At 45.5% G+C, this 144,179-nt stretch overlaps 3 protein-coding genes across 6 annotated transcripts in view; all 3 read left to right on the plus strand.

Annotated features, from left to right (window-relative positions):
* Positions 1–67,798: 67,798 nt before the first annotated feature.
* On the plus strand, positions 67,799–85,765 carry LOC141078602 (beta-crystallin B1-like). The gene is made up of 5 exons (XM_073565206.1): positions 67,799–67,864; positions 74,313–74,431; positions 75,923–76,055; positions 77,966–78,108; positions 84,998–85,765. The coding sequence occupies exons 1-5, from the start codon at positions 67,799–67,801 to the stop codon at positions 85,164–85,166; spliced, it is 630 nt and encodes a 209-aa protein (XP_073421307.1). The 3' UTR covers positions 85,167–85,765.
* A 32,157-nt stretch (positions 85,766–117,922) lies between these two features.
* Positions 117,923–118,969, plus strand: LOC141078017 (gap junction delta-2 protein-like). The gene has a single exon (XM_073564812.1). The coding sequence runs from the start codon at positions 117,923–117,925 to the stop codon at positions 118,967–118,969; it is 1,047 nt and encodes a 348-aa protein (XP_073420913.1).
* A 20,919-nt stretch (positions 118,970–139,888) lies between these two features.
* The window catches only part of MYO18A (myosin XVIIIA), a 410,894-nt gene continuing 406,603 nt past the window's right edge, over positions 139,889–144,179 (plus strand). For all 4 annotated transcript variants that reach the window (XM_073565477.1, XM_073565478.1, XM_073565479.1 and 1 more), the window contains exon 1: positions 139,889–140,021. The gene's annotated coding sequence lies outside the window, so the exon portion shown is untranslated. The remainder of the gene's footprint in view (positions 140,022–144,179) is intronic.

The raw sequence follows: 144,179 nt of genomic DNA on the forward strand, positions 1-144,179 counted from the left end.
CAACCACAAAATCGGACCCTGAGGGGACCCAACCACAAAATCAGACCCTGAGAGGCCCCGCCCACCAAATTGGACCCAGAGTGGTCCCGCCCACCAAATTGGACCCAGAGGGGCCCCACCCACAAAATCGGACCCAGAGGGGCCCCGGCCACAAAATCGGACCCTGAGGGGACCCAACCACAAAATCGGACCCTGAGGGGACCCAACCACAAAATCGGACCCTGAGGGGCCCCACCCACAAAATCAGGCCCTGAGGGGCCCCACCCACAAAATCAGACCATGAGGCCAAAGTGGCCCCTGAGAGGCACCCACAGTTAAATCGTATCCTGAGTTGAAAGTCTTGCAGGGGCAGCAGGCAAGTCTCTCTTAAAGGGGCAGCCCGGTCACCATTTCAAACCACTATCTGTACTTCCTTCAGGAAATACACATCTAGTATTAATGTTGTAATCCGAACGCTGCTAACTTATTCTTATTTTTCAGTTGATTTCCGCAATTAATGCGGCTCGAACCGCTACATGCACAGACTCCGTTGAGGTATCGTTTCAAAGCCAGCATCCACGAGAGGTGTGCTAAGTATTTTTCGTGTCGATCGGATTTGTAGTTTTTGCGCAATTTGCGTTTGAAAATTGTTTTTCCTGTCATTGGAATGCACTGTCTCAATGCATTTGAATGGGAAACTTAAAACGTGCCCTGAGGCGATTGAAATGGCAGTAAAGCTCATTGTTATGCACAGGCACACCCAGTTACTATGCCAATGCCTATGAACGTCACATGACGCCTCCAGGACAGAGCTTCTGCCACATAATATCAGCTCTTAAAGCGAAACCCACAGCACAAATGCAAATCTAGCTTGATCATATGACGCATGCCCCTGAGAGAATGTGCGCCAAAGTGCGCCCCCGCCCACCAAATCGGACCCTGAGCGGCCCCGCCCACCAAATCGGACCCTGAGCGGCCCCAACCACAAAATCGGACCCTGAGGGGCCCCACCCACAAAATTGGACCCTAAGGGGCCCCAACCACAAAATCGAACGCAGAGTGGCCCAGCCCACCATCTCGGACCCTGAGGGGCCCCTCCCACAAAATCGGACCAAGAGGGGCCCCGGCCACAAAATCGTTCCCTGAGGGGCCCCGGCCACAAAATCAGACCCTGAGGGGCCCCACCCACAAAATCGGACCATGAGGGGCCCCGCCCACCAAATCAGACCCAGAATGGCCCCCGCCCAGCAAATCGGACTCTGAGGGGCCCCACCCGCTAAATCAGACCCTGAGGGGCACCGCTCACCAAATCGGACCCTGAGGGGCCCCGCTCACCAAATTGAACTCTGAGAGGCCCCTCTCACCAAATCGGACCCTGAGGAGCCCCGCCCACCAAATCAGATTCTGAGTGGCCCCGCCCACCAAATCGGACCCTGAGAGGCCCAGCCCACCAAATCAGACCGAGGGGCCCCGCCCACCATATTGGACCCTGAGGGGCCCCGCCCACCAAATTGGACCCTGATGGGCCCCGCCCACCAAATTGGTCCCTGAGGCGCCCCGCCCACCAAATCGAACCCTGGGGGGCCCCACTCACAAAATCGGACGCTGAGGGGCCCCGCCCACCAAATCAGACCCAGAATGGCCCCCCGTCCACCAAATCGGACCCTGAGGGGCCCCGGACACAAACAAATCGGACCCTGAGGGGCCCCACCCACCAAATCGGACCCTGAGGGGCCCCACCCATCAAATCGGACCCTGAGTGGCCCCGCCCACCAAATCAGACCCTGAAGGGCCCCGACAACCAAATCGGATTCTGAAGGGACCCAACCACCAAATCGGATTCTGAAGGGATCCAACCACCAAATCGGACCCTGATGGGCCCCGCCCACCAAATCGGACCCTGAGGGGCCCTGCCCACAAAATCAGAGCCTGAGGGGCCCCAACCACAAATTCGGACCCTGAGGAGCCCCACCCACCAAATCAGACTCTGAGGGTCCCCACCCACCAAATCGGACCCTGAGGGGCCCCACCCACAAAATCGGGCCCTGAGGGCCCCACCCACAAAATCGGGCCCTGATGGCCCCACCCACAAAATCGGACCCTGAGGCCAAAGTGGCCCCTGAGAGGCACCTACAGTTAAAACGGATCCTGAGTTGAAAGTCTTGCAGGTGCAGCAGGCAAGTCTCTCTTAAAGGGGCAGCCTGGACAGCATTTCAAACCACTATCTGTACTTCCTTCAAGAAATACACATCTAGTATTATTATTACTATTCAGTTGATTTCCGCAATTAATGCGGCCCGAACCGCTACACGCACAGACTCCGTTGAGGCGATGTTTCGAAGCCAGTGTCCACGAGTGGTGTGCTAAGTATTTTTCGTGTCGATCGGATTTGTAGTTTTTGCGCAATTTGCATTTGAAAAAACATTTTCCTCAATGCATTTCAATGGGAAAATGTTTCCATAGGGAAAACATGAGACAGTTGTGAGGTGGCAGTTAAGCTCATTGATATGCGCAGGCTCACCCAGTTACTATGCCAACCCCTACGAACTTTACATGACCCCGCCAGGACACAGTTTCTGCCAGATAATATCAGCTCTTAAAGCGAAACCCAAAGCACAAATGCAAATCTAGCTTCATCACATGACGCATGCCCCTGAGAGAGAATGTGCGCCAAAGTGGATTTAGAAGTCCAGTGCGCCAAACTGGCTCTTTAACGGCCGATGTGCCAAACTGATTCTTAAAGAGCCGGCGCACCAAAATGAGTCTTAAAGGGCCGGCACGCCAAATCGAAAGCTGAGTGGCCCCAGGCTCCAAATCGGAGGCTGATTGACCCCAGCTTCCAAATCGGAGGCTGAGCCACCCCGGCCTCCTAATCGGAGGCTGATCAACCCTGGCCTACAAATCAGAGGCTGTGCCACCCTGGCCACCAAATCAGACCCAGAGTGGCCCCGCCCACCAAATCAGACCCTGAGGGGCCCCACAGGCCAAAGTGGCCCCTGAGAGGCACCCACAGTTAAAACGGATCATGAGTTGAAAGTCTTGCAGGGGCAGCAGGCAAGTCTCTCTTAAAGGGGCAGCCCGGGCACCATTTCAAACCACTATCTGTACTTCCTTCAGGAAATACACATCTAGTTATAGTGGTTTGAAAAAACCACTATATTGTAATCCGAACGCTGCTAACTTATACTTCTTCTTATTATTATTATTATTAAGTTGATTTCCGCAATTAATGCAGCCCGAACCGCTACACGCACAGACTCCGTTGAGGTGTTGTTTCGAAGCCAGCGTCCATGAGAGGTGTGCTAAGTATTTTTCGTGTCGATCGGATTTGTAGTTTTTGCGCAATTTGCGTTTGAAAATTTTTTTTCCCGTCATTGGAATGCACTGTCTCCAATGCTTTTCAATAGGAAATGGCAAAACGTGCCTTGAGGCGATTGAAATGACAGTTGAGCTCATTGATATGCGCAGGCAGACCCAGTTACTATGCCAACGCCTACGAACTTCACTTGAACCCCAGCACAGAGCCTCTGCCACATAATATCAGCTCTTAAAGCGAAACCCACAGCACAAATGCAAATCTAGCTTCATCACATGACACATGCCCCTGAGAGAGAATGTGTGCGCCAAAGTGGATTTAAAAGAAGCCCAGTCAGCCAAACTAGCTCTTAAAGGGCCAACGCGCCAAAGTGATTGTTAAAGGGCCAGCGCACCCAAATGAGTCTTAAAGGGCCGACACACCAAATCGGAGACTGAGCCACCCCGGCCTCCAAATCGGACAATGAGCCACCCCGGCCTCCAAATGGGAGGCTGATCCACCCCGGCCTCCAAATCGGAGCCTGATCCACCCCGGCTTCCAAATCGGAGCCTGATCCACCCCGGCCTCCAAATCGGAGGCTGATCGACCCAGGCCTCCAAATCAGAGGCTGAGCCACCCCAGCCTCCAAATAGGAGGCTGAGCCACCCCGGCCTCCAAATCGGAGGCTGATCGACCCCGGCCTCCAAATCGGAGGCTGAGCCACCCCGGCCTCCAAATCGGAGGCTGATCCACCCCGGCCTCCAAATCGGAGGCTGATCCACCCCAGCCTCCAAATCGGAGGCTGAGCCACCCCGGCCTCCAAATCGGAGGCTGATCCACCCCGGCCTCCAAATCGGAGGCTGAGCCACCCCGGCCTCCAAATCGGAGGCTGAGCCACCCCGGCCTCCAAATCGGAGGCTGATCCACCCCGGCCTCCAAATCGGAGGCTGATCCACCCCGGCCTCCAAATCGGAGGCTGAGCCACCCCGGCCTCCAAATCGGAGGCTGAGCCACCCCGGCCTCCAAATCGGAGGCTGAGCCACCCCGGCCTCCAAATCGGCGGCTGAGCCACCCCGGCCTCCAAATCGGAGGCTGAGCCACCCCGGCCTCCAAATCGGCGGCTGAGCCACCCCGGCCTCCAAATCGGAGGCTGAGCCACCCCGGCCTCCAAATCGGAGTCTCATCGACCCCGGCCTCCAAATCAGAGGCTTTTTGACCTCGGCCTCCAAATCGGAAGCTCAACAACCCCGGCCTCCAAATTGGAGGCTGAGCGACCCCAGCCTCCAAATCGGAGGCTGAGCCACCCCGGCCTCCAAATCGGCGGCTGAGCCACCCCGGCCTCCAAATCGGAGGCTGAGCCACCCCGGCCTCCAAATCGGCGGCTGAGCCACCCCAGCCTCCAAATCGGAGGCTGAGCCACCCCGGCCTCCAAATCGGAGGCTGATCCACCCCGGCCTCCAAATCGGAGGCTGAGCCACCCCGGCCTCCAAATCGGAGGCTGATCCACCCCGGCCTCCAAATCGGAGGCTGAGCCACCCCGGCCTCCAAATCGGAGGCTGAGCCACCCCGGCCTCCAAATCGGAGGCTGATCCACCCCGGCCTCCAAATCGGAGGCTGATCCACCCCGGCCTCCAAATCGGAGGCTGAGCCACCCCGGCCTCCAAATCGGAGGCTGAGCCACCCCGGCCTCCAAATCGGAGGCTGAGCCACCCCGGCCTCCAAATCGGCGGCTGAGCCACCCCGGCCTCCAAATCGGAGGCTGAGCCACCCCGGCCTCCAAATCGGCGGCTGAGCCACCCCGGCCTCCAAATCGGAGGCTGAGCCACCCCGGCCTCCAAATCGGAGTCTCATCGACCCCGGCCTCCAAATCAGAGGCTTTTTGACCTCGGCCTCCAAATCGGAAGCTCAACAACCCCGGCCTCCAAATTGGAGGCTGAGCGACCCCAGCCTCCAAATCTTACCCAGAGTGGCCCCGCCCACCAAATCGGACCCTGAGAGGCCCCGCCCACCAAATCGGACCCAGAGTGGTCCCGCCCACCAAATTGGACCCAGAGTGGTCCCGCCCACCAAATTGGACCCAGAGGGGCTCCGCCCACAAAATCAGACCCAGAGGGGCCCCTGCCACAAAATCAGACCCTGAGGGGCCGCGGCCACAAAATCGGACCCTGATGGGCCCCAGTCACAAAATTGGACCCTGATAGGCCCCGGCCACAAAATCGGACCCTGAGGGGCCCCAACCACAAAATCGGACCCTGAGGGGCCCCGCTCACCAAATTGAACCCTGAGCGGGACCGCCCACCAAATCGGATTCTGAAAGGCCCCAACTACAAAATCGGACCCTGAGGGGCCCCAGACACAAAATCGGACCATGAGGGGCCCCACCCACAAAACCGGACCCTGAGGGGCCCCAACCACAAAATCGAACCCAGAGTGGCCCCGTCCACCAAAGCGGACCCTGAGGGGCCCCACCCACAAAATCGGACCCTGAGGTGCCCCGGCCACAAAATTGGACCCTGACGAGCCCCGGCCACAAAATCGGACCCTGAGGGGCCCCAGCCACAAAATCGGACCCTGATGGGCCCCGGCCACAAAATCAGACCCTGAGGGGCCCCACCTACAAAATTGGACCCTGAGGTCCCCGTCCACCAAATCAGACCCAAAATGACCCCCGCCCACCAAATCGGACCCTGAGGGGCCCCGCCCACCAAATCAGACCCTGAGGGGCCCCGCTCACCAAATTGAACTCTGAGAGGCCCCGCTCACCAGATCGGACCCTGAGGGGCCCCGCCCACCAAATTGGATTCTGAAAGGCCCCAACCACAAAATCGGACCCTGAGGGGCCCCGGACACAAAATCGGACCCTGAGGGGCCCCGGACACAAAATCGGACCCTGAGGGACCCCAACCACAAAATCTGACCCTGAGGGGACCCGCCCACCAAATCGGACCCTGAGGGGCCCCGCTGACCAAATCGGACCCTGAGGGACCCCGCTCACCAAATTGAACTCTGAGGGGCCCCGCTCACCAAATCGGACCCTGAGGGGCCCCGCCCACCAAATCGGATTCTGAGTGGCCCCGCCCACCAAATCGGAACCTGAGGGGCCCCACCCACCAAATCAGACCCTGAGGGGCCCCGCCCACCAAATTGGATTCTGAAAGGCCCCAACCACAAAATCGGACCCTGAGGGGCCCCGGACACTAAATCGGACCCTGAGGGGCCCCGGACACAAAATCGGACCCTGAGGGGCCCCACCCACAAAATCGGACCCTGAGGGACCCCAACCACAAAATCTGACCCTGAGAGGCCCCGCCCACCAAATCGGACCCTGAGGGGCCCCGCTGACCAAATCGGACCCTGAGGGACCCCGCTCACCAAATTGAACTCTGAGGGGCCCCACTCACCAAATCGGACCCTGAGGGGCCCCGCCCACCAAATCGGATTCTGAGTGGCCCCACCCACCAAATCGGACCCTGAGGGGCCCCACCCACCAAATCAGACCCTGAGGGGCCCCGCCCACCAAATCGGATTCTGAAAGGCCCCAACCACAAAATCGGACCCTGAGGGGCCCCGGACACAAAATCAGACTCAGAGTTGTCCCGCCTACCAAATTGTACCCTGAAGGGCCCCGCCCATCAAATTGGACCCAGAGTGGCCCCGCCCACCAAATCAGACCCTGAGGGGTCCCACCCACCAAATCTGACCCAGAGTGGCCCCACCCACCAAATCAGGCCATGAGGGGCGCCGCCCACCAAATCAGACCCTCATGGGCCCCGCCTGCCAAATCATACCCTGAAGAGCCCCGCCCACCAAATCGGACCCTGAGAGGCCCCATCTACCAAATCGGAACCAGAGGAGCCCCGCCCACGAAATTGGACATGTGGGGCCCCACTCACCAAATCGGACCCTTTGGGGCCCCGCCCACCAAATTGGACCCAGAGTGGCCCCTCCCACCAAATCAGACCCTGTGGCGCCCCGCCCATCAAATCGGACCCTGTGGTGCCCCACCCACCGAATCGAACTCTGAGGGGCCCCGCCCACCAAATCGGACCCAGAGGGGTCCCACCCGCCAAATCAGACCCAGAGGGGCCGTGCCCACCAAACCGGACCCTGAGGGGCCTCGCCCACCAAATCGGCCCACCAATTCAAGCCCTGAGGAGCCCAGTCCACTGAATAGGAACCTGAGGGGCCCCACCCACCAAATCAGACCCTGAGGGGCCCCACAGGCCAAAGTGGCCCCTGAGAGGCACCCACAGGTAAAACAGATACTAAGTTGAAAGTTGTGCAGGGGCAGCAGGCAAGTCTCTCTTAAAGGGGCAGCCCGGGCACCATTTCAAACCACTATCTGTACTTCCTTCAGGAAATACACATCTAGTTATTATTATTAAGTTGATTTCCGCAATTAATGTGGCCCAAACCGCTACACGCACAGACTCCGTTGAGGTGTCGTTTCGAAGCCAGCATCCACAAGAGGTGTGCTAAGTATTTTTCGTATCGATCGGATTTATAGTTTTTGCGCAATTTGCGTTTGAAAATTTTTTTTCCCGTCATTGGAATGCTTTTCAATGGGAAACTTAAAACGTGCCCTGAGGCGATTGAAATGACAGTAAAGCTCATTGATATGCGCAGGCACACCCAGTTACTATGCCAACGCCTACGAGCATCACATGACGCCCCCAGGACAGAGCTTCTGCCACATAATATCAGCTCTTAAAGCGAAACCCACAGCACAAATGCAAATCTAGCTTCATCACATGACGCATGCCCCTGAGAGAGAATGTGCGCCAAAGTGCGCCCCCGCCCACCAAATCGGACCCTGAGGGGACCCGCCCACCAAATAGGACCCTGAGGGGCCCCGCCCACCAAATCGGACCCTGAGGGGCCCCGCCCACCAAATTGGACCCTGAGAGATCCCACCCACCAAATCAGACCCTGAGGGGCCCCGCTCACCAAATCGGACCCTGAGGGGCCCTGCTCACCAAATTGAACTCTGAGGGGCCCCGCCCACCAAATCAGACTCAGAGATCCCGCCCACCAAATCAGACCCTGAGGGGCCCCGCTCACCAAATCGGACCCTGAGGGGCCCTGCTCACCAAATTGGAGGGATCCAATGGCTGGATATCCTTAAAGACAAAAATGTCCAGGAAGGATGGGAAATCTTGAAAAATGAAATTCTCAAAGCACAGTTGTTAACAATTCCGAAAAGAGGGAAGAATAGGAAGCAGTTAAGGAAACCAGGATGGATGAACACAGAACTTAAGCACATGCTAAAAAGGAAGAAAAAAATGTTTATAAAATGGAAAGAGGGAGGCATAAAAAAAGTAAAAGAAAAGTCAAAGATGCTATAGGATTTTTACAGGATGAAAATGATGAAATGGTAAGACAGGATGTTGAGAAGGCTGAACTTTTAAATTCCTATTTTGCATCTGTTTTCTCTCAGAAAGGAAATGTAACATCAACTGTTATTCACTGTCCTATTAAGGGAATAGAAGAATCCAGGATATCTATAAACAGAAAGATAGTGAGGAAACACTTAGCTAGCCTAAATGAATTCAAGTCTCCAGGTCCAGATGAATTACACCCCAGAGTACTGAAGGAGATAGCAGAAGAAATTTTTGAACCCCTCTCTATAATCTTTGAAAATTCTTGGAGAACAGGAGAAGTGCCAGAAGACTGGAGAAGAGCAAATGTTGTTCCTATCTTCAAAAAGGGGAAGAAGGTGGACCCAGGTAACTATAGGCCGGTGAGTCTGACTTCTATACCAGGAAAGATCTTTGAACAAATTATTAAACAACATGTATGTCAATACCTGGATAAGAATGAAGTGATTAAACAGAGTCAGCATGGGTTTGTAACTAATAAGTCATGTCAGACTAACTTAATTTCCTTCTATGACGGTATCACTGATTGGTTGGATCAAGGAAATGCTGTAGATATAGTATATCTTGACTTCAGCAAAGCATTTGACAAAGTCTCTCATACAATCCTTATTGAAAAAATGATTAAGTATGGAATGGACAAGGCAACTGTTAGGTGGATTCATAACTGGCTTAGTGATCGGACCCAAAGAGTGGTCGTAAATGGCTGCACATCCAGTTGGAAGAATGTCTCAAGTGGGGTACCACAGGGCTCTGTCCTGGGCCCTGTATTGTTCAACATCTTTATCAACGATTTAGATGAAGGAATTGAGGGTAAACTGATTAAATTTGCTGATGACACAAAGCTAGGAGGGATAGCTAATACTAGAGAAGAGAGAGAGAGGATTCAAAAAGATTTAAATAAACTGGAGAAGTGGGCAGCAACTAACAGAATGGTTTTTAACAGGGAGAAATGCAAAGTACTACATCTGGGCAATAAAAATGGAAAAAGCATATATAGAATGGGAGGAATAGGGCTAAGTGACAGCACATGTGAAAAAGACTTGGGTATACTAATAGATCACAGACTGAATATGAGTCAACAGTGTGATGCAGCAGCAAAAAAGGCAAATGCAATTCTAGGATGTATTAACAGAAGCATACAGTCAAGATCACGTGAAGTCATTATTTCCCTCTACTCCTCTTTGGTCAGACCTCATCTGGAATATTGTGTCCAGTTTTGGGCACCACATTTTAAAAAAGACATCAACAAACTGGAGCAAGTTCAGAAAAGAGCGACCAGAATGGTGACCGGTCTGCAAACCCTGTCTTATGAGGAAAGGTTGCAGGATTTGGGAATGTTTAGTTTGCAAAAGAGAAGACTGAGAGGAGACTTAATAGCTGTCTACAAATATCTAAAGGGCTGTCACATTGTAGAAGGATCAACTTTATTCTCATTTGCACAAGGAAAGACTAGAAGCAATGGGATGAAACTGAATGGGAGGAGACACAGATTAGATATTAGAAAAAACTTTTTGACAGTTAGAGTGATCAATGAGTGGAACAGGCTGCCACGAGAAGTGGTGAGTTCTCCTTCAATGGAAGTCTTCAAACAGAGGCTGGACAGACATCTGACTGGGATGATTTAGCGAATCCTGCTTTGAGCAGGGGGTTGGACCAGATGGCCCAGGAGGTCCCTTCCAACTCTACGATTCTATGATTCTATGAACTCTGAGGGGCCCCGCTCACCAAATCGAACCCTGAGCGGGACCGTCCACCAAATCGGATTCTGAAAGGCCCCAACTACAAAATCGGACCCTGAGGGGCCCCAGACACAAAATCGGACCATGAGGGGCCCCACCCACAAAACCGGACCCTGAGGGGCCCCAACCACAAAATCGAACCCAGAGTGGCCCCGTCCACCAAAGCGGACCCTGAGGGGCCCCACCCACAAAATCGGACCTGAGGGGCCCCGGCCACAAAATTGGACCCTGACGAGCCCCGGCCACAAAATCGGACCCTGAGGGGCCCCGGCCACAAAATCGGACCCTGATGGGCCCCGGCCACAAAATCAGACCCTGAGGGGCCCCACCCACAAAATCGGACCCTGAGGTCCCCGTCCACCAAATCAGACCCAAAATGACCCCCGCCCACCAAATCGGACCCTGAGGGGCCCCGCTGACCAAATCGGACCCTGAGGGACCCCGCTCACCAAATTGAACTCTGAGGGGCCCCGCTCACCAAATCGGACCCTGAGGGGCCCCGCCCACCAAATCGGACCCTGAGGGGCCCCATCCACCAAATCAGACCCTGAGGGGCCCCGCCCACCAAATTGGATTCTGAAAGGCCCCAACCACAAAATCGGACCCTGAGGGGCCCCGGACACTAAATCGGACCCTGAGGGGCCCCGGACACAAAATCGGACCCTGAGGGGCCCCACCCACAAAATCGGACCCTGAGGGACCCCAACCACAAAATCTGACCCTGAGAGGCCCCGCCCACCAAATCGGACCCTGAGGGGCCCCGCTGACCAAATCGGACCCTGAGGGACCCCGCTCACCAAATTGAACTCTGAGGGGCCCCACTCACCAAATCGGACCCTGAGGGGCCCCGCCCACCAAATCGGATTCTGAGTGGCCCCGCCCACCAAATCGGACCCTGAGGGGCCCCACCCACCAAATCAGACCCTGAGGGGCCTTTCCACCAAATCGGATTCTGAAAGGCCCCAACCACAAAATCGGACCCTGAGGGGCCCCAGACACAAAATCGGACCCTGAGGGGCCCCACCCACAAAATCAGACCCAGAGGGGCCCCGCTCACCAAATCGGACCCTGAGTGGCTCCGCTCACCAAATCGGACTCTGAGGGGCCCCGCCCACCAAATCGGACCCAGAGTGGCGCTGCCCACCAAATCGGACTCTGAGGGGCCCCGCTCACCAAAGCGGACTCTGAGGGGCTCCGCCCACCAAATTAGACCCAGAGTGGCCCCGCCCATCAAATCGGACCCTGAGGGGCCCCGCCCACCAAATCGGACCCTGAGGGGACCCACCCATCAAATCAGACCCTGAGGGGCCCCGCCCACCAAATCGGACCCTGAGGGGCCCCGCCCACCAAATCGGACCCTGAGGGGCCCCACCCACCAAATCGGACCCTAAGGGGCCCGCTCACCAAATCGGACCCTGAGGGGCCCCGGCCACAAAATCGGACCCTGAGGGGCCCCACCCACAAAATCGGACCCTGAGGGGCCCCACCCACAAAATCGGACCCTGAGGGGCCCCGGCCACAAAATCGTACCCTGAGGGGCTCCGGCCACAAAATCGGACCCTGAGGGGCCCCACCAACAAAATTGGACCCTGAGGGGCCCCACCCACAAACTCGGACCCTGAGGGGCCACACCCACAAAATCGGACCCTGAGTGATCCCAGCCAGCAATTCAATCCCTGAGGAGCCCAGGCCACCAAATTGGGTCCTGAGGGGGCCCCACCCACCAAATCAGACCCTGAGGCCAAAGTGGCCCCTGAGAGGCACCCACAGTTAAAACGGATCCTGAGTTGAAAGTCTTGCAGGGGCAGCAGGCAAGTCTCTCTTAAAGGGGCAGCCCGGGCACCATTTCAAAGCACTATCTGTACTTCCTTCACGTCTAGTTCTTATTATTATGCAGTTGATTTCCGCAATTAATGTGGCCTGAACCGTTACACGCACAGACTCCATTGAGACGTCGTTTCGAAGCCAGCGTCCACGAGTGGTGTGTAAAGTATTTTTCGTGTCGATCGGATTTGCAGTTTTTGCGCAATTTGCGTTTGAAAAAAAATGTTCCTGTCATTGGAATGCATTGTCTCAATGCATTTCAATGGGAAAATTTTGCCATAGGAATACATTGGGCAGTCGTGAGGCGATTCAAATGGCAGTTAAGCTCATTGATATGTGCAGGCACACCCAGTTACTATGCCAACGCCTACGAACTTTACATGACCCCACCAGGACACAGTTTCTGCCAGATAATATCAGCTCTTAAAGTGAAACCCAAAGCACAAATGCAAATCTAGCTTCATCATATGATGCATGCCCCTGAGAGAGAATATGCGCCAAAGTGGATTTAGAAGCCCAGTGCGCCAAACTGGCTCTTAAAGGGCTGATGCGCCTAAGTGATTCTTAAAGGGCCGGCGCCCCAAAATGAGTCTTAAAGGGCCGGCGCTCCAAATCGAAAGCTGAGTGACCCCAGGCTCCAAATCGGAGGCTGATTGACCCCGGCCTACAAATCAGACCTAGAGTGACCCCGCCCACCAAATCCAACTCTGTGGGGCCCCACCCACCAAATCGGACCCAGAGTGGCCCCGCAGACCAAATCGGACCCAGAGTGGCCCCACCCACCAAACCGGACCCTGAGGGGCCCCGCCCACCAATACAGACCCTGAGGGGCCCCGCCCACCAAATCAGACCCAGAGTGGCCCCGCCCACCAAACCGGATCCTGATGGACCCCACCCACCAAATCGGACCCTGAGGGGCCCCGGCCACCAAATCGGACCCTGAGGGGCCCCACCCATGAAATACGACCCTGAGGGGCCCCGTCCACAAAATAGGACCCTGAGGGGCCCCACCCACCAAATCAGACCCAGAGGGGCCCCACCCACCAAATCAGACTCTGAGGGGCCCCGGCCACAAAATCAGACTCTGTCGGGCCCCGGCCACAAAATCGGACCCTGAGGGATCCCGTCCACCAATTCAAGCCCTGAGGAGCCCAGGCCACTGAATCAGATCCTGAGGGGCCCCACCCACCAAATCAAACCCTGAGGGGCCCCACAGGCCAAAGTGGCCCCTGAGAGGCACCCACAGTTAAAACAGATCCTGAGTTGAAAGTCTTGCAGGGGCAGCAGGCAAGTCTCTCTTAAAGGGGCAGCCCAGGCAACATTTCAAAGCACTATCTGTACTTCCTTCAGGAAATACACATCTAGTTATTATTCAGTTGATTTCCACAATTAATGCGGCCCGAACGGCTACACGCACAGACTCTGTTTAGGTGTCGTTTCGAAGCCAGCGTCCACGAGTGGTGTGCTAAGTGTTTTTCGTGTCGATCGGATTTGTAGTTTTTGTGCAATTTGCGTTTGAAAATTTTTTTCCCATCTTTGGAACGCATTGTCTCAATGCATTTCAATGGGAAAATTTTGCCATAGGAATACATGGGGCAGTCATGAGGCGATTCAAATTTGAGGACCAGTTGCGGCAGTTAAGCTCATTGATATGCGCAGGCAGACCCAGTTACTATGCCAACGCCTATGAACTTTACATGACCCCACCAGGACACAGTTTCTGCCAGATAATATCAACTCTTAAAGCGAAACCCAAAGCACAAATGCAAATCTAGTTTCATCTCATGCCCCTGAGAGAGAATGTCCGCCAAAGTGGATTTAGAAGCCCAGTGCGCCAAACTGGCTCTTAAAGGGCCAACATGCCAAAGTAATTCTTAAAGGGCCGGCGCACCAAAATGAGTCTTAAAGGGCCAGCGCGCTAAATCGAAAGCTGAGTGACCCCAGGCTCCAAATCGGAGGCTGATTGACCCCGGCCTCCAAATTGGAGGCTGAGCCACCCCGGCCTTCAAATCAGAGGCTGATCGACCCCGGCCTCCAAATCGGAGGCTGATCGACCCCGGTCCTCCAAATCGGAGGCTGAGCCACCCCGGCCTTCAAATCAGAGGCTGAGCCACCCCGGCCTCCAAATCAGAGGCTGAGCCACCCCGGCCTCCAAATCAGAGGCTGATTGACCCCGGCCTCAAAATCGGAGGCTGATCGACCCCGGCCTCCAAATCGGAGGCTGAGCTACCCCGGCCTCCAAATCGGAGGCTGATCGACCCCGGCCTCCAAATCGAAGGCTGATCGACCCCAGTGTCATGATCCATGCTGGATCAGGACTTATAAAAAGCACAGGTAACCTTTTTTTTTCTTAAGCTGTGATTAAGTTTGGTTTTTGCCCCCCGGTGGCCATTAGGATTATTGCACTGTGGTGTTGTTTGTTCTAAGTTTGCCCCCGGTGGGGGTGAGCGTCATTGCACTCTGGTTTCTTTATTTTAGTGCACATTGTCACGTCGGCGGTGGTGACCGCCGCCGTGCCTGCAGCGGCGGGGCCTGCCGCTGCCTGTACTCACCTGCCCCCATCTCGCCGCGCTGTGTTGGCCTCCTCCCCGCGCTCGTCCTCCCGGTGTGTGGTCCTCACGCGCAGGCGCCTTAGGCCGCAGGCGCGTGCCATGCAGGGTTCTTAACCCTGCAGCTCCCGCCCTAAGGTCCTGTCCTCCTATCAAGTCACAGCCTGGGGTATATCAAGCATCTCCAACATGGTGGAGACGCCTGATTATCGTGTGCCTAGCCCGCGGTGCTCTGGCCAGCTTGCAGGAGTTCTTCCTGTAACTTTCTCCTATTCCTTTCCTTGCCTCAGTCCAGTGATCGTGTTTCCAGTCCTGTACTCCGTGTCTCCGTCCTGTACTCCAGAGCCCAGTCCTGTAGTACGTGTATCCGTTCCATACTTTGACCTGCACCTCTTCTCCGCTCTGCATTCTATCCTCAGTCCTGTACCTCTCACTCAGTCCTGAGCCGCCCCTCTTGGTTCTAGCAGTTGCGGCATCTGTCTTCCGAGGGCCTGCCCCTAACGGCCCCTGTATAGGGGTCGGCACCACCTGGCACGCTCGTCCCCAGGAGCTCCAGCGCCGCGACCCAGAGGGTCCACTCTCGGACGTACCTTCCTGGTCGTCACAGTATAATGAGGCCATGGACCCCGCTAGTGCCTCGGCGGCCACGCAGAAGGAGTTGCTCTTTTTGCGTGAGAACCAGACTAGGATAATGTCCTCTTTGAAATCCATGGATACCCGTCTCTCTGCCTTACAAACTGCTGACCCAGGGAACGCCCCATTGCTAGCCGGACTCCAGCAGGAACTCGCGCAGCAGCGTGATGCCCAGTCCCACATTCTGAGCTGTATGGCGTCTGTTGACGACAGTCTTCTGTCACTGCAGTCCGCTGCAGCCGCTTCGGCTCAACCACGGGATCCCGTATCTCACCCGCCACTCCGCTTAGGGAAACCTCCCAGGTTTAGCGGTGACCCCAAGTTATGTCGGGGGTTCTTGAATCAGTGTCGGTTGCACTTTGAGCTCCTGCCCCAGCAATACCCCTCTGATCGAGCCAAAGTAGCGTTTATTGTGTCCCATCTTGAAGGGGAGGCCTTGGCTTGGGTCAATCCCCTGCAGGATAGAGATGACCCAGTGGTGTCTAGCATTCAGAATTTTCTAGATACCTTCCGTAGGGTATTTGATGAGCCTGGACGCGTGGCCTCCACCACTGAGGCTCTTTTCAATCTTCGTCAGGGTTCTTTCACCGTAGGACAGTATGCCATTCGCTTCCAGACACTGCCCTCTGAGTTCGGGTGGAATAATGAGGCCTTGGTCGGGGCCTTTTGGAGGGGACTCTCGGGCAAAATAAAAGATGAGCTTGCCGGTCGAGATACTCCTACTACCCTGGAAGATCTCATATCCCTAGCCACCCGTATAGATTTACGGTTTCAAGAACGCTCTCGGGAGTCAGTTAGGGAGAGGAGACCCTTTAGGCTATACCAAGCGCCTATTCCCCGCTCCCCGGCGTCTCTTAGTAGTCCCATTCCAGAGCCCATGCAGGTGGACCGGGTAAAGCTGACCGAACAGCAATGCAGGGAGAGAAGGACGCAAGGGTTGTGCCTTTACTGTGGCGGGGCGAATCATTTTGTGCGTTCTTGCCCAGTGAAGCCGGGAAACGCTTCCACCTAGGCCAGGTAAGAGAGGCCTCCCTAGGTGATACCGATTTCTCTCTGCCCCTTACCGTTTCAGTTCTAATTGTTGAAGGTCGGGAGCGTAGATCTGTGGAGGCGTATGTGTGGACTCGGGTGCCGCTGGTAATTTCATCCGGCTTAAGGAGGTGGACCAGTTCCGAATTCCGGTGATTGCTCTGGAAAGTCCACGCACTATCGCCTCTGTGGATGGCAAACCATTACCTGAACCCATCACCATGGTCACTGCCGAAGTGGAACTACAAGTGGGGGCTCTTCACCAGGAAAAGATCGCCTTTTATGTTCTGCCTAATCTGTCCCACGCCGTGCTCCTCGGCCTACCATGGTTACGTTCTCATGAGCCTGTTCTGGACTGGCGTTCTGGGGAGATTCTACGTTGGGGACACTCCTGCCATGAGCGGTGTCTGTTGTCGGTACCTCGTCCTGGACCATGGTATGCCCCTACCGATCTTTCAGGGCTTCCTACTGCCTACCACTCATACGCCGATGTCTTCAGTAAGAAAGAGGCCGAGACCCTGCCGCTGCCCCGATCCTACGATTGCCCAATCGAGCTGATTCCGGGAGCCAATCCCCCCAGGGGGAGAACTTATCCACTGTCTCCGGCAGAGACCACGGCCATGTCTGACTACATCCGGGAAAACTTTCCTTGAGGTTTCATTCGGAAGTGTTCATCCACTGCCGGAGCAGGAGTCTTTTTCGTCCGGAAGAAAGACGGATCCCTTTGCCGTGTATTGATTACCGAGGTCTAAACAGCATTACAGTCAAAAATAGGTATCCTCTTTCATTGATCCCAGAACTCTTCGACCGTCTGAGGAGCCCGGGTCTTTACTAAACTGGATCTACGGGGAGCCTATAACTTGATCCGAATCCGTGCCGGGGACGAGTGGAAGACGGCGTTCAATACTCGGGACGGCCATTACGAGTACTTGGTTATGCCTTTTGGTCTCTGCAATGCCCCGGCGGTTTTCCAGGAGTTCGTTAATGAAATCTTCCGAGACCAACTGTACTCTTGTGTCGTCCTGTATCTTGATGACATCCTCATTTTTCCCCTGACTTGTCCACCCACCGGAGGAGTGTTTGACTGGTCCTGCAATGTCTACGGGAGAACTGACTCTATGCTAAATTGGAGAAGTGCCTCTTCGAGCAAACCTCATTACCCTTTCTAGGGTACATTATCACAGACTCCGGGGTGAAGATGGACCCTGAGAAATTGGCTGCAGTACTCAAATGGCCACGTCCGGTTGGAGTAAAAGCTATCCAACGGTTCTTGGGTTTTGCAAATTATTACAGGCAGTTCATTCCCCACTTTTCTTCTGTGACCAAGCCCATCTCCGCCCTGACCCGCAAAGGGACCAAAGCACATGTCTGGCCACCAGAGGCCAAAGAAGCCTTCCTTGCCTTGAAACGATCCTTTGCTACCGCCCCGATTTTACATCGGCCGACAGCTAATAGGCCCTTCACCCTAGAGGTGGATGCGTCCTCCATTGGAGCCGGGGCTGTCCTCTCTCAGCGGACGTCTTCTGGTCACTTTGTGCCTTGCAGGTTTTTCTCTAAATCCTTCTCTCCCGCAGAATGCAACTATTCAATTGGAGATCGGGAATTACTGGCCATTAAGATGGCACTGGAGGAGTGGCGGTATCTTCTGGAGGGGGCAGTCCATCCATTCACAATCTTCACGGACCACAAGAATTTGGCGTATCTTCAGGCTGCGTAAAGGCTCAACTCCAGGCAAGCCAGATGGTCGCTATATTTTTCCTGCTTCGACTTCAAACTCCATTTTCGGCCTGGCGATAGGAATACCAAGGCGGATGCCCTATCTAGGTCATTACAATCACCCGAGACTGAGGAGGCTCCTTCATATATCATTGAGCCTGCCAAAGTTATCACCGTGGCACCCGTGACGCTCTCTTCCATTCCGCCAGGCAAGACCTTCGTTCCACCGAATAAGAGGTCGGAGATCCTAGACTGGGGGCACTCCTCCAAAACTGCAAGCCACGTTGGGGTCAAGAAAACCCTCTGCCTTCTCTCTCGCTACTATTGGTGGCCTTCCCTTCGTCAAGATGTGACAGATTTCGTAGCCTCCGGCACGACTTGCACCCAGAACAAAGTTCCTAGGGGCCTGCCGTCCGGCCTGCTTCATCCTCTGCCTCCTCCTGAGGCTCCTTGGCGACAGATTAGTATGGACTTCATTACCGATTTACCTCGCTCTTCTGGATGTACCACTATCTTGGTGGTGGTCGACCGCTTCTCCAAGATGGCCCATTTTATCCCGTTGTCTGGTTTAGCCACGGCACCCGAGTTGGCCAAGGTCTTCATTCACCAGATCTTCAAGCTTCATGGACTCCCTCAACGTATCGTCTCCGATCGAGGGGTCCAGTTTACCTCCCGATTCTGGAGGTCGCTCAGCAGGCTCATGGGGATATCTCTGCACTTCTCCTCCACCTATCACCCCCAGTCCAACGGGCAAGTGGAACGGATCAATCAGGTACTAGCAGCCTACCTGCATCACTTCTCTAACGCCCGTCAAGACAACTGGGTCTCCCTCCTGCCATGGGCGGAGTTCGCCCATAACAACCACCCCAACGAGTCCACCACTAAAACACCATTCTTCGTGGTTTTTGGCCAAAACCCTGGTGTTCCGCTACCTCTCTCCTCGCCTTCGGTGTTCCGCTACCTCTCTCCTCGCCTTTGGGTGTTCCTGCTGCGGATGCCCTCTCTTTGGAGTTCTCTCAAGTCTGGAGGGAGACCAGAGAGGCACTTGAAAAATCCAGTATCTGGATTAAAAGACATGCAAACAAAAGACGCAGGGACCTTCCACCATACCAACCTGGTGACAAAGTCTGGCTGTCAACTAAGCATATCCGCCTAAAGATGCCTTCTTACAAACTGGGTCCCCGGTACATCGGTCCGTTTGAGATTCTTGGACGCATTAACAACGTGGCTTATAAATTGAGGTTGCCGGCTTCACTCCGGGTCCCTAATGCCTTCCATGTCTTGCTCCTTAAACCTGTTGTTCTTAATCGGTATCGCCCGCTTCCACCTCCTGTCCCTCAACCAGTGGGGGCCGATGATACCTTTGAAGTAACAGATATTTTGGACATGAAAAGAGTTCGAGGGTGAACCTTCTTCCTTGTCGATTGGAAGGGTTTTGGTCCGGAGGAGAGGTCCTGGGAGCCCAGAGAGAATGTTAATGCTCCTCTTCTTTTAAAGAAGTTTTTCTCCAACCTCAGGAGGGGGAGACGTAAAGGGGGGGTACTGTCACGTCGGCGGCGGTGACCGCCGCCGACACAGCCTGGGGTACATCAGGCGTCTCCAACATGGTGGAGACGCCTGATTATCGTGTGCCTAGCCCGCGGTGCTCTGGCCAGCTTGCAGGAGTTCTTCCTGTAACTTTCTCCTATTCCTTTCCTTGCCTCAGTCCAGTGATCGTGTTTCCAGTCCTGTACTCCGTGTCTCCGTCCTGTACTCCAGAGCCCAGTCCTGTACTCCGTGTCTCTGTTCCATACTTTGACCTGCACCTCTTCTCCGCTCTGCATTCTATCCTCAGTCCTGTACCTCTCACTCAGTCCTGAGCCGCCCCTCTTGGTTCTAGCAGTCGTGGCATCTGTCTTCCGAGGGCCTGCCCCTAACGGCCCCTGTATAGGGGTCAGCACCACCTGGCGCGCTCGTCCCCGGGAGCTCCAGCGCCGCGACCCAGAGGGTCCACTCTCGGACGTACCTTCCTGGTCATTACACACATGATTATAATGCAGGTGATTGCACTGGCTCTGCTATAAAAGAGTCACAGGTGTTGCAATCAGTGTTTGTGATAGTGTTCATTTCAACCATCCTTGGTGTAGGAAGGAGCTGGAGAGCGTTCCTTGCAGCACTGTCTTAGCCCTGGTGTGGAAGGAGTCATAGGGGATTTCCTTGTAGCTCTGACAGAGCTTGGTGGCAGCGATTCAGGAGGAGAGCTGCATTCTGGTGGTGGACTCTGTTGCCAGGAGCAAGCGCAACAGAGTAAAGCTAAGTGGTGTTTCCCTGTTTGTGTTTTTTTTAGTGTGTATTAGTACACACGGTGGGGCCAGTGCCTGCGCCACCCAGCTCCCTAGCAAGGGATAGGTGTAGGGTGTGCTAGGGCGACAGGTTCCTGATCGGTGCCCGGTGCGGAACCGGCATAGGGAACGTTAGGGACACTGACTCAGGGGAGTGCAGGAGGTCTCCACGTCCCCTTTCCCTATCGCAGGGCCCACCGTTGTAACTGTTTCCCCCTTTCCCCGTGTCTTGTTGTTTTAGTTACCAACCTGCAGGCCGTGTCACACAGGACAGTATCACGTGCGGCGTCTTGTTGTTTTAGTTACCGGCCTGCGGGTCGCGTCACACAGGATGGGTCATCCTGACACCCGGCCTCTAAATCGGAGGCTGAGCCACCCCGGCCTCCAAATTAGAGGCTTATCGACCCCGGCCTCCAAATCGGAGGCTGATCGACCCCGGCCTCCAAATCGGAGGCTGAGCCACCCCGGCCTCCAAATCGGAGGCTGAGCCACCCCGGCCTCCAAATAGGAGGCTGAGTGACCCTGGCCTTCAAATAGGAGGCTGAGCGACCCCGGCCCCCAAATCAGAGGCTGAGCAATTTCGGCCTCCAAATCAGAGGCTGAGTGGGGTGCCCAAGTGTGAAAGCCTTGCCGAAGCAGCAAGCAAGTCTCTTAAAGGGGCAGCTTGGGCTCCAATTCAAAGCACTATCTGTACATCCTTCAGGAAATACACATCTAGTTGGACTTATAATTGTCCTTGTTTGGTGTTTAAAGGAATTTTTTGTGTATCTAATATTACTAGCGACAATGTAGCGACGCCCCAGCGATCCTTACCAGGTCATATCGTTGTCGGGATCGCTGGTGCGTCGCTATGTGAAACGGGACCCTTAGAAAAACACTTAATAAACCTCCAGTAATAATTGGCATATCCCAAAAAACGCTGCAATGCCTTGAGATTAACAGGTTGTGCCTACTCTAACACCGTCCACACCTTCTCAGGGTCCATCCAAAATCCCATAGGGAGAACAATGACTCCCAGGAACCCCAACTCCTGCACTTCAAATACACATTTTCCATTTTTCTTTTTGATGTAAAGATAATGACCCTCTAATCTTTTGAGGACAGTGAACACATGACCCTATGCGCAGCCTGGTCTCTGGAGACTGGTCTCTGGAGAAGATGAGGATATCATCGATGTAAACTATAACACCAACACCCAAAAGATCATGGAAAATATAATTCACAAGCATCTGAAACACAGCTGGAGCGTTACAGAGCCCAAAGGACATAACACAATACTCATAATGACCCTTGGGAGTATTGAAGGTCGTTTTCTACTCATCTACCTCCTTAATTTGAGCAAGATTATAAACTCACCTGAGATCCAGATTGGTAAACCAAATTGCCCCCAGCAGTTGGTTAAAGAGCTCAGGTAGGGGTGGGATAGGCTACCAGTTACATACAGTTATACGCTTGAACTCATGATGGGCAAAACACAGTCAGGGCCGGTTTAGGCAAAATGGGGCCCCAAATGCTAACATATTGCACATCACACAAAAGCATTTCCATTGTACTTACATGCGCTGAGTTCAGGCCGGTTATCAAGTGTGATTGACAATATTGTTGTCGTTCGACCCTTGTTTACCGGCCTCTTTACACCAACTGAGAAAGAATGATGGGAAGAGAACAATCAGTATTATATCAATCTGTCCCCATACTTGTATCATGTTATCAGCAGCACATCTACAGTATACAATGGCGGATCTTAATAGGGGCGGATGGGGCGGTCGCCCCGGGCCCAAGGTTTTTAGGGGGCCCAGGGCAGGGGCCAATCCGGTCGGTCGGCATCGCATATGATCTGTCACTGTGTGAGCCGCCCGCCGCCGCCCAGTGGCGTAGGAACTTGGAAGGGGGGCGGGCAGTCCCAGGCGGCACGTGTGTGGGGGCGGCGCAGCACGGCAGGAGCAGAAGTTCCTCCTCTCTCTGTGTGCTGTGGGCGGCCGGGACTGAGAAGTGTGGAGTCGGCGGCGCCGACTGGCAGTGCACAGTGAGGAGGACTCGCTCAGCCCAGGAGATTTTGGCAGCGGCTATCGCAGGGCAGGTGGGTCACTGACACTCACCGTCGGCGTCACCATTTGGGAGGAGGATGCTCTGCCTCTCCCCAGCCTCCCTCCCTGGCTGCTCCCTCCAATCCAATGCATTATGCAATTTATGCGGCTGCCTCCATGCTCTGCCTCTCCCCAGCCTCCCTGGCTGCTCCCTCCAATGCATTATGTTATGCGGCATAATCCGCATAACATAATGCATTGGAGGGAGCAGCCAGGGAGGCTGGGGAGAGGCAGAGTATGGAGGCAGCCGCATGATGCATTGGAGCCGGGAGCAGCCAGGGAGGCTGGGGAGAGGCAGAGCATGGAGGCAGCCACATAATGCATTGGAGGGAGGCTGGGGAGAGGCAGAGCATGGAGGCAGCCACATAATGCATTGGAGGGAGGCTGGGGAGAGAGGCAGAGCATGGAGGCAGCCGCATAATGCATTGGAGCCGGGAGCAGCCAGGGAGGCTGGGGAGAGGCAGACCTGGCAGAGCATGGAGGCAGCCGCATAATTTATGCGGCTGCCTCCATGCTCTGCTTCTCCCCAGCCTCCCTGGCTGCTCCCGGCTCCAATGCATTATGCGGCTGCCTCCATGCTCTGCCTCTCTCCCCAGCCTCCCTGGCTGCTCCCTCCAATGCATTATGCGGCTGCCTCCATGCTCAGTCAGCTGCTGAGCTCTCCCTGCGGGCAGCTTCCTTCCTCTCAGTGTCACTCACAACTTAAGTCACACTCACACACACAGCAGCCAGGCAGCCGCAGGCAGGCAGCCTGTGTAAGGCTGTGTGCACACACTGCGGATTTTGCTGCGGTTCCGCAGTGGTTTTTGACATCCGCAGGTAAAACCGCAGGTATTTTGACCTGCGGTTTCACCTGCGGATTTTACAAAATCCGCGCGGATGGATCCGCACCTAATCCGTAGCGTGTGCACACAGCCTAAGTGTAACTTATATGTTAACACAAAAAAATGGAGTGAAAGTCCAAAATATTTTAGAAACGTAAGAAATTTATTTGAGGAACAACCCCGTTATCCCATGCTAAAGTGCTTACCCATCATGTGCTCCAGGACAAGTGCAGTCCAGCCTCCAGGACAAGTGCAGCGCCGCCACGCTGCACTTGCGCTGGTGGCGGCGCTGCACTTGTCATGGAGCACATGATGGGTAAGCACTTTAGCATGGGATAACGGGGTTGTTTCTCAGGGTGCGCACCTGGGTTCTTCCCTACACTTTGTGTCCCGGTTTTATAGCCCATCATTACAAGAAGCACTTGGCTCCTTTTCACTTAATATTATATGGACAGGACAATTAGCAGCTGATATTACCCGATTCCTGTTCATGTTATGTGGGAGACTGGGAGTGTCCATTATCGATCCCCTTTGACTCATAATTTTACAAATGGTGACTCGCCTGGGGTGTCAGAAATGAATGTCTGTGACTGTGTGATTAATCATTAACATCCCTAACCAGTAGCCGGCCAGGCCGGCGGTACCCCCTCCCAAGCGCAGCCATTTTATTCCTTTCCAGACCCCGCATCCGAGCAGGCCATTCACCGCCCGGGGGGGGCGCCAAATTCGGGAACAGGCCCGGGCGGCAAAAGCTCTAGCTACGCCAATGCCGCAGCGCAATTTTGGCTTCCCCCAATAGTCACGTGTCGCGGCAATTGTCGGCGGCTGCGCTGCGCTGAATGGCTGGCTCACTCACCTGATCCTCCTCCCCTCTCTCCGCAGCGTCCGCGCTCATTCCGGCCTGCAACTGGCATCACGTGGCTGCATCAGAGTGACGCTGGCCACTCACACTCTGGCAGCGGCTCCTCTGTTCCCTCCCCTTCGTTGGTGTCCATAGATACAGCGGGGCCCGACAACTGACAGCCCAGCCAAGGCCGTGTATCACAGGAGGAAGAAGAACTCTCTGGTGCCTGGTGGACACTGTGGGGCGGAGGTATGTCATGACTGTCTCATATGGATGTGGGCAAAAACACTCTTTGTTTGTTATACATGTATTTTAGCCCTATGTTGATTGCTCATTAAATATTATAAACTGAATGTACATTTCCTGCCTATTGATGAGTACACCGCATAACATCTGGGCCTCCATCCTTGATCGCCGGCACACGTGTTTTAGCCCTTAGTTGCCTTGCCTACCACATCTTTCTCTCACCTACTTTATGTGGATGTGGGGGGCATGGGGGGGTGGGTAGGGGGGGGCCTTGGTCAAGAGGGGTGCCGGGTGGGTGCCCAGACTTTAGGAAAGGCAGCCTCGGACCAGTGAGCAGTGCACTGTACGCATTATGTAACGTAACCCATTCAGGTCCTCACATCACGTCCCCTATGGCCAGGATCACGTTGGGCAATTTTGTGCGTATTGGCCGTAGGCCTACAGCTTATGTGCAACGTCTTTTTAGGCCATGTCCACACGTGGTGGAATGGTGGCGGGTTTTCCGTATGGACCCGCAGCAAACCAAGTGCTGCGGTCCGTACGGCTGTCAATTCCCGCACGGGGACCACAGCGCTCAGGTGGGAAGGGGGGTACAGGGGCCCAGGTTTTATGAACAGCCCCGGGCCCATAGTCCACTTAATCCGCCACTGACAGTATACACCGGCGATGTGCTGCTGAGAACAATGATTTTTTGTTCCGGAATAAATAATCCATTCAATCGATGAATATGCAGCATTTAGCTTGTTTAGTATAATACACCCCATAATTCCTCCATATATTATAATGTGCACCACAGTCCTCCATATTGTAAAATGCATACCCCATAGTCCTCTATATAATATAATGTGCCCCATAGTCCTCCATATAGCATAATACACTCCCTATATTCCTCCACATAGTATAATACACTCCCTATAGTCCTCCATATATTAAAATACACTCCTCAGTCCTCCATATAGTATTATACACTTCCCATAGTCCTCCATAGTGTAATACACACCTCATAGTCCTCCATAAATTAAAATACACTCCTCAGTCCTCCATATAGTATGTTACACTCCTCAGTCCTCCATATAGTATAATACACTCCTCATAGTATTCCATAATACACTCCTCAGTCCTCCATATAGTATAATACACTACTCAGTCCTCCATATAGCATAATACACTCCTCATAGTGCTCCATTTAGTAAAATGCACCACCATAGTCATCCATGTAGTACAATTCACTTCTTATAGTATAATGCACCCCATAGTTCTTCATATAGTATAATGTATTTCCCATAGTCCTCTACACAGTATAATGCAGCCAACATTTAGTATAATGCCACCACCCCAGAGTATAATGCAGCCACCCCACAGAGTATAAAGAAGCCCCCACAGAGTATAATGCAGCCCCCTTATATAGAATAATGTAGCCCCTCCATAGAATACAAAGTAGCCCTCCTCATATAGTATAATGCAGCCCCCCAAAGAATATAATGTAGCCCCCTCAGAGTATAATGAAGCCCCGCATACAATATAATCTAGCCCCCATAGAATATAATGCAGCCCCCCATAGAATATAATGTAGACCCCTCATAGAGTATAATGAAGGCCCCCATACAATATAATCTAGCTCCCCCATAGAATACAATGTAGTCCCCTCATAGAGTATGATGCAATCACCCCTCATATAATATAATAAATATAATACAGCCCCATAGAATGTAATACAGCCCACCTCCCCATAGAATATAATGTAGCCCCATCAAAGAGTATGATGAAATCCTCCCTCATAGACTATAATGTAGCCCCCATAGAATATAATACAGCCCACCTCCCCATAGAATATAATGCAACCCCCCCATAGAATATTATACAGCCATCTTCCCCATAGAATATAATGTACCCCCGCATAGAATATAATACAGCCCCCCATAGAATATAATACAACTGTCATGATCTGCTGAGTTCATGGGATCAGGTAGTTTAGAGGTTAATCTCGACAACCTCACTCTGAGAGGCTTTTTATGGCCTCATTGTGGGCTCACTCCTTGTCGCTTATACTCAGACTCTTGGCCGAGTGTGTGACCCTAGTGTGCTTTGTGACTGTGATACTTTATGCTTGCTTGGTTTTGATCCAGTTCTGTCCCTGTTACGAGTTCTGCCTGTTCCTTTTGTACTGCTATGCTATCCCCGTGTATGACTCTTATGCCTTGGACCTGACTACTGTCTGACTGCCTCCCTTGTACTGCGTTGCTATCTCTGTGTATGATTCATTGCTTACGTTTTGATTTTTCTCTGCTTGTCCCTCTGGTACCGTGCTGCCCTCTCCGTGTATGAACCCCATTTGTCTGACCTGAGTTTCCCTAGCCTTTACTCCAGGATTCCTGTAATAGAACCCTACAGCCCTCTCCTGCAGCAGGATGCTAAGCCACGCCCCCTGTGGTCACATGATCGTAGGGCCTTGTACTGCTAACTACTTTCACTGTCACAGGTTCTGTTGTCTGAACTTTCCCTGCAGTATCAGACCCCGGGTCCTCCCGCAGTCTGGGTGAGTTTCCCTGTTCAGCTGCAGCAGTCCGCCGGTGCTGACAGGATCCTGATAACAACCCACCTCGCCATAGAATATAATGTAGCCCCCACAGAATATGTGTAAAGTGTCAAGTTCTCACCACTGCACAGGGGGAGTCTCAAGCCATGTCCTCTGCGGTCTCCCATTCTTCTGCAGCCACAGACAGTCCTGCTCAGCAGAGATGTCAGTCCCAGCGCCTTGCCCAGTATAATGCTAGGCGTCTGCTTGCTCCTCCAGGCTCATCTATTGTATTATGCATGAGTCAGCGGCGAGAAGACGCTCCTGGCACTAAGTCCTGCTTTTCTCCTACTAAGCATGCCCGTGGGACAACCTCTCATTGGAGGTCGGAGGTCACATGCTCAGGTCCTATTGCTGCTCCGATTGGACCACCAGGAATGTTCCAGAAGGCTGCAACTATAAAAGGTTTGCATGGCCGCCCAGCCATGCGCTAATATAGAAAAAGATTAGACCATGTGGAGTGACTGTTGTATGCATGTATGAATGTCTCTGGTGAATGGCTCATTATGAAACCCCTACCCTTGGTACGCATGTGTTGTGTAGCCTAACCTGCTAGCGCCCAGGCTGAGGTCCAGGTAGAGGCAGAGTCAGAGACTGGCATCAACATCCACCGGTGGCTTTGTCTGTATGCCACGGTGCACATAGTCTGCACTCCTTGGTGGTCAGTGTTCATTAGAGGCGTCCGCAGGTGTGACGCCGCACGCTCAGTAGGTCTACAGGGACTCACACCTCATGTCCTGGGGACTGAGTTCTGCGACCATTTACTGAGCGTTCTCTTGCCGAGTGCTGTGTGTCTTAACAGGTTGCCCTGATGAAGTGAGCTGGGACAGCTCAGGAAACGCGTAGGCACCAATAAATTTCCTTGAATTATACCTACAGCAGCTCAGTGTATCATTGCACCTTAAAGCCATCTTCACTTACAAGTCCTTGGACCCTGTGCAGACTGCAGCAGCTGTTTCATGAGTTTGTAGGTGTTGTGACCGAAGTTTCACAACCCTATCAGGTGAGTCTCTCCTTGCCTCATCATTACAATTGTGTTTTAAAGGTTTCACACAGTGGATGCGCCCTGTTTTGTTTCTTTTATTAACAGGCTCTGGCATTTATGTTCCGCGGTACTGCGGCTCTGTGCTACCTTTAGGAGACTTAATAATACAAAAGTGATTGGCAGTTAGAGGACCACTTAACAATATCCCTCCTTTCCATAAAAATGGTTTTGGGTGCAAAGCCAAGGGAGACTTAAGAATACAGCGGTAGGAAGATCCTACGACATCACGCTTTCCCTCGTACTGGAAGTCTGCTGCCTCGGAGTAACCTTTGACTCTGCCCTGTCCTTCAAACCACACATCCAAGCTCTTTCCACCTCCTGTCGCCTCCAGCGCAAAAATATTTCCAGAATCTGTCCTTTCCTCATCCCTCAATCGGCTAAAATGCTTGTGCATGCTCTCATCTCCTGTCTCGACTACTGCAACATCCTTTTCTGTGGCCTTCGTAGTAACACCCTTGCACCTCTCCAGTCCATCCTTAACTCTGCTGCCCGACTAATTCATCTCTCTCCTCGCTACTCCTCCGCTTCTCCCCTCTGTAAATCTCTTCCCTGGCTCCCATTCCCTCAGCATATCCAGTGCAAATTACTAATACTGACCTACAAGGCCATCTATAACCTGTCTTCATATATCTCTGAACAAATCTCCTGATATCTTCCCTCACGTAATCGTAATCTCCGGTCCTCCCAAGACCTCCTTCTCTCCTCCTTACTTATTCGCTCCTCATTCAACCGCCTCCAAGACTTCTGCCAAATATCCCCCATCCTATGGAATTCTTTGCCCCAACACGTCCGACTATCATCCACATTCAGATCCTTCAAACGGAAACTGAAAACCCACCTCTTCAGGAAAGCTTACAGCCTGCAATGACCCCGCTGCCTCCACACCACTACCGGAGCTACCGCCTCACCAACACCAGAGCTACTGCAACCCCCCCAACCTACTGTCTCCTTCCTCACCATCCTGTAGAAAGTAAGCCCGCAAGAGCACGGTCTGAAGACACCATAAAGAACAGTTCATCAGGATTTTGAATTTGCTAGAAAGAACAACAAATACAAACTATTAAAAATAAAATAACAGACACACAAATATAAAACCAGATCCAGAGAAAAGAGGACTAAAGAAAAGAGGCAAAACTGAGTTGTTCATTTAGTCTTCAGATATACTTACCAAATAATTGATGGTGTATGAAAATATCAGTTTTATTTGAAGACTAGCTGATGAGCCCGGCGTTGCCTGGGCATAGTAACCAACTGTGGTTAGTTATAACAAATTATAATGATTGTATTGCACATAAAAACATTTCACATCATACTGTATATTCAACACTACAGATTTGCAACACAAATTAACTAAACGATTACCCAAGTATTGATAGTATATTATTTTCAACTCATTCAAGAGCCTTTTGATAAACAACATTTTTGGTTTTTCCTTTCGGTGCAAAGATGAACAGATTTTTGGCAGTTCCAACTCTTGAACAGACCACGTAAAGTTGACCATGAGAAAAGCATGGAGATCGCAAATCGATCCCTACTACTTTCAAGGACTGTCCCAGAGTATTGTTAATGGACATTGCAAATAACAGTTGAACTGGAAACTGGAGGCTTTTAAAATAAAAAAAACAAATCAGATGGAATGAGTGGAATTCTTGGAATGAAAATGTCCTCTCCTTTGGCACATCCTGTTTCTGAGCTGTGTATCTAACCCTATCCTGTGTGATAATGTCTGCTGAGCTGTGTACCGAATCCTCTCCTGTGTGATACTTTCTGCTGAGCTGTGTATCTAATCCTATCGTGTGTTACTGACTGCTCAGCCGTGTATCTAATCCTATCCTGTGTGATACTGACTGCTGAGCAGTGTATCTAATCCTATCCTGTGTGATACTGTCTGCTGAGCCGTGTATCTAACCCTATCTTGTGTGATACTGACGGCTGAGCAGTGTACCTACTCCTATCATGTATGTTACTGACTGCTCAGCCGTGTATCTAATCCTATCCTGTGTGATACTGACTGCTGAGCCGTGTATCTAATCCTATCCTGTGTGATACTGACTGCTGAGCCATGTATCTAATCCTATCCTGTGTGATACTGACTGCTGAGCCGTGTATCTAATCCTATTCTGTTTGAACTTGAAACTGGAGGTGTATTTTGTGTGAGACTGTCTGCTGAGCCGTCTATCTAATACTATTCTGTGTGATACAGTGTGCTGAGCTGTGTATCTAAACCTATCCTGTGTGATACTGACTGCTGAGCTGCGTATCTAATCCTATCCTGTGTGATACTGACTGCTGAGCTGCGTATCTAATCCTATCCTGTGTGATACTGACGGCTGAGCTGTGTATCTAATCCTATCCTGTGTGATACTGACTGCTGAGCCATGTGTCTAATCCTCTCCTGTGTGATACTGACTGCTGAGCTGTGTATCTAATCCTATCCTGTGTGATACTTACTGCTGAGCCGTGTATCTAATCCTATCCTGTGTGATACTGGGCTCCCCCTGCAGTCTGTGTCAGAGGGTGGTCTGTGTTGGCCCGGAATAAATGGTTATTTCAAGCTTTGCAGAAGGACGATAACACCATAGAAATGATAAGAATAATAGGCAAAATTGTTTTGTGAATTGCAACGCGCGGGATTAAAATTTCGCCTTACAACATAGCCTATGACGCTCTCGGAGTCCAGACGTGTGACCGTGCAAAATTTTATGGCTGTAGCTGCGACGGTGCACATGCCAATCCCGGACATACACACATACATACATACATACTGTTGCGCTCACGCCTTGGCTGAATGGCGTGAGCCGGGGGGGTTGTGGCCCCACTGTGCCACAAACCAGGCTACCCTGGAAGGGGCGTGACTACGACAGCTACCTCGGTCTTCACTGGAGCCTCTGATGGTGAGGTCAGGCTTGTGCGGCAGGTAGCTGTCGGGTGCCACTCCAGGGTGGTGTCTGGCTGTGGCTGCTGATCCCACTCGGGGACAAGTCACTTGGACAGGTGTGGCTAACAGGCAGGCTGAGACACTGGGCAAGCATGCACGGCTTGGTACACTGGCAGGCAGGCACGGCTTGGAGACATGGCTTGAAGACACTGGGCAAGCGGGCACGGCTTGGAGACACAGGACAGGCGGGCACGGCTTGGAGACACAGGACAGGCGGGCACGGCTTGGAGATACAGGACAGGCGGGCACGGCTTGGAGACACAGAACAGGCTGGCGTGGTATGAGAAGGGGCAGGTAGGGACCTGTTCACACAGCAGGTGCAGGCAGGAGGGAGTGGTGTATGTTGGAACAGGATTTGGACCTGGTCACACAGGAGGTGCAGGTATGGATATAGGCAGGAGTGTGGAGTAGGCAGAGCCGCAGGAGTGCAGAGTAGGCTGGGCGGCAAGGGAGCCGGGCAGGCAGAGCGGCAAGGGAGCCGGGCAGGCAGAGCGGCTAGGGTGCAGATGCACAGATAGAGCGGCAAGGGTGCAGATTCACAGATAGAGCTGCAAGGGTGCAGATTCACAGATAGAGCTGCAAGGGTGCAGATTCACAGACAGAGCTGCAAGGGTGCAGATTCACAGACAGGGCTGCAAGGGTGCAGATTCACAGACAGAGCTGCAAGGGTGCAGATTCACAGACAGAGCTGCAAGGGTGCAGATTCACAGACAGAGCTGCAAGGGTGCCGATTCACAGACAGAGCTGCAAGGGTGCAGATTCAGAGACAGAGCTGCAAGGGTGCAGATTCACAGACAGAGCTGCAAGGGTGCAGATTCACAGACAGGGAGGACACAAGGAAAGATACAGCAAGGAAGGAAGCCACGGACAAGGAGAAAGGGAGACTAAGGTAGGACAGAGTACAGACAAGGTACTGGAACCAAAACTCAAGGGCCAGGATATTCAGCCTCCTGGCAAGCAGACAAGGTACAAGGCAAGACAAGAAGTATTCCTCCAGAGAAGGAGGAAATACACAGAACGGGGCCTGGCTTCCTCATCAGCAAGATACTAACTGAGATTAGACATTGCACAGGCAATGTTTCAGTGGGAGTGGCAAAACTAAATAGTCAAGGGCTCTAGGTGATTGGTCAGGGACAGATTAGGCAGGTGCACCCTGACTGCATAAGAACCAGAGAGTTCTGGCACCGCCCCCTATACACACAGTCAGGAAACATGGAGAGCAGAAGCACGGAGCACAGGACTGGCAACAGACAGATTTCACAGCATGGCTTGAAGCAGAAAGTAAGTTGGTGTGCGGGGGATGGGAGGCCATGCAGTGATGCCAGCAGGGTTGTTACACATACACTTTTTCCCCATTATGTACCTAGGGGCAAAATTGTTTGGTGAATTGGAACGCGCGGGGTTAAAATTTCACCTCACAACATAGCCTATGACGCTCTCGGGGTCCAGACGTGTGACTGTGCAAAATTTTGTGGCTGTAGCTGCGACGGTGTAGATGCCAATCCCGGACATACACACATATATACATACAAACACACACACACACACACACACACACACATTGAGCTTTATATATTAGATATGGATCCTTTAAATAATGAAAGAACTTGGTCTTGAAGATGACATCTGCACCTGAATTGGATTGGAAAGTTTTATTATTCCTTGTTGATATCTGCTCCATTGCTGGGAACAAGCATATTTATATTGATATTAATATTTATGTATATTTCTATATTTTTTACACTTATTGAAATTGTTCTATAATCTGTCTTATTAGGATGTTGTATAATGCTGATCACATTCTTGTATGAACTATGCACTTCTTTATGGTCACTTTCACTTATAGACTTTCTCTTGATTGGTTATCTTCGTTCCAGGAGTAATATTTATGTAATATTCACCTTCTATTCACTTTGGTTCCTGTGCTGTAAACATGTGCGCATGCTCGTGGCGTCTGCATTCCGGAGCATTGCTATCGGCGCCCGACACATGACGCTTGCAGGTAACAGTTGCTAGGGGATTGGATCCCTGACCCCTTGCATCATGTGGGAAACCTAGCGGTGATGCAGCATCAAGTGCTTAAGTTGCGTGCGCATGCACCATTTCATATTTATGATTATCGCTTACAGCTGTTACCGTTATATAAATAAGTAATAGGGACACACTTTTGTACGGCTCTCCGAAGAAGCCTATGCGAAACGCGCGTAGGATTGTAGGAGCTGGCAGTCCCTTGACACACTGTGCCCACCTGTAAAGGTGTATACATACAGTGGGGAAAAAAAGTATTTAGTCAGTCAGCAATAGTGCAAGTTCCACCACTTAAAAAGATGAGAGGCGTCTGTAATTTACATCATAGGTAGACCTCAACTATGGGAGACAAACTGAGAAAAAAAAATCCAGAAAATCACATTGTCTGTTTTTTTTTTCATTTTATTTGCATATTATGGTGGAAAATAAGTATTTGGTCAGAAACAAAATTTCATCTCAATACTTTGTGATATATCCTTTGTTGGCAATGACAGAGGTCAAACGTTTTCTGTAAGTCTTCACAAGGTTGCCACACACTGTTGTTGGTATGTTGGCCCATTCCTCCATGCAGATCTCCTCTAGAGCAGTGATGTTTTTGGCTTTTCGCTTGGCAACACGGATTTTCAACTCCCTCCAAAGGTTTTCTATAGGGTTGGGATCTGGAGACTGGCTAGGCCACTCTAGGACCTTGAAATGCTTCTTACGAAGCCACTCCTTCGTTGCCCTGGCGGTGTGCTTTGGATCATTGTCATGTTGAAAGACCCAACCACGTTTCATCTTCAATGCCCTTGCTGATGGAAGGAGGTTTGCACTCAAAATCTCACGATACATGGCCCCATTCATTCTTTCATGTACCCGGATCAGTCGTCCTGGCCCCTTTGCAGAGAAACAGCCCCAAAGCATGATGTTTCCACCACCATGCTTTACAGTAGGTATGGTGTTTGATGGATGCAACTCAGTATTCTTTTTCCTCCAAACACGACAAGTTGTGTTTCTACCAAACAGTTCCAGTTTGGTTTCATCAGACCATAGGACATTCTCCCAAAACTCCTCTGGATCATCCAAATGCTCTCTAGCAAACTTCAGATGGGCCCGGACATGTACAGGCTTAAGCAGTGGGACACGTCTGGCACTGCAGGATCTGAGTCCATGGTGGCGTAGTGTGTTACTTATGGTAGGCCTTGTTACATTGGTCCCAGCTCTCTGCAGTTCATTCACTAGGTCCCCCCGCGTGGTTCTGGGATTTTTGCTCACCGTTCTTGTGATCATTCTGACCCCACGGGGTGGGATTTTGCGTGGAGCACCAGATCGAGGGAGATTATCAGTGGTCTTGTATGTCTTCCATTTTCTAATTATAGCTCCCACAGTTGATTTCTTCACTCCAAGCTGGTTGGCTATTGCAGATTCAGTCTTCCCAGCCTGGTGCAGGGCTACAATTTTGTTTCTGGTGTCCTTTGACAGCTCTTTGGTCTTCACCATAGTGGAGTTTGGAGTCAGACTGTTTGAGGGTGTGCACAGGTGTCTTTTTATACTGATAACAAGTTTAAACAGGTGCCATTACTACAGGTAATGAGTGGAGGAAAGAGGAGACACTTAAAGAAGAAGTTACAGGTCTGTGAGAGCCAGAAATCTTGATTGCTTGTTTCTGACCAAATACTTATTTTCCACCATAATATGCAAATAAAATGAAAAAAAAACAGACAATGTGATTTTCTGGATTTTTTTTTCTCAGTTTGTCTCCCATAGTTGAGGTCTACCTATGATGTAAATTACAGACGCCTCTCATCTTTTTAAGTGGTGGAACTTGCACTATTGCTGACTGACTAAATACTTTTTTTCCCCACTGTATGTTTACTGTATGGTCTATTTTTTTTCAAAGAATTTGATTTCTCTGGTCGGATTTTTTGCTATCAGTGTGTTTTATGGGACTTTTTGTTTTACCTATGTCTTTCTGTTCTTTAGATACCTGGTTCATTGACTTGTGTATCTATATATATAGGTATCTTTTAATATATATTTTCTTCTGGTGTACTATATTAAATAAACTTTTATTTTTATATGACATTTCTCTGACTCCAATTGTTCTAATTTGTTACATAAATTAAAATGGCTGCTTATTCTGTTATACGCTAATGCAGAGAGACCCTACAAGACTGGCACCAAACCAGCAAAGGAACTGCCACAGACACACTTGGTGTAAGCCGCCCCTGCTAGGTGAGCCTTCAAAGGCCGGGATAATCTTCACCTAGCTCCCAGCAAATGGGAGGGGGACTTTGGCACAGCCCTTCCCAGGCCCGCTGTTGCTGGGTAGCTGGCATCTGGAGATACAGCCAAGAAAAGGAAGAAAGGTCCAGCTCCAGAAATTTAAAATCCAGGATTTTTATTGTATCATGTCTAAAATACATTCATGGCTGCTTGTGATCAAGTAACGGCAACAAAGTTCTCCGCATGGGGATATTCTCCAGGTCTCTGTACGCGTTTCTGGAGCTGGACCTTTCTTCCTCTTCTTGGGAGTCATTATACGTCCTGGCAGAGACGTGTCTGCGCTCAGAGCTTTTCAATAGTTCTTACGAACTTACAAGAGGTGAGCTGAAATTTATCTTTTTCAGTATCTGGAGATGCAGCCAATGCCTAGTCAAGAACCAGGTAAGCGCCTCTGCAAGAAACCATGGGAGTGTAGCATGAAGAAATAAGAAGAACCCTAAGATAAAACCTGAAACGAGAGTAACCAATACTGCTAGCAACACTCACTACCACAGCACATAGGAACTGCAATGCACAGCAAAGATCTGCAAAGACCTGCACATGGTTACATAGCCCGCCCAATGTTGAAGGAAATTATCAGGTTTTGATTACCTACTAATCACTCTGAGACAACCACTCCCTGCAAACCTGCACAGCAGAATGGACACAATCTCACTACTGCCTAGTACCAGACAGCAGTGTCCTGCTTTGCATGGCAACCGGGGAACATAGCATCTCATGTGAAATAGCAACACCGCAGAAGAAATGCTAGTCTAAGGGGGTCAGATTCCTTGTAGGAATGCTTGGACCTGACACCCATAATGTGGTGGTGCACCATCTTACTGGAAAAACTCAGGGAATGTGCCATGTTCAGTGCATAAAGAGGTCAACACATCATCATGTAGCAATTTCAGATATGCAGTGGCATTGAGGTTTCCATTGATGAAGAATGGTCCCACTGTCTTTGTACCCCATATACCACACCATACCATCAATTATGGGTGTCAAGTCCGAGCATTCCTACATGAACAGTTTCCTGGAAAGTGGATTGGTCATCGTGGGCCAGTTAAATGGCCACCAAGGTCTCCCGATCTGACCCCCTTAGACTTTTATTTTTGGGGTCATCTGAAGGCAATTGTCTATGCTGTGAAGATACGAGATGTGCAGCATCTGAAACAACAGATACTGGAAGCCTGTGCTAGCATTTCTTCTGCGGTGTTGCTATCAGTGTATCCAGAGTGGGAGAAGAGGGTTGCATTGACAATCCAACACAATGGGCAGCACTTTGAACACATTTTATAAGTGGTCAAAAACTTGTAAATAACTAATGAAAAAATAAAGTTACGTTAAAACCAAGCACACCATTGTTTTTCTTGTGAAATTCTCAATAAGTTTGATGTTTCACATTACCCTGTTCCCATTGAAAAAAGTAAAGTTGGATCTAAAATGGCTGACTTCAAAATGGCTGCCATGGTCACCACCCATCTTGAAAAGTTTCCCCCCTCCCATATACAAATGTGCCACAAACAGAAAGTTGATATCACCAACCATTCCCATTTTATTTAGGTGTTTCTATATAAATGGCCCGCTCTGTATATCCTGGTAGTCATGGACTATGTACCACGGTACCTGGAGGTGATACCACAACCACTCCTCTGCCAGGAGTATAGCCCGAGAGTCCATATTTTTCCAGACGGGCCTGCTAAAGGACATTTTGATGGGCCAAGGAACTCCTTTCATGACTAGAGTGATTATGGACTTGTGTAAGGCTCTCAAGACTACACAACTCAGGACGTCGTTGTACCATCTGCAGACAAATGTCTTTGCTAAGAGGTTCAACAAAATCCTAAAGTCCATACTCAAGAAGGTCCTGTAGAAGGCTGGCAGAGACTGGGATTGCATACTCCTGTATTTGCTGTTTTCTATAATGTTAGTTCTCTACGGTATGTTCACCATTCGAGCTGTCGTGCTGCCGGCACCCTTGATATTGCAAAGGAGACATGGGAAGCAGATGATACACTCCAAGAGAGTATCATCGAGCATGTGACCCAGACGAAGTGAAGTGGTCGAAAAACTGGGTGACGTCAACTACAAGGTCCACAAGCCAGGGAGAAAAAAACCCTACCAGGTGTACCACATTAACCTGCTTAAGCCGCAGAGACACAGGGAACCAGTGGAAGCTACGAGCCTTGAAGCCAATTCCGAAGTCAAGGTCGAGGAGATCACCATAGCAAAGACACTATCACTGGCTCAGAACAGTGCTGATAACTAGTGATGAGCGAGCACTAAAATGCTCAGGTGCTCGTTGCTCGGGTCGAGCAAATTGAAATGCTCGGGTACTTGACCTGTGCAACAAGCCCAATGTAAGTCTATGGGAAACCCGAGCATTTTTGCCGCGACCCCCCGGGGGTCTTTTTAGGGTCTAAAAACATCAAAAAAGATGGGAACAGTGCTCAAGTAACATGGGAACATCATGGGGAAAACCCCTAGAAGAATTTCTGACACCCAGGTCACTGCTGTGAACAATGTTGTCAGAGACTTACGCCACTTTTCCAGGCGCACAATAAAACATACAAAAACTAAACCAAAATTGATTTTCCTGGGAAATATGTTAAGGAACATCTTTTCCAGGGTTAGTGATTTGTCTTCAAGGCAAAATAAATCACCCAAAAAAAAAATGTTTCTCCACCACTTGGGCTATGTTCACACGTAGCGATTTTGATGCGTTTTTCAACTTTAGCATTGCTTTCAACCAACATAAACCTTCTCAAAAAAGTGAATAAACCAAAGCAAAAAAATCCAAATACAGATTTTTTAAAAAAATTGCTTTATTATATTATTTTTTTTAAAAAATGGGGAAAAGAGTCCAGCAAACAATAGACAAAAATATCTTACCATAAAAGATAGCGTTTACATGGTGGATACAAGGACCATAAATATATAAAACATACACATATAATCCTATTAATAATAAATATAAAGTGCAATGTAGGTCAGAAAATATCTGAGATAAAGTGCATAACAAGTGTAAACAGGATTATAACAGATAATAAATACAAGTGGTAAATGGCCCAAAGAATCTCCAGCTCCAAAGCACGTTTCGCCTGTTGTGGCTTTCTCAAGGAGTCAGCCAAGACAAATGTATTCACTGGGAGATTACATTTTAACTTTTTACAACCTTAGCTGGACATGTGGTGTGTGACACATCATCAGACACATCCTGTTTCATTTATGAAGGAGGGACTGTTAAAGGAGGAGGGCCATCAGGCGGACTTTATTATTCTTAAAGGGACAGCAGTTGGTCCTCACTATTTTTAAAGAGCCATTAGCCGGCTATGCTTTGTTGTTCCCTTTATTAAACAGTGTGTCTCCTATACTGTTATTGCCTGTGCATTGAATGCAAAGCTTGCCCCAAATTTGGATGCATCCCAATAACTCATTGAACAGACGTCCTGGATGGCCACATAAAACCAAAGTTCCAATTATTATTTTTTTTACTCCTAGAAAGTTTGCCCATGAAGTGAATGCAAGGCCTGCCCCAAATTTGGACACACCCCAATAACACAACAAACAGACATCCTGGATGGCCACATCAAACCAACGTTCCCATAATTATGATTTTTTTTTACTCCCATAAAGTTTTCCCATGAAGTGAATGCAAGGCATGCCCCAAATTTGGCCATCCCAATAACCCATTGAACAAACGTCCTGGATGGCCACATGAAACCAAAGTTCCCATTATTATGATTTTTGTGCTCCCAGAAAGTTTGCCCATGAATTGAATGCAAGGTCTGCCCCAAATTTGGACACACCCCAATAACACAGAAAAACAGACATCCTGGATGGCCACATGAAACCAAAGTTCTCATTATTATAAATTTGGTGGTCCCATACTGTTTAACAATTCATTTAATGCAAGGCCTGGCCCGCCCCAAAGTTTAACGCACCCAAAAACCCTTTGAACAGACGCTCTGGATGGAAACATGAAACCAAAGTTCCCATTATTATGATTTTTGTACTCCCAGAAAGTTTGCCTATGAAGTGAATGCAAGGCCTGCTCCAAATTTGGAAGCACTCCAATAACCGAAAAAACAGACGTCATGTATGCCCACATGAAACCAAAGTTCCCATTATTATGAATTTTTTTACTCCCATAAAGTTTGCCCATGAAGTGAATAAAGGCCTGCCCCAAATTTACATGCACCCCAATCCCCCTTGGAAGAAATGTGGAAGATGGCCTCCCAAAAATCTTTTCACAATTTAAAGGAACGGGTCCCCTATATTTTTAATGCCCATACACTAAGTGTATGGACTGACAAACATTTTCCCCTTGGGGGTACACATCAACATACTGTGTAAACTTTTTTTTTTACAGGCATCATATACACCCTTGAAAAAAATAACGTGGCTGTTGCACCACGGAACATGTTCACCCTGGTGATGTAGTGGTGGTGTCTGAAGAGTCATGGAGGATAGACTCCTAAAAATGTTTTCCCAATTTAATGGAGCGGGTCTCCTATACTTGTAATGCCAATACACTAAGTGTATGGGCTGACAAACATTTCCCTCTGGGGGAGACACATCAACATACTGTGTAAACATTTTTTTTACGGCCATTAAAAATACCCTTTAACACAATAATGTGGCTGTTGCCTCACGGACCACGGTCACCATGGTGATCTAGAGGTGGATGATGAAGATGAGGAGAAGGAGGAGGATAACAGCAAATAGCCAAAATCAGGAAGCGTATACCCATGTGTGAGTGTGAAGAGGTGCATGGGAATACACCTCCCAAAAAAAGACACTGGATTTAAGGTTATGTTTCGCTGTTATCATTCGGTGGTGTAGAGAAGTCTGGCCCAAACCAGCCCTTGTTCATTTTTATAAGAGTAAGCCTGTCAGCATTTTCAGTTGACAGGCGGATGCGCTTATTAGTTATAATTCCACCAGCGGCACTAAAAACCCACTCTGAGAAAAAGCTAAAGGCAGGGCAGGCCAGGACCTCCAAGGCATGGAGAGCCAGTTCATGCCACGTGTCCAGCTTGGATACCCAATAATTATAAGGCACAAAAGAATCAAGGAGGACGCTGGTACGGTCAGCAAGGTACTCCATCAGCATCTTTCAAAATTTTTCACTTCTTGTGACAGTACCCAGCGCATCAGGGCCACTGCGATGGGAGGGTCTGAGAAAACTCTCCCAGAACTTTGCCAGTGTTCCCCTGCCTATGCTAGATTGGAGTTGTGACTCTCGTCTGTACTCCTTGGTTGTCCAACGAACTGTGAAATCTGCCGCCAGCATTTTCACATGGGAATTTTTTTAATAATTCTGCAACAAGGGCCTTCTGGTACTGCACCATTTTAGTACACCTGCCTGCCTCTGGAAGAAGAGACTGAAAGTTCTCTTTGTAGCGTGGGTCTAGAAGTGTCACCAACCAGTAAGAAGTGTCACCCAAAATTTTGAGAATACGGGGGACTTGGGAAAGGCAATGCAAAATAAAGTCAGCCATGCGTGCCAGACTGGTAACAGGCAAGACTTCCATGTTCTCACCAAGAGGATGACTGACCATGCTCTTCTCCTCCTCCCTGTCCTCAGGCCATCCACGCTGAACAGATGGTATGACAGTTGTGCTTGTAGTACTGTCTATAGCACATGAAAGTAGCTCATGTTCTTCCTCCTCCTCTTCCTCATTGTCACCCAATCCACGTTGGGATGAGATGAGGCTGGGCTGTTTGTAATCACCCTGCATGGTTCCTTGCTCCATCACATCATGCTTTGCCTGCAATGCATCCTCTTTGATTGTGAGAAGAGAGCGTTTCAGAACACAGAGAAGCGGGATGGTGATGCTAATTATGGCGTAATTGACGCTCACCATCTTGGTGCACTCCTCAAAGTTTTGGAGGATGTTACATATGTCTGACATCCATGTCTACTCCTGAGGTCTTATGTGTGGAGTCTGAGCTGAATACCGACAGCCTTGTTGATGCTGGTAGTCAACAACTGCACTTTTCTGCTCACAAATCCTTTCCAACATCTGCAGTGTAGAGTTCCAATGCGTGAGGACATCACACAACAGTCGGTGAGCCGGAAGCTGAAAACACTACGAATAGTACGAAAGCACGGCCAGGGTGGTGGAAGCTGTAGCTGACTTTCTAAAATGGGCACACAGGCGGCATACTTTCACAAGCAGATCCGGCAGCTCCAGGTAGCGTTTGAGAAACCATTGAACAACGAGATTAAGCATATGGGCCAGGTATGGTATGTGTGTCAGCTCGCCTCGCCTCAGAGCCGCAACCAAGTTCCGCCCATTGTCACACACAACCATGTTTGGCTGTAGGTTCAGCGGTGTCAGCCACAGATCTGCCTGCTCTTTCAGAGCTGTCCACAACTCTTCAGCATTGTGCGGTTTGTCACCTAAGCATTTTAGCTTCAGCACAGCCTGTTGCCGCTTGGCTGAGACAGTGCTGCAGTGCTTCCAGCTTGTGACTGATGTGGTCATTTTGGAGATGGAGGCTGAAGAGGAGGAGGAAGTTCAGGAGCTGTAGACTCTGGGGGCAACCCTGATTAGCGTAGGGCCCGCAATCCTCGGAGTCAGGAGGATGTGTTCCATCCCAAGGTCCAACTGGATCCCGGCTTCCACTATGTTAACCCAGTGTGCCGTCAGCGGGATGTTCCATCCCTGCCTAGAAGCACTTGTCCACGTGTCCGTGGTTAGGTTGACTTTCCCAGTAACAGCATTGTTGAGGGCATGGATAATGTTGTCAGACACATGCTTGTGTAATGTGGGTACAGCACAACGGGAGAAATAGCGGCTGCTGGGGACCGAGTGCCTTGGGATGGCCGCCGACATCAGGTTACAGAAATCTTCCATCTCCACAAGCCTAAAAGGCAACATTTTGAGCGCAAGCAGATGAGAAGTGGGTGAATTTAGTAGTGTGGCCTGTGGGGCGTTGGCAGCGTATTTCCGCTTGCGTTCCAAGGACTGGGGTATGGACAACTGAATGCTGCGCTGGGACAAGAACGTGGACCTGCTTGATAATGGTGCTAGTTGAGTGTGTGCAACGACAGGTGCAGGGCAGGAGGCATCTTCGCTGGCACCATGGACAGGGGATTGGCTTGCACACGCAACAGCAGAAGAAGCACTGGTGTCATCCACAGACACTGTACCTGGACCTTGGGGTTCAGCCCACAAAGTCAGGTAATTTGCTGCTATGTGCGTGATCATGCTGGTGGTGGTCAGGCTGGTAGTTTTGCTACCCCTGCTGATGCGGGCATGGCAGGTGGTGCAAATGGCCTGTTTGGGGTTATTGGCAGAGTCTTTAGAAAACAACCAGACTCGGGATGACCTAACAGTTGTACTGGCAACTTCCGTCATGTTGGTGTTACGGGGAACGGTTGCCCGCCTTCTATTTGCGGCCACCACACTGCTTCTTAATGCCTGTTGGGGTGCTACGCCTCCCTCCCCCTGTGTGCTGCCATCCTCACTCTGCATGTCCTCCTCCTGCCAGCTTGGGTCAGTTACTACTGTATATCATCCAGCACCTACTCTGCCACTTCCACACTCTGGGCCAATTTCAGTTTGCCCATGGCCTTGCCCTCTGCATGCACCATCACCATCACGTCCACTTCCCCATCCCTTGGCACGCACTTCTCCCATTTTAAATGGACTGCAATATTTTGCACGTTCACTACAAATGCGAACTTATATGTGATCCGTGTGCAAGAAAACCACAGTTTAAAATATCTGGCATGTAGGTGACACCTTTTTTTTAAGCAAGCTGGTATCAATAACTAGACTAAGACACAGCAAAAACAGTTCAATGGAGCACAAAAATGCCCCAATTTTTAAACCGCAGATAGATGAGGTTTGTGATGGAGATACCAGACTTTCAATTATCTGGCCTGTATTTTTTAAAAAACAGCTAAATAGTGAGAATAACTAGGATAAGACATAGCAAAAAAACAGTTCAATTGAGCCAAAAAAAATGCCCCAACATTTTTAGCCCACAGATAGGTGAGGCGTGTGATGGAGATACCAGACTTTAAATTATCTGGCCTATATTTTTTTACAGCAAAATTGTGTTAATAAGTAGGCTGAGACACAGCACAAAAATAAATAAACGGAGGGCTGAAATGGCACTATTTTGAACACAATGATATGCCTGTGACGCAGATAACTAGGCTAACACACAACAAAAAAAATTCAATGGAGACCTGAAATGCCACAATTTTTAGCACAATGATAGGTGATCCGTGTGGCAGAAAACACAGTGTAAAATATCTGTGTAGGTAAATATTTTTTTAAGCAAACTGGTGTCAAGACCTTGTATAAGACACTCCAAAAAAATTTTACACTACCACAAAAATGGCAGAATTTTACCCGCACTCAGATGTGATCAGTGTGACAACCAAACTCTTGTTTAAAATAGCTAGAATTTATCGCTGTACTATGGAAAGGATCTGGCTGTATTCTGCAGTGCCAACAAGCAAATGGAGAAAAAAAAACGTGTGCTCTGGATTGCTTTTAAATAAAACAATCAGGATTAAGATGCAAAAACAAATTATTCCTGGCCGCTGATACCTGGGGCTATGTATATACGGTCAATATCTGTAATAGGCAGCAGCAGACAGTAATGGAATGGACCCTCTTGCTGTATGCAATAAAGTATGCCACATACACTGCCTGCCTACCTATCACTGATATCTATATACCCCGTAATTAGTCCTTAGAAGGACTGTTGGTTTAGCTGGATTTGTGGATTCAACAATGGTATACCCACACTAACAGATACCACACCTATTCTGTCCCTATCGCTGCAGCAACTCTCCCTACACTGGAGATTCCAGATCTGAGTGTGACGAGAAGGGCGGCACCAGGTCTGATATAGACCTGATGACACTCTGCGGCCAGCCAATCACTGTAATGTCACAATCAACATGGCTGCGGCATTACAGTGTGTGGCAGACAATCCCTGCATGTTGATTGGTGCTCTAAAGAGTGCCAAACATGCAGGGTGGTGACCCAAGCTCCTGCCGAGCAACCCCGAAAATGCTCGGCGCTCGCCGAGCATCGCGAGCATTACTGAGCATGCTCGTTCATCACTACCAATAACTGCTTTGGCGGAACCGAAACCTGTTTCCAGATTTGCTAGGATGCATGCAGGTCATCAAGCACGACGGCATCGCATGTACAAGTAAACCTAAAGCAGTATTGAATTCCTGAAGCCCACCGCAAAGTGATTTAGAAGGAGGTGAAGAGAATGTTGAGCATGGGCTCAACCAAATAACTATCTCCCCCTCTCTCTTACCCCCCCACCTCGCTTTATCTGCAGACATACTCCTTAACCTCAGACCTCTCCTACTAAAATACAATGCAAGACGATCACTCTCCTTCACCCACCTGCTTTCCCTTTCTCTGCTTCTTTTCACTGCTGGTGACATATCCCCCAATCCTGCCCCCCCCGCCTCATACATCCCACTATTCCTCACCCCTATCTTTCTCACACTAAGAGAAACTACTGCAATCCCTCAAACTTAAAACCTGTGCCACTGACCCCCTCCCTCCCTCACCCTCTTTCTGGCGCCCTCTGAAATGCTCGCTCCATCTGCAACAAGCTCCATGTGAGCCAAGACCTCTTTACCTCCCGCAACCTTTCCTTCCTGGCCCTCACTGAGACCTGGCTGACACCCCCTGACACAGCCTCCCCGGCCACGCTGAGTTATGGCGGCCTCCACTTTACCCACATTACTCGCCCTGGCAACAGACATGGTGGAGGAGTGGGTTTCCTCCTTTCTAAAAACTGCTCCTTCAACCCTATCCAATCCCCACCCTCCCTTATCCTCCCTTCTTTCGAGGTTCACTCTGTCCGTATTTACTCTCCCTCTAATCTCCAAATGGCTTTCATATACCGACAACCGAGCTCAGCCACTGCCTTCACGGACCAATTCTCCACTTGGCTCCTCCACTTTCTCTCTTCTGACATCCCCACCATCATCATGGGGGACTTCAACATCCCCATTGACACCCACCAGCCAGCAGCCTCCAAACTCCTGTCACTCACCTTATCCTTTGGACTTACTCAGTGGTCCTCCACAGCCACCCACACAGATGGACATACATTAGACCTCATCTTCACCCGCCTCTGTTCCCTATCTAATCTCACAACCTCTCCCTTCCCCCTATCTGACCACCATCTACTCACCTTCTCATCCTTGTCCTTCTCACCTGCCCCCCATGTCCAGTCACTAGCACATCCTCGCAGAAACCTCGCACACCTAGACATTCACAGACTCTCAGACTCTCTTCTACCTCTGTCCTCCATAGCTTCACTCCACAACACGGACTGTGCCACCGCTTTCTACAACGCCATCCTCACATCAGCCATATACTCAGTCCCTCCTCTCATGCATGGCAAAGTGCGACAAATCAATAGGCAACCCAGGCACAACAACCTCACCAAAAAACTTTGACAAGCATCCAGGGTCACGGAGCGGCGTTGGAAGTAAACATGCCTGCCAGACGACTTCATTGCTTTCAAACAAGCTACACTTGCCTTTAAATCAGCCCTAGCTAGACTTGCCTTTAAATCAGCCCTCACCTTTGCTAAACAGATCTATTTCACAAACCTTGTATCTTCATTATCCCACAACCCAAAACAACTGTTCAGCACATTTATCTCTCTCCTCCGCCCACCACTGCCACTTCCAACTCCCCTCATCTCTGCTGAGGACTTTGCCACCTACTTCAAAAACAAGATCGACCAAACAAGGCAAGCCTTTACAGTTCCACCACCCCAACCACTCCACATACCAGACCTCTGCCCTTCCCTAATAACCTCCCTCTCCAACATCACTAAAGGAGAGCTTACTCATCTCCTTTCCAAATCACACCTCACCACCTGTGCACTTGACCCCATCCCTTCCCACCTGCTCCCCAACCTCACTAACATGATCATTCCAGCCCTAACCCATCTCTTCAACCTATCCCTAACTTCTGGTACCTTCCCCTCTGCCTTCAAACATACCACCATAACACCCATCCTCAAAAATTCAAACCTTGACCCAACTGCTATGCCCAGCTATCGCACCATATCACTGCTCCCGTTTGCTTCCAAACTCCTTGAACAGCATGTGCATGCTCAACTTTCCTCCCACCTCTCATCTAACTCTGTTATGAATGAGTCACCGTAGGAGGCAAAAACAGAAATACTAGCTAAGTCCAGAAAACCAGAGAAGTTGGCAGCTATCGAATTGCAGACCCCTGAACCTATCAACAACAAATAGCAGCAGCCGTGGGGGGCTCCCACGGTGCCCTAGACCCCTCGATCACAGCTGGAGAACTAAATAGCCTAAAGACAGAAAGGGAAATCTAAACTTCCCCAGAGCAGACCCCAAAGCAATAGGCAGCCCCCAACATATAATGACGGTGAAGCAAGATGAAAAAACACTCACACAGATAGAAAGATAGGCTGAGCAAATGATGGGGCCCAAGCTAACTAAATAGGACAGGATAGAAAAGCTGCTGTCTGCAATCCGCGAAAAACCCTATCAAAACAAGAGCCAACAGACTGATAGGGAAAAAAGCCCTGAAGTCGCTAGGCTTCAAAAAGACTATATCAGTACTCAGGTATTTTCTGAAGACAAAGCAAAAAGGAATTCAGCTCACCCCAGCAGGGAATGACAGAAATCCAGAAAAACAAGGCAAAACAAAACCAAAACACAAATGCAAAAAGCAGAGCAGAAAACTTAGCTTTTGAGGAGCAGGAATCAGACTGGTCTCCTAGAATCCCTCAGAGAAATCACCCGCAAGGCAGAAGGGCGTCGGCTGCCTTATATCCAGTCAGCAATTCCAGTCACCCAGTCATCATCATTCTGCTCAGGTGCTTGGTAATCAGCCTCACTACCTTCCTTCACCAGAAGAGGGAGTTCATCAGACCTCAATGGTGAAGGGGAAAATGAACTCACAACAGTACCTCCCCCTTGAGGAGGGGTCACCGAACCCTCATCCATGCCACCAGGGCAATCAGGGTGAGCCCGATGAAAGGCACGCACCAATCTTTTGGCATGAATATCAGAGGCAGAGACCCAGGAATTATCCTCCTGACCATAACCCTTCCACTTAACCAAATACTGGAGTCTGCGTCTAGCCAGACGGGAATCCAGTATCTTCTCTACCTCATATTCCATGTTACCTTCAACCAATACAGGGTCCGGAGGTGCCACCCCAGGAACAACTGGTTCAACAAACCTCTTCAACAAGGACTTATGAAACACATTATGGATTTTAAATGTGACAGGAAGAGCCAAACGAAAAGAGACCGGATTAATAATCTCCAAAATCTTGTAAGGTCCAATAAATCTAGGCTAAAACTTAGGAGAAGCCACCTTCATAGCGATATTTTTTGATGATAACCAAACCATATCACCAACCTTAAACTGGGGACCAATGGTCCTATGTCAGTTGGAAAACCGCTGGGCCTTTTCCTGGGAGAGAGATAACTTATCCACCACTTGGTCCCAGATCTGGTGCATTCTCTCCACTACAGTGTCAACACCTGGGCAGGCAGATGGCTCCACCTGCCCTGAAGAAAATCGAGGATGAAACCCAAAGTTACAAAAAAAAGGTGACATCAAAGTGGCAGAACTAGCTCTATTATTTAAAGCAAATTCGGCCAAGGGCAAAAATGAAACCCAATCATCCTGATCAGCGGAAATAAAACATCTCAAATACGACTCCAAGGTCTGGTTTGTTCTTTCCGTCTGCCCATTGGTCTGAGGGTGAAAAGCAGAGGAGAAGGACAACTGAATTCCCAGCTTGGAACAGAAAGTCCTCCAAAATCTAGACACAAACTGAACTCCTCTGTCAGATACAATGCTCTCAGGAATCCTGTGCAAGCGAACCACCTGTTGCAAAAACAGGGGCACCAACTCAGAGGAAGATGGCAACTTAGGGAGTGGTACAAGATGAACCATCTTAGAGAACCTATCACAAATCACCCAAATAACAGTCATTCTCTGAGAGACAGGCATATCAGAGATGAAATCCATTGAAATATGAGTCCATGGCCTCCTGGGGACCGGCAAAGGCATCAACAACCCACTAGAGCGAGAACAAGGTTTAGACCGGGAGCAAGTCCCACAGGACTGCACAAAATTCCTGACATCACGAGACAAGGCGGACCACCAAAAAGACCGACTCACCAGATCTCTAGTACCAAAAATACCTGGATGACCAGCCAATGCAGAGCAATGAACTTCAGACATCACTCTCTTCTTCCACTGGTCAGGAACATACAACTTTCCACTGGGACAACGCTCAGGTTTGTCCTCCTGGAACTCTTCCAGAGCACGTCTCAAATCGGGCGAGATGGCAGAAAGAACTACCCCTTCACCTAAGATGGTAGCAGGCTTGGTCACCACAGGAGAATCAGCAAAGAAGCTCCTAGAGAGGGCGTCTGCCTTGACATTCTTAGTGCCAGGAAGAAAAGAGACCACAAAATCAAAACGTGTAAAAAACAAGGCCCACCTAGTCTGTCTAGGGTTCAAGCGTTTGGCCGACTCCAGGTAAAACAAATTCTTGTGGTCAGTGAGGACCATGACTTGATGTTTAGCTCCCTCCAACCAATGTCTCCACTCCTCAAATGCCCATTTCATGGCTAACAGTTCCCGATTCCCCACATCATAGTTACGTTCAGATGGAGAGAACTTTTTGGAAAAGAAAGCACAGGGATTCATTTTAGATGTTACAGGATCCTTTTGGGACAAAACAGCTCCTGCACCAATCTCAGAAGCGTCCACCTCTACCTGGAACGGGAGTGAGACATCAGGTTGCCGCAAAACCGGGGCGGAGGTGAATCTTCGCTTCAGCTCCTGAAAGGAAGAAACAGCCTCCGGAGACCAATTCAACACATCAGCACCCTTCTTAGTCAGATCAGTCAATGGCCTGGCAATACTAGAAAATTTTGCTATAAATTTCCGATAAAAATTAGCAAAACCCAAAAACTTCTGGAGGGCCTTCAAAGAAGTGGGCTGAACCCAATCATAAATGGCCTGTACCTTGGCTGGGTCCATTTCAATAGTTGACGGAGACAAAATAAATCCCAAAAATGAAATCCTCTGTACCCCAAAAAGGCATTTCGATCCTTTGACATACAGGGAATTCTCCCTCAAGATCCGGAACACAGTCCGAACATGTTCCACATGAGAATCCCAATCCTTGGAGAAGATCAAAATATCATCCAGATAGATAATCAAAAATTTATCCACAAAGTCTCGGAAAATGTCGTTCATGAAGCACTGGAAGACAGAAGGGGCATTAGTGAGCCCAAAAGGCATCACCAGGTACTCAAAATGTCCCTCCGGAGTATTAAACGCCATCTTCCATTCATCCCCATGCTTAATGCAGATAAGATTATACGCCCCCCCTGAGATCAAGCTTGGTAAACCAGCAAGCACCTTTAACTCTGGAGAATAGATCCGAAATCAGGGGTAACGGATACTGTTATTTTGTTGAGTGCACGATAATCAATACAAGGCCTTAATGAACCATCCTTTTTGGCCACGAAAAAAAAACCGGCACCTAAGGGTGAAGAGGATGGTCTAATATGACCCTTCTCCAACGCCTCCTTAATATAGGATCGCATAGCCTCGTGCTCGGGTACAGATAAATTGAAGAGCCGACCCTTGGGAAATTTACACCCCGGGCTCAGTTCAATTGCACAGTCATAACTCCTATGAGGAGGCAAAGACGCAGACTCATTCTCACTAAATACATCATAAAAGTCCGCCAAATAGTCAGGAACATCATGCGACTGAGGAGAGGTGGAAAAAACCGGAGCCTCACTAAGGGCACACCAACAACCCCAACTCACCACAGACACAGATTTCCAATCCAAAACTGGATTATGAATTTGCAACCAGGGAAACCCCAGAACAATGGTATCATGCAAATTATGCAACACCAAAAATCTGCAATTTTCTTGATGGTCTGGGGCGACCCGCATTACCACCTGGGTCCAAAACTGAGGTTTATTTTTCGCCAAAGGAGTAGCATCAATCCCCCTCAAAGGGATAGGCGTCCGCAGAAGCGTCATAGGAAATCCACAACGTTTAGCAAAATCCAAGTCCATTAGGTTCAGGGCTGCTCCCGAATCCACAAAAGCCTTGGCGGAAAATGTGGACAGGGAGCAGATCAGAGTAATTGCCAGAAGAAGCTTAGGTTGAACACCACCCACAGAAAACATGTGTGCAAAACGTTTCTCTCGTTTAGGACAGACAGAAATAATATGCGAGGCATCTCCACAAAAAAAACACAGCTTATTACGCCTTCTGAACTCCTGACGTTGCTCCCTCGACAAAACTCTATCACATTGCATAGGTTCAGACACTTGTTCAACAGGTGGCAACACCTCTCGTGCAGTCCTGCGTTCACGTAAACGCCGATCAACCTGAATGGCTAATGACATAGAATCGTCAAGACCAGAGGGAACAGGAAATCCCACCAAAGTATCTTTTACGGCTTCTGACAAACCCTTCCGAAAGAGAGCTGCCAAGGCATTATCATTCCAGGTAGTTAGGACCACCCACTTTCGGAATTTTTGATAGTACAATTCTGCAGAATCTCGACCCTGGCTCAATGCCAACAGGGTCTTTGCAGCCTGATCAATAGCATTAGGTTCGTCATATAACAACCCCAAGGCTTGAAAAAATGCGTTCACATTAGTCAGAATAGGATCATCTGGTTTCAAAGAAAACGCCCAATCCTGGGGATCACCACGCAGCAAAGAGATGACAATTTTAACCTGCTGCGCGGAGCTCCCTGACGAATTAGGCTTCAAGGCAAAAAATAATTTACAATTATTTTTGAAATTCAAAAATTTAGACCGATCCCCAAAAAACACATCAGGAGTAGGGATCTTTGGTTCAGCAGCATATGAATGAGCAAGGTAGGCGGAAATTCCCCGCACTTCCGCAGCGAGCTGCTCCACACAATCAGACAATTGCTTTATCTCCATTGAGAGAAAAAAAAAATTCCCCCTATGGCCTCAGAGATATAGAGGAAAAAATATACACAAAGAAATTCTGACACTTTTTTCTTTTTTTTTTTTTTTTTTCTTTTTACAATTCTTTCCTGCTATTGAGTACCCTAGGATCTGCGGTATGGCGGGTGATTCTGTTATGAATGAGTCACCGTAGGAGGCAAAAACAGAAATACTAGCTAAGTCCAGAAAACCAGAGCAGTTGGCAGCTATCGGACTGCAGACCCCTGAACCTATCAACAACAACTAGCAGCAGCCGTGGGGGGCTCCCACGGTGCCCTAGACCCCTCGATCACAGCTGGAGAACTAAATAGCCTAAAGACAGAAAGGGAAATCTAAACTGCCCAAGAGCAGACCCCAAAGCAATAGGCAGCCCGCAACATATAATGACGGTGAAGCAAGATGAAAAAACACTCACACAGATAGAAAGATAGGCTGAGCAAATGATGGGGCCCAAGCTAACTAAATAGGACAGGATAGAAAAGCTGCTGTCTGCAATCCGCGAAAAACCCTATCAAAACAAGAGCCAACAGACTGATAGGGAAAAAAGCCCTGAAGACGCTAGGCTTCAAAAAGACTATCAGTACTCAGGTATTTTCTGAAGACAGAGCAAAAAGGAATTCAGCTCACCCCAGCAGGGAATGGCAGAAATCCAGAAAAACAAGGCAAAACAAAACCAAAACACAAATGCAAAAAGCAGAGCAGAAAACTTAGCTTTTGAGGAGCAGGAATCAGACTGGTCTCCTAGAATCCCTCAGAGAAATCACCCGCAAGGCAGAAGGGCGTCGGCTGCCTTATATCCAGTCAGCAATCCCAGTCACCCAGCCATCATCATTCTGCTCAGGTGCTTGGTAATCAGCCTCACTACCTTCCTTCACCAGAAGAGGGAGTTCATCAGACCTCAATGGTGAAGGGGAAAATTAAATTACAACATAACTCCCTCCTTATTGCAAAGGAATGGGGAGACAAAAAAGCACAATAGGGTCTTATCCACGTTACAAAGGAGGAATATAATGAAAAACTTGCTCACCTGGTTAGGATGAGATAAGCGCATATAGTCTGGCGGCTGCTGCAGAACCACAGGTCCTTAGTGACCAGAATAAGTTATACATTCAATGGGAATTTGCAGTTAAAACTCCGCGCTGCCACAGGGATAAATTATAGGGAGAGAGATGTCTTCATTTGACAGTGGCTTTATTCAACGCGTTTCAGGGGTCTCATGCCCTCTTCATCAGGAAATACCTTCATCAGTCCGATTGATCATATACCTAAACATGTTCCTAATAGATCCATGAAATTAAATAGAAAAGAAGTGTACTGGATCTATAAATTAGGTAGCCTGAAACCACAAGGCGCAGAGTTTTAACTGCAAATTCCCAAACTCCCTCCTTGACATCCTGCAATCTGGCTTCCGCCCCCACCACTCTACTGTAACTGCCCTGACCAAAATTACCAATGACTTACTCACAGCCAAAGCTAACAGACAGTTCTCCATCCTCTTCCTTCTCGACCTGTCCTCTGCCTTTGACACAGTTGACCACTGCCTACTGCTACAGATTCTTTCTTCCCTTGGCATCAAAGACCTTGCCCTGTCCTGGATTTCCTAATACCTTTCTGACTGCACATTCAGCATTTCCCACTCCCACACTACCTCCTCATCCCGCCCCCTCTCTGTTGGAGTCCCCCAAGGCTCTGTCCTGGGGCCCCTACTTTTTTCCATCTATACTCTTGGCCTAGGACAACTCATAAAGTCCCATGGCTTCCAGTACCACCTGTATGCAGATGACACTCAGATCTACCTCTCTGGCCCAGATGTCGCCTCTCTGCTGCCAGAATCCCGGAGTGTCTATCAGCCATATCCTCCTTTTTCACCTCTCGCTTCCTAAAACTCAATGTAGACAAAACTGAACTCATTATCCTTCCTCCATCTCACATATCTTCCCTACCCGATCTATCTATTATGGTAAACGGCATCACGCTCTCTCCTGCACCAAAAATCCGCTGCCTCGGAGTAACTCTCGACTCTGCCCTGTCCTTCAAACCACACGTCCAAACTCTTGCCACCTCCTGTTGCCTCCAACTCAAAAATATTTCCAGAATCCGTCCCTTCCTCAGCCCTCAATCTACTAAAACTCTTGTACATGCCCTCATCATCTCCTGCCTTGACTACTGCAACACTCTCCTCTGTGTCCTCCCTGCTAACTCTCTTGCACCACTCCAGTCTGTCCTCAATTCTGCTGCCTGCCTAATCCACCTCTCTCCTTGCTACTCCCCTGTCTCTCCCCTCTGCAAATCCCTCCATTGGCTCCCAATTCCCCAACGAATCCAGTTCAAACTATTAACACTGACCTACAAAGCCATCCACAACCTTTCCCCTCCCTATATCTCTGAACTAATCTCCCAATATCTTCCCTCACGTAATCTCTGATCCTCCCAAGACCTCCTACTCTCCTCCACACTTATTCGTTCCTCACACAACTGCCTCCAAGATTTCTCCCGAATATCCCCTATCCTCTGGAATTCCATGCCTCAACACGTCCGATTATCCACCACACTCGGATCATTCAAACGGAACCTGAAAACCCATCTTTTCAGGAAAGCTTACAGCCTGCAATAACCATTCTGCTACATCACCACCGCCTGAGCTGCCGCCTCATCACCACCAGAGCTGCTGCATCCCCGACCTTCTGTCTCTTCCCCACTATCCCGTAGAATGTAAGTCCGCAAGGACAGGGTCCTCTCCCCTTTGTGCCAGTCTGTCATTGTAAATATGTTTACTGTTAACGATATCTATAACTTTGCATGTAACCCCCCTTCTCATGTAAAGCACCATGGAATTAATGGCGCTATATAAATAAATAATAATGGGCGTCATTCAGGAGTCAAAGAGCGGCTGATTTAGTCCCATTGTCCTTGTGGCAAAGCCCATGGAGAATGATGCTTTCGTAATGAGTATAGGAAGCTGAATGAGGTGTCCAGTTCAATGCGTATCCAATGACCTGTGTTGATGAGCTCATTGAGAGGCTAGGATCAGCCAGATACATCACCACCATTAACTTAACAAAAGTTTACTGAAAAATTCACATGACGGTTGCTTCCAATATACCAAAATGCCTTTTTTTGCTGCAAGGAGCCCCAGCCACCTCCTAGAGAGCCCCCCCCAAATGTACAATGCAGCTTACCTGGACGATACTGTGATCTTCAGCTCAGATTGGGGAAGTCATCTGCAGAAAGTCCAGGCAGTTCTGGATCTGCTGAGGATGGCGGGATTTACCATAAATCCAAAGAAGTGTGCCATGGGGAAGGAGGAGGCAAAATACTTAAGATAAGTTGTCAGAAGAGGCGAAATAAAGCCTCAAGAGAACAAAATAGGGATGATCCAAAATTGGCTGCAACCAGTCTCCAAGAAACAGACTCTAATGTCCAAGGTAGTGAAACCACTGTTCTGTGGACCGAGGAGAGCCTAAAGCGGTGTGACTAGGTTAAACATCTGACTCTTTGCTTGAGACCCAGAAGGTGTGGCTAGACTTGGCTCCAGATGGATGCCAGGTGCTGCTCCAGGTCAGACCTCGGAATCACGGTAGCTGACTCCCAAAGGGGCAGTAAGTTTGAACAGCCAGAAATAGGAAGACTTGGCTGGTACAGGCAGGCCCCGGAAAGTATATTGAAAGGCAAGGCAGGTACAGGTGGGAACAGATGGTGTACGGGCTTGCACGGAAGGTGCTGGCAGGTATAGCTGGCATGCAGTCAGGCACGGCAGGTTCAGGCAGATACGGCTGATATACAGGTAAGCATGGCAGGTGCATACTCTAAAGATCCAAAAACAATACTATGGCCCCGTTCCAGTCTACTTAATTGATAGGTATCTCACTTGTGTGCATGTTTAGAGAGACCTGTCAATCACCTCTATACTGTGTACAGAATTCATTGCGCATGTAGCTGAAAGTACATTTTTAAACTTTCACTTTGCAAGCTGACAGACAAGATGCTAAAATCCTAAGCTATACAGTTGTAAGCTGTGCTGTATTTGTTCCTGAATAAACATATTCACTGTTGAATGGCTGGAGTCTGGACAGTACAGAGATTAATCTACTGCCAACAGGTTATGGACCCAGAGACTCAGGAAACCAGAATCCCAAAGACCCAGAGAACAGCCCAGAGGAGAGAGAACAACAGTTTACTAGGAAGAATAAGCAAAGACGGCCACCAGCAGCAACTCTGTGAAGTTCACAGTGCCAAATCTGACTAGCCAGAACTACAAATCCTGGAAATTCAAGATAACGATAAAGATGCTGCTAATAAGAGAAGGTAGCTAGAAATACACACAGGAGCCTAGACCTGACCCACTTCCAGAAGACTGGGTAGAGAAGGATCAAACAGCACAAAGCACTATCTCCCTCAGTATAGATGATGATCAGATTGTGCATGTATGTAAATGTGAAACTGCAGAAGAAATGTGGGAACAGCTGCAGAAAGTGCATGAAAGGATAAATCTCAGTACTAAGCTCTATTTAATGAGAAATCTATATCATTCTAACGCTATATGTGCATGTTGCGTATTTGCTTGCAGAATTTTCTGCAAGGTTTCTGCATCTCTTGGCAGCAAAAAGATTGCGGAAAAATACGCTGCATTTTTATTGCGTTTTTGCATGCTTTTTTTTCTGTGCATTAAATAGGTCAAAAGCACAAAAAAATTTGACATGCTGCAGGAAAAAAACACACTGCAAATATGCGCAGAAATTTACTGATCATGTGTACACTTCAGGATTGTCATTGAATAAACTTGCATAAGTATTCCATTGTGTTTTGGACCATTTACGCGCGGAAAAAAACTCAGTGAAAATGCATCAAATACGCAACTTGCGCACATAGCCTAAGCTAAATAAGGCCCAAGATAAGCAGAATTACATAAGAAATACTTTTGTACTTGGGGAAGATCTAAAGGCTTTCCATGTTGCTGCACTACTACTACTAAAAACTATGACACACTTGTTACTGCACTAGATCCGTGTCCAGATTATGCGCTTACATTGGAGTATGTCAGAGAAAAGCTTGTAGATGAGTATAAGCGAATGACAGAAAGTGTAAGCAGCAGTTGGGTATCCAAAGCTGAATCTGCTTTAAAATCCCAAGATCTATAAAAAGTAAAAGTAATTTTAAGGAAACACATGAGTATGTGGTCTAATAGAAATCAGGACACCTTAAGGCTGACTGCAGGGTCTGGAAAGCTAGAATGAATCAGCTAAAACGCAAGGAAAGTGTATACACTTCTAAACATGAACAGCACAAGATTTGTATCCATGTATGGCAGAGGCGTCTTGCACATAGACACCCAGAAGCAATAAGAAACTTAGTTCAAAAACAAAATTCTGTTGGTATTACAGTCGATCTGTGTAATCAGACAATTACATGTACTAGCTGTCTTAAAGGGACAATGTCAAGAAAATCCTTTCCTAAGAAAGTCAGAACAGCTTCTGGACTTAATACACATAGATGTTTGTGGTCCAATGAGCACTCAAACTCCTGGAAGGAAGAGATATTTTCTCACATTTATCGATGTTTATTTAAGATATACATTTGTCTATCTGCTTCACAGCAAAGACTAAAGCTCCCATTACACATAACGATGTCCCAGCGATCCCACCAACAATCCGACATGATGGGATCGCTGGGACATCGTTAGGCTGATCGCTGGTGAGCTGTCACAAGACAGCCCCAGCGATCAAGATCAGCGACGCTGGACGCTGGTTTCTGATGTAAACATCAGGTATCCAGGAGCCGCGGCTCCTGGATACCCGCTATTTACCTTGGAAACCGGTGTACACGTGACCATTCCCACGTCAGCGCTCCCATAGACTTTAATGTGTTTTTGGGTGAATTTTGTGCGCATTGCGTGAGCATGCGTTTTTTTGAGACAGGTCAGACGTACAAAAAATGCAACAGGATGCATTTTGTGCGCCCAGGCACACACTACAAAAAAAGCATGCGCATAAAAACGCGTACAAACGCATGCCAATGCGCACTCATGTTAAGTATAGGGAAAAAACGCATGCGCACAAACGCAGCACAAAAAACGCAAGTGTGAAACCAGCCTAATAGCTATAGCTGCAGTACAAAAGATGTTTATCAGACATTTGGACATCAAAACTGCCTTTTTAAATAGTGACATTGAAGAAGACTTGTACATGGCTCAACCTGAGGGTTATATCAAATAGGGTGAAGAGAATCTCGTTTGCAAACTACAAAAATTTCACTATGGTCTTAAGCAATTGACAAGAGCATGGATCCCCAAAATGAACAAAGCCTTATTGGGAGAAGGATTTAAAAGAGTTCAAGCAGAACCGTGTTTATACACAAAATGTACAGACGGAAATTGGATGTATATTCTCTTATATGTAGCTATGTGATTATTGTTCATCAAGAGGAAACAGAAATTGCAAAGATTGCTAAAATTCTGAATCAGCATTTTGAAACTAAAGAGCATGGAAATGTGACATATTATCTAGGAATCAAGGTCCAAAGAGAAGAAGATGGAAGCTTTCTTCTAAGCCAAATTGCAAACATCAACTAAATTCTGAATCAGATTGGAATGCCGGAAGCCAAAGGTATATTAACCCCAATGAAACCATCCTTGTTGAAGTTGGAAGGAGAAGATGATCGGTTACCTAACAATGAGATAAACGAAAAAAAGTAGTTTAACTAAATGGAGGATACCAGAATGTACCGTACATCTATGGAAATGAAAGATCGTCTAATATTTTGTAATATCAGCCTGATGAAGGGAGGTAAGCAGTCCCGAAAGCTTGCTTTGTAACATCATTCACTATATTTTGTTAGCCATTAAAAGGTATCACACCCACAAGATTCCTATTTTGTTTCTCTCACTGAGAGCACTTCATATATATATTCTGACAATGAGAAACACAGATAGGCAGTGGGGGCACTTCTATACATAGCAACTATGAATCGACCAGACATTGCAGCAACAGTTGGAATTCTCTGCAGATTTGTGGAAAAACCATGGCAAAAAGACTGGAATGCTGTTAAGAGAGTTCTTCGATATTTGAAATATAGTCAAGACATTAATGTAAGGATGTCTGGGAGAGGACATCTAAAACTCAAAGGCTATGTGGATGCAGGCTAGGCTAGTGATTCTAGTGATCGTAAACAGACAAGCAGCTATTTGTTCAATTGTTCAAGCTTGGAGAAAGTTCATTTTCTTGGTCTATCAGAAAACAGTGGTCTGTAGCCTTGTAATCTACAGAAGCCGAGTATGTGTCTGCAGCCCATACAAGAAAAGAGGTCATTTGGTTAGACCAATTATTAAGTGATCTTGGTAAGCCATCAACTCAACTGACGGTGATTTATGAAGACAAAAAAGGATGCATTAAACTTGCATGTAGTGAGAAGATCAATGCGAGAACCAAACACATTGACGTTATACATCATTACCTGTGTGATTTGACAGAACATGACATTATTTTTTTTTCATTGCGAGTCTGACCAGATGATAACTGATGCTATAATAAAATAAAAAATAAGGGCAATTCCGGGAACCAAGTCACTTTACTCTGTGTGTAATTTCAACCTAAATCCTCAGAAATAGCCTTGTCGGATGTTTTATGGGTTATGCATGCATAAAAGAGAGTATATTGTATCATTAAGAGTAACAGGAAAAACAGCACTCAACCGATCCTTCTTTCAAGATGTGGTTTAAATTCATTACATAGGTGACATTAGTATTTGCAGAGGTGCAGGTGTCAGGGGAGTTTTTCATGAAAAATAAGACCTGCCGGACTACGGCCATTTCAAGCCTTGTTGGTGCTTTTACAGGTCCAGCAGAAGCGCCAGCAATGCATGAAACAGTCACAGATAACTCTTCCAAAACTCTTTCTCATATAAACACCTCTCCTCCTAAGCCATGCACCCCTCACTTCATCACGTGCAGTTCCTCTATACTGCCGCTCACCGGACCCTATACAGCAGTAAGGGCAGTAATGCCCTGATGGCGGTCCTGTCTGTAGGAGTAGGGTACCGTTCTGGTACTTGACCCAAACTTTTTTTTAAAAAGTTTGGCCAAAATAAATACAGAAAATTAAATAAATTCTGTAAAAAGCAAATCAAAACAGCAAAGATTGAGACAGAGAGACTCATTGCCAGAGAAATTAAAAATAAACCCAAAATATTCTTTAACTACATAAATAGTAAGAAACTAAAAAATGATAGTGTTGGCCCCCTTAAAAATAGGCTGGGTGAAATGGTGGATGAGGATGAGGAAAAAGCCAATATGCTAAATGACTTTATTTTCGACAGTATTTACACAAGAAAATCCCATGACGGATAACATGATTAGGGATACAAATTCTCCGTTAAATGTTACCTACTTAACTCAGCAGGAAGTACGGCGGCGTCTAAAAATCACTAAAATTGACAAATCCCCGGGCCCGGATGGGATACACCCCCGAGTACTGCAGGAATTAAGCACAGTCATAGATAGACCATTATTTTTAATCTTTAAAGATTCCATAATAACAGGGTCTGTACCACAGGACTGGCATATAGCAAATGTGGTGCCAATATTCAAAAAGGGGACAAAAACTGAACTTGGAAATTATAGGCCAGTAAGTTTAACCTCAACTGTGGGTAAAATCCTGGAGGGTTTTCTAAGAGATACTATACTGGAGTATCTGGAGAAGAATAACCTTATGACCCTATATCAACATGGGTTTACAAGGGACCGTTCCTGTCAGACTAATCTGATAAGCTTTTATGAAGAGGTAAGTTCCGGACTGGACCAAGGGAATGCAGTGGACGTGGTGTACATGGACTTTTCAAAAGCTTTTGATACGGTGCCACACAAAAGGTTGATACATAAAATGAGAACAATGGGGATAGGGGAAAATATGTGTAGGTGGGTTAAGAGCTGGCTCACGGATAGGAAACAAAGGGTGGTTATTAATGGAGCACACTCGGACTGGGTCACGGTTAGCAGTGGGGTACCACAGGGGTCAGTTTTGGGCCCGCTTCTTTTTAACATATTTATTAATGACCTTGTAGGGGGCATATAGAGTAGAATTTCAATATTTGCAGATGACACTAAACTCTGCAGGGTAATCAATACAGAGGAGGACAATTTTATATTACAGGAGGATTTATGTAAACTAGAAGCTTGGACTGATAAATGGCAAATGAGCTTTAATGGGGATAAATGTAAGGTCATGCACTTGGGTAGAACGAACAAGATGTATAATTATGTGCTTAATTGTAAAACACTGGGCAAAACAGTCACTGAAAAAGACCTGGGTGTATGGGTGGACGACAAACTCACATTTAGCGGCCAGTGTCAGGCAGCTGCTGCAAAGGCAAATAAAATAATGGGATGCATTAAAAGAGTTATAGATGCTCATGAGGAGAACATAATTTTGCCTCTATATAAGTCACTACTGCGACCACACTTAGAATACTGTGTACAGTTCTGGTCTCTGGTGTATAAGAAAGACATAGCTGAACTGGAGCGGGTGCAGAGAAGAGCGACCAAGGTTATTAGGGAACTAGGGGGTCTGCAATACCAAGACAGGTTATTACACTTGGGGTTATTTAGTTTGGAGAATCGAAGGCTTAGGGGTGATCTTATTACAATGTATAAATATATGCGGGGACAATACCAAGACCTTTCTAATAATCTTTTTACTCTTAGACCTGTGACGGGGACAAGGGGGCATCCTCTACGTCTGGAGGAAAGAAGGTTTAAGCATACTCACAGACGTGGATTCTTTACTGTAAGAGCAGTGAGACTATGGAACTCTCTGCCATATGGTGTTGTAATGAGTGATTCCCTACTAAAATTTAAGAAGGGACTGGATGCCTTTCTTGAAAAGTATAATATTACAGGGTATATACACTAGTTTCCTTAATATTGCGTTGATCCAGGGAGCTAGTCTGATTGCCGTATATGGAGTCGGGAAGGAATTTTTTTCCCCAATGTGAAGCTTACTGTTTGCCACATGGGGTTTTTTTGCCTTCCTCTGGATCAACATGTTAGGGCAAGTTAGGAAAGGATATGGGTTGAACTAGATGGACTTAAAGTCTCCCTTCAACCTTAATAACTATGTTACTATGTTACTATGTTACATCTTATTATCATTATGTCTCTGAGGTAGTTAAATCTTGAGCATTTCTAGATTTTAGTTTGCTTTTAGACTATACAAATAGCTGTAAAGGTCATTTGACCTACAAACAGTGTTTCATGGTTTGCTCTAATTATTTTCTATTATGGAGTGTTTTTATATTATTTTACATTGTATTTTATTCATTAATTCATTACAAGATAACCATTGAAAACACCAATATATTTCTGCTTGCATAATGAACAGTAGGTTTATGTGCAAACCTTGTGTATGTGTTTATTTTATGACAATGATGAGCATTCCATAGAATGAATCTTGAGTATCTGACGAGCTGCATGCACTTTCGTGTGCCACTCAATATATAGTATATTACACCAGTCCCTGGCTTGAATAATATTTGTGGTGTAAGCAACGCCACAGCTTGTTTTTACACCATAATTCTGGCAAAATTGCATAGAGAATAGGGGTCACTTGCTTTTAAACTTATGTGAACCTTCTTTAGGAAACACAGTGTTTTTTGTGATATTTTCATAACTCTATGAAATACATCAGGATTAGTGATGGGCAAACCCGTGGATGTTTGGGTTTGATGGGTTTGACCTCACATCTAAAAAAGTTTGGTCCGGATAACCAAACCCGAACATCATTAAGATGAATTTGGGACCCGAACATTCGTTGTTTGTCACACTGTCATATGCATGACAGTGGGGAAAACACGTGCTCTGATAGGCCGCAAGCCTGCAACCCTCAGCTGTCAACTTTATCATGGCTGGTTATCAAGAATAGAGGGGTCTCACGTCATTTTTTTTAGTAATTTAAATAAATAATTTAGAAAAACGGCGTGGGTTGCCCCACATTTTTGACAACTAGCATGGATATTTTCCCCTCATCCTAAAAATAGCAGCCCACAGCCGCCCCAGAAAAGGTGCATCTATTAGATGTGCCATTTCTGGCTCTTTGCCTAGCTCATCCCACTTGCCTTGATGTGGTGGCAAGTGGGGTAATGATTTAGGGCTTGATATCAGATGTTTTATGGCCACTGACAACAAGCCCACAGGTTAGTAATGAAGGGGGGGGCAAGCCCATTTTTCTGTGGGCCTGAACTGAGTTCTGGTTGCCCTGAAACCCCTCTTCTAAACAGGAGTCTAGGTGGAGTGTGTGGTATGGTGGAGCACGTTCCTTACTCACATTTGTTTCGGGAGCCCTCATTACTTTCCCGTCCAAAGGACCGGGCCCGACTACAAACAAGACCTTGGGTATGGGTTAACAGGTCAGACTTTATTTTGCAATTCATTTACACATGACCTCGTTTTGCCGCTATAAGATGCAGCCGCTGCCTTTTGGGGTTTATTCTATAATGCTGTAGATAAGCCCCTGGTCCGACCTGAGAGAGAAAAAAAACAAGTTTATTATACTCACCCGGGAGAGGTCCGGTCCGATGGGTGCCGCAGGTCCCGAGTCCGGCGCCTCCCATCTTCATGCGATGTCGTCATCCTGCTAGCTTTGGGCCGCACTCCTGCGCAGGCATAGCGAAGTACTGCAGTGCGAAGGCGCCAGGAAAGGTCAAAGAGGCCCAGCGACTACGCACTGCAGTACTTTGCTCTGCCCTCAACAGGGCAGAGAAGTACTCCTGCGCTGGAGCGCGGCGCAAAGCAAGCAGGATGACGACAGGGAATAGGGAAAATAAATGTGTCAAATGGGGGTCTGTCTTACAGTCCAAATTCAGCTTACGGGGGAGATCAGCAGTGCTGGTAGAGAGTGGTCACAGGGGGTGTTGGGTGGTCAGGCAATTTGACTCCCATCTCAGGCTGGTGCATAAGGTTCGGCCCTGCTCTGCAGTGTGTGGAGGCCCCGCACTTTGATTGCTGCGATGTGGTGGCCTCCGGAAAAAATTGCTGCTGGGGGCGGCACATGCTCAGATTGAGATCTCATCCCGAGATCTGCTGCCGAGATCTCAACCTGAGTATGCGGAGGCCATTTGGGCTTTCACAAGATGCCGGTGCAGCCCCTGCACCACAGAGCACCGCCGAAGCTGCCACACCAGCGTGGGAATGGAGTGTGATAATCGCCCTGCAGCGTCTTGACCAGGACCGCCACAGAATCGCCCCACTCCTGCTGCCGCCACACTAGTTATAAGTATATTCTGACTATAAGATGCACCCCCATTTTCCCCCAAAATTTTCTTGGAAAAAAGTGCGTCATATAGTCTGAAAAATACAGTATATATCATTGTGACCTTCAATTCCAAAACAACTGTGTTAAGGACCACTGCCATAAATGTATCGTGTTGTAAAAACACAGAAACAAAAGCTGAAATTCACAGCTAGCCGAGATTAAAGAGAATTCAGATCTCGGCTATTTAATCACTTAATTATCGGCATCAACAATGATGGTAGATGAGCCACAAACTGATCACTCATAGGAGAATGTTTTTTTGTTGTTGTTTTTTCCACTATCCTTCAATTATAAAAAGAAATGAAATAGGCATTAAAGGGACAGCACAGAACGACTGTTCAAACTAAGCACTGGGTGCTTCATGGTGGAGCCAATCATTTGTATACACCTGACAGCTATGGCTTCATAGAGTCAGAAAAGGGTGGTGATAGATGGAAACCAACAAAGTGGGTAGGTGTATACAAATGATTGGCCCCGCCAAGAAGTACCGAGCACCGGTTCTTGGTTTGAACAGTCATTCTGTGCAGAGAGTCCCTTTAAATAATATAATGATGGCACCATGAATTACAGAAATGAGTCAAAAAGACACTCAGCCTTGAAAAGTGTGTGCATTCCTGCAGTAGAACAAGCTTTGTACAGCTGCCAACCTGATCCTCTTGCTCCCAAGTCACTGGTCGGGGAACACCGATAGTGCAGTAATACAGCAATAACGCAGCAGCCAGTAACTTTTGGTAGTGGGTAATTTGATTTTTTCCAGAGGTAATATAAAGAAAGCTTCAAGGTGTAGTTTCAATAATAGACTTGTCCAACTATTGTCCAGGAATTTCATTGATAACTCTCCCTGTGTAAATGTGAAAAGCACCTATGATCAGGGTGGGTCAGGATCAGGGGGGCACCGTATATGGAAAGCTGGGCAGCGTCACATGACTTAGTTTACTTAGCCCTTAAATCTCTTGAACAAGTGAGGTAATGAAGCTGCAGACACCACAGTCGATTTGGTCAGCAGTTTTGTCCCACTGACTCTAAGGCAAAAAATGTGTCGTTCATTGAGACCTTTGTTTTTTTGCTGAGCTCCTGTGTTTAGACAAAACAATAAGCAGCGTCAGCTCATAACCCCCTTTATGCTTCCCGGCCCCCCACAAAAAATTCTAATTTGGTTTTGCAGATTATATAGGCTCCGGGTTGATACTCTATGTAAACTCTATTCAAGTGAGACCACACCTAAAAAAGTTTAAAAAGAAAGTTTTGTGCAAGCATATTTATGGAGTATATATTAGTGGGGAGGGGTCTGGCTCAACACCAACCATTTCCCTCAGCGGCTTAGTCACAGCGTTCATGTGAGTAATACTTGTGGGATGATTTTTACGTATGTTTGAACTAGAATTTATATAATTATATATATATAAACACACATTGTAAACTTTATGTTTGTAACATTTCATTTATGTATTGTCTGTATATAACTATTTGGTGTCATTATACAACCACAGCTTTACCTGCGATCTTATGTTGGTCTGTACTCTTCTTATTATATGTTTTCCTGGAATCACAGAACGCCTCTTTATCTGTAACGATACGTTGTGACGCAGTAATATTGGTCATTTGAGCCAGAGGATATATAACATATAGGGAAACAGAGTACTTGATATAAGCTGAGAGAAGAACAAAAATCAACAATTATTGAGATCGACATTATGTACAAAAATTAAATGATTGCTCAGAAAAAAAAGCTATCAAAGCTCTGGTTAATTATAAGGCAATGTGGACATGAAAAATAAAGCACTTTAACCTTTGAAAGTACTGAAAACCAGGGCAGAAATACATAACTTAAGATTTAATTGCGAAGTGGCGTTGTCTATGATAGTCCATGATGTTTAGTGTAATATAAAATATTGCAATAGTCTGCAATTGTTCATTATTGTAACAATATACCTCTGTCTTTATTAAAATAAATAAATAAAACGTATCATAGGTGTGTTACAACTTTTAATTGAGGGGTCCATGTGTTAAGTGTCTAGACAGAAATACAGGAAAGATATATATCTTTGTACCGTGTTAGCCAGTAGACAGAAAAATATTCAGAATGGAGAGTCCTCAGTGGTTGATACCTTTTAATGGCTAACTGAAAAGATGGTAACAAGTTGCAAGCTTTCGAGACTACTCAGGTCTCTTCTTCAGGCATTGACTAATACAACATCTTCAGATTTTGTATTAGTCAATGCCTGATGAAGAAACCTTAGTAGTCTCGAAAGCTTGCAACTTGTTACCATCTTTTCAGTTAGCCATTAAAAGGTATCAACCACTGAGGACTCTCCATTCTGAATATTTTTCTAGACAGAAATACAAATTCAGCTTCAGTTTTTTGCTTTCCTGTGAGAATCATTTACGGACTCTATACTTTGTTACGTATGTCCTACTGTCCATACACATTTCTCCACCAGGAGCCAAAAAATGCTAACTAGACCTAATAGGTTGTCATGCTTTACACTTGTACCCCTATGTTATACCAAGTGATGGGAGTCTCATCACCCCATTCACAAATGATCAAAACTTTTTTTTTTATGTCTCTATAACTTGACATTTACGAAATGGCTCTAACCTGATCCTACATTGTATATTACTTTGAGATACAAAATTGATCTCTCTAATAAGTTGAGGAACGCTGAAGAATATGTATCTCATTCTGATAATAATACCGCTACAGATTAGTGCTGAAATCTGGCTGCTTTCAGACCGGATCTACATGCTTGCTAAGACCCTGTAATCCAATGCTCCTCACTATACAGATCCTGAACCATCAGGGATGATAAATGATGTGACCTCAGAACTCAGCTTCATGCTATAGGAATCGGTTTGCACTGAACGGATTTGTTGCAGAAAATGTCCACAGCATATCTTCAGGGAAATCAATACCAGTTATGCTTCAGTGTGTATTTGCTGCTGACGTAGATTTTCCAACAGATTATGCAAAAAAGGATAAAAAATATTCGTAATATTTTTGAAATCCGTAAATGTAAATTTTGCTGAATACACATAATATCCAAAGCACACAATACAGAATCCAGAGTAGCATCTGCAACAGTCGAGTTTTGTTGTGGATTTTGAATTCTCGTTCAATGGAAAAAAAAATGCGTAACCAATCCAAAATCTAAATTGACATGCCAGGGATTACAAAAAAAACTAGTACAACAACAGGTCAGTTTCTGTTTGGACATTTTCTGTACAGTGTGGATGACATTTGTTAAGATCTTCTGCATTCTGCTGTAGTTGTTGCCTCACTTTATGTATTTAAGGTTAATTAGTAGTGATGGGCGAGTATATTCGTTGCTCGTTTTTCCCGAGCATACTCGGGTGGTCTCCGAGTATTTTGGCGTGCTCGGAGATTTAGTTTTCGTCGTCTCAGCTGCATGTATTGCGACTTGTAGACAGGCTGAATACATGTGGAAATTCCCTAACAAACAGGCATTCCTCACATGTATTCAGGCTGTCTAGCAGCCGCAAATCATGCAGCTGAGACGACGAAAACTAAGTCTCCGAGCACGCCAACATACTCGGAGGACACGAGCAACGAGTATACTCGCTCATCACTATTAATTAGTACATCAAAATAACAGTGATAGATATTGGTGGGAGTATTAATGGTGATGAACCTATGAGAATGCAAATATAATGTGTCTTTAGCAGTGGGAACATTAAAAAAAAAACCAATATGTCAGAATTGCTGAGTAAATTCAAATTCACTTTTTCCAGAACTCTTAATCCTGTGTCCTATTCACAGTCTACATTCTGTATATTTCATGGTGCGTTTATTGCCCCAACATATTTCACCGTGCAGAGATTTAGATCAATCCCTGTCCCCAACAGGTCTTACAGTCTAAATAGGGAACAACATATATTATCTTGACACAATTTCAGCTACAGCTGGAAATCCATAATTCACCAAAGCCTGGCATTGCTTGTACTGAACATTTCAGGGTTACTTACCACATCAGCCTGTCCTTCATGTAACCTATATACAGAACCTTTTCATATATTAAATTGCCATTTATGATACATTCTCATCTGGTATTGAACAAGGATCTGGAATATGATAGAGGATGTTATTATTTATTGGATACAGCAAAGTGTGAAAATGAAATTATTGCTGATTTCTTAAAGATTCTCAAGATGTCTCACACCGGAGCTCAAGGAGGCATTGGTAGCCATTCTGCCTTGGGACTGCAGAACTACAGGGTATGTACAAAAAATATATCCTAACCCCTTAGGCAAAAAAACCCCACGTTTTTCAAATCTGACCAGTGTCACTTTAATGCAGTAATAACTCTGGAATGTTTCTGTATATTCCATTCTTGGTTTTTTTCACGACACAATGTACTTTATGTAGATGATAAATTTAGGTTAATATATTTTACATTTATTTGTAGAAATCATGGAAATTTGACAACAATTTCGAAAAATTTTGAAATTTTCAAACTAGGATTGCTTGCACCCTTAAGGCTACATTCACACGTTCAGTATTTGATCAGTATTTTACATCAGTGTTTATAAACCAAAGCCAGGAGTGGGTTAATGATTTTGCTCTATTATACTTTTCCTTTGATTGCTCCACTCCTGATTTTGACTTACAAATACTGACGTAAAATACTGACCAAATACTGAACGTGTGAACGTGGCCTACACCAGATAGTCATTCCAAACAAAACAATTAGCAAATAACATTTACCATATGTCTACTCAATGCCGGCATCATTTTTCAAATGTACTTTTGTTTTGCTAGGATGTTAGAAGGTTTAAAAAAGTTTTTAACAGCAATTCTTCATCATTTCAAGAAAATTTGCAAAACTGAGTTCTAAAGACCTATTAAGTGGTTTTGAGGTTTCTGTATATTGGACAACACCAAAATTGATACCATTTAAAAAAACAATCCTTAAAAGTATTGGAAACTGCTTTCAGGTAGTTTGTTAACCCTTCAGGGGCTTCACAGCTAAAAAGTGGTTCATTTTCACTCATTGGGGGTGCTATTATCTTATTTCTCTGTCAGTTAAAAGGTGTAGTGGTCCTTAAGGACCTAATAAAATTGGAATATATAATTTTACACTTCTGCAGATAAAATATCCTTTTGGAGAAATTAAGCACGTTATAAAAGCGGTCACTTATGTTTTAGCAAATTGTGAACAAATCAATACCACCAGAAAATCTATGAAATTTTGGCATACATCTTATGAGAAATATTCTACTTTCTCCCCTTATAAGCCTCTTCCCCCTCCCCTCCTGCTCCTTACCTTTTCTTCAAGAGAAGACACACTGCCTTTTCAAAAAAGGAACTGATTATAGCTGTTTATTGAAGTCTATAGAGAGGAGTAAGGGGAAGGAATGAAGAGCAGAGTGAGATAAGCAGAGAAAGTAGAGAAATTGATCATGCTGTTGCTTTCTAGTAAGTGTGTTATTTAGCCTAGAGCTGGATTCACAGCTATATTACCCAGAACTTCAGTTTAATGTGTTCCATGCTGCTGCTGCTGCTTCTGAATATGTGCTGCATAGAAACATGAAAGAAGGGACCATTCATGTCTGTGTGCCATTTTTGGGAGACATTATAGCAGCTAGTCATCACCCACCAGCTACAAGATGCCTGAAAATTAGAGATGGAGCCCAAAGAGGGGAAAACCAGTAAAAATGCAGGTTACAAATGATCTAATGATAGTGTTAGTCCTCATGTATACCATATATACATTGGACAGCTTTGTCTTAAAAGTTACACGAGACAAGTACAATTTAAATATGATTTATACTATATTGATAAATTATGAGTAGAGATAGGCAAACCCAAAAAGTAAAGTTCGGGGTCCATATCGAACATCTACTGTTCGGGCACAGACCCCAAACACGAAGTTCACCAAGAAGTCTGTTTTACTGTTTGGGTTTGGCACCCGGAACACCAGGTTTTTCTTGCTCTGTCATGTGCATGACAGCGTGGCAAACATTACCTCTGATCAGCAGTAAAATCATTACCACCTGTCAGACAGTAGTTCCCACGCTGTTGAATAACCAAGTGAGCCCGCAGCTGTGATCGGAGGTAAAAAGTTTACCCCCCGGTCACTGGTGTCGGCTGATGGGACTACTGCTCTCATCAGCCTATGCCTGCTGACTCTAATAACAGTGTGAGCAGGTGGTGGCTGATGAGAGTATTCATCAGCCGGCACCTGTGCTCTAAATAAATAATAATAAAAAAAATGGTGTGGATTCCCCTGTATTTTTTATAACCAGCCAGGCAAAACTGACAGCTGCAGGCTGTAACTCTCAGCTGTCAGTATTAGCAAGGCTGGTTATCAAGAATTGAGGGGTCACCAACCTGTTTTTGTCTTTTTTAAATGGTGTGCGGTCCCCCCCTTTTTGACAACTAGCCAAGCTAAAGCAGACAGCTGGGGGCTGGTATTCTCAGGCTGGTAAAGGACCATGGATATTGCCACCTCAACCTAAAAATAGCAGCCCACAGCCACCCAGAAAAGGCACATCTATTAGATGCACCAATTCTGGTGCTTTGCCCAGCTCTTCTCACTTGCCCTGTGGTGGTGGCAAGTGGAGTTCATATTTGTGGAGTTGATATCACCTTTGTATTGTGCAGTGACATCAAGTCCATGGCTTAGTAATGGAGAGGCGTCTATAGGACACCTCTCAATTACTGATCCTATAGTTATATCTAATATATGAAGCTCAAGTGTGTGTATGTATGTATGTATGTATGTGTGTGTGTATGTCCGGGATTGGCATCCGCACCGTCGCAGCTACAGCCACAAAATTTGGCACAGTCACACGTCTGGACCGCGAGAGCGTCCTAGGCTATGTTGTGAGGCGAAATTTTAACACCGCATGTTCCAATTCACCAAACAATTTTGCCCCTATCTACATAATGGGGAAAAAGTGTGTGTTTCAAGCCCCGTCATAATGGTTGCCATGGCGACGCTGATGTCATCATAGGATGCAAGTCCTGCCGCTCACTATGATGTCATAATGGTTGACTATGGGATGGAGGATGTGTGATGGGTATATGGGCACTGGACTATGGGATGGAGGATATGTATGACGGGTATATGGGCACGGGTGTTATGAATGAGTCACCGTAGGAGGCAAAAACAGAAATGCTAGCTAAGTCCAGAAAACCAGAGAAGTTGGCAGCTATCGGATTGCAGACCCCTGAACCTATCAACAACAACTAGCAGTAGCCGTGGGGGGTTCCTACGATGCCCTAGACCCCTCGATCACAGCCGGAGAACTGCCTAGCCTAAAGACAGAAAGGGAAATCTAAACTGCCCCAGAGCAGACCCCAAAGCAATAGGCAGCCCCCAACATGTAATGACGGTGAAGCAAGAAGAAAAAACACTAACACAGATAGAAAGATAGACTGAGCAAATGATGGGGCCCAAGCTAACTAGATAGGACAGGATAGGAAGGCTGCTGTCTGCAATCCGCGAAAAACCCTATCAAAATAAGAGCCAACAGACTGACAGGGAAAAAGGCCCTGAAGACGCTAGGCTTCAAAAAGACTATGTCAGTACTCAGGTATTTTCTGAAGACAGAGCAAACCGACAAAAAGGAATTCAGCTCACCCCAGCAGGGAATGGCAGAATCCAGAAAAGCAAGGCAAACTAAAACCAAAACACAAATGCAAAAAGGCAAAGCAGAAAACTTAGCTTTTGAGGAGCAGGAATCAGACTGGTCTCCTAGAATTCCACAGAGAAATCACCAGCGAGGCAGAAGGGCGTCGGCTGCCTTATATCCAGTCAGAGATCCCCGTCGCCCAGTCATCCTCTCCCAGCTCAGGTGCTTGGTAATCAGCCTCACTACCTTCCTTCACCAGAAGAGGGAGTTCATCAGACCTCAATGGTGAAGGGGAAAATGAACTCATAACACACGGGACTATGAGATGGAGGATGTGTGATGGGTATATGGGCACTGGACTATGGGATGGAGGATATGTATGACGGGTATATGGGCACGGGACTATGGGATGGCGGATATGTATGATGGGTATATGGGCACTCGACTATGGGATGGCGAATATGTATGATGGGTATATGGGCATTGGACTATGGGATGGAGGATGTGTGATGGGTATATGGACACTCGACTATGGGATCGTGGATATGTATGATGGGTATATGGGCACGGGACTATGGGATGGAGGATAATTATAATTTGCTATAACTAACCACAGTTAGTCAGCTAGTTGTAAATAAACACACACCAAGACCACTGCAGTTCAGGGGCCCAGCTGGGAATGCAGCCTCAGTGACCTGGGGTAACCTTGATGACGTCACCGCTAGTCACTGAGGCTGAGCTCACAGCAGCTCATTCCTCAGTGGTTCTCAGCCTGGAAGGTTGCATCCTGGCCCAGTCCAGGTTGAAATATAATAATAATGATAAATTTTATTTTGATAGCATCGACATATTCCACAGCACTTTACATTTCAGAGGGTACTTGTACAGACATTACGGCATAACAATAATCACATAGAAGATAACAGATACCAAGAGGAATGAGGGCCCTGCTTGCAAGCTTACAATCTATGAGGAAAAAAGGTAGACGCGAAAGGTGGGTGGTATCAATTGCCTTAATTGTTCGGACCAGCCATAATGTTAAGTGTGTAACAGTACAGACACAAAGGGCTAATAGATGCATAAAGCATGTGGGAACATGATGCGGGGAACCTGGTTATGGTAAAACTTTTGACTGTGCCACACAGGGATAGTTAGGATAATTAGGTTAATGTGTTGAGGTGGTAGGCCAGTCTGAATAAATGAGTTTTCATGGCACGCTTAAAATTGTAGGGATTGGGGACTAATCGCATTGACCTGGGAAGTGCATTCCAAAGAATTGGCGCAGCACGTGTATAGTCTTGGAGACGGGAGTGGGAGGTTCTGATTATTGAGGATGCTAACCTCAGGTCATCAGCAGAACGGAGGGCACTAGTAGGGTGGTAGACTGAAACAAGGGAGGAAATGTAGGGTGGTGCTGAGCCATGGAGAGCTTTGTGGGTGAGGGTAATAAATTTGTACTGGATTCTGGAGTGGATGGGTAGCCAGTGTAATGACTGGCACAAGGTAGAGGCATTGGTGTAACGATTGGCGAGGAATATGATCCTGGCTACAGCATTCAAGACAGATTGGAGGGGGGAGAGTTTGGTAAGAGGGAGACCGATTAGAGGAGAGTTACAGTAGTCTAGTCGAGAATGAATAAGAGAAACAGTAAGAGTTTTTGCGGAATCAAAAGTAACAAAAGGTCGAATTCTAGAAATGTTTTTGAGTTGCATATAACAAGAGCGAGCCAGTGATCGGATGTGGGGGGCGAATGAAAGTTCAGAGTCAAGTATGACCCCAAGACAGCGGGCATGTTGCTGGGGAGTAATAGTGTAACCTCACACAGAAATGGCAATGACAGGTATAGGTACATTAGTAGAGGGAGGAAACACAAGGAGTTCAGTCTTTGACAGGTTCAGTTTCAGATATAGTGAGGACATGATGTTAGACACAGCGTTTAGACAATCGCTGGTGTTTTCTAAAAAGGCAGGCGTGATATCAGGAGAAGAAGCGTATAATTGGGTGTCATCAGCATAGAGATGGTACTGGAAACCAAATCTACTGATTGTTTGGCCAATAGGGGCAGTATACAAAGAGATGAGGAGGGGGCCTAGGACTGATCCTTGAGGAACCCCAACAGTAAGGGGAAGATGAGAGGAGGAGGAACCAGCAAAAGATACAGTAAAGGAGCTGTCAGAGAGATAGGAGGAAAACCAGGAGAGAACGGTGTCCTTGTTGCCAATGGAGCGGAGCATTGTGAGGAGGAGCTGATGATCCACAGTGTCGAATGCTGCGGAGAGATCCAAGAGAATTAGCATGGAGTAGTGACCATTAGTTTTAGCTGTTAATAGATCTTTAGAGACTTTAGTGAGGGCAGTTTCAGTAGATTGTAAAGAGTGGAAACCGGATTGGAGAGGGTCGAGAAGAGAGTTATCAGAGAGATAGCGGATCAGTCGGGAGTGGACCAGGTGTTCCAGGTTGAAAACTGTTTATCCCCAGGCATGGAATACAGCGTGGGACAGAACAACAGACAGGTGAAGGATATGGTTGTTATTTATTTTAATTTTTTTTACAGGAGACAATGGCTTCAGTGGAATGGACACTAGGTGAATATAACTGTGTTTGTTATTTTTAAATAAAAAAGTAAAAGTGTGTTTTGATAGCGTGGGAACAGCAGCTGATTTTACCGCCAATCAGAAGCATTGCTTGCTGCGCTGTCATGCACATGACAGCGTTGCCAACACTGGATGTTTGGGTCCCCCCCATTCAAGTGAATGGGGTCTGGGTTTGGGTACTGTTTGGTACTCAAACTTTTTTTAACTGTTCGGCCGAACCCTAACATCCAGGGCTCTGACCATCTTTAATAATGAATAGATAGGAAAGGTACGTACTGTATAACTCCATTGCTATAGAAAATATATCAGTGAGTGTAAGTCCATGAAACTGTTTGACAGTAATTAAAATGTTCTAAAGAACACTTTAAATATTAAATTAAAATCAAAATTAAAAAGCAACAAAGATATATGATTAAAATAGGAAGTATAGAGGTCAGTAAACTTATCACAAAATATCCTTATGTGCTTTGTTTTCCTTCTGCTACATACAGCTCATTTGCTATGAATATGAAAATTTCCAAGGCCGCAAGGTGGAATTTAGCAATGAGTGCAGAAACTTGTGTGACCGAGGCTTCGACCATGTAAAGTCCATTCGAATTGAATCTGGACCGTAAGTTTCAAGCACATTTAGTCATTGCAAAGTGACTTACATTGGAAGATAATGCGAGATTATTAGCTGCCATACTATTGTTGAAGTGTCATTTATGTTTTAACGTGAATATCCTAAGTTATTATTTATCATGCTTATTTATATAGTGCCATCATACATACAGTATATAAAGCGCTGCACTTTACAGACACCATCATCGCTGTCCCCATTGGGGCTCATTATCTAAATTCCCAATCAGTATGTCTTTAGAGAGTGTGGGAGGAAACTGGAGAACCTGGAGGAAACCCACACAATCATGGGAAGAGCATACAACTTCTTGCAGATGTTTTCCTTGGTGGGATTTGAACGCAGGACGCCAGCGCTGCAAGGTAGCAGTGCTAACCACTGAGCCACCCTGTTGCCCACATTCTGGAATATATATATATATTTTTTTTTTTACATCATCTAATATATAAAGCTCAAGTGTGTGTATGTATGTATGTATGTCCGGGATTGGAGTCGCAGCTACAGCCACAAAATTTGGCACAGTCACACGTCTGGACCCCGAGAGCGTCCTAGACTATGTTGTGAGGCGAAATTTTAACCCCGCGCGTTCCAATTCACCAAACAATTTTGCCCCTATCTACATAATGGGGAAAAAGTGTGTGTGTATCAAGCATCGCCCCTCATTATGATTTCATAATGGTTGCCATGGCGACGCTGATGTCATCATAGGTTGCAAGCCCCACCGCTCATTATGATGTCATAATGGTTGACTATGGGATGGAGGATGTGTGATGGGTATATGGGCACTGGACTATGGGATGGTGGATAAGTATGACAGGTATATGGGCACGGGACTATGGGATGGAGGATGTGTGATGGGTATATGGGCACTGGACTATGGGATGGAGGATATGTATGATGGGTATATGGGCACGGGGCTATGGGATGGTGGATATGTATGATCTGTATATGGGCATGGGACTATGAGATGAAGGATGTGTGATGGGTATATGGGCACTCGACTATGGGATGGCGAATATGTATGATGGGTATATGGGCATGGGACTATGGGATGGAGGATGTGTGATGGGTATATGGGCATGGGACTATGGGATGGAGAATGTGTGATGGGTATATGGGCACTCGACTATGGGATGAAGGATATGTATGATGGTTATATGGGCACGGGCCTATGGGATCGTGGATATGTATGATGGGTATATGGGCACGGGACTATGGGATTGAGGATGCGTGATGGGTATATGGGCATGGGACTATGGGATGGAGGATGTGTGATGGGTATATGGGCACTCAACTATGGGATGGAGGATATGTATGATGGGTATATGGGCACGGGACTATGGGATGGAGGATAATTATAATTTGCTATAACCAACCACAGTTAGTTACTATGCCCGGGCAGCACCGGGCTCTTCAGCTAGTATAAATTAATTGTCAAAATATTGCTTTTTCAATGGCATGCCACGGTGTGTTTCCTATTCACAGCTGGGTCGCTTTTGAACAGAAAGATTTTGCCGGACAGATGTTCATTCTGGAAAAAGGGGAATATCCACGTTGGGACTCATGGTCTAACTGCTTCCGGGCTGATAGGATCATGTCCTTGAGACCAGTCCGTATGGTAAGATGTAAACTAAAATTTAAAGAGCAACAATTTTTTTATATAATTTTGTCCATTGTGGAAAGTTATGAAACTTTGCAAATCCCTTGGACCAACAATCCAAGAAAATGAAAATAAGATTGTTTTTTTTTGTTTAAAGACATTAGGAACACTTTCAAAAAAATCAAATTAATAAATCATTTTAACAGTATTTATCAGATGATTTCTTATATTCTTTCACAATGATTTAAAGACTAACTGAGCCTATTTTTAAAAAAAAAATAATTTTTCCTAGCATGGATCATCATCGGTGCTAATTTGGAGTACAGACGATGGCAGTGAGTCAGTAACTGCCTCTTCCACTTGTGTTGTGCTTATCAGGACAATCTCCTGCAGCAGCTTGTCTTCAGAGTTATTGACACTTTCACTGCCATCATCTGTACTCCAAATGAGTGCATTCTGATATCAATTCAGCTGAAGGCAAGAAAATAAACTGAGGAATAGAGGGCATATGGAAACCACTTAAAAGCAAATAATTTTAGAAGAATGAAGACAAATCCACTAATAAAGTAAAATTAATAAATTGAAACTGTTTAACCAATATAAAAAATCATATAGTAAATACTTGTAATTGATGTATTAGTTAGATTCATATAAAATTATCTCTAATGCCTTCAAACAAAACAAAAATCCTACATTCATTTTCTTGAATTGTTGGTAAGTGTGCAAATTGTATGTTTTAGATTCAAGGGTCAATGAACCATAGTGCCCGAACTATTCTCCTCATGGCCACGATAGGCATGTAGTTATTCCCCTTTCCATTGACATTAAATAGTACTACTATGCAAAGGTAGATCCAAATATTCGCATGGCACATCTCACCTATAAGGAGTTGTTAATAAGCACTTAAGCACTAGTTCCTCGTTTCCAGAATAGCTGGGTTAGAATAGGTGAATCAGCTTTAGAAGGGGGCAGAATTTTGATTGTCTACTTTAGACTCCTAATTACCACGGTAAGCCCAATAACAGTAATTACATCAAATTGCTTTAAAGTTAGAAAAAACAAACAAACAACAAAATCAGACAATCCTTCACACAAATTGTCGAAATATAGTGCATGTATAATGATAATGCTGAGCAGCATGAACTAGTCATTGAAAAAGTACCACTGCATGGGGTTTGGAAATATGGCTATGGAGTCCATTACAAAATATTCATAACTTTGCAGTGCCTGGAGAATAACTGAATAATAGTAAAAAAGGTTAGCTACTCTTTTTTTGCCACCTAATCTGAGAGACGCATGATGTAGAGAAGAGACCTTGATTCCACTGATGTGTCACTTTACTGGGCTGCTTGCTGTAGCTTTGATAAAATCAGTGTTTTAGCAACAGAAAATGATCACTACAGGACTAGTAAATCTGTTGCCATGTAGTCCTCTATATTCATAAGCTCTGTATAACCCCGCCTCCACCACTGATTGGCAGCTTTCTGCCAATCAGTGGTGTGGGCGTGGTTATACAGAGCTCAGCATTCACAGAACTGCTAGATCTACAACAGATAAAACAGGTATTTTATCACAATTACAACAAGTAACCAAGTAAATGATGCCTCACTAGATTCAGGGTTTCAGACCCTACATCATGCTGCTTTTAGATGGGGTAGCAAAAACCTGCCGATAGAGTCCCTTTAAGTCATGCTTTTCCAGTAAGAGTAAATGACTACCATTACCATTCTCTGTATGTTTCAGATCAGAGGTTATTCTGTTAGGGTTTTTAAATTTGTCGAAATAAAAATGTAATAATCATTCATCCATTTGTACCAATTCTAATGTAATACAAGGCAAATATTTAAAATAGCAAAGCAAAAAGTCTTAACCATATAAATTATTTATTGTTATAACTTATTTATCATGAACGATCTTTTACATTAAAGGACACTCAGGATTATAAGATCTCTCTCTTTGAATGTGTCAATTTTGAGGGAAGGAAGATGGAGGTCTGTGATGAAGATATCCCCAGCTTGTGGTCATACGGATTCCAGGACAGAGTCGCTAGTGTACAGGTCGTTGGAGGAACGTAAGTACCCGGCGCTGGACAAAGCAATGTAAAAAAGATCAGAATTTAACCTATTTACCCAATACTTACCACTAGTTTCCATGTAAAGCAAACCTGACAGCTGATACATGCTGCTCATCAATGCAGAAGAAACGTGTATCAGGCACCATCTGTATGATCTGAGAAAGGTATGCTGGACTCTGAAACACTGCAGCATTGCAGAGAAAAGCATATTTTAAAAGCCGCCGTTGACCGAGCCATGCTAGAAGCAAGTCAGACAGGCAGGTCCCTGGCAGCTTCTCCCTGCTTGCTGTCCTGGATTGACAGGTCTCTGTGTACATATACATATCAGTAGACAAAAGCCATTTAAAGAGAACCTGGAGGTGACAAGAGATAGGGAGAGTTTCTCACCTGGACTGGGTTGTGACACACAACCTCATAATGCACTTAACCCATGATCAAAAGTTCATTTTAATCAATAGATCTTGGAAAAATAATAATTTCTACAATTGGATGTGTTTAAATAAAATTTTCCTGTGCTGAGATAATCTTATAAATGTGCCCCTGCTGTGTACTGTGTAATGGCCGTGTCTGACCGTACAGGAACATGGACATCTCCTGGGCAGGGGAGGAGAAAAAGAGTATACAGACATTACATCATGGGATCACAGCTTTCTTTGAGGTAAAATATTGTTTAAAAACAGGCAGGGAAATGTTTTTCCTCACACAAAGAATCAGCTGTGATCCCCTGCTGTCTTGTCTGTTTACTTTTATGCTTCCTCCCCTGCCCAGGAGCTGTGGTATGATCAGACCATGTCCCTGTACTGTCAGACATAGCCATTACACAGTACACAGCAGGGGCACATTTATAGATTATCTCAGCACAGGAACATTTTATGAAAACACATCCAATTGTGAAACCTTTTATTATTCCATGATCTATATATTAAAATATACTTTTGTTTGTAGAAAAACCTAAGGCTGCTGCAGACCCACAGGGATGCCAATAATGGAGAAGAATGGGTCAATTCTGTGCTGCCTGTACATACACACTCAGATTTGAATTGTATTGTTTATTTAAACCTGCCCAGTGCCCATGTTACCCACTTGTCACTGGTATGTCCTGAAGAAGACATGTGAAACTTCGAAACATGTGGACAAATAAACCGCACCAATCTACATTAGTCTCTGGCTTCAACGACTCCTTTGTCCAGGTAGAGCAGGATTAATCCATAATTTTCCATTATTGGCATTTTGGCATTTAACTCTGAAATGCTGCATCACTGCCCTGTATTTGACAGGTATCTGCTTATATAGGCAGAGAACTGTCACTCCAGGGCAGCGGGTGATGAGAGGCTGCCGGGGAACCACCTGCCTGACTAGTCTCCTGTGCGGCTCGATCCTTAGCTGCTTTTAAAGTACTTTTTTCTCTGAAATGCTGCATTGTTTCAGAATCAAACATACCTGGCTGACATCATACAGCCAGTGCCTGATACATGCTGCCCATGGAATGTGCAGCATGTATCAAATGTCAGGTTCACTTTAAGCCTTGGTCATAATGGCAGAGTAATGATAGGTAGTAATGGAAGTAGTACTGGTAGGAGTAATGATAGGTAGTAGTGGAATTAGTTCTGGTTGGAGTAATGATAGGTAGTAATGGAATTAGTACTTGTAGGTTGCAATGGAAGTAGTACTGGTAGGAGTAAAGGTAGGTAGTAATGGAAGTAATACTGGTAGGTAGCAAGAAAAGTAGTACTGGTAGGAGTAATGGTAGGTAGTAATAGAAGTAATACTGGGGAGGAGTAATGGTAGGTAGTAATGGAAGTAGCACTTGTAGGTCGCAATGGAAGTAGTACAGGTAGGAGTATTGGTAGGTAGCAAGAGAAGTAGTACTGGTAGGAGTAATGGTAGGTAGTAATGGAAGTAGTAATGGTAGGAGTAATGGTAGGTAGCAATGAAAGTAGTACTGGTCAGAGTAATGATAGGTAGTAATGGAAGTAGCACTGGTAGGAGTAATGATAGGTAGTAATGGAAGTAGTACTGGTAGGAGTAATGATAGGTATTAATGGAAGTAGTACTGGTAGGAGTAATGATAGTTAGTAATGGAAGTAGTACTGGTAGGAGTAATGATAGGTAGTAATGGAAGTAGTACTGGTAGGAGTAATGATAGGTATTAATGGAAGTAGTACTAGTAGGAGTAATGATAGGTAGTAATGGAAGTAGTACTGGTAGGAGTAATGGTAAATATTAATGGAAGTAGTACTGGTAGGATTAATGATAGGTAGTAATGGAAGTAGTACTGGTAGGAGTAATGATAGGTAGTAATGGAAGTCGTACTGGCAGGAGTAATGATAGGTATTAATGGAAGTAGTACTGGTAGGAGTAATGATAGGTAGTAATGGAAGTAGAACTGGTAGGAGTAATGGTAGGTAGTAATGGAAGTAGTACTGGTAGGAGTAATGGTAGGTAGCAATGAAAGTAGTACTGGTAGGAGTAATGATAGGTAGTAATGGAAGTAGCACTGGTAGGAGTAATGATAAGTAGTAATGGAAGTATCACTGGTAGGAGTAATGATAGGTATTAATGGAAGTAGTACTGGTAGGAGTAATGATAGATAGTAATGGAAGTAGTACTGGTAGGAGTAATGATAGGTATTAATGGAAGTAGTACTGGTAGGAGTAATGATAGGTAGTAATGGAAGTAGTACTGGTAGGAGTAATGATAGGTATTAATGGAAGTAGTACTGGTAGGAGTAATGATAGGTAGTAATGGATGTGGTACTGGTAGGAGTAATGATAGGTATTAATGGAAGTAGTACTGGTAGGAGTAATGATAGGTAGTAATGGAAGTAGTACTGGTAGGAGTAATGATAGGTAGTAATGGAAGTAGTACTGGTAGAAGTAATGATAGGTAGTAATGGAAGTGGTACTGGTAGGAGTAATGATAGGTATTAATGGAAGTAGTACTGGTAGGAGTAATGATAGGTATTAATGGAAGTAGTACTGGTAGAAGTAATGATAGGTATTAATGGAAGTAGTACTGGTAGGAGTAATGATAGGTATTAATGGAAGTAGTACTGGTAGAAGTAATGATAGGTAGTAATGGAAGTAGTACTGGTAGGAGTAATGATAGGTATTAATGGAAGTAGTACTGGTAGAAGTAATGATAGGTAGTAATGGAAGTGGTACTGGTAGGAGTAATGATAGGTATTAATGGAAGTAGTACTGGTAGGAGTAATGATAGGTAGTAATGGAAGTGGTACTGGTAGGAGTATTGATAGGTATTAATGGAAGTAGTACTGGTAGGAGTAATGATAGGTATTAATGGAAGTAGTACTGGTAGAAGTAATGATAGGTAGTAATGGAAGTGGTACTGGTAGGAGTAATGATAGGTAGTAATGGAAGTAGTACTGGTAGAAGTAATGATAGGTAGTAATGGAAGTAGTAATGGTAGGAGTAATGATAGGTAGTAATGGAAGTAGTACTGGTAGGAGTAATGATAGGTAGTAATGGAAGTAGTACTGGTAGGAGTAATGATAGGTATTAATGGAAGTAGTACTGGTAGAAGTAATGATAGGTAGTAATGGAAGTGGTACTGGTAGGAGTAATGATAGGTATTAATGGAAGTAGTACTGGTAGGAGTAATGATAGGTATTAATGGAAGTAGTACTGGTAGAAGTAATGATAGGTAGTAATGGAAGTGGTACTGGTAGGAGTAATGATAGGTATTAATGGAAGTAGTACTGGTAGAAGTAATGATAGGTAGTAATGGAAGTGGTACTGGTAGGAGTAATGATAGGTATTAATGGAAGTAGTACTGGTAGGAGTAATGATAGGTAGTAATGGAAGTAGTACTGGTAGGAGTAATGATAGGTATTAATGGAAGTAGTACTGGTAGGAGTAATGATAGGTAGTAATGGATGTGGTACTGGTAGGAGTAATGATAGGTATTAATGGAAGTAGTACTGGTAGGAGTAATGATAGGTAGTAATGGAAGTAGTACTGGTAGGAGTAATGATATGTAGTAATGGAAGTAGTACTGGTAGAAGTAATGATAGGTAGTAATGGAAGTGGTACTGGTAGGAGTAATGATAGGTATTAATGGAAGTAGTACTGGTAGGAGTAATGATAGGTATTAATGGAAGTAGTACTGGTAGAAGTAATGATAGGTATTAATGGAAGTAGTACTGGTAGGAGTAATGATAGGTATTAATGGAAGTAGTACTGGTAGAAGTAATGATAGGTAGTAATGGAAGTAGTACTGGTAGGAGTAATGATAGGTATTAATGGAAGTAGTACTGGTAGAAGTAATGATAGGTAGTAATGGAAGTGGTACTGGTAGGAGTAATGATAGGTATTAATGGAAGTAGTACTGGTAGGAGTAATGATAGGTAGTAATGGAAGTGGTACTGGTAGGAGTATTGATAGGTATTAATGGAAGTAGTACTGGTAGGAGTAATGATAGGTATTAATGGAAGTAGTACTGGTAGAAGTAATGATAGGTAGTAATGGAAGTGGTACTGGTAGGAGTAATGATAGGTAGTAATGGAAGTAGTACTGGTAGAAGTAAAGATAGGTAGTAATGGAAGTAGTAATGGTAGGAGTAATGATAGGTAGTAATGGAAGTAGTACTGGTAGGAGTAATGATAGGTAGTAATGGAAGTAGTACTGGTAGGAGTAATGATAGGTATTAATGGAAGTAGTACTGGTAGGAGTAATGATAGGTAGTAATGGATGTGGTACTGGTAGGAGTAATGATAGGTATTAATGGAAGTAGTACTGGTAGGAGTAATGATAGGTAGTAATGGAAGTAGTACTGGTAGGAGTAATGATAGGTAGTAATGGAAGTAGTACTGGTAGAAGTAATGATAGGTAGTAATGGAAGTGGTACTGGTAGGAGTAATGATAGGTATTAATGGAAGTAGTACTGGTAGGAGTAATGATAGGTATTAATGGAAGTAGTACTGGTAGAAGTAATGATAGGTATTAATGGAAGTAGTACTGGTAGGAGTAATGATAGGTATTAATGGAAGTAGTACTGGTAGAAGTAATGATAGGTAGTAATGGAAGTAGTACTGGTAGGAGTAATGATAGGTATTAATGGAAGTAGTACTGGTAGAAGTAATGATAGGTAGTAATGGAAGTGGTACTGGTAGGAGTAATGATAGGTATTAATGGAAGTAGTACTGGTAGGAGTAATGATAGGTAGTAATGGAAGTGGTACTGGTAGGAGTATTGATAGGTATTAATGGAAGTAGTACTGGTAGGAGTAATGATAGGTATTAATGGAAGTAGTACTGGTAGAAGTAATGATAGGTAGTAATGGAAGTGGTACTGGTAGGAGTAATGATAGGTAGTAATGGAAGTAGTACTGGTAGAAGTAATGATAGGTAGTAATGGAAGTAGTAATGGTAGGAGTAATGATAGGTAGTAATGGAAGTAGTACTGGTAGGAGTAATGATAGGTAGTAATGGAAGTAGTACTGGTAGGAGTAATGATAGGTATTAATGGAAGTAGTACTGGTAGAAGTAATGATAGGTAGTAATGGAAGTGGTACTGGTAGGAGTAATGATAGGTATTAATGGAAGTAGTACTGGTAGGAGTAATGATAGGTATTAATGGAAGTAGTACTGGTAGAAGTAATGATAGGTAGTAATGGAAGTGGTACTGGTAGGAGTAATGATAGGTATTAATGGAAGTAGTACTGGTAGAAGTAATGATAGGTAGTAATGGAAGTGGTACTGGTAGGAGTAATGATAGGTATTAATGGAAGTAGTACTGGTAGGAGTAATGATAGGTAGTAATGGAGTAGTACTGGTAGGAGTAATGATAGGTATTAATGGAAGTAGTACTGGTAGGAGTAATGATAGGTAGTAATGGATGTGGTACTGGTAGGAGTAATGATAGGTATTAATGGAAGTAGTACTGGTAGGAGTAATGATAGGTAGTAATGGAAGTAGTACTGGTAGGAGTAATGATAGGTAGTAATGGAAGTAGTACTGGTAGAAGTAATGATAGGTAGTAATGGAAGTGGTACTGGTAGGAGTAATGATAGGTATTAATGGAAGTAGTACTGGTAGGAGTAATGATAGGTATTAATGGAAGTAGTACTGGTAGAAGTAATGATAGGTATTAATGGAAGTAGTACTGGTAGGAGTAATGATAGGTATTAATGGAAGTAGTACTGGTAGAAGTAATGATAGGTAGTAATGGAAGTAGTACTGGTAGGAGTAATGATAGGTATTAATGGAAGTAGTACTGGTAGAAGTAATGATAGGTAGTAATGGAAGTGGTACTGGTAGGAGTAATGATAGGTATTAATGGAAGTAGTACTGGTAGGAGTAATGATAGGTAGTAATGGAAGTGGTACTGGTAGGAGTATTGATAGGTATTAATGGAAGTAGTACTGGTAGGAGTAATGATAGGTATTAATGGAAGTAGTACTGGTAGAAGTAATGATAGGTAGTAATGGAAGTGGTACTGGTAGGAGTAATGATAGGTAGTAATGGAAGTAGTACTGGTAGAAGTAATGATAGGTAGTAATGGAAGTAGTAATGGTAGGAGTAATGATAGGTAGTAATGGAAGTAGTACTGGTAGGAGTAATGATAGGTAGTAATGGAAGTAGTACTGGTAGGAGTAATGATAGGTATTAATGGAAGTAGTACTGGTAGAAGTAATGATAGGTAGTAATGGAAGTGGTACTGGTAGGAGTAATGATAGGTAGTAATGGAAGTAGTACTGGTAGGAGTAATGGTAGTAGTTCCTTCTCTGTGATTTAGAGCAAATTACTATATGAACAGGAAACTATATTGTGCATTTTAATCTATGAAGTTACTTTCATAGATTTCTATACACTAATTTTAGAACTGATCTAATGACTGTTTTATTTTATTTTTTTTTCCATGTGTAGATGGGTTGGATACCAGTACCCTGGTTACAGAGGTTATCAATACTTAATGGAACATGGACCATACAAACACTGGAACAACTGGGGAGCCAACCAGCCCCAGATTCAGTCCATCCGCCGAGTAAAGGACATGCAGTGGTACAAAAGAGGAAATTTTGACGTTGGAAACTAATGAGGCAATGAGGATAAGACACATAACCTGACTGGCAGAAGAAAGACACTTGTTTCTTTTTAATCTCTGAATCGTTCTCTGTTTATTGGTGGGAGAGACGGCTGTTGCTTTATTCGTTTGTCTACATAGCCATTTAAATGGAAAAGTGTGGATGTTGAACATGTCACCTTTTCCTCTCTGTGCTGGAATTTTGAGCGCTAGTTAAATGTGAGTGACTCATCTCATACATAGTTATATGAGATTATAGCTATTTTGATTTGCCCCTGTACAATCAGGTCATATAGTGCGATAATCTCTATTGACCTCTAACAAGAGGAAAAACATAAGGATATGCTAAGAGAAGAAAAGTACTAGACAATGTACTGCACCCACAGTGGGTGATTCAAATGTGGACACTTAAAATAGCACAACAAGCCCTCTCTCTCCACAATGGTAGGTAACATCCAGCACATCTGCTTTTATCGAGGGTGGGATCCTATGGGCACTGTGTCATCCTTCTCAGGGAGAAGCAAGTCTTTTTTTATTACACAAAAACCTCAGCAAATTAATGCACACCGTGAAAGTGTTCAGTGTACCTCACCATAGCACTGTCCATCCAGGCGCAGCTCCACCGAAACCACCCATACGTGTGTCAAACTCTTTGCAGTTTAACAGAAATAAAAAATATAAAAACATGGCTCATGTTAATATTTCTTTATGCAGTTTGTCTCTCGTTTGGTGGAAACTGAACCGGAATGTGTTTTTGTATACAATATATTTTTTCTTTTTTTTTTTTTTTTTTTTTTTCATTTTTAATGGGAGTCACATTGATAACTTTTGATAGGATAGTAATTCCTCCGGTGGCCTTTGGAAAATATATACAGTAAATTGTAGGGAAGAAGGTTGGGTTGTAGCTTCAAGTAAGCCCCAGCTGTAGGTGTCCTGCTTCTCACTTTGCGACCCTCTTTATCTTTTATGTTGTTGAGGCATTTTCATTAGAAGGAAAGGGTAAGGCACTCATAGTAAGATTTATTAATGAGAAATTATTGACGGCACTCTGAAAATGTAAGAAAGCGTCCGAGTAGGGTTCCAATCCGTAATAGTAAGTAGATGTAAACTTGACATTCAAAGAGAATCCAAAAGATTCAGAATAATTTTAATATTTCGGTCCTATACCTAGACCTTCATCAGAGAGCAGCTGCATAATGTACAGTGTAAGACAGAAAGAAATTAACTGGAGTATAAGTTGTTATACATGCAATGTGTAGGAGCATGTTCACACCGGCCACTAAACAGACAAAAGCTAAGATAGAAATCAAATGAGCGTATGTCCTGCTATAAGTATGAAAAAGCAATAGTGAATATCAATAACATTGAATATTAGTAAGCACTGTTTTTAATTTAAAAAAGCAGAAAAGCCATCCCACCAGCCCCAAGGTCTACCCAACTGGGATGGTCCTAACCTCTAGTATTAAAACTTTACCATGTGTCAAAAATGACCTTATTGTGAATAAGAAACAAGCATTGTAAAGAGTGCAATGATGGCTAAATGGATGGACATCGTGTCTTCCACAACGCCACTACCATTTATCCAATTTGAATAAAATTCTTCTGTACTTTACGAGCGCCATCTATTTACTGATTTATTGATGGTCAAGTTTTGGACCTACGGTTGGACCAATTTAATAATTTTACCATATAGTGGCTCTTAAAGGTTTAATAACAAATTGGCTACGCTTTATATATTTCAATTGAATGTGATCTTTGACAAATATGTCCGTGGCCTAAGCCCACCACCAATTTTCATTTATGCATTTCTTTAGTCTAGGTAATAAACTAGATATTTTGCTTAGCTTGTTACGTTTTAGTGGACAGTGTATGCGATATAATCTCATGTGATTTAACCGTTTGAAGTCGATGTATTGACAGCAGCATATTACAGAGGTCTGTCTGTAGCGATGAAAAAACTGAATGGTAGTGGCAAAAGGAAATGCCATGGCTATTGTACATCAGACAGTGCAGCTGAGAAACACCAGAATACACTTGTTATGGCATTTAGTTCATGTTGGTAATTTTTTCTGCCCAAGACAGAAGTGCCCGGTATTTGCTTCTTATTCCATGTTCCTTCCAGAAACCATTCAGTCAATTCTCTACCTTGTTGCTTGCTAACAATCGATTTACTATAATTCTCGATATATTATAGCATAAGAAGTGGAACCAACTAAAATCCACCAATTCTAATTCAAAGGGAGTCTGTCACACCCAAAATGCATTTTAAACAGACTATACATTGTTGTAGGGGATTTAACGCCTATAACAACCCTACTAGCACTGTACCTGGTACTGGCACAGTGACTGAGAAAATAACTTTTAATTCATATGGAAATAAGACTTCGTTGAACCCGTGGCGAGGCTAAAAGTTTGGTGCACCGCTACACCTCCTCTTTTGCATGTTGGGGCCTTTCCCTTACTTCTGATTGGCATACTCACTCTGGGAAGCGAGTACTAACTGAATTCTGCTCTGTGCATGGAGCCGCGCACTCACCTAGTGGCCACTTGGGACCTCTCTGACTCTTTTCTCCTGATTACACTCGGGGTCTATTAGGGTACCGAGCAGAAACATAGAAAAGAAACTACGATCAAAAAACCCACTTTTTAATAAAGATCAAAATGTATTATTATTTCATCAAAAAAGAACAAACACATGGGGGAGACGTAAAGTGCAAATGTGCATGACAAACAAAGTACCAAAAGGGTACAGATCTATACAGGGCATCAGAGAATATTAAGCACATCAAAATCCATATAAACAGTAAGGATCCATTAAATATATATATCTATCTCTCTCATTATATAGACTGAGCTTATGCAATGCGCTAACCCATATAAAAAATAAATATTCTGTATATGTAATAAACATAGGAGCGCCACAGCATAGCTGATCTTACCTAGGTAATAGTAGTCATGCCCTGGGACCTGCACCCACCCCAACGCGCGTTTCGGCTTAGCCTTCGTGACGATTCATCCAGCAACTATAGGGGTTAAAATGGTTATAGCAGACATGGAGTGGTTAGATCAGCTACAGGGGATACTGGGAAAGTTGTTATTGTGTCCTGGACATCCAAAAGTAAGTTGTGTGCTAAAGAGTCTCCTGTCAGGCTGAAATCAGACAAGCTGTATACACCAGTTCTTCCTGGGAAGCGATTGCTGTAATCATAGATGCAGTCAGTATGTCCAGGAGCATCTTTATTACCTTTAGATAGATGTGAGAGAGCTACAGCACCGGACTCAGCCCTCACCGCACTGCATGAGCAAGGTACAGTTCTGCTTAGGTTATGACACTGTGTGTGAAGAGAAGTTATCTGTGAAGAGACTTTCATATATGTTGATGATGTTTTACATGAAGAAAAGTGATTCTGTGTGATGAAAAAAAGCTTGAATAAAACCACTGTGATCAACTTCAGCTCGGAACTGTGTCATAGCTGTGTGCCTGTGAACCGTTACCTCAGAGCAACCATTAACTATAATTCTTCGCAGTAGAAGGGAGGTGAGATTTCCCCAGGATTCCAAAAAGAACTCATGTTTCCTGTGTATCGTCTTCAAATACTGAAAGGCGTGCATGCAATAGTTGTCCACTTTTTACAAACCCTTTATGTTTGAAAAGAACCCTGAAAGAAAACTGAAAAAAAAACCTGATTACAGATTGTACAGGCTATTAAGCCCTTCATCAGCGATCAGCTGTAATCTGCAGCGAAACATGATAGCAAGTTCATTTAACTTACCAACAGCGCCACTACTGGGTTTCAGGAAGCAAAGAAAAATTGTCCTTGTAACACACAAGAGTGTATCTATGTATCCATCTTCTACTCTGGCCAATTTATGGGAGACTGGCATGATGGATCTCACTTTGCAAATTTAAAATAACCTAATAGGATGCTTGAAAACGGGCTTTCTGTCCCAGAAACCTGCAAAGCGTCACAGCACACATTCTTTCCAATTAATGTCTTTGCGCACTTTGCAGTAATAGTGTGACAGTCAGGGTCCGCGTGAAAAAACGGGAAGGTGGTAGCCAAGTTCTACAACTGCATCTACCTATAATGATAGCATTCAGAGCCAGCTCCATCTGTTGCAATGTCACCATTTAGATTTTTCTGCTAATCACTGACAACATCATTTTAATGTCTGTGTTTCCCGTCCGCACATGTACCAGGACCCATCCTGGGACATAATTCCAGTATACTGATGGGTTACAAGCCAACTAGGGGCCTACTAAGGTCCCATCAATGGTATTTACTTCCTCCTATGAAGCTCAGCCTGCAGAGAACATCGATTTTACTGTAGTAGTGTAGTATATAAGTCAAGACATCAAAAGTTCAAGTCCCCACACGCAACTAAAAGATAAAGTGAAAATGGATAAAGAAAATGTTTTAAATAGATAAAAATCAACCCCCAATTCCCTAATTAAAAATAAAGAAATAAAAAGTAAACATTCAGTATTTCCATGCCTGTTGTCATGACTCTGGACAGAATGGTTCCGCCTCCATCCTGGTCAGGTCAGTGTTAATTTTAGTCCGCCTCTCTTTGGATTTGGGGCGGCTATTTAAAGTTGTCAGTACCTGGATTTAGTGTCGGTGATACTTCCATATACTGGGTTAGTGGTTGCTGACCCAGGTGACTCGTCCTTAAACGTGTGCCTCTGTGCTTTTGTGCCTCGCTGTGTATGATTTGGTTTGTCCCTTGACTTCTGCCTCTGTATCCTGCTTTGTACTGCTCTGTCTCTCCTGGTTATCTGACCCCCTTGGCTTGTCCCGGTTTATGCTTTGTCTTGTCCATAGGTACTGCACGTTCATCTGGCTTCTGACTCTCGACAGTCCTTGACCACGTTTACTGTCTTTGCCCTGTGCTTTGCGTGCTCAGTGTCCTTCCCTGCACTCAGTGCGATGGCTCCGCCCCCTGGTCAAATGATCACTTAGTGCCAGGACCTGTGCTCACTACACTAGTCTCAGGTCCTTGTACACTATGTGCCTTCTGCCTGCACTCCCTGCGCTCATTCACGCGCCCCCTTGGCAGCGCCCCCTAGGCAGCGCCATTGACACCTTAGGTGTCATTACACCTGTAGTGTTCATTCTGGGGAAAAAAAGTTAATTAAGCAAAAAGCCAAACTGCACAAAAAAATCTAATTGCCATTTTTTGGTCAATGTACATCCCTCCCAAAAAGGCAATAAAAATTGCTTAAAATGTCATAGGCTAAACTTGAAAATGTGAGCTCACTAGGCAAAAAAAATGAATAAATTAAAAAAAGTGTTGGGTCTCTGAAAATGGGAACACAAACCATTAAAAAAATAAAAAAAACTATTCACCGAAATAAAATAAAAAACATAAAATACAAATATGTCATACATGTTTGGCATTTCCTACTGAGCTCATGAATCATTTTGCCAAATCATTATCACCACACACTGAAATCCATAGGAAAGGTAAGCTAAAAAAGACTCAAGGAGTTATTATATTTTCTAAAGCATTTCACACATCATGTTTTTTTTTCTGTCTTTCCCTTCTACCAGGAAAGAAAGCTAGTGGAGAAAACAAATGTTTCAGTGCTGAAAAGGGTAAGTATTTACACCAGTTTTTATTTTATAGATTTACTGTAAACATACTTGTGTGTATGTGTCTGTGTGCATACTGCATATTAGGCCTAAGAAACGCTACCGGCGTCATCAGTGTTTTCCATCAGTGTGGATTCCATGTATTAACCACAAACCTGTTTTTCCCATTAGTGTTTTTACCACCAGTGTGCCATTAGTTAAATTACAAAGCTTCCCTTACACTTTGCAGTGTTAAATACAGACAGCACACAGATTATACACTGACGCCATCCGTGTGCTGTACGTGTTTTCACAGACCCACAGACTTATATTTTCTTATCATTTTCTTCATGTAAATTTGCCTATCCTCTATTTACTTGAATCTGGAAATTGTTAAATTGTTAAACCAACCCCATCCCTGCCCCGCTTGATTGTTATCCTTTTATTGAAGACCTATTTATAGAAAAAAAAAATAATATTTTATAGAATTTTACAGTAAAAACTTAAGTAATACTAAACAGTGCAGTAATAAATTACACCAGTAGATGGTGATGGAGCAAAGAGGAATGATTCAAGGCTCGGTGGCTCACAGCGCCCACCCAAACTTAACATTAGGCTGGAAATAGGCTACCGTATGGCATCCGATATGAGAGCATCAGGTGTGATATGCTAATGTCCTTCAGCTCCTGCTCTGCTGCGAGCGTGAGCCGAGAGTCCGTGCCCCGATTCTCTTGCATGAGAGAATTGCAGCACACGTGTGGAGGAGACTGAGAAAGTAAATTGTCCATCTCGTCCATGGCCTGTCTCGGCATATATCTGACTGCGCTGGGATGACATGTGAGTGCAGTCCGATGTTTCACACGCACCCATAGACTTGTATGGGTGCGAGTGAGCCAAGTCTCGCTGCCAAACGCAGCATGTTGCCGAATCGACATGAGAAAATAACGGCAGATCTGAGCTGCTCCATAGAATAAAGGCCCCGTCTCACTAAGCAATCTCGGTAGCGAGATCGCTGCTGAGTCACAACTTTTGTGACGTAACAGCGATCTCACCAGCGAGATCGCTGTGTGTGACAGCGATCAGCGAGCGGCCCCCCTGCCGGTATCGCTGATCGCTGCAAGAAATCTCTGGACATTTCTTTGGTCGCTGGTCTCCCGCTGGCCAGCACACATCGCTGTGTGTGACAGCGGGAGACCAGCGATCAGGTGTAAAAAATAATAAAAAAAATAAAAAATATAGTTATTCTCACCTTCCGATGTCCCGTTCAGCCATCCCGCCTCTCTCCACGCTCCGGTCCCAGTGATCCTTTGCACGAATGACCGCGAGACTTTGTTATCCCGCGAGACCGTGACATCTCGCGGTCATTCATGCAAAGGATCACTGGGACCAGAGCGTGGAGAGAGGCGGGAAGACTGCGCGGGACATCGGATGGTGAGAATAACTATATTTTTAATTTTGATTCTATTTTTTACAGGATGGCCAGCGATGTCGGGCGCTCGGCATCGCTGTGCTGATCGCTGGTGAAGCTGTCTGTGTGACAGCTCACCAGCGATCACATAGCGACTTACTAGCGATCCTGACACCTTCATATCGGTGTCGGGATCGCTGGTAAGTCGCTTAGTGAGACGGGGCCTTAACATTGGGCCAAGTGCCATGAGATATTTTATCACATGGCACTTGGCCATCTTATGCGCTAGTGTGACTCCGGCCTCAGACCATAAATCCAAATCCCTGAAGTCTTTGAGAACAAATTTAACAAAGAATAACAAATGTCTCTGTCTCCATCAAGTGTCTCAGGGTCACAGTGCTAACCTAGACATGGATGGTGCCACAGTCACTGATTTATGGCATCAACCAATATGACATGAGAACTCTGAAAAACGTTGTACCAACAAAAGTGGGAGTAGTTCCAGACTGCTTCCAGTTGAAAAGATACAGGAAAGATATACAGTATATCTTTGTACTATATTAGCTAGTAGATAGAAAAAATATTACGATTTTAGAATCCTCAGTGGTTGATACTTTTTTATTTTTTTATATCAACTAACCAATGTGCTCCTCAGACCTTTTGGTGGCATCACAACCCTGGACCAGACCTCAATCACAGGACAATAAAATTTTCACACTCCTTATCTATGAACTGTTTATCCCTCGCCCATAGGGATAGTTCTGCCTCACATCATTTGTCTTATCTATTGAATTATTTCTGTACCTTATTGTGTTTAAATATGTGACTCTTCAGATTTTGTATTATTCTATGCCTGATGAAGAGACCTGAGTTGTCTTTAAAGCTCACAATTTTTTACCATCTGTTCTATTAGCCATTAAAAGGTATCAACCACTGAGGACTCTAAAAACCTAAATAATCTTCAGTTGAAAAGAGTAATTTCAGGTCAGACATTGTCTTGACTGCTTCTGCTTCTATCAACTTTAAAAAGAAAAATATTGTATTCATACTATTAAAAGAAAATTTATATATATATTTTAACATTCCAAAATACTCCCACGCTAGATCTAGGCTTATAGGTAATTAAATAAATACAAATTCTATCTACCGTATATACTCGAATATAAGCCGAGATTTTCAGCCCTTTTTTGGGGCTGAAAGTCCCCCTCTCGGCTTATATTCGAGTCATACACACCGGGGGGGTCGGAGGGGGAGAGGGGGCGGGGGTGTCAGGTCATACTTACCCGTCCTGACGCTGTCTCTTGAGCCCCCAGCTTCTCCGCGCTCTCTGTTTCTGCCTTCAGCGGTCACGTGGTACCGCTCATTAAAACTCATGAATATGCGCATATTCATGAGTTTTAATGAGCGGTATCACATGACCGCTGAACGCAGGAAGAGAGCGCGCGGAGAAGCTGGGGGCTCAAGCGACAGCGTCAGGACGGGTAAGTATAGCGATACTCACCTGTCCTGCGTCCATGGCTGCTTGCTGCTGTCTGTCATCGGTCAGTGACTTGAGACAGCAGAGGGCGCGGCGACGTGATTAGTGCGCGCCGCGCCCCCTGCAGTCTGAACGTCACTGACTGATGACGTGGCAGATAGCGGTGAGCAGCCATGGACGCAGGACAGGTGAGTATCTGACACCCAGCGACGGAGAGGTGAGTATGTCATTTTTTTTATTTTTACATGCAGCAGCAGCAGCAGCACATGGGGGAATAATCTTTAGGAGCTTCTAATGGGGCAGTATATGGGGGAACAATCTATGGAGCTTCTTATGGGGGCAGCATATGGGGGAACAATCTATGGAGCTGCTTATGGGGCAGCATATGGGGGAATAATCTATGGAGCTTCTAATGGGGGCAGTATATGGGGGAACAATCTATGGAGCTTCTTATGGGGGCAGTATATGGGGGAACAATCTATGGAGCTGCTTATGGGGGCAGTATATGGGGGAACAATATGGAGCTTCTAATGGGGGCAGCATATGGGGGAATAATCTATGGAGCTTCTAATGGGGGCAGTATATGGGGGAACAATCTATGGAGCTTCTTATGGGGGCAGTATATGGGGGAACAATCTATGGAGCTTCTTCTGGGGACACCATATGGGGGAATAATCTATGGAGCATTTCCCACCCTAGGCTTATACTCGAGTCAATAAGTTTTCCCAGTTTTTTTGGGGCAAAATTAGGGGGTCGGCTTATACTCAGGTCGGCTTATCATAGAATCGTAGAGTTGGAATGGACCTCCTGGGCCATCTGGTCCAACCCCCTGCTCAAAGCAGGATTCGCTAAATCATCCCAGTCAGATGTCTGTCCAGCCTCTGTTTGAAGACTTCCATTGAAGGAGAACTCACCACTTCTCGTGGCAGCCTGTTCCACTCATTGATCACTCTAACTGTCAAAAAGTTTTTTCTAATATCTAATCTGTGTCTCCTCCCATTCAGTTTCATCCCATTGCTTCTAGTCTTTCCTTGTGCAAATGAGAATAAAGTTGATCCTTCTACAATGTGACAGCCCTTTAGATATTTGTAGACTGCTATTAAGTCTCCTCTCAGTCTTCTCTTTTGCAAACTAAACATTCCCAAATCCTGCAACCTTTCCTCATAAGACAGGGTTTGCAGACCGGTCACCATTCTGGTCGCTCTTTTCTGAACTTGCTCCAGTTTGTTGATGTCTTTTTTAAAATGTGGTGCCCAAAACTGGACACAATATTCCAGATGAGGTCTGACCAAAGAGGAGTAGAGGGAAATAATGACTTCACGTGATCTAGACTGTATGCTTCTGTTAATACATCCTAGAATTGCATTTGCCTTTTTTGCTGCTGCATCACACTGTTGACTCATATTCAGTCTGTGATCTATACTCGAGTATATACGGTAATTATTAAAACAGGAATGAATCAAACTTTAAAATGAAATAATATGGACCCTTTTTGAGGCACTCTTTACTTAAAACTTACCCAGAACTACCAGCAGTTGTGTCTCACAGCATATTGCATACTTGTGCTCACAGGATTACCTGCTTCCAGAGATGGAACCATAGAATCCTCACAGCGTGCAGTGCATGCAATATGGGGATTCTCAAGAAGACTTGTAGCTTTTGACCAGACAACCCTTTCTAAAAACGTTAGTCATTTGGCCTCTCTTTCATGGCCACTGTGTGTTCAATGTACATAACACAAGGTAGTAGGTGTCAATGGTCAATATTGCCATTTAGCGAGTCTAAAGGCCCCGTCTCACAGAACGAGATCGTTAGCGAGATCACTGAAACGTCACAGATTTTGTGACGCACCAGCGACTTCGCCAGCGATCTTGCTACGTGTGACACATAGCGGCGACCGCCCCCCCCGCTGGATATCACTGATCATGCTCGAAAGTCCTAGGCCATTTTTTGATCGTTGGCGTCCAGCATGCATCGCTGAGTTTGACACCGACGAGCGACCTCGATGGCGACGCAGAACTCAGGGACGCAGGTGTGAGTCGTCAGAATCGCTGCTGTGCGACAAGGTCCCAACGACTGCCGAGGTCGTTATACGGATCGCCGTATCGTTGCTGCGTCGTTGAGTAGATCTGTCTGTTTGACAGCTTACTAGCAACCATGTAGCGACGCACCAGCGATCCTTACCAGGTCGTATCGTTGTCGGGATCACTGGAGCGACGCTAAGTGTAACGGCACCCTAAAGCCCCCATTACACATTACCGATTTTGTGACGTAGCAGCAATATTGCTAGCGATATCGCTATGTCTGATACTTACCTCCGACCGGCTCCCCCGCTGCTCATCGCTGGTCGCGCGAGAACGTCCTGGACCATTTCTCATCGGGCGCTTCCTGCTGAGCTTCCTGTGGCGCCGACGAGCGACGCGTGGACGCGGGCGGGAGGACGTCAGGATCGCCGCGTCTGACTGGTAAGTAGCGACCCCCAACCCCTGGTGTGTCGCTGGTGAGATCTGCCTGTGTGGCAGCTCACTAGCGACCACTTAGCGATGCACCAGCGATCCATATCGTTGTCAGGATCACTGGAGCGTCGCTAAGTGTAACGGCACCCTAAGAGCGAACTGTGTAACCTTTATCTCGCTTCGCCTGAATGCTCTTCTAATCTAATTTAGGACAAGATCAAAGTTGAACTTTGGATTAGTCAAAAATCAACAAAGAAGATAATTCAGGACAAGAGAGATAAGAGTAAGGACTTGTTCAGACCACTGATTTTTCACACTGATCCCACAGTATAGGCTGAAAATGGCTTGAAGTCTGCCTCTCATTGTTTTCAATGGGGATCCGTACGGCAGTTTATGAGGCAGAAATGTACATGTTAGTAGATGCGGAGGTTTGACAAGAAATCATAAAGAAACTGTGGCTGGTACTTAGACATAATTAATCACATTAAATGGTGCTCATTAGTGTGCGTATCCACAGAAGTGCAAAATGCAAAGTCACAGGAGAAATATGAGGGCTAGTTTTCTCTGTTACACAGTCCAGATTTTAGATTGGATGACACCCTGTGCAGGACTCTTCATTGCAACCTTTGATAGCCAAAAATACAAAAAAATTCCCCAAGGCCCTAGTTGAGAGGACCAGAGGGACCAGTTTCTGACACAATCAGGCCCTTATGTCAAGAAGAGGTAGGCAGGTATTTCGGGGGATGCTGCTGGAGCATGAAAAAAGGATGATCGGGTTAAGCACCTTGTTCTGATGGAGGACAAAGTTTTCAAAGAAAGGGCCTGATAATTGAAGAGCCTCACAGAAGTCTGTAAAATTGTTATAGCTAAAGGGGTTTACGGTCTTAGGCCACAAGTCTGCAGTCACTGTACAGTGGGGAAAATAAGTATTTAGTCAGCCACCAATTGTGCAAGTTCTCCCTCTTAGAAAGATGACAGAGACCACCTGTAATTGACATCATAGGTAGACCACAACTATGAGAGTCAAAATGAGAAAACAAATTCAGAAAATCACCCTGTCTGATTTGGCAAGATTTATTTTGCAAATTATGGTGGAAAATAAGTATTTGGTCACCTAAAAACATGCAAGATTTCTGGCTCTCACAGACCTGTATCTTCTTCTTTAAGAGGCTCCTCTGTCCTCTACTCATTACCTGTAGTAATGGCACCTGTTTGAACTTGTTATCAGTATAAAAGACACCTGCCCACAACCTCAAGCAGTCACACTCCAAACTCCACTAGTCTAAGGCTGGACAACCCTTTCAGGAGGCACATTAATGATGAAGCAGTTGTAGCAGGCTCTAGCTCCTGCAAGACACATCTGAGGAGAGGAGAGGTGAAATAGTTATGTGGCGCCCCTGAGGGTTCAGTCACCACAGAGGTACTGCACCTCCTCCTGAGGTGTGGTACCCCACCATCCAGGTAAGGTGGAGACACCTGACCACACTCCAACACCTGCCCCCCACACCACAAAGTAGTGTAGCAAAGCACCTTCGGCAGCTCCCTGCTTGGAGTGTAGCATAGCACCCCTTGGTGGCTCCCTGCTTGGAACATGAAACGTGCTGGGAGCTGGGTGGAGTTAGTTTGCACTAAAAGAGCGGGAAGAGGATAGGATTGAGTTAGTTAGTCACAGGAGTCTGACGAGGTCAGTCTGTGAAAGGAGATCCCCTGAGTGGGATGGAGGAAGGAAGTGCTGCAGCCGACCTCAGTGGTCTGGGTCTGCTGGCACAAGAAAGGAACATTGAAGGAAAGCCTGACTCTCCATAAGAAGGAAAGGATTAGTACGGAACATGAGGAGAATAAGAGAACAGGGACCAGGGTTAGAGGAGAACCCTTACCAAGTTCTAACCACAAGGCCGGGGTCCGGTCCCCGAGGTTGTATGGATACTAATGGTCCTGCAGCAGACACCGGAGGAATAGAAGTAGTGACCATTTTATTCCCACACCAGACTTGGGGGCACAACAGCAATGATAGTGAGCCGGGACCATCTGTCCCAGAGGATCTGTCTGCAGCGTCAGCTTAACATCTTCCTTGCCGAACACCACAGGTGGCGTCACGAATCACTTATAAACTTTCACCACCATAAGCACACTGAAACAACCCCTTTTGTAATGGAGCCCCAGGGCCACGGACCGGGTCACTGCTGCCGTGACAACCCCCGTTGAAAAGATTAACCGGCCCGGTACCGAGTACCCCACAGCCCTGGTGAGTGAGGGCGCTCCAGTGATGCAGAAGGATAACAAATCTATGAATTGTGGCTGTTGTTAGTGACTGATTAATTGCATTGTTATGTCTAGTATATCCAAATAGACAGGAGAAGTTAAGCAATAAAATATACAACTTTGTTGAAGCACAATAGCCAAACAATAATAACACAGTAAAAGGAGATGCCAGTCCACAATACACCAAACAAGGTAAGTATCCCATATATAGGGGTGTACCAGTAGGAGAGACAAAGAATATAGTAGCTAATATAGTATCACAATGACTACTCAGTCATAGCTCCCTACATGATACATTCTATATCCTCACTACACAAAAATGATAGAGAAATAGTAATGTACACACCTTATGTGCAAGCCGCTCATAAATAAATAACAGTAACAAAGACCTATATACCTGTAGGAGTGGCGGCGGTGAGGCAGGGATAACAATTGGGTGGTGGTGCTGCTGGTGTTAGTGCAGATAGGCGGTGGAGGTGTGCTGTACTCACAGGAATGGGGGGGTGACCCGCTTCTTGGCGTCGACAGGCACGAGACAGAGACAGGAGAAGTATTCAACAGGTTCTGCTTTTAATGGCCGCTCTCACGACGACCAGCACAATGCATGACAGGAATTTTACACTGTTCTCTCTTGCAAAAAGGACTGAGTACCTTCGCTTATTGACTTTCGCCATCGAAGCGTACTTTGTAGCTCTTCCACCGTGGCTGCCCTAGGCCAATCCACCACGGCGTTTCACCCTGCAAAGTCCACCAAATTACAGGTCCTCACAGACCGTCTCTGCCTGTGACCAACGTCCTCAAGGGTCACACCCCGTAACCGTATCTGCTGTCCAAGATCTCTGAGAGGTCTCCTCTGTATAACAGACCCTCCTTCCCTGTGAGCTCCCCTGGCTGACTGAAGCTTCTAGAAGTTTACCTCAGTATTTATTCAGTCAGTCCAGTTAGCCCTGCCCACTGTCACCTGACAGTCACCTTTGCCCAATCAGAATCACCTTGACCTCTGACAGTTATGTAACGCTCGCATGGCAGTTACATAACCACTGTCGTCGGTGCTCTCCAGTGACATCTAATGGACAGACTGCCACATGACACCTTCTTTTCCTACCTCTCTGTCTTCTACTACAGACAGAGCCGTACTCAGTTCAACCTCCCCACATTCCTCCTTCCTTTGAACATTGTCGTCCTCGACAATCATGTCCCGGGGAAGAAAGTGGTGTCAATACCTGGCACTGACATGGTCGGCATCTGAGTCACACAGTTCCCTTGGTCACACAGACTTTCCTGGTCACACAGACCCTCGGTCACACAGACCCCTGTGTCACACAAACTCTTGGTCACACATACCTCCCTGCGTCACACAGTCTCCTGGTCACACAGACCTCCCTGCATCACACAGCATTCTGGTCACACAGACCTTTGGTCACTCAGACCCCTGTGTCACACAAACTCTTGGTAACACAGACCTCCCTGCGTAGGTACCCGGTCATCTGTCTTCTCCCTGTCCCGTCGTCCCTTCAACTAACAGAGTCAGGGTCGGCGTACTTCCCGTACCAGGACCTGCTGAATACACTTTTTTTTTTAAATAAATGCCAATAACATTTCAACACTTCAAAGGCACCACACACTTCTCCACATTTGTTGCAATACGTTTTCTTTTTTAAACACACAAAAACATTAATCAAAGGAGGACAGGGGTGCTCCCCCTTCCTTTAAGTAAACCACTTAAAACATTTTTTCAAAGGCATCCCTGCTTCACCAGAGGATTTACTCTCATGGGGACGCGGAACAGTCCCCTACTAGTGCAACAGTGCACTGCAGTCCCGGCAGTCCAAAACAGCTGTACTCCGGGCCACCTCCTGGCAGCCGATGTTTCGCTATAACAAAAGAGGACTCCACAGCCGTGGAGTCTTCTGGGATGCCAAGATTACCTCTGGGTCTCGAGTGTCCCCGATGTTCGAGACCCAGGAGTCCTCGTCCATTTATGGAGGCTTGTACCCCTCAGGGCAGGCAATGACGACAACCATGTAGTAGCCGCGGGGGCAATATTCCTTGTAATAGGAGACCCAGTCTCCTTCTTGCAAAGCCCGGCTGTGCCGGATGGACACCACATTTAGATAAACTTTCTCTCCAGTGGTGTGATCCCAAATAAAGCCATATCCTCTCTCCCGTTTTGTGTGCACAAGTCTCCCAATTGAACGTGGAGCCGCCATGCCAGCCTCTCATTTTTCATGCAGAAGCCCCCCAGATCTCCCGCTCTCTGGCCTTTTTCCCTACGATAACCTCCGCAACCCAGGCGGAGGGTCCGTTATAGGCCGCAGTCTGGTGGGCAGGTCGCGGTCAAGGTCGGGGGCGGGGCAGAAGCGGCCGCAGGCTCCGATGTGGTATAGGCCGCAGCCGGCTTTGTCAGCGACGTCGGCACGGCCGCAGGGGAGGCCGCAGTTGGGACCAAGGCCTTCACGGGCTCCGGCAAAACAACCACGGGTGGGGCCACAGATGAAACAGCAGCCGCCTTTTCTGGTAAGGCAGATACTGCAGCCGATGGTCCGGTTTTAGTAGGGGCCGGGAGCGTGGCCGATACTGCGTTCGTTAGCTTGGCAGGGGACACACCGTCATCCAGAACAGCCGGAATCACAGAGCAATTTATTAGCCATTAACAACTTTTCATTGTCTGTAATGGTGGGATCAAAAAACGATAATCCCACCAACTCTGTATTCAAATACCACAAATGGTTCGAAAATTTGGTCAGGGCTATTTCTGCAATGTTGTTGTCACATTCTTTATAGTCTAACAGACTATGCAAAATACCTAAATCTTAAAATACCTCAATTTGGATTTTTTCAAACTTTGAGCGACGAGCGGCACGGGTTAACGTCGTTTGATCGAGCTCAAATTTTGGCTATCTCAATATCTGGAAAGGGGAATCGTTTTGTGGGGTCCAGACGGACAAAATTCCGACATCGATTTTTTGCGGTCACCCTAGTGGACACGCTCACCTTCACAGCCGCTGCTGCTCCCTGCAGACTTTCCCACCGCTCCATTCTTAGCCATTGGTCTTCACCCCGCCGTCCGCCAGGGCCGGCCTCCAGGCCCGACAGTTCTGCAGGGAAACTCCCTGGGCAGGTTTCCAAGTCTTGGCGCCACTGCCATTCCTGGCATCCGATACCCCGACAGCCACAACGTCTCATGCCACGTTGTCTTTGGCTTCCTTCTCTGCTGTGTCTTTCCTTGTGTCCTCCCTATCTGAGGCTCTGCACCCTTGCAGCTCTGCCTGCTCTGATCTCTTGCAGCTCTGCCTGCTCGGCTCCCTTGCCGCTCTGCCTGCTCGGCTCCCTTGCCGCTCTGCCTGCTCGGCTCCCTTGCCGCTCCTCCTGCTCGGCTCCCTTGTCGCTCTGCCTGCTCGGCTCCCTAGCCGCTCTGCCTGCTCGGCTCCCTAGCCGCTTTGCCTGCTCGGCTCCCTTGCAGCTCTGCCTGCTCGGCTCCCTTGCAGCTCTGCCTGCACGGCTCCCTTGTAGCTCTGCCTGGCTCCCTTGCAGCCCAGCCTGCCTGGCTCCCTTGCAGCCCAGCCTACTCCGCACTCCTGCGGCTCAGTTCCTAACCTGTTCCAACATACTCCACTTCTTCCTGCCTAAACCTATACCCGCCCCTGCTGTGTGAACAGGCCCCTACCTGTTCCTTTCCGAGCCGTGCCCGCCTGTCCTGTGTCTCCAAGCTGTGCCTGCTTGCCCTGTGTCTCCAAGCTGTGCCTGCGTGCCCTGGGTCTCCAAGCCGTGCCTGCTTGCCCTGTGTCTCCAAGCCGTGCCTGCTTGCCCTGTGTTTCCAAGCCATGCCTGCTTGCCCTGTGTCTCCAAGCCGTGCCTGCTTGCCCTGTGTCTCAGCCATGCCTGCTTGCCCAGTGTCTCAGCCTGCCTGTTAGTCACACCTGTCCAAGTGACTTCTCCCCGAGTGGGATCAGCAGCCACAGCCAGACACCACCCTGGAGTGGCACCAGACAGCTACCTGCCGCACAAGCCTGACCTCACCATCAGAGGCTCCAGTGAAGACCGAGGTAGCTGTCGTAGTCACGCCCCTTCCAGGGTAGTCAGGTTTGTGGCATAGTGGGGCCACAACCCCCGGCTCGCGCCATTCAGCCAAGGCATGAGCGTGACAGTCCGGACCAGGTGAACATGGGGGGCAGTGACCGGGAAGAAGGGAGGACGGACAGGAAACTGTGCAGTGTCAGGGCGGGAAAGCAGTGCGCGCAGGATAGGGAGCAGGCTGCTACACCGTACACCCAGAGAGAGTTCCCTGTCTGAGGACTGAGTCTCAAGGGCAAAGCGTTGTGGGCGCCATATGTGAGTACGTGGACCCGGTAGCCTCTGTGACCAGAGGACACTTTTCCCCCTGACAGTATTGAGACAGTGACACAAGCGCGCATTCCCGGAGACCGCAGTGATGAGCCGGAGCCCCTGATTGTGGTGAAGAGACTTAACAGTGTGTGCAGCATCGCTCCTGCGGTGAGACAGGTGGGGTATTACACAGAAACTCAGAGAAGGGAGACCAAGGTTCTGCATCAGCTCCCAGATTCCTGCTTTAAACCTTGGAGGTCCCAACTTCAACTTGAGCAGAGACTGCAAGCACCGCTGTTGCCGGTGCCGACATGGGAGAAGTAGACCCTTCAATCAAGGTTTCCCCGGACTGATAAGTTATAATTATTTGAGTTTAACCATTTTAATGCTGCAATACTGTTTGATTGCTTTCTTCAGCTCCATTGGTCTGCTTTACTGTTTTACTCTGTCTCATTTAACCCCCCTACTGCTCCTCCCTGCGTGGAGAGAAAATCCCTATAAATAAACCTTTAACTCTTGGTCTGTCTCGGATCCGTGGCGACATCCCCTGTACCTGCAGATTATTACATATACACCTGAGCTACCTTCTAGCCACGATAGAGTGGCGATTTGGGTATTGGAGTCAATCTGTTTGGTAGGGAGTCACTGTGCGAGTATATATATTTTTTATCTCTATCATTATCCCTCCAAAAAAATTACATTTACCTGTCTTTCTGCCCCGTTTTTTTGCCCCCCGTTCCCTACAGCATTTTCTGCTTTTTATATTGTATACTTTTAATGTTTTTCTTGGAATAAAAATAACTATATATCAATTTTGGATCTCTTCTTATCCCCAGATTTAGTCATATATTGGATTGTTGTTGTATATTGCAAAAAGTTCCTCCCTTATTCAGGACATTGTGTTGATTTAAAACATTACAAAGGCTTAGTTACTATTTAAGCATTTTAGTTCACATCTCATTGATCGAAGGCTTGCGATGAATCAATATATACATCAATGAATACTACAGTTGTGGCCAAAAGTATTGACACCCCTGCAATTCTGTCAGATAATACTCAGTTTCTTCCTGAAAATAATTGCAAACACAAATTATTTGGTATTATTATCTTCATTTAATTTGTCTTAAATGAAAAAACACAAAAGAGAATGAAGCAAAAAGTAAAACATTGATCATTTCACACAAAACTCCAAAAATGGGCCAGACAAAAGTATTGGCACCCTCAGCCTAATACTTGGTTGCACAACCTTTAGCCAAAATAACTGCGACCAACCGCTGCCAGTAACCATCAATGAGTTTCTTACAATGCTCTGCTGGAATTTTAGACCATTCTTCTATGGCAAATTGCTCCAGGTCCCTGATATTTGAAGGGTGCCTTCTCCAAACTGCCATTTTTAGATCTCTCCACAGGTATCCTATGGGATTCAGGTCTGGACTCATTGCTAGCCACCTTAGAAGTCTCCAGTGCTTTCTCTCAAACCATTTTCTAGTGCTTTTTGAAGTGTTTTGGGTCATTGTCCTGCTGGAAGACCCATGACCTCTGAGGGAGACCCAGCTTTCTCACACTGGGCCCTACATTATGCTGCAAAATTTGTTGGAAGTCTTCAGACTTCATAATGCCATGCACACGGTCAAGCAGTCCAGTGCCAGAGGCAGCAAAGCAACCCCAAAACATCAGGGAACCTCCGCCATGTGTGACTGTAGGGACCATGTTCTTTTCTTTGAATGCCTCTTTTTTTCTCCTGTAAAATCTATGTTGATGCCTTTGCCCAAAAAGCTCTACTTTTGTCTCATCTGACCAGAGAACATTCTTCCAAAACGTTTTAGGCTTTTTCAGGTAAGTTTTGGCAAACTCCAGCCTGGCTTTTTTTATGTCTCGGGGTAAGAAGTGGGATCTTCCTGGGTCTCCTACCATACAGTCCCTTTTCATTCAGATGCCGACGGATAGTACGGGTTGACACTGTTGTACCCTCGGACTGCAGGGCAGCTTGAACTTGTTTGGATGTTAGTCGAGGTTTTTTATCCAACATCCGCACAATCTTGCGTTGAAATCTCTTGTCAATTTTTCTTTTCCGTCCACATCTAGGGAGGTTAGCCACAGTGCCATGGGCTTTAAACTTCTTGATGACACTGCGCACGGTAGACACAGGAACATTCAGGTCTTTGGAGATGGACTTGTAGCCTTGAGATTGCTCATGCTTCCTCATAATTTGGTTTCTCACGTCCTCAGACAGTTCTTTAGTCTTCTTTCTTTTCTCCATGCTCAATGTGGTACACACAAGGACATAGGACAGAGGTTGAGTCAACTTTAATCCATGTCAACTGGCTGCAAGTGTGATTTAGTTATTGCCAACACCTGTTAGGTGCCACAGGTAAGTTACAGGTGCTGTTAATTACACAAATTAGAGAAGCATCACATGATTTTTCGAACAGTGCCAATACTTTTGTCCACCCTCTTTTTTATGTTTGGTGTGGAATTATATCCAATTTGGCTTTTGGACAATTCTTTTTGTGTTTTTTTCATTTAAGACAAATTAAATGAAGATAATAATACCAAAGAATTTGTGTTTGCAATCATTTTCAGGAAGAAACTGAGTATTATCTGACAAAATTGCAAGGGTGTCAATACTTTTGGCCACAACTGTATAATAATAATATAATAGTAATTTTATTTCTATAGTGCCAACATATTCCGCAGTACTTTACATTATAGAGGGGACCTGAACAGACAACAGACATTACAGTATAACAATAATCACGGAAATCAGATACCAAGAGGAAAGAGGGCCCTGCTCGCAAGCTTACAATCTACAAGGAAAAAATGGAGGCAGGAAAGGTGGATGGTAACAGTTGCTTTCATTGTTCTGACCAACCATAATATAAGAAATCGGGTGTTAATGTAATGCTGCATGAACTGGTTACCAACCAGTATGTGTATAAGTACAAACACCGAGGGCTATTAAATGCATAAAGAGTGTGAGAACATGATATGAGGAACTTGGCTATGGTAAGAATTTTGAATGGGCAACACAGGAATACTTAGATAAATGTATTGAGGCGGTAGGCCAGTACTCATCAAAGGCATGTGTCATGAGTATTTATTGATGTATACCTTCTGACATATCCAACTGTATAGCCGCAAATTGGCAAACAATAGCCGATTGCTATCATATACTTTTTTTTTTGCAGTGGTCCACTATGTAAGATCGCACAGTCTGCTGTTCTTTCAAATACAATAACAAAAAAGGTATATTGATGTATACCCAATTTTAATATTAGAGATAGAACCGTTCCGAATAGGGTCACCTTGACGTGGTGGGATGGCTTTCACATTTTTTTGATCAAAGTTATGTTTACTAAGCAGCACCTTATATTATTTTCATGCACTATTGCTGTTTATTTATTTACTGCAGGGTATTTCCTTTTTAGGATTTTATCTTGGGTTTTGTCTGTTTAGTGGCCAGTGTGAACATGCGCTTACATGCTGCATGCACACCAACTTATTCTAGTTCATCTCTTCAGGTGTTTCGTTTCTGTGTTTTTGCATTCTGTACAGATAAAGAAAAGGGAGTCCACTGTTTTTGAGCTGGACATTATATTCATGTAGTTCCCCATGCTTGGGTGTCCATTATCTGGGCTCGGTCCTTCTCAGTCCTTGTCCATATGTATTCTACTTGACAAATGGTAAGGTTTTTAATATTAGAGATTAGGACCATCCCGAATAGGGTCATCGTGACATGGTCAGATGGCTTTTATATTTTTTTTATAAAAAATATTTTTACTAAGTACCCTATATTATTTTCATGCATATAGCTGTTTATTTACTGTATATAGGAACACACAGTCTGCTGTTCTTTTCAATAAAATTACAAAAAGGTATATTTGAGTAAAATAAATAAATAAATAAATATTGATGTATACCAGTCCAACATGTGTCCTGTGTTGGATGACCAGGTTTGTGAGCTTTTGTGAATCTGTTCACAAATCATTTTATTTTTTTTCTGCATTTTTTTAGTGTGTCAATAAACATTCAAATAGTAGAATTATGTTCATATTCACAAAGAATACCTTGATAAAGCAACAAATGAAAACACACAACGGGGGCATGACACATATACTGTGGGGGTTAGTATTTGGTCTTAACTATTCCTGTGCGTTTAGCTAGATTTACATACTTTTAATACTATATTGGTAAATTCTACTTACATTACTGCTCATTTGACCATATGATATAGTCTGCCATTTTACACATTTTCTCTTATGCAGTTATTCCTACACCTCCCTTGTACGTTGTTGCTTTTTCTTTGTATGTGTCTTAGGCTAGGTTCACACGTAGCGGAATTCCAGCAGAAGTTACTGCGAGAATTCTGGAATTCCATTCCGCAGGAATTCGCATTTTAAATTCCCGCGATTTTCCCGCTGAAAAACTAGCGATTTGCAAGCGTAATTAGCTTGCAAAATGATAGCGTTTTCCAAGCGATCTGGAGCATCATAGTGTTTGACAAGTGTGACCAACTTTTTACTATTGAGGCCACCTATGCAGCATCAGTAGTAAAAGATAGGATGTAAAAAATAATAATAAAAAAAAAATATTGTTATTCTCACCTTCCGGCATCCCGCGCAGCCTTCCCACCTCTCTCCACGCACCCGGCATCTTCCGGTCCCAGTAATCCTTTGCGCGAGCCTGCGACGTCATCGCGTTCATTCTCGCAAAGGATTACTGGGACCAGAATAACAATATTTTTTTAATTATTTTTTACAGGGATATGGTACCCTGAGCCCGGAGGACAGTCTCCTCTCCTCCGGACCGTGGGTACCATCCGCAAATGTTCTGCTTACTTTCCGCATGGTTGGCACAGCCACACGCGGAAAGTAAAGGGGGAGACAGAGCGCTTCCAATGCGTAGGTCTGTATGGAAAGTAGATGAGTGCACAGCAAGTGTTAGGCTCACCTGATAGGGTTGTGAGAGTCACAGGGGAGACAGAGCGCTTCCAATGCGTAGGTCTGTATGGAAAGTAGATGAGTGCACAGCAAGTGTTAGGCTCACCTGATAGGGTTGTGAGAGTCACAACACCTATAATCGCATAAAACAGCTGCAGCAGTCTGCACGAGGTCCAAGGACTTGGTACAAAGAGAAGGCTGGTAGTCCAATAAGAGACTGCGCTGCTGTGGTAGAATTCAAGGTATCTTTATTGCCAACGCGTTTCCTGAGCCAGTTCCAGCTCACTTCATCAGGGTAGAATTCAAGGTATCTTTATTGCCAACGCGTTTCCTGAGCCAGTCCCAGCTCACTTCATCAGGGCCCTGATGAAGTGAGCTGGGACTGGCTCAGGAAACGCATTGACAATAAAGATACCTTGAATTCTACCACAGCAGCGCAGTCTCTTATTGCACTACCAGCCTTCTCTTTACACGCGGAAAGTAAGCAGAACAATGCATTCCTATGTGGGCGGAATCGCCGCGATTCCACAAAATTAATGAGCATGCTGTGTATTTTACCGCAATGCGATTCCACCACGGGAAGATCCGCAGCATTAGCACAGCATTGCGGAATCCCATAGGATTGCATGGGATGCTGTTTTTTTGCATTTTCGCGGAAAAATCGCGCATTTAAAATCGCCTCGAAAACGCAAAAAAAAGCTATGTGTGAACCCAGCCTTACTTTTTTTCATTGTTTTTATTATACAGATGTTTGAATCAAATATTAACATTGATCATGGAGTGCTGTACACTTTTGTGAATATATACGCAATAGTTTTTCTACGTTTTCAGCTGGGTATTTATCATAGAATTATTGGTGTATAGCAAAAATAGTATGTAACAGCAAATGTACAAAAAAGGGGAGTGGGGCCACTAGTGATCTGCCTCTTGGACTAGTCACTCGGACAATTTTCAAATATATGGATCGTACCTGACTGACATGATGAAACCAAACTCTGATTCACCCTGCTAGTAGTTTGGGCAGCATGAATCAACTTTCAGAATCCATTTAAGAGGAACATCTCAGCGTGTCAGAAGTCAGCAGTGTCTTACTTTCTCTTGCGCTCCGGTATACAACAAAAATTTAGAAAGCAGCCGTTGGCTCTGGCATCCGTCGCAAACCTTGTCAGGTGCAGATTCCAGCTCTGAGACGAACAACCACCTCCCTTATACCAGGTGCACATGTGGTAGACGTCATAATGCAATCAACTGACATAAGGACATCATAAAATTTTTTATAAAAACATAGACAAATCAGACCTGTCATTTAGCCCCAATGGGCCATTGGCATTTGCTTTATTGATCCATTTTGCTTCTCTTTGTAAGAGGTACTTATTACGATTTCCACCTCTCACTGGACAATTAACCTGTTCAATGCCTGCAAACTGCAATGTGCTTGGATCAGCATTGTGCTGTTCCACTATATACTCAATTAACCTGCGGGAGCCTTTCTTAGTAACAAGTGAGTGTAAGCGTTCCCTGAAACGGGTAAATAAAGGACAAATGGTTTTGACTATATAAAAGTAACAGCAAGGGCAAAAAATAACATATACAATAAATTTTGATCTCCAAGTTATAAAATCCCTAACTTCATGCAATACAGGGCCCATTTTCAAAGGATTAATAGTAAAATGATGATCGGGTAAAGGTACTAGAATGAGGTTCGTGGGATGCAGTGAAGAGCCAGAGGAAGAGAAGGGGTTAATAGAATTTACTTATACAGGTTATAGACGTGCAAGGTGTACTCCGCACAGGGAGACAAGATCAAAAACTAAGTATCACAGGAACACTGAGGCAACAACAGAATTTGACCAAGAACACAAAATTTGGGGGGAAAAAGGTGTACGAAAGAAGTAACTTATCGCTTGACGTTCTTGTTGGGGAGAGGCTGGAATATCTCCCGACAGCGTCGTAAATCGTGGACAATGTCTCTGGCTCTGTCATGGAGGAACGAAATGCACTGTCTCCTGACCGTGCCGATGTATCCCGGACTTGCTTGGCTTGAGTGTTATGAATGAGTCACCGTAGGAGGCAAAAGCAGAAATACAAGCTAAGTCCAGAAAACCAGAGAAGTTGGCAACTATCAGATTGCAGACCCCTGAACCTATCAACACAACTAGCAGTAGCCGTGGGGGGTTCCTACGATGCCCTAGACCCCTCGATCACAGCCGGAGAATTACATAGGCCTAAAGAAAGAAAGGGGAAATCTAAACTGCCCCAGAGCAGACCCCAAAGCAATAGGCAGCCCCCAACATATAATGACGGTGAAGCAAGTTGAAAATACTAACACAGACAGAAAGACTGAGCAAAGACGGGGTCCCAAAACTACCTAGATAGGAAAGGACAGGAAGGCTGCTGTCTGCAATCTGCCAAAACCCTATCAAAGACATAAGCCAACAAGCTGATATAGAAAAAGGCCCTGAAGCAGCTAGGCTTCAAAAACTAAATCAGCACTCAGGTATTTTCAGAAGACAGAGCTAAATGAATTCAGCACACCCCAGCAGGGAATGGCAGAAATCCAGAAAAACAAAGCAAAACAAAGTCAAAGCACCAAAGCAAAAGGCCGAGCAGCAAACTTAGCTTTAGAGGAGCAGGAATTCAGACTGGTCTCCAAGGATCCCACAGAGAAATCACCCGCAGGGCAGAAGGGCGTCGGCAGCCTTATATCCAGTCAGTAACTCCACTCAGCCAGTCATCATCATCAGCCTCAGGTGTTTGATAATCAGGCTCACTACCTTTCTTTACCAGAAGAGGGAGTTCCTCGGGCCTCAGTAATGAAGGGGAAAATGAACTCACAACACTTGAGTACTTTGGAAAGCAGAACCAGTGTCTTTCGCTGATTCCTCTGGGATGGTGCAGAACACCATCAGCAGACAGGCCCGCAGATCGCGGTAGCGTGTGAACCTCTGACGTACTCGCTATGAGCAGAGCGAGCAAAACTATCTTTCACTGGGGGCAGGAAGGATCTGAACGGTCCGGGAACGTCCGGGGGCAGCTCAGTCAAGACACAGTCCGTTGATCAGTCAATCCGCAGGGGACTAAAGGATGAGGCGTTAGCAGTAGGAGCAGTGGGGAGGGATTCAACCATTTCCATGTTCTCCAGTCGCCTTCCCCCAAATCTCCCCCATTCCCGCGCTCAGCCCCTTTTATCTTCCCCACGCTCCCTGCTGTCCAGTGCAAAGGTCCTCCCCACTCAGAAGAATCGTCCACCGGTAACAGTGGTGACAGTCCCGATAGTTCCGGCCCCGACGTGTACAGGGAACCGCTGACTCTGTCCTGGCTCATCTTCTTACAATCGCAAAAAGAGCAACTTCTGCATTTGAAATTGCCTTTGGGACGGGATCTATCTAGCCAGTTATTAATATCAGGAGAAATTCTGTGTTTTATTAATATGTCCCCAATATTTTGACAACGTTTGAATGATACAATTGGTCTATCTTTTGCTGGATTATTGTGATCCTTGTCATTTTCCAATAAATGCCAATTTCTGTGTATCGCTTGTCTCAAAATATTATCAATAGGGCTGTATTTAAAATTGAACACAAATCTCCCACTAGTGCCCTTGTTTTTACTTGGTTTACTACCCTATAAATCATGTTGTGTGTTTTTAGCTCTATTAAAGGCATTGTTTAACATTTTTTTTTATAACCTCTTTCTCTGAAATTCCTAGTCAATTCTTCTGATTGTCTCAAAAAAAGAAGCATCTGTATTGTTAATTTTCCTTACTCTTAGATACTGACTGTAAGGTAATCCTGTTTTCATATGTTTGGATGGGCACTATTGTAATGGAGTAGAGAATTTTTTTGATAAGTCTCTACTGCTACTTTTCCATTTTTTACCATTACTTTAACATCCAGAAAGTTTAGATTTTTGGCACCAAACTCAGCGGTAAATTTCATATTCTCGGTATTTGTTGAATGATTTAAATAATCAACAAATTCAAAAAAACGCTCTGCAGTACCGGACCATACCAAAAAGGCATCATCCACATAACGCAGATAAGCTTTGATGTATTTGATGTATGGCTTTGCTACAGATAAAAGCAGTGAGCTCCGTTTTCTTTGAGCTGGACATTAAATTCATGTAGTTCCCCATGCTTGGGTGTCCATTATGGACCCTCTAATGAGTCTTGCCATATGACTTAGGATAAAAGTCAAAACCAGAATCTCAATTCGCAGACACTGTTTTGGGGCACTGCCCCTCGTCACGTCCAAAGTGTGAGATCTGGTTTGGCTGGGTGAGAGGCTAAGGGCTCATACTCACTTTCGATAGACTCGCACGATTCTCGTGCAAGTCTCTTGCAGGAAAACCTGGCACTGCTGCCGGCACTTGGACCGGAATGTGTGGCTACATGTATTTCTCTGCAGCCGCACGCTCTGGTCCTAGCGCCAGCGGCAGTGCCAGGTTTTCATGCGAGAGACTCGCACGAGAATAGTGCGAGTCTATCGAAAGTGAGTATGAGCCCTTAGACTGGGATCTCAGTCTCATTAGAGAGTCGATATTGACTTTTAGGATTGCTACGTCCTATAGGTGGCACTAGAGTTCTAGTCCTATTCCTCTCTAAAGAGATAATTTGCATGTTTTCCAAAGAAGCCTTACGGCTTAAAAGTCTCCTAACCATGGCATATCATTTTTGACATGTCACTCTCCGCAAGGAATATCGTTGTGCCTTGAATCCCACTACAGGCATAGGACACACTTTGAGGTCACAATGCAATGATTATAAGCATAGTGGTCTGACAGGACAGGTAATTACCGTATTTTTCGGATTATAAGACCCACTTTTTTCCCCAAAATTTTGGGGAAAATGGGGGTGCGTCTTATAATGCAGATATACCTTACCGGCCACAGTGGAGCAGGGTCCCAGGGTCTCTGCAGGCTGGGATGAAGGGGTGATCGCATGTGCGGCGCATCGCTGCGGGTGTTCGGTGCTGCAGGTGTATGGTGCTTCGGGGGCTTTGTTGACATTTTGTGAATTGCCTGAGCCCCCACAGTTGCATGGTTTCCTATGATGTGGACTCCAGGAAAATGGCTTCCGGGGCGGCACATGCACAGATGAAGATCTCAGCACCATGATCATGGGAGATGAGATTTCAGTGCTGACATCTCCCAAGATCTTGGTGCCAAGATCTCCATCTGCGCATGCGCCGCCCCTGGTAGCCATTGTCCTGGAGTCCACTCCATAGGATACCATGCAACTGGGGCGGCACGGTGGCTCAGTGGTTTGCACCGCAGCCTTGCAGCGCTGGATCCTGGGTTCAAATCCCACCAAGGACAACATCTGCAAGGAGTTTGTATGTTCTCTCCGTGTTTGCGTGGGTTTACTCCGGGTTCTCCGGTTTCCTCTTACATTCCAAAGATAGGGAATTTAGATTGTGAACCCCATTGGGGACAGTGCCACTAATGTCTGGAAAGAGCTGTGGAATTAATGGCGCTGTATAAATTAGTAAAAATAAATAAACTGCGGGGGTTCTGGCCTTTTACAAAATGTCGGAAGAGCTCCCGCAGCAACGAACACCCGCAGCGTCACGCAGCACATCCAAACACCCCCTCATTCGAGCCTGCAGCAACGCTCTACTCTTGCCTCCTCCAGCAGCGACAATGGGACCCCACTTCACCACAGCCACAACTCCCGGTAAGCAATAAGGCGCATGGATTACAAGAAGGACCACCATTTTATTAAAAATAAAAAAATTCCCTATTTTTCTCCTCAAAATTTGGGGTGCCTCTTATAATCCGGAGCGTTTTATAATCTGCGAAATACAGTATGTCACAATACAAAGTCAATAAACAGTGATCTTTAAAGGTTTGGGTGTGACAGCACCACACTTACACCCCCCCATAGTTATGCCCCTTTCCCTGGTATATTAATACTGCAAGAGTAAAGAAGTGAAAGTGTCTGGCAATTCAGAAAATCATTTCAATTCATCGATGAGATGGGAGCTAAAAGGTCTCATTTTTATGCACTCTCCAGTGCTTTATGCATGATTGGCAGCAGCGGTAAAGGGTTAATTCATAATCTGTCCTTATGACAAGTCATCAGTGCTCAAGTATCCAAAAAATTGTGATTACAGTAACTGGTCACGCTTCTTTCAGTGACCTGAATCTATCGCCAGAAATCTATTGCAAGCACCGTTATTCCCTGGGGCGGTACATGCACAGTAAGGTGCTGGGAAGGAAGACTGTCGCGATATGCAATCTTCTTCAGTAGTATGACCAGCACTGGAATGAGCAGCAAAAGTGAAGAATATAGCCCTGATCATCACACTTGTCTTAATGTGGGGGCAGAGTAGAGTGCAAGGCGCCGATTCATTAAGAGGCAAACGCTTCTTAATGAATCAGTCGAGATGTGAAGTCACATGCGCCTCACCACAAATCTTACTCCATTCTCTACTGGAGTACAATTTGTAGTGGTCATGAATTTGATGACCGGCGCTCACCACACCTCCATCCTGCCCCAGCACTGCCCACTTTGAGTTGGACAAAATTACATGTGAATGACAAAACTTGCACAATTTTAGTGCAACATTGAGTCACCAAACCTGTGCGACTCTTCAAAACTTTTTTTTTTACATAATTCTGGCAAAAAAGCTTTGATAAATTGGGCCCTTATTGTCTGGAACAACCTGCAAACTATGTATGATAGACTGGGGAAGAGGGTCAGCAGAGCTGTAAGTGCAGGGTCCTCCCAATGCCAAGAGTGACGTCAGTCAGTGACTGAACACACGGCATGGGAGGAAGTTCCAAAGAGTAAATGCGCAACAGTAGAAGGAGAAACGAAGAGGTGCTGAGGACCAGGCCAAAAAAATCGATGCAAATTGAATTTCTAGGTGAAATCTGCGTGATTTGCCGGATTCCGATCTTTTCAGATTCCGTCATCTCTAGTGCTGACAGATTCTACTTACACTGGAATTTTGCAGGAGAATGAACATCTGATCTAGACATTATATTGGCAGTGCATTCTATGCCAATCAGCTTGGATATCATCAACTAACAAATATCTAACTTTTGTAACTAATGTCTATTGTGTTTTCATCTAATTCTCTAATTTTATCATTGGACAGCTGGAAATCAATGAGTATCCTATTGTATAGGTTCATGAGTGAATGCGTGCCTGCCCCAATACCTGCACTTCACATCCAGTGATGGGTCTGGGGCAAATATTCACATCACTTCTTTTCTTTGCCTTTTTCTGGCATGTTCTGCTGTGCTGAATTGCAGAATAGCTGCAAAAGAGGTAATGACCCCATGTCACACTTGTGTCTTTGTCACTCACTGTAAATTAAACCTTTTTGTCCTCCTATAGTGTACAATGAGCATGTGTGCTAAACAATCTGGATGTGTGCTGTCAGCCTATTCTCCAAACAGTGAGCGACAGTCCGGCATACCCAAACTGACCTAACCTGGAGCCACACGATGTGACTGTCACCTATGAGACCCTTCTATTCACCACATGTACAATATACGGTAAGTCTGACACGTATCACCCTTCAGCAGTACTGTGTGCAGTTTCTTCCTGTAGGGGGGTGAAAACATAGAAAACTTACACAGAGGGACAAAGCATTATTAGGAATCCTCCCTGTTTTTTGGAAATTCTTAAAACCCATGATTTTTCACATAATTAATTATTTTTATTGGGTTTTTAATCGTTTACCTTATATCTATTGTCCCTGCCATTTTAAAGAAAGGATTACACGTCACATAAAATCAGAGAACGAAATCTCATACAAAGGACAGTATTTAAAGATTAGGACGAAGCCAGAAGGTTCATCTACGCACGCACTCTACCTCTTTATTCGCTATTCAATATTTTGTCTTTCAGTCCAAAAGCGGAACCTTCTTTTAACATTGAATGAAAAAATCATTTTTTATTTAAAAATAAACTGCATTTGATGCATGATTTAGTTAGAACAATGCACATGCTTTCAACTTTTAACAAGTATCCTCTACAACGTAGAGAAGACAAATCGGAAGATGGCAGAAAAAAGCACAAAGCATAATGAGTTTAAAAAAAAAAAAAAGCAAACCTCGGATTTAGAAAGACCCCAGGTCAAAGCGCGTTTAAACAAAATATTTTTTTTTTGTCTTCTTAAATGAAAACGCTTGCTCTATTTGTGCCTTTCATAATTATTCAAAGTTGATACCATTATTTTTATTAAAGAACCCAGACAACAAAATTAAAGAAGCACATCCATGGATTTTTTTAATTAAATGTGTGCATGTGGATGTAATGGAGTGTAATTTTTTTTAATACCGTATACTCATCTGCTGCTGCTCTCTCCGCTGTCTAGCGTCATTCTTCTCCTCTTCCCAGTGACGTGACTGCTCTGCAGACTCCTCCGGGTCACATTACGCTCTCCTTTATCCGGAAGTGGCCTTTACACGTAAGCCTATGGTGTGTCAGTATGAGGCACCAAAGGTTTTCATGTCTGCAGATGGCTTTCTCATAAAGAATACTGGAGCACTTGGCCAAATGACTGCTCTTGTGTATGGGCAAACTGTCTGCGATGGCTGTTGGACGGTTCAATTGTCTAATAGGTATTACCAGTAGTGATGGGCGAGTAGCATCGTTGCTCGGGTGGTCTCCGAGTATTTTGGCGTGCTCGGAGATTTAGTTTTCATCGTCTCAGCTGCATGATTTGCGACTTGTAGACAGACTGGATACATGTGGGAATTCCCTAACAAACAGGCGTTCCTCACATGTATTCAAGCTGTCTAGCAGCCGCAAATCATGCAGATAAGATGACGAAAACTAAATCTCCGAGCACGCCAACATACTCGGAGACCACCCGAGCAACGAGTATGCTCGCTCATCACTAATTACCAGTATTGATGAGCGAGTATACTTGTTACACGAGATTTCCCAAGCATGCTCGGGTGATCTCCGAGTACTCTGGCGTGCTTTGATTTCCTAACAAACAGGCAATCCCCACATGTATTCATGCTGTCCAGCAGCCGCAAATCATGCAGCTATGGCGACAGAAACTAAATCTCCGAGCAGATCCAAGCATGCTCGGGAAATCTCGAGTTAAGGTCCCATCACACACAGCGATCTCGCTAGCGAGATCGCTGATTTTGTGACACATCAGCGATCTCGCCAGCGAGATCGCTGTGTGTGACGGGGATCAGCGACCGGCCCCCCTGCCGGTTATCGCTGATCGTGCTCGAGAGGCCTGGGCCATTTTTCCATTGCTGGTCTCCCGCTGCACAGCACGCAACGCTGCGTGTGGCAGCGAGAGACTAGCGATCAGCGACGCTGGACGCCGGTTTCCAAGGTAAACAGCGGGTATCCAGGAGCCGCGGCTCCTGGATACCTGACGTTTACATTAGAAACCAGCGTTCAGCGTCGCTGGTCCTGATCGCTGGGGCTGTCTAACGATGTCCCAGCGATCCCATCATGTCGAATCATTGGTGGGATCGCTGGGACATCATTATGTGTGACGGGGGCTTAATGAGTATACTCACTCATCACTAATTACCAGCTTAACAGTGAACAAAGACCTTGAAAGGATAAAGAGCAAAGTATGTTACAATTTTATATAACATTTTGCTATATAACGGTGACACAATTTTACAAAAAATCAAAAATCCATGAATGTGGTTGTGAAAAAAAATACAATTGTGTGTGTGTCATAACAGACAGGATGGAATGTCCAATATTATTTGACAAGGTTTGGAAATATATGGAACCTTCTCAAGTTTGGTCAGTTTCCACTTGATGGTGAAGAAATCCCCAGCAAATTTCATTATAAAAGTTCTTTAACCTATAGGACACCATTACCAAATTGGATCAATAAATATTTAGGGTTGAATGCTTTAAGTCCATTACATTTCTTCAGCTATAGTGTCTAAAAAGTGATAATGGGGTTTCAAAGTAAAACTTATAATGGGTCCCCAATCTGCCCTGACCACCATGAGCAGAGATCAATAAATGGAGATTATAATTTTTATGCCTTTCACTCTAAGAAATATATATAGCTAAGCTGCAGAAGATACAGCTGTGTATATGCATGCTTGGATGTGCTTATTAAAAGCAATGATAAAAGCCTGGTCTGTCCCAAGCCTAAGCCATTCACCATTGGCTAGAATCTATGTATGGGGATATTGAGAAAGACAGATATCGGCCAAATGGATGATGTGCATGGCCAGTTTTAGTTTAGAGGTGAAATGCAATAATAACAATTATATTAGAGCATTTTTACTCCCTATTGTCTTGACTTGAAATGTTTATTTTGTGTGCATTGTCATTAATTTGATATAATTTCTTACTATACAGGTTGAAAAATGGGCGACTGGTCGATTTTAGGTCGTCTTTTAACAGAAGTGCAGAACCACTCAACAGTAATTGGGAAAATATGGCTGACGATGTTACTCATTTTCAGAATTCTCTTAGTAACACTGGTGGGAGATGCCATGTATGGAGATGAACAGTCTAAATTTACCTGCAATACTCTTCAACCAGGCTGTAACAACGTATGCTATGATAGTTTTGCTCCTGTCTCACATCTTAGGTTCTGGATATTTCAAATTGTTTTGGTGTCCACACCTTCCATCTTCTACATCATCTACGTCCTCCATAAAATTGCTAAAGATGAGAAAACCAAACTGGAAAGGGCTTATATCATGGAACTTCTTCAAAGCCTATCAATTGGAGAAAATGTATTGACTAATGCAAAAGCAGATGAACTCGTAGAAGTTAATGATCTGCCCAGGAAAGAAGACCGGTTTAGGCCAAAAATTGCTAATGATCCCATCCAAGGTCCTATTCCAGTGTTTGACAAGATGCATATCATTTACATTGTTCATGTGGTCCTCAGGTCAGTTATGGAAATGGCGTTCTTAGTCGGACAATACTATCTTTATGGTTTCGAAGTACCTCATCTTTTCCAGTGCCAGACCTACCCTTGTCCCACCAAGACTGATTGCTTTGTCTCCAGAGCTACTGAGAAGACCGTTTTTCTTAACTTTATGCTTGGAGTCGGACTCGGGTGCTTTACCCTGAATATTGTTGAGTTGCATTACTTGGGCTGGTTCTATGTGTTTCGGATTCTAGCAGTTGCCTGTAACAGCTGCTTTGAATTCAAGAGCAAGAAAAAGAAGAGGCCCAGGGTGCTGCACCCAGAACAAAACAACTTACTTATCCATTTAAAAGACACTATACAAGAACGGTTTGTCCTAAAGACATCTTCCAGTCTTACTCCAGAGAAGATTGGTTTTCTATCTTCTCCACCAACAAGTACCATATCATTCATTAATGAAGATAATGATGATACTACCTCAAGTCCAGATATTAAGCTCAGCAACAAAGCTAAAAAAAAGTCGTGGCTATAAAAAAGTTTAAAAAAAAAAATCAGTGCATTCACGTTAAGAAAGGTTAAAGCACCACTCCGGTTTTTTTTAATTTTTTAATTTTATTTCAGTGCTGGAGCCGTGCGACTAAGCAAAGTTTCCTGAGGGCAGTTTGATACTCACCATCCACAGTGTTCATCTTTTTTGGGCGCTTCTCCAGTTGGTGTCTTCTGCAGGTTGTAAACTGCTGGATTGCTCCAGTGTTTGCTGGGCGAGTCGGAAGTAACAGCTTAATGTAAGTCTATGAGAGCCAGATTGAGACTCTCATAGACTTTCACTGAGAGTTTGTGACTGTTACCTCCGGTTTCCGGTCAGTCACACGTTGCGGTCACAAGATGGTAGTGTGTGACAGCAATGGCGGCAGGAGAAGCTGAATATGGCAACTAGTAAGCATAATACTAGGGTCAGGGAACTTAGATGAGTTACACCACTCCAGAACGGAGATTAAAAAAAACATGCTGGAGTGGTGCTTTAATACTGATGAATGAACGATCGATGCACCTGTCTTTCCCCCATGGCAGGACGAGCCAGATCCATCATCGGGAGCACACTCTGTTGGTGAAACATTTCCTGGCCTTGTTTTCTCCTACTTTTCTAACTAGGTAACTGGTATAAAATGTTACAAATTGGGCTGTGCTCATTGTGATTTTGAAATCTTTCACACATTTAAATGTCTTGATAAAAACAGTGTCATTCAGATGGAATTCAAACAGAATGTCATATTTTTTAATATATTTATGACCGAAAGATGGCGTACATAAATCTTTCTCAGTGTGTGCTGTTTGACAAATAAATGCACGTGTGTACATTCAATGGTAACTGTTGTTTCAACAAACTTAAGTTTATTAAATTGCCCGTGTAACAATTATCAAAATGTTAATATACTTTCATTACCAAAATTGTTGTTCTCTAATTTAAAATTGCTCTAAAGTTATGGCCACTGTCTCGTTGTCCACTGTCTGTTGCCAAGACTGATCTGTCTATAATTACAGACAAGCAGGATGAATTCTGCTCCCATCTTTGAGTGTTACAGGGTCTACAGCACACAATACACAGTAAGAAACCTGCCGGACTTATCACACCTGGACCTGTCTATGACTTTTTTTTTATTAGCAATTAATTTGTTATATTCAGTTGCCTGTGTTTTTTTTTTAACTTCCTCTTCTACCCTTAGGGCCCCGTCACACATAGTGACTCACCAGCGATCCCGACAACGATATCAATGTGTCAGGATCGCCAAGTGTGACCAACTTTTTACTATTGAGGCTATGCCTATGCAGCATCAGTAGTAAAAAGATATAATGTTAAAAATAATTTAAAAAATCGTGATATTCTCACCTTCTGGCGTCCCACGTGCCAGCCTTAGCCAATCAAAATCTAAGCCATGGATCTCAGAAAGCAAGAGATTTGTGTCCTGCCCTGCGGCCAGAGTCTCCCATCTCTAGTACAAGTAATGTATTTGCAAAGATATTCTCGGCTTAATATGTGTGAATGACCTCTGGTTTAATAAAGTAAACTAGGAACTATGACTCTGTTTGCTTCATTTGTATTATACATGGTCAGGCAAGGAATTAGAACAATAAAATGGCTATGAAAAAGCAACGCTATTAAGATTGTTTAATTTCATTTGGGGAGAATACATTGCTAGATAAAACAATAGTCACTCAATGCCAATTATGCCCAGCAGAGGGCCCTCCATACTTTCTGTGTCATTACAGTTACACTTTTGATTAGTATTTGTTATAACAGATAATACTGATTAGGTATTGGAAAGTTTGGGTGATTTTTTTTTATTATTTGATGTCCTTTTCAGTTAATTGCTTTTCTTTTATATTGTTATCCATATGGCATCCTTTTTTATAGATCAGCAATTAATCAAATTTACAAGAGCAAATGCAGTTTCTAATTCCTAGGTTAAAATGCCAATGTATCTGTAACAGATGGTATGCGATTGATCCGTATGGGATATGATTTTTTTTTTTAGACTTGAATAGGTGTCTCTCATCCGATATATGGAAGAGTACAGTACATTAAGTGATTTTTGTCATGCTGACAATTGGCCCACTTGAAAAAATTGCCATCTGAACAGTATTTTTGAATAACATTGGTCCAGTGCTGCCCATGAGAGGTCTCTTGTTTTACAGACAGCACTCGGATAGAAAATGCGATTGTATGTACGTACCCTACAGGCAATAATGATCTGGTAATAAGATAGCAGAGAAGGTTCAGAAAATGCCATGTCAAGCAGCAGATATGTCTGTCTGAGGAGGACCACTGAGTAACCACTGAGGTGGCTGAGGAGGACCACTGAGTAACCACTGAGGTGGCTGAGGAGGACCACTGAGTAACCACTGAGGTGGCTGAGGAGGACCACTGAGTAACCACTGAGGTGGCTGAGGAGGACCACTGAGTAACCACTGAGGTGGCTGAGGAGGACCACTGAGTAACCACTGAGGTGGCTGAGGAGGACCACTGAGGTGGCTGAGGAGGACCACTGAGTAGCCACTGAGGTGGCTGAGGAGGACCACTGAGTAGCCACTGAGGTGGCTGAGGAGGACCACTGAGTAGCCACTGAGGTGGCTGAGGAGGACCACTAAGTCCAAAGGATGACGTAAGGGACAGGAGTTTGGAGGCTGCTGACTGAAGGGTATCAGTGGGGGTGTCAGTTGAAAGAAATTGAAGAAGCCAGGTAGAGAATTGGTCAATGAAGGCAGTGGTCGGGCCTGGAGGTCGGTATATGACGGCCACTTGGAGGTTGGAGGGAGAGTAGATGCGGACAGAGTGGATTGCAATGGATCTCAAAATCCAAGAAAGAATTTGCCCTAATTCAATATCAATGAGTAAAATCTGCATCGAAATTCATGTGAACAGACCCTAAGGGTGTAATCACATGGGGAGGATTGTCACCATTTTTATTTATACAGCAGCAACTTAATCTGCAGCACTATACAATTCAGATAAAACGTATGCTGTCCTGGACACCAAATTCTATAGAGGCGTCAAATTTTGGTCCCTCGTCATAGTCAATGAGCAACTTTACTGAGCAATGGCATGCACCACTTCTACTAGCAGCGCACTCGCACCCAGCAAGCACAAGTTATATTAGGGCAGCCCACTCACTGCTGAAAGAGAGCATCAGTAGAGATGACTTTGTAGACATCCAATGAGATGACAAAGCGCCCAACATAATGACTATATGGCGTACTTTGCCATCTCAGCTGCTCCTCATGCAGAGTGCAGCCATATAATTTACAGTATCTCTAATGCTACCAGTGCAGTACCTATACAGAGGGCAAGTCACAATTTTTAGAATGGAAAAAAAGCAATGTGTTCTACAGTATACCTTTTCTTCTGTTATAAAAATGGCTCAAAATAGAAGCCAAATACACCCATAATTATCAGAGTGCTTCCATTTGCGTGAGCACTGCAGCCAATCGGTGGCCGCTAATGAGCCTCAGTTCTCACATTTCTTGCGGTTGTCTGAGGTTTGTGTGAAGGATGTTTGAGTGAAGCAGCCCATTGGCAACTTCTGATTGGCTGCAATGCTCATGAGGAATAATAATGTCCCACAAGCCCTGGGAGACCCTGTCGCTGACTTTGATGGAACGGCTTCAGTGTGGGAGGTATCTGATATTTTGATTTTTCAAATTGCAGTATTTAAGAAAGGATTGTACGAGAACTAGGAAAAAAAAACTTGTAAAAGGTTAAATACTGGACTATTGATAGAGATTTAGGGTAGCGTTAACAGTCCATGTGTGAAGGGGTAAAAAATACCGGTGTTGGCAACCCACACTATGCCACTTAGTGTATAATATAGTAGCATCAAAATAGAATTGATTTCTATTCTATGTGAAAGATACTAACTTACAATTTTGATTTTACATCCACACCTGATACGCTGTGACAGCCTTCGGTTATGAAGAGGCCACCTCAAACTGTCCCGGGAACTGTGACCCTAACTTTCCCTGTTCCAGGGATACTCTTTTAGGTAGAGAGGCCCCGGTCTCCGACCTTACTATGCTTCTATTAATGTCCTAAGCTGTCCCTTCCCCCAGGAGGCCTGGGACAGATATGTTAGCGTATATACACATAAGACAAACAGGGATAACCAAAAGCAACTAACACACAAAAAACTCTCCAAGGGTAGAGAAGAATAAAGGGAAGGATAGGAAGGTACAAACCAAGTGGGAATAGGATAATGGAGAAAGCATACACCCCCAAAACAGCAGACAACAATCTCCAGTAGCAACTACGAACTTCAACTTCAGCACACCAACTCGAGCAAGCCAGAAAGCAAAATATTCACAGGCAGGGATGAGAAGGTCATGCTAGCTTTTAAAGAGAGAGAAAATGAGCAGGCCAGGAGCATCTGTGAGATGGAGCTGCATGTCTTTAACCAGCACGCAAAGAGTCGTTTACCTCTTCAGTGCCACAGGAAACAAAGACCCTTTAATATGAGGAACCAAACACAGGCTAAATGGAAGATCTGCGATTAACAGTACATAAAGATCATCTAAACCCAGATCTTCCAGGAGGACGTGACACATTCGTGACAACACCATGTAAATTTATGCTGCAGATTTCCACAGAAGATTTTACTTGTAATGCATAGGGTGAAACCTATGGCTAAGCCAAAAGAAAAATATGTGAAAAATCGGCATGTAAAGTTTGCAGATTTTGACTTGTTTTTATGGTTATGCCGAGCTCTAGCAATTGTTTACTAGTAAAATGCAATGTACAATTTTCAGCTGTGAAGTAACTGCGATTCTCTTAGGCCGGGGGGTCACACTAGAGAGGAATACGGACGAGTGAGAGGCGTTAAAAGCACGCATTACACACGGACAAATGATTCTCTATGGGGTCAGCTCCCATCAGCCGTATATTTCTCGGCCGTAATACGCCAATGCAAGTCTATGGGTGCTCAAAAAATACGGATTACACACGGACCACACATGTGACTTGCGAGAAATACGCACCCGGTGTCTTTTAGAAAAGCCGGCAATTCAGTGCGCGATACAGTAAACTCACACTGACAGGTTTAATAAAGAAAGAAAGAATAGATATATACACATAGAATACATATATATATATACACACACACACAAGTCATTGTGACAAACACATATATATATATATTTATATTTCACAGAGTTCCTGATAGCAGAATAGCCGCTAATTAACCCCTTACCTACAATTGACGTAATATTCCGTCCATGTGACCCTGGACCTAATTACCATGGATGGAATATTACGTCACCGCGATCAGCGGCGCCCACGTGGTGAGCGCCGCTGATCGCGGCCGAGTGTCAGCTAATTATCATAGCTGACACCCGGCACAATGTGTCAGGGGCGGTCACGGACCGCCCCCGACACGTTAACCCCTTGCACACTGCGATCAAACACGATCGCGGTGTACCGGGGGTTAAAGGGAAGCATCGGCAGGGAGGGGGCTCCCTCCGTGCTTCCCTGAGCCCCCCACGGCAGCGCAATGTGCAGCGCTGCTGCGGGGGACTCCTTTCCTGCAGGTCCCCAGATCCAATATGGCAACGGGGACCTCCGGGGCCTGCAGGAAGCTGGCTTCCTCAGTGCCTGCAAAGCGCAGGCATGAGGAAGCCTGTGCAGTGCCTGTGACAGATCGCTGATCTGTCACAGTGATCTGTGATGTGACAGATCAGCAATCTGTCACAGGACGGTTATGTCCCCCCTGGGACATTGTAATAAAGTAAAAAAAAAAAAAAAAAAGTGTAAAAATAATTTAAAAAAAAAAAAAAATATTCCCCAATAAATTCATTTTTTGGAAATAAAAAAAATAAAAAAAAAAACCACAATAAAAGTACACATATTTGGTATCGCCGCGTCCGTAAAGACCCGCCCTATAAAACTGTCCCAATAGTTAACCCCTTAAACGAACCCCTTAAAAAATAAAAATAAAAAACGAAGCAAAAAATAATGATTTATTATCATACCGCCGAACAAAAAGTGCAATAACGCGCAATCAAAAAGACGCATATAAATATCCATGGTACCGCTGAAAATGTCATCTTGTCCTGCAAAAAACGAGCCACCATACAGCATCATCAGCGAAAAAATAAAAAAGTTATAGCTCGCAGAATAAAGCGATGCAAAAATAATTATTTTTTATATAAAATTGTTTTCATTGCATAAAAGCGCCAAAACATAAAAAAAGACCTAAATGAGGTATCGCTGTAACCGTACTGACCCGAAGAATAAAACTGCCTTATAAATTTTACCGCACCCGGAACGGCGTAAACGCACCACCCAAAAGAAATTCATGAAACGCTGGTTTTTGTAAATTCTGCGTCCCAAAAAACGAAATAAAAAGCGATCAAAAAAGTCACATGCCCGAACATGATACCAATAAAAGCGTCAACTCGTCCCGCAAAAAATAAGACCTCACATGACTCGGTGGGTCAAAATATGGAAAAATTATAGCTCTCAATATGTGGTGATGCAAAAACTATTTTTACAATAAAAAGCGTCTTTTAGCGTGTGACAGCTGCCAAACATAAAAACCTCCATAAATAGTAAATCAAACCCCCCGTTATCACCCCCTTAGTTAGGGAAAAATAATAAAATTAAAAAAATGTATTTATTTCCATTTTCCCATTAGGGTTAGGGCTAGGGTTAGGGTTAGGGCTAGGGTTAGGGTTAGGGCTAGGGCTAGGGTTAGTGCTAGGGTTAGGGTTAGGGCTAGGGTTAGAATTGGGGGTTTCCACTATTTGCGCACATCAGGTGCTCTCCAAACGCAACATGGCGTCTTATCTCAATTCCAGCCAATTCTGCATTGGAAAAGTCAAATGGTGCTCCTTCCCTTCCAAGCTCTGCCATGCACCCAAACAGTGTTTTACCCCCACATGTAGGGTATCAGCCTACTCAGGACAATTTGCAAAACAACGTTTGGGGTCCTATTTCTCCTGTTGCCCTTAGGAAAATAAAAATTTGGGGGCAAAAATATCATTTTTGTTGAAAAAAAATTTTTTTTTATTTTCACGCCCAGGCGTTATAAACTTCTGTGAAGCACTTGGGGGTTCAAAGTTCTCACCACACATCTAGATCAGTTCCTTATGGGGTCTAGTTTCCAAAATGGTGTCATTTGTGGGGGGTTTCCACTGTTTTGGTACATCAGGGGTTTTCCAATCACGACATGATGTCCGATCTCAATTCCAGCCAAAAACGGCAAATGGCGCTGCTTCCCTTTCGAGCTCTGCCATGCGCCCAAATAGTGGTTTACCCCCACATGTGGGGTATCAGCGTACTCAGGACAAATTGCACAATAACTTTTAGGGTCCTGTTACCCTTGGGAAAATAAAAATTGGGGTGAAAAGTTCATTTTTGTGGAAAAAATATGATTTTTTAATTGTACCGCTGTACGTTATAAACTTCTGTAAAGCCCTTGTGGGTTCAAAGTTCTCACCACATATCTAGATAAGTTCCTTGGGGGGTCTAGTTTCCAAAATGGGGTCACTTGTAGGGGGTTTCCACTGTTTAGGTACATCAGGGACTCTCCAAACGTGACATGGCGTCCGATCTGAATTCCAGCCAATTTTGCATTGAAAAAGTCAAACGGCGCTCCTTCCATTCTGAGCTCAGCCATGCGCCGAAACAGTTGTCCCCCCCCACATATCAGGTATCAGCGTACTCAGGACAAATTGCACAATAACTTTTGCAGTCCAATTTCTCCTGTTACCCTTGGTAAAATAAAAAAAATTGAACCTGAAGTATTTTTTTTGTGAAAAAAGTTAGATGTTCATTTTTTTAAATATTCAAAAAAATTCCTGTGATGCACCTAAAGGGTTAATAAACTTCTTGAATGTGGTTTTGAGCACCTTAAGGGGTGCAGTTTTTAGAATGGTGTCACTTTGGGGTATTTTCTATCATATAGACCCCTCAAAGTGGCTTCAAATGTGATCTGGTCCTAAAAATAAAATGGTGTTGTAAAAATGAGAAATCGCTGGTCAACTTTTAACCCTTATAACTTCCTAACAAAAAAAAATTTTGGTTCCAAAATTGTGCTGATGTAAAGTAAACACGTGGGAAATGTTAGTTATCAAGTTTTTTGTGTGCCGTAACTCTGTGATTTAAGGGCATAAAAATTCAAAGTTGGAAAATTGCGAAATTTTCAAAATTTTTGCCAAATTTCCGTTTTTCTCACAAATAAACACAAGTTATTTGAATGAAATTTTACCACTAACATGAAGTACAATATGTCACGAGAAAACAATGTCAGAATCACTGGGATCCATGGAAGCGTTTCAGCGTTATTACCTCATAAAGGGACAGTGGTCAGAATTGTAAAAATTGGTCCGGGAGTTAACGTGCAAACCACCCTTGGTAGTGAAGGGGTTAAATTGCCGGCTTCTATCAAATCATTCCCCAACCCGACATGAAATGACACATGGTTTACATTCAGTTAAGCATTTCATTTCATGTTTTTTTTATACGTCCCTGACTAATAATTAGATGAGGGTTTGTGTGAAAAATTTGGGAGTTGTAGGTGTTATTTTAAGGGGTTAATTCGTTGTTAAAAAATGTGTGGGCTTCCCATTGCCCTATAGTGGTGGCAAGTGGGTTAATCTAACAAAGGGTTAATGGGTTAATGTCACCATTCAATTGTAAGGTGACATTAACCCTTTGTTAGATCGTGCTCAAAAGCCCTGGACTTTTTTTTGATCGTTGGTCTCCCGCTGGCCGACACGCATCGCTACATGTGGCAAGCGGGAGAGCAACGATCATCGAGCTCCCAGCTCAAATCCAAGGTAAACAGTGAGTTTCTAAGCACTGCGCAGCGCTTAGAAACCCGCAGTGTACCTTAGATACCAGCGCGCTGGTGCAGGGAGCTGGTAACCAAGGTAAACAGCGGGTTTCTAAGTGCCGCGCGGCGCTTAGAAACCCGATGTTTACCTTGGTTACCAGCTCCCTGCACCAGCACGTTGGTATCTAATGTACACAGCGACGCGCGTGCTCGTCGTCGCTGGTGAAGCTGCCTGATTGGCAGATCACCAGCGATCATGTAGCGACACACCAGCGATCCTGACAAGTTCATATAGTTGTCGGGATCGCTGGTGAGTCGCTATGTGTGACGGAGCCCTTAGACAAGTCTCATGCGAGTGTCATGCAAGCAAAATGCGATTTTCTCACCTAGCATCCGTATGACATGTGTTTTTAACATCATCTTTTACATACTGTAATTCTCTATGTAATTAAAGGTAATTTACAAACTCATAAAGCAATCTTTTGTACAGAGATAGATAGATAGATACTTTGAGGCACTAAAGGGTATTTATACTTATTTAACCTATTAAATAAATGACTAAATCATAATACAAAAAATGATGCGGTGTCCTAAATATTTTCATAACCAGCCAAGATAAAGCAGATAGATGCTAGCGTATATTATCAGGCTGTGAAGGTACCTGGTTATTGGGCCCTTCCCAGCCTAAGAATACAAGCCTGCAGAGATTCTGAATGGCATTAACCTGCAGATTAACCCCATATCTGTAGGTTAATAGCATTTTTTACATGTCAGATTCCCTTTAAGCTGGGGTTGTGGACCACCTCTTTAAAGGGAATCTGTCACCTATTTTTCCGCCATCAGGGACTTTTCTACAGCATTCAGTAATGCTCTAGATAATCCCCCGATGTAACCTGAAAGATATGGAAAATGACTTATATTATACTCACCAGAGGGTCCGGTCTGGTCCGATGGGTGCCGCCGTCCGGTCAAGCGCCTCCCATCTTCTAGCGATGATGTCCTCTTCCTTGCTTCTGTCGCGCTCCTGTGCAGGCGTACTTTATCTGCCCTGTTGATGGCAGAGTAAAGTACTGCAGTGCGCAGGCGTCGGGAAAGGTCAGAGAGGCCCAGCGCCTGCATACTGCAGTACTTTGCTCTGCCCTCAACAGGGCAGATAAAGTATGCCTGCACAGGAGCATGACAGAAGCAAAGAGGACATCATCGTTAGAAGATGGGAGGCGCCGGACCGGACCGCGACGCCCATCGGACTGGACCGGACCCCCTGGTGAGTATAATATAACTCGTTTTTCTTATCTTTCAAGTTACATCATTATCTACAGCATTACAGAATGCTGTAGATAAGCCGCTAATGGCATTGGCTGCAACTTAAGGCCCCTTTACATTTAGCGATCCCGACCACGATACGACCCGGTCAGGGTCGCTGGTGCATGGCTAAATGGTCGTTAGTGAGCTGCTACACAGGCAGATCTCACCAGCGATGTAGCGATGCTCAGCGGTCATACTTACCTTTCAGACGAAGCGATGACCGCCGTCTTCCGCCCGCGTCCATAGCTCGCTCGTTGGCGCCAGCAGGAAGCCGACGACAAGAAATGGATGAGGACGATCTCGTGCGATCAGCGATAACCAGCGGGGGAGCCGGTCGGAGGTAAGTATCACATGTAGCGATATCGCTGCTGCGTCACAAAATCGGCGACACTTTAGCGATATCGCTAGCGATATCGCTATGTGTAAAGCCCCCATTACATACCAAAAAATAGATGACAAATTCCCTTTAAGCAAGATGCAGATGAGGTTTCTATTGTCTGTTTAAAATGCATGAAAAGATGCTAAATGTTTTTATGTGTTTTTTTTTCATTCTTTTTGTTTGTTTTTTTTGCATTATGTTGTAATTCAAAAAGTATTTTTCAGGAGTTATTTTTAAGTTGTGTCCAGAAATTTCATGCAAATGTCACTATACTATATCTCGAGGCCAGTTTTATTACTAATGCTATGGGACCTTTGTGTCTAAATGAAAAAAAAAAAAACATTGGACAGTATTGTTTGGATTTCACCAGCAATTTTGAAAAATGTGCATTGAATTTATGTATAGTAGGTGTGATTAACCATTAATTATGGGGAGCTTATTTTATTTGATGGATTGTGTAAATATTCTATGTATACGAGTACGGTATACAGGTGATGCGATTGGGTTTTATACTCTATTAGGGAAGGAGTATAGTAGTGAGTGATCACACTACTGGGCTTCAGTTTTAAGTTGGAAGGTATGACCCACCTATTCCGTCAATTTTTTTTTCTTTTATGGGGGGGGGGTGATGTGTAAAGTTCAGTTAGGACTTTTGCTATGCGACCCATGATTTCTATGCACACCATTGTGTATGGGTAACCTAAGATTGGATTCACTCGCAGTTTTGATGAAATTTATTTAGCCAAAGCTACAAGGGGATCCAAAAGAATAAATAAGCATAAACAAAATCCTGAATAGGTCCCTTTGTATCTGCTATTGTGTATGTAAATCCAGCCTAAATGTAAGCCCACATCAAGAAAAAGTTCCAATAGTTTAATAATGAAAACATTTGTTTTTCTTGATATTTTAACAAGATTAGATTTCAGGTCATGGTCTCAGAGCAGAATTCTGCATTTGGAATTCCAGCTGAAAAATTACAATTTATATGAATTACCTATATTATTTTGGAAAATGACAATTTGAAAAGACATATAAAATTGAGCCGGAACCAAGTAAATCTATGGGTGTGCTCACATTTCGCAGATTTGCTGCAGAATTTTTCTACTGCCAATTTGCAGTAACAGATCCACACCAAAATGTGCAGATTTTCATCCATTTGTGGATGTTTTGGGGTTTTTTTTTGTCTCAGAACCCTCTTGCCGCTGTAGTGGTGGACGCTTGTCTGGTCCACAACCGTTCTCAGTATCCTGGCCTGAAGGAAAGTCATTGTAACATGGCACGGCGGGGCACTCGTTTTTCACGCCCCGGCACGCAACATGAAGATGGGTGTCCTGGCTGAGTGTGTACACTTTGTCCATCGGGTTGCTATGTCCTTGTAGGCCGCATGATACCCATAACTATGGTTGGATAAGACCAGATGTTGAGAGGTTCAATGAGAGAGACCACCAAATAAACATAAACAGTCTAACTTGGTGGGAACTATATACAATAGATAGCGGGTGCATAACTTCACGAACATTTCCTTTACAACATCGAGCATCTTCACACACGATCTTGTGGCGCCCCTGAGGGTTCAGTCGCCACAGAGGTACTGCACCTCCTCCTGAGGTGTGGTACCCCACCATCCTGCTAAGGTGGAGACACCTGACCACACTCCAACACCTGCATCCCACACAACATAGTAGTGTAGCAAAGCACCCTTTGGTGGCTCCCTGCTTGGAACACGAAGCGTGCTGGGAGGCGGGTGGAGTTTAGTTATCACCAAAAGAGCGGGAAGAGTTTAGGATTTAGTCAGTCTGACAGAGTCAGTGGAAGAGAGCAGATCCCCTGAGTGGGATGGATGAAGGAAGTGCTGCAGCCGACCACAGTGACCTGGGTCCGCTGGCACAGGAAAGGGACATTGATGGAAAGCCTGACTCTCTCCATAAGAAAGAAGGATTAGTATGGAACGTAAGGAGAGGAGGACTAAGGATTAGGGTTAGAGCAGAACCCTTCCCAAGTTCACAGCGCAAGGCCGGGGTCCGGTCCCCGAGGTTGTATGGATACTAATGGTCCTGCAGCAGACACCGGAGGAATAGAAGTTGTCACCACTTTATTCCCACACCAGACTTGGGGGCACAACAGCAACGTGAGTGAGCCGGGACTAGGTAGCAAGGAGTCCCCGAAGCAGGCTACAGCTGTCTGCCGTACAAGTAGAGTTCATAGGAACATCTGACAGGAGGAACTCCAGTGTAACTCAGTACTGTGAGTACTTCACTATAGGCGCAAAAGGGAGACGTTCAGAAAAGGCATATATTGGCGGAGTGTTGGAAAGGAGTACTTCAACTTGCCTGGAAGTTGGCTGAGCTCCTGACCTGGAGGACACGGCACGGATGCAGGCACCTGTACGCACAATAGACTGGGGAACAACATCCATTGGTACCAGCTGCAACTCCTGCAGAATCACTGGCAGCAGAGATACCACCAGCAGTAGCTGAAGTGTTACCCTCACAGGCAGCAGTTACTCCCGCTGCCATTCGATCTACACAGGCAGCGACCAACCTAACTCCTTGGGAGAAGGAATACATGCAATTTGTGGACAATCAGCAAGAAGAGGATGTCCTTCCGTTCTCCCCTGGAAGCAGCCCAAGAGACCCGCTTCCACCACCCCAGGAGGGGACCATTACTAAACAGTAACATTATTTTGGAACTAACTGTTACCCAGGAGGGTATAGGCACTGTTATGCCTTTTTCCTTTTTCATTTTGTTCATCATGCTGTTTTTCTGTTGAGTCAAGTTTGCCCAGTTGCGTTGGCAGCATTTTTTACTGAACTGTGGAGATCATGGACAATGAATTATCCAGAACTGTCCTGTAAATAGTTGCACCTCTTAAGGTGCTTTCTCTTGGTTTTACATAGACCTGCTTTAATAGGGACATTTCAAGACATCTTGGCTGGATCAGTGTCTACTTTACTAATAATGTTTATCATTTTGATAGAAAAAGTAAATAGTGACAGTGTTTAATAAAGAACAGATTTTATATAGGAAAAAGTTTGTAGTGAGACCTAGGAATCGAACTAATAGTGAATGCTTTACAGAATTTAGACTCATGCTAAAGTTTGAATAAAGATGAAAAATTTGAAAAAAGCTTTGAGAATGCAGGTGATGAACCAGGCATCAGCAGTTGTCACCTAGGGTCTAGAAGTAACAGTAAAAAGGTGAAAGAAGTGTGTTAATGATAATAATTGAACTGGTAGTGAGTTTACTGCCAATAGCACTTTAAATTAGGTACTATATTTCCACATAGATAGTTAGTTAAATTGTTTTGTAACGTTCAAAAATGAGTGCCTCCCATATTGGGAAGTTTAGATAAGAATTGCTTTTTAAGCATTCAAAAATTTTTGTATGTTCCTTATGTTTTGTCTAACTTTGTTTCACTTGCAGCCTGCGGACGTGCTGTGTTTAACGGGGGGTATGTGGCGCCCCTGAGGGTTCAGTCGCCACAGAGGTACTGCACCTCCTCCTGAGGTGTGGTACCCCACCATCCAGGTAAGGTGGAGACACCTGACCACACTCCAACACCTGCATCCCACACAACATAGTAGTGTAGCAAAGCACCCTTTGGTGGCTCCCTGCTTGGAACACGAAGCGTGCTGGGAGGCGGGTGGAGTTTAATTATCACCAAAAGAGCGGGAAGAGTTTAGGATTTAGTAAGTCTGACAGAGTCAGTGGAAGAGAGCAGATCCCCTGAGTGGGATGGATGAAGGAAGTGTTGCCGCCGACCTCAGTGACCTGGGTCTGCTGGCACAGGAAAGGGACATTGATGGAAAGCCTGACTCTCTCCATAAGAAAGAAGGATTAGTACGGAACGTAAGGAGAGGAGGACTATGGTTTATGGTTAGAGAAGAATCCTTCCCAAGTTCACAGCGCAAGGCAGGGGTCCGGTCGCCGAGGTTGTATGGATACTAATGGTCCTGCAGCAGACACCGGAGGAATAGAAGTTGTCACCACTTTATTCCCACACCAGACTTGGGGGCACAACAGCAACATGAGTGAGCCAGGACTAGGTAGCAAGGAGTCCCCGAAGCAGGCTACAACTGTTTGCCGTACAAGTAGAGTTCATAGGAACATCTGACAGGAGGAACTCCAGTGTAACTCAGTACCGTGAGTACTTCACTATAGGCGCAAAAGGGAGACGTTCAGAAAAGGCATATGTTGGCGGAGTGTTGGAAAGGAGTACTTCATCTTGCCTGGAAGTTGGCTGAGCTTCTGACCTGGAGGACACGGCACGGATGCTGGCACCGGTACGCACAACAGATTGTGAGTAAAGCTTTGGAGCTACATGCCCTGGTGTTCTACACTTATTCCTGGGCCAACACATTCAGCACTGCTACATCTTTGTGGCTGACACTGCACCATCCACGTCTCCCCTGACCATCTCTTCATCTACACTGTCCTGGGACTACTGCCCTACCTGTGGAGGGCCACACCATCATTGTTGCACCACACCCTCTGTCCCAGAGGATCTGTCTGCAGCGTCGGCTTAACATCTCCATTGCCGAACACCACAGGTGGCGTCACAAATCATTTATTCACAAACTCTAATCATCACCCACAAGCTCGACATTTCCCTTTTACAATGGGCGCCCAGGGCTACAGACTGGGTCACAGCTACCGTGACATCTCCCATTGAAACCAACGGGCCCGGCTCCGAGTACCCCACCAGCCCTGGGAGGGCGTTCCAGTCTCTCTACTTCTTCCAGGCTTTCTTATTTCTGTCTCCAAGTTCCTCTGTCTTCACAACAACCCAGCACAGTACTACAGTCCGGTAAGTAAGTGGTAAGTGTCCTATACTTCAACCCACAGTTCTGCGTAATTTTTCCCTTATGGCAGTTAGTTTCCCACTGTGGCCTTTACTTAAAGGGAATCTGTCACCCCATTTTTGGCCTATAAGCTGCCGGCACCGCCATCAGGGGCTTATCTACAGCAATCTGTAATGCTGTAGATAAGTCCCCGATGTAACCTGAAAGATAAGAAAAATGAGTTAGATTATTCTCACCCGGGGCGGGGGGGGTGCGGTTAGGTTCGATGGGTGTCATGGTCCGGCGCCTCCCATCTTCTAGAGATGGTGTCCTCCTTCTTACGTCTGCTGCAGCTCCTGTGCAGGCGTACTATATCTGCCCTATTGAGGGCAGAGTAAAGTACTGCAGTGCGCAGGCGCCGGACCTCTCTGACCTTTCCCGGCGCTTGTGCACTGCAGTACTTTACTCTGCCCTCAATAGGGCAGATATAATACGCCTGTGCAGGAGCCGCGGCAGAAGTAAGAAGGAGGACGTCATCTCATGAAGATGGGAGGACCCGGACCGGACCGGGACACCCACCGCCCCCTGGTAAGTATAATCTAAAGGGGGTTTTACACATAGCGATATCGCTAGCAATATCGCTAAAGCGTCACCGATTTTGTGACGCAGCAGCGATATTGCTAGCGACATTGCTATGTGCGATACTTACCTCCGACCGGCTCCCCTGCTGTCTGTCGCTGATCGGCCGGGTCCATTTCTCGTCGGGCGCTTCCTGCTGGCAGCGACGTGTGGACGCGGGCGGGAGGACGTCAGCATCGCTGTGTGTGAAAGGTACGCTGTGTCGCTACGTTGCTGTGAGATCTGCCTGTTTGGCAGCTCACTAGCGACCATTTTGCGATGTACCAGCGACCCTGACCGGGTCGTATCGTGGTCGGATCGCTGGTGCATCGCTAACTGTAAAGGGGCCTTAATTTTCCATATCTTTCAGGTTACATCGGGGTCTTACCTACAGCATTACAGAATGCTGTAGATAAGCCTCTGATGGCGGTGGCTGCATTTTATAGGCCAAAAATGGCGTGACAGATTCCCTTTAACTTCTGAGCTTGCTGATGCCTTGGAACTCCCACCTGGGACACTCTCTTCGCCTCACATTCCCTGTTCGGTCCTGGCCCTTTACCTCTCTGAGTTGTTAACTTGGAGCCGTACTGTTAGGCGTCCTATCCCAGGACCTGTCTCCGGTGCATGACTCTGTCCTTGGGTCTCTTTCCTTCCTCTACTCCAGATCTCGCTATCCATTGTCTAGGTCTCCGCTCATGTCAAGGACACCCACTTCATCCGACTTTGCTGACTAGTCAGATCATAGGTCTGCTTCTGGTGCACACTGGGCCCTATCTTACCTCCTGACAGGAAACTGTCAGGAGGTAAGATAGAATATAAAAAGAAGAATATAATGCTGTCTGCAGAACCTGCAGGGCACAAATCAGATTAGCTAAAGCTGAAAATGAACTGAGGCTTGCAAGAGATGTCAAAAGCAATAATAAAGGATTTTGGGGATATGTCAAAAGTAAAAGAAAAGTCAAAGATGCTATAGGATTTTTACAGGATGAAAATGATGAAATGGTAAGACAGGATGTTGAGAAGGCTGAACTTTTAAATTCCTATTTTGCATCTGTTTTCTCTCAGAAAGGAAATGCAACATCAACTGTTATTCACTGTCCTATTAAGGGAATAGAAGAATCCAGGATATCTATAAACAGAAAGATAGTGAGGAAACACTTAGCTAACCTAAATGAATTCAAGTCTCCAGGTCCAGATGAATTACACCCCAGAGTACTGAAGGAGATAGCAGAAGAAATTTTTGAACCCCTCTCCATAATCTTTGAAAATTCTTGGAGAACAGGAGAAGTGCCAGAAGACTGGAGAAGAGCAAATGTTGTTCCTATCTTCAAAAAGGGGAAGAAGGTGGACCCAGGCAACTATAGGCCGGTGAGTCTGACTTCTATACCAGGAAAGATCTTTGAACAAATTATTAAACAACATGTATGTCAATACCTGGATAAGAATGAAGTGATTAAACAGAGTCAGCATGGGTTTCTAACTAATAAGTCATGTCAGACTAACTTAATTTCCTTCTATGACGGTATCACTGATTGGGTGGATCAAGGAAATGCTGTAGATATAGTATATCTTGACTTCAGCAAAGCATTTGACAAAGTCTCTCATACAATCCTTATTGAAAAAATGACTAAGTATGGAATGGACAAGGCAACTGTTAGGTGGATTCATAACTGGCTTAGTGATCGGACCCAAAGAGTGGTCGTAAATGGCTGCACATCCAGTTGGAAGAATGTCTCAAGTGGGGTACCACAGGGCTCTGTCCTGGGCCCTGTATTGTTCAACATCTTTATCAACGATTTAGATGAAGGAATTGAGGGTAAACTGATTAAATTTGCTGATGACACAAAGCTAGGAGGGATAGCTAATACTAGAGAAGAGAGAGAGAGGATTCAAAAAGATTTAAATAAACTGGAGAAGTGGGCAGCAACTAACAGAATGGTTTTTAACAGGGAGAAATGCAAAGTACTACATCTGGGCAATAAAAATGAAAAAAGCATATATAGAATGGGAGGAATAGGGCTAAGTGACAGCACATGTGAAAAAGACTTGGGTATACTAATAGATCACAGACTGAATATGAGTCAACAGTGTGATGCAGCAGCAAAAAAGGCAAATGCAATTCTAGGATGTATTAACAGAAGCATACAGTCTAGATCACGTGAAGTCATTATTTCCCTCTACTCCTCTTTGGTCAGACCTCATCTGGAATATTGTGTCCAGTTTTGGGCACCACATTTTAAAAAAGACATCAACAAACTGGAGCAAGTTCAGAAAAGAGCGACCAGAATGGTGACCGGTCTGCAAACCCTGTCTTATGAGGAAAGGTTGCAGGATTTGGGAATGTTTAGTTTGCAAAAGAGAAGACTGAGAGGAGACTTAATAGCTGTCTACAAATATCTAAAGGGCTGTCACATTGTAGAAGGATCAACTTTATTCTCATTTGCACAAGGAAAGACTAGAAGCAATGGGATGAAACTGAATGGGAAGAGACACAGATTAGATATTAGAAAAAACTTTTTGACAGTTAGAGTGATCAATGAGTGGAACAGGCTGCCACGAGAAGTGGTGAGTTCTCCTTCAATGGAAGTCTTCAAACAGAGGCTGGACAGACATCTGACTGGGATGATTTAGCGAATCCTGCTTTGAGCAGGGGGTTGGACCAGATGGCCCAGGAGGTCCCTTCCAACTCTACGATTCTATGATTCTATGAACTGTCCATGCACTTTAGCCCCTCCCAATCTGGGCTAGTCCCAATCATTAACCCTAACTCTCATTACTGTCGGTCAAACTGCAACGCCGTCACTAATAAAGCATGTCACAATACACATTACATATCATAACAATACGCGTGTCTTCAAGGGGGAACATAGGCAGCAGTGTCGGACTGGGGTGCTAAGGGCCCACCAGTAACATTGATTGTGGGGGCCCACTTTTCACCTGCATACAAATATTACACTACCCTCATTCACAAATTTATCTATATCTCTACATGATAATAAACTGGGTAGTTTGGTTAAAGAATGATGAGATGCTGCTTTATGTACAGAGTGAATCAAGTGAATTATGCCAAGTACTGCCCAAAGAGTGGGGCTGGAGGCCCAGATCTGCACAGGGGCCCACGGGGGATTCCTCTGTTACCCTGTGGGCCAGTCCGAGCCTGATAGGCAGTATGTCCATCTCCTTACATCCTGTCAACATCTGCAGCAGTCCGGTTTAATCACGATTCATTATTGGGACCAGGACGTACAGAGATCCTTGAGGAAAAAGTCACCAGGGGATGGGACTGGGAAGATGTGCATTCACACGCACCTGAGGATTTTGCTGTGGATCTGCAGTAAAATCTGCAAAACTAGGATTACAGAAATCTGTGGTCAATTTCTGTACTGAAAATTGATGCTAAAATCTGATCCACTGAGGCTGGTTTCACACTTGCGTTTTTTTGCGCTGTTATTTAGCGCTAAAAAACGCATGCGTTTTTTCCCTATATTTTGCATGGGATGCGCTTATGTGCGCTTACCCATGCGTTTGTATGCGTTTTTGCGAGAATGCATTTTTTTTGCAGTGTGCGCTCGGGCGCACAAAATGCAACTGCGTCCGACTTGCCCCCAAAAAACGCATGCGCACGCTACGCGGTTTTTTTTACAGCAAGGCACCCATTGTAAGTCTATGGGTGCGCATACGTGCGCATTGGCATGCGCATGTTTTTTTTTTTTTCGCATGCGTTTTTTTGTTGTACATTGGTTAGACAATGGTTATGGTAAGGGTTAGGGTGAGTTAGGGTTAGTAGAGTCAGGGTTTAGGGTTAGGGTTAGGTTAAGGGTTAGTTAGGGTTTAGGGTTAGGGTTGGGGTTAGGGTTTGGGTTAGGTTAAGGGTTAGGGTTAAGGGGTAGGGTTAGGTTAGCGGTTAGGGTTAGTTAGGGTTTAGGGTTCGGAGTTAGGGTTAGTAGAGTCAGGGTTTAGGGTTAGTACCATTAACCCTAACTAACCCTAACCCTAATAATATCTTGATTTTTTTGGTGAGGACAATGTTGAAAAAATGCAAATGCACTAAAAACGCACTAAAAACGCATAAAAACGCTGTGTTTTTTTTCCTGCATATGCTTGAAAAAAAAAAGCAGCAGTTGTATGCGTTTGTATGCGTTTTTTTCCATGCGTTTTCTTGCGCAAAAAACGCGCAGCAAAAAAACGCAAGTGTGAAAGTAGCCTGACTGTGTTATTGCCCTTGTAAATGAAAATCCTCCAGAAAAATAGGTTACATGTCTGTGTGAATTCAGTGAGTATTTACAGGACAGGATTGCCTTAGAAAAATCAAGGGTGGGGAGCACCGCTGCTTCAGCTTTTTCCCAGGAGATCAATGTGACAATGGCCATTGGCCAAATGGGTGCAAAATACTTGGGGAACGCAAAAAGAAAAAGACCCAAGACTTCTGGGTTCCCCAAATCTCTTGGAGGGCTCCACGCTGAACTGCACTGGCGGCAAAATGATGTTACCGTTGGATCCTAAGGAGATTTCCGCGTCCTGGCGCAGGTAGCGCCGTCATTGCATCGTGCCCACCTGTGCCATGCTGATCCGGGTGGGGGAGAAAGGGACTTGGCCACTGGGATTAGGTGAATGTAACCTTTATTTTTTTAGGAGGAGGTGGTAGGGAATCACTACTAAGGGAGCAGTAAGGGGGCATGAATACTGGCACTCATAACATTGCATCCTTTTAAGGGGGCCTCATAGGAGAGCCGCACTGGGGACACCAGACATTGCGACCCAAGAGGGGGACATTTTCAATTCTAAATCCGGTGGAATGGTGCAGTATGATGAGCTACGGGACTGCAAAGGGCCCAGCTAGTGTTCCGGCACCCGAAACTCTTCTGTGTCCAATATTTCATCTGTAAAATGTGTATATGCCAAAAACAGTTGTCAATTTAATTTTTAGATTTTTTTTGGCTTTTTTTTGTCATTACAGGTTCCTGTGGCTCACACACAGCACTCAGCTATTCCCACATTCCAGCATCTTCCTGCTGGGACAGGAAGAGTTAACACAATCCGGATTGGTCATGTGACACAATGACATCCACGGGGAGGCGGGGCTACAGTCCTCCATTATTTCTATCCAGCAAAAGAGAAAATCCATAGAGGGAGGATCGGGCAGAGCTGTGGATGCCGGACGGTGCGCGCTCCCCGGCGGTATGTACGCTACGGCTGATCGGCAGCTGGGGCGGAGGGGGGCGCGGCGGGGCTGCCCCGGGATCTGCACCGATCAGCTCAGTGATGCTGCACAGCGCTGTGCACACATGTCCTGCGCTGCAGGCTGGAGCAGTGCGGTGCTGCCGGCCCACTCTCACCGCTGCGTTACCTGAGCTGTCACCGATCCTCCGCCCTGACCCCGGTGTCAGGAGCAATGGTGATATATGGGCAGCGTTATACCGGAGCTGGCCCTAATAAAGGAAGCAGCACTAGATATAAGAATATATATAGGTACATCTTATTACTACAAAGAACACAACAGAGAAGTGTGTGCGAGCCTTAGATTACTGACTCCAGTCCTTCCAGATAGATGTCACTTCTCCAGACAGCTTTCAGTGATGTAATAGTGGGTTCTTATCACTTGATGAAGAATCTGGTGTCATTAGGATGAACCCTCCTGAGCCGGTTATATGAGCACATAGCTGGGATCTGATGGCTTATTCCAAAGAATCTATGTATTTAATATGTAAATGAGCTGTTAAGATCCCTGGGTGGGACCTAGCTCTCCCACAGGATATAGGTCGCTCTCCCTGAGGATTGCAGTATTATTCTATTCAGCCTTCCATCACCTACATGCCCACATAGACGGGGCTGGTCCTACTGACTGATGCACTTTAAAAACTCCCTTTTATTACATATGTATCTCATCTTTCACATGCAGTGCAGCTCCTAGATCCCGATGCACAATCTCCACGTTTCCCCCAACAATTATTGGTATAATCATATCATATGGAGCCGTCTGGAACCCCTGCACCCGTTATTGACTGGTCACATGCTATCTATATATGTACATTGGGGGACGTTTGCTACGGCTGCTAGTAGTGATGTATGTGCTAAATCCTGCAACATGGCCGTTTCCATTTAAAGGGGTTGTCCACTCTTTATATATTGATGATGAGCCTTCGTTAGTCGTTTTCTTTATTCGGGCTGATCTGCGGTGCCCGGCGCTGATGGCCGGAAGTGATAACTTCTGCTTACATCCCGCCGATGTCCCAGCTGGCAACAGTGGCTGGTGTCAGACCCCCATAGATTGATATTCATGACCCATCCTAGTGAGAAGTCATCAGTAGAGGACAGTCCCTTTAAGGCCGTATTTACTCGTGTCAGGGTTTTAGTACGGATTCTGCACTTCAAATCCAAGAACACTTGCTTTCCCTAGGTATGAATGGCGTTCCACAGAAAAAAATCCCGGTGGCTACATATCTCCGAATACTTTATGGCAAACCAGTGGATTATCCCAGTTAAATGACGGCGGGGCTCATTCACGCTGAGCACTGCATTGGGGTTTGCGTTTAAATCCCCAAAAAGCAGAATTCAGATGAAAGCCCCAGTGGAACCATTTGCTGTAATCCGGCATCCATTCCAGTGGGGTCTGACTTTTTAGGTGGTCACAATAGCATGGCTCACCACTTGAGAATGTGCGTAATGTTCTAAAATTTAAAAACGGTGAAAAATACTTAAAATGACTATAAACACACAAAACCTCGTGTAAATCCATTCTGTATCTAAGCTTTGAGAACCAGGGACCGTGTTGTCCTCGTCATTTGTGGCCCGTGAGGACTGCGGTACATGAATTCTGTGTGTCGGTGCTAGAACAGCATGGCGGAGCGGCCGAGCTGCGGTAATCCGGTAATGTAGTAATGCTAAGCGAGCGATTAGATGGTGTAATGATCTTACCTGATGGACGTGGTGACGGAGCTGATGGATCTCTTTCTGCTGTGACTTGTTCTCCGTCAGAAGATTTCTATGCTAATTTCTCGTGTTTTCCAGATGTTTAGAATTTTTTCCCAGTCAGTAGCTTGATGTAATTCTTGGCTTGTTCCGTCAGTAACCATGGTAGTATACCTAATAAATATACCATCCTTTACCCCTTACAGCGCTAATCCCAACCATACCCTGTTCTTTGAATTGCAACCTCCCCATTCATTTGTTTTAGAGAGAGATTAAAGGGGGCTATTTTGGGTCAAAAACCTTCCAATCAAACACTCATATTTATGCCACTAATATTTATATATAATTTTTTTTTGTGGTTGGAAATTAATCTAAATGGATTGGCCATGTGGCCTAAATAGAAAAAGAAGGATTCAAAGTGACCATACATGTCTTTTCAATGGGGAGAGTGATGTAAGGCGCCACCAGATGTCTCTGGCAGTGACTGCTTATCTCCAGAGCATATGCCATGAACGTGGACAGATGTAGGTGCCACTTCTGGGACTTGTCCATATATCCAGAATGGGGTCCTCCTATCTCCTATTGGCACTGGTGCCACATCTGCGGAATAGGTGGCCACAGTGCAGCTTTCTTCATTCACTTCTATTGGAGCTTCCAAAAACAGCAGAACCCCCTCTCCAGTCACAGAGCTCAGAACGAGGAAACGTTGCGGCTCCTGTTTTGGTGATAGGTGTTTGTCCTAATGAGAATGTGCCATAAATATGTGAATGACTGTGATGAGACAACCCCTATAAAGGAGTTTTCCACTTTTAGAAAAGTGGACCACCAAACCGACTAGGTAGTAAAAACAGAAATGTAGTACTCGCCCTCCCATGGTTTAGCACCAGCTCTATGCTGCTGCTTCACGGTCTGTACTTTGGGTGTGATGTCACCACTATAGCGCTCCTTACCGCTGCAGCCAATCCCTGAGCTTGGTAGCTCTGCTGTCAGAGCCTCTGAGCCCAGAGATTGGTGCATGATCTAGTTGTGTTGACACCAGAGCATCGTCAGAGAGCAAGAAATCTGCAAAACTCGCAGTAGATTTCCCCCCTTTAATGTATATTCGTGCCTCAGCAGCAATCTCCGCATGTAACACCTGTATATTTTGCTGTGGAATTGCCACAGATCCGGGTAAAGACCTGAGGCGGAAATATTGCCCAATGCCTGGATTTACCATGAAGTTTACATCTTGTTCCATTTTTGTACATTTTTCAGATACCAATGTTTTTGTCTACACTAGAATCGAACCTGTTGGACAACTGACTCTTGTCACTGCCGGCTTCTAATATGAGATTCCTCGCTTGTACAGGATAAAAGGTCGTGTGAACAGGGCTGATCCTGTGTAGTCAGGAGAGTAGAGGGTGGAGGATACAAGCGCCTGCTTCATTAGAGGCAATGCGGTTTTCATTTTAGAGGGCCATTGTGGCGGTTTCTTTATGGTCATGAGCAACTCGATGACTTTTAATATATTTTATAACCCAAATTGTTTCCACTAGACCAAGGTGGCGTTAAATGACCTCCGATCGGCCACATGTACACCGATCAATGGTAATTTAATAGCCTGTCTAGACAGGCCGACCGAATTATTGGTAATCCTAACCCTCTGTGTGCATAGGCTGTTGTTTCTTCTTGGCAGCACATCTCCTCTTTACACAGGACAATGTGCTGCCGAGAGTAATGGAAGGGAACCTGTAACGTTGTATGCTTTCTCTATGGCAGACTCTCCTGGCAGTGGCTTATCTTGGCATTGAAACGCTGCAGAGTTTCAGAAAAAGACATACTTTAAAATCCGCCAGGGACTGAGCCATCCTGGAGTGGAGGCTAGTCAGAAAGACGGGTTTCTGGTGGCTTCTTCCCTCCCGCTTTCTTGGGTAACAGGCCTCTCTCCCCATATGCACACTTGGGGAACGACCTATCGATCCAGGGCAGTGAGCAGGGAAAAGCCGACGGGGACCTGACTGTCTCCAGCGTGGCTCTGTCCCCAGCAGCTTTTTATGTATGTTATTTTTAATTTTTTTTTTGTGTGTGTGTCTGGATTTATTTCTACGGTACTCAAAAAATCCATGAGTGTGGTGTTAAATCTACACCAAAAATACATAAAGGCAAAACAAAAAAAAAACGCATATAAAAAGCAAACGCCCAATAAATAGAGCTGATTGCTTGTGTGAATTTGTTGCAAACACATCCAAAAAAACCCAGCCTTTTGGCACATGGTAGATGGCCTAACAAAGTAAAGTTTTGAAATGTCCAGCAAGATGTCACATTTGAAAAACAAATGAGAATACAGCAGCCTCTGTAAGCACTAAGATGTCTGCAAACATTGAATATATGAAATTCGAACTGCATTACTGCTGTATAGAATATCGTTATAAAGATGAAAGTACCTGG

The sequence above is a fragment of the Dendrobates tinctorius genome, unplaced genomic scaffold (assembly GCF_039654945.1).
Source record: "Dendrobates tinctorius isolate UK_male_01 unplaced genomic scaffold, ASM3965494v1 ptg000016l, whole genome shotgun sequence".
Classification (NCBI taxonomy): Eukaryota; Metazoa; Chordata; class Amphibia; order Anura; family Dendrobatidae; genus Dendrobates; species Dendrobates tinctorius.

Bases quoted from the DNA above. Each gene is read 5' to 3' on its own strand.
- LOC141078602 (XM_073565206.1), top strand. From the start codon at position 67,799: ATGTCTCACACCGGAGCTCAAGGAGGCATTGGTAGCCATTCTGCCTTG. The intron at 74,432-75,922 runs GTAAGTTTCAAG...TCCTATTCACAG, and splicing joins ATTCGAATTGAATCTGGACC to CTGGGTCGCTTTTGAACAGA. The intron at 76,056-77,965 runs GTAAGATGTAAA...TTTACATTAAAG, and splicing joins CCTTGAGACCAGTCCGTATG to GACACTCAGGATTATAAGAT.
- LOC141078017 (XM_073564812.1), top strand. From the start codon at position 117,923: ATGGGCGACTGGTCGATTTTAGGTCGTCTTTTAACAGAAGTGCAGAAC.